Here is a 139,103-nt window from a genome sequence, read left to right on the forward strand (position 1 = left end):
TTCTGTAGATGTGTTGAAGTTTCCATTATTCCAAACTTGACGGTTGTTACAACGTTAGAGGGATGTTACAATGTTAGAGACTTAGGTGACGATAATATTAATTTGTTTATGTTACAATGTTAATTAATTATATAATGATAATACCCAAACACATCATTTATCATGTAATTCAATCAATGATGCATGTGATATGAGTTATATATATTGTATATGTGATTAATTATGCATAGATTTCGCATTAATCTTGCGAGTTAATGATTAAGTAGCACATGCATCTTCATTATTGAATAATATTACAAATATGATTTTCTTTTTCAATTTTTTTCTTATCCATATTCCATTCTGACAGGATTATGAATGTCTTCAATTTTATTTTATTTTTTGTTCTTTTTAATTATTGATTTACAAAGGAATGTTTTGCTACGTGTTGAACATATAGACAGTACAGTTTCTTAATCATTCTCCACGTGGTATCTGTACGAGTAGTTCTGTGTTCAGTATTCAATTCAGAAGCACTAAGGAACTAGGATTGGACCTGTCGGAAGTAGTCTCTAACACTCCACTTTCAACGCATGGCCCCCTGGCATCCCCTTCCCCACAAGACTCGAGCCAGCTTCCAGTGGGCGGGCTGTGGTGTGCTAACCACTGAGCTCCCACTCGAGTCTCACTTTCAACGCCTTTTATTCAACCACCCGTACATTCATCATATCTAATCTAATATCAAGCTTCTCAATCATAATAATTCATATTTACTTCACAACAAACATATTAAATAAAAATGGTATCTTTTTGAAGATGTTTGGATGAAAGAACTCATTAACAAAACATGTTTAATTATTATTTTACTAAAATCCATTGTATTTCTTTTTTTGTTTTTGATGGAAAATCCATTGTATTTCTGATGGTAATGGATTAATAATGTTTACTAGATTCTATAATATCAATTGTATTTGTATACGAAACCGTACCCAAAATCAAAAATCAACTTGAACACTTTCCTTCTTCATCAAAAAACAAAAACAAAAAAGGAAGACTGGAACACTGTTCCTGAATCCTGACCGTAAACGTGTCATGAAAAAATCCGTATTAAACAAATTTACCATGTGCTACCAGGTGCATGAACGTGGTACACGTGTCAAAGTTCCTTTGTTTTGTTCCTCTGCATTCCCTGTCTGCTTTCATTTTTGCGTAAATTCATCGTCCCGAGGGCTACAGCTTTGGAAGTGCACATGCACAAAATGTCCAAAATACCCTCAGTTTCGTAAGCACCAAACGAAAAAAAAAAAAAAAAAAAAAAAAAGTCCCCGTGCATTTTGGACCAAAACTAATGAATTTTTTTTATTCAAAACAGAGGGAGAAATTCGTTCAAAAAAAAAAAAAAAAAAGGGTAATGACTTAAATATTTAATCCAATCAAAAATGGATGATTCAAAAGCAGACAAACTCCACCATTGGTGTTGAAACGAAGCATTTCAAGTGCTGTGCCAAAGTTGAAATTTCCAAGCAATGAGTCTATTTTTTTTTTTTTGACAATTATATATAAAAGAAAAAGATAGCTCTCAATGGGGTAATAAATGGAAGAGAATAAGACCCGTCTCTCGGATTACATTATTGAGAAGATATTATTTTCATTTACTATTATTTTACTAATCCCTTTCAACTTGCAATTATTCAATTCGTATTTGTTATCCAAAACCATTATACCGACCACCCACTGTGTATGTATGGCCATCTCTTAGAAAGTTGGGATTTTGTCTCTGTCGGATATATATACATATATATATATATATAGATAGATGTATTTATCTTTCAAAGGCCAATTTGCTATTTCAAGCTAAAAATAAAAAATCACTGTTTGTAATGCAGTCACACTTTTACTCATTTTCTGATGCAATTCTGCAACAAATTTTGCAGAAAATAAAAGTAATATGACCTTGTTTGCCAACAATACCGGACAGTCCAGATCCGAATTCGATTTTAATTATATCACTAAAGTTTTTAAAACTAATGGCTACTACTCGTTACAATTTACAAATAAAAAAAATTAAAAAGTCGTGGAAAATTTTAGATGAGAAAAGAGAAAAGAAAAAATACAAGCAAGTAAGAACAAAATAATGCTGATTGTGGGATTAATTATGAGTTAGATTGAGAAGGAATCATCTGATTTGGAGCAACAGAATCAGAGATATTCCCATTCGGATCCGACGTGTACGGGACCCACATGTCGTGATTGCTTTGTGTAAAGCTGTTCTTTACCCATATTTAAAGTCCAACTCAACCCACTAGTTGCATCGTTGTAGGCCCACAGTCGGCGCCCACCAACTTGATTATAGGCCGTGTTTTAAGTATTAATCAGCCAATGGGGCAAAAACCACCACGGAACAATATTTTTTTTAACGATAAATGACGTGGATCTCTTTACGTGTCGAGCTGTGAGTGGGCCAACTCTTTCTTGGTTGTGTGGCCGTCAGTTTTGGCCCAAAAAACTTTACGAAATTGCTGTAAAAGCCTTCAATTATATGCCTTGAAACTTGCTCACTCGATTTATGAAATGGACATCAATAAACAAATAGCAATAAATTTGTCTCAAAAGATAAAAATATAAAAATAACATTTTTCTATTTTTTGAGAGAACAACTATAACAAAATTGAAGGAAGGAAAAAAATAGGAATACCTTCAATTTGTAAGTGTGTGATTTTTGGGGTTTTGTAGCTAACCTTTCTCAAAAAATATATATTTGTTTGTAAAAGGAAGTTTTTGTCAATAATAATCCACTTGTTGGAAAGCCAAAGAAACCATAGTAGTAGTTCTAATTCCTTTGGTATTCCCATAAATAGCCCTACAAATAAGTTTTCTTTCTTTTTTCTTTTCTTTTTTAATCTAATATATATAAAATTAATCCATATTTATCCACAAATGGTTCGATTTTATCCCACGTCAACATAAGGCTTTTTTTGCAAGTTGAGAAACGTTTTTAATGTTTTATACACTGCACTGGCTAGTTCTGAGTTTTATTGGATAGAGATTTTGATTTGTTTGGAAGGCCTTGCAGTTGCAGGTGGGTTGGGAATCTAAACATCACATTTATTCGTGCATACAAAATTTTTAAGTGGTAACATTACTGTATTGTATCTATAATTTTATGTATTTTGTTTTTTTAGTATTTTTGTTTTTCTTTTTAAATATTTGGTGTTGATGAATGCCATGATGACTTGCTTTGATAAGCAAAATAAAAAATATTGGGTGGAAATTGTATTGACAAATGGATGGCTCTGATAGAACTAATGAATTTTTCATTTGTAAATATAGAATCGGGCATCGATTTTTGTTGGGTCCAATATAATCAATCATTGACGTATCATTATTATCTAAAGAGAAGTACCACTTCTACCATTCCCCCCCCCCCCCCCCCCCCCAAAAAAAAAAAAAAAAAAAAAGTACTACTTCTACTTCCTATAACATCAATACAATATAATCCACATTTACAAAAAGGCACCAAACAATCATCAACATGAACCTGCTTTTCTCTTTTTTTTTTTTTTTTTTTTTTTTTTTTTTTTTTTGGGAATCTTTGTATTTTTTACACTGTTATAAATATATTTTTAGATAAATATATATAAATTAAAAAATATTATTTATCATTGTTGGTTAATAATTAGTTATAAAATTTATATTTCAAATGATAATTTGAATAATTATTATAATTTTAATATAAAATATAATAAAATTAAATACTCCAAATATAATTTACCATACAAAATAATAACAAATAATAAGATTTTAAATTAAAAGAGAGAAAGAGAAAACATTTTTATATGTGGCAAATATATAAATAATAAAAGGTGATGTTTAATAATAAATATCAATCAGAAAGACAGTGTGTACCCATCCCAAAAAGTTACGGAAATTATAAAATGCTCTTACAAGTTATGGTTGCCGTGAATTAAAAAGAAAAAAGATAAGGTTTTATTATTATTATTATTATTATTATTTTTTCAGGAAGAAAAAAAGTTAGATTCGACCATGCATATTGATTCTCAGAATTTTGCTTCTTATCAAAATTTTGATCAGCTCACGCGATTTTGGCAAATGTTTTATCGTTTATGATGTTTATATGTGTGTGTGTGTGTGTGTGTGTGTGTGTGTGTGTGTGTGTGTGTGTGTGTGTGTATAAATAAAGTAGGTTCCATTTTTCCGTGATAAAATGGTATCAAAATCGGTTCAGAAAGCACATCATTCGATGTAATTTACCCCAAAAAAAAAAAAAAAAAAAATTGAAGAAGAAGTAAAGTTCAATGAACCGCGTGGTAATCTCCCAAAAAAGTACTGCGTGGCCCGACACAATTTCAATTCATGTCATTAACACAGTATTGAAGATAAAATGCTGAAAGAACATATTTAGCATTGTTACTAATAGTAGTTGAAAACTTTTTTCGCCAAAATGTTAATATCTAAAGTGTGATTCTTTTTTCTTTTTATTTAATTTTTTTTATTGTAATTATTAATACCGTCAAGTGCATAAATAAGTTTGATACTTATGAATTAATTACAATAGAACCAGTTTTACTAAACAATGACTAATATGTTTTTTATGTTTAATTTGATATTAGTGTGGACAAATTCAAGTTAAAGAATTTTTTGTATACTATAGTTACATAATAATATGATTAATAATTTAAAAAATGAGAAATAAAAAGAAAATGAAAGAATGACTGCATTTTGATAAGATGAAGTTTCTTTTTTTTTTTTTTTTTTCATTTTTTCTATTCATATTTTTATTCAATGAAACCATCACTCTTTTTTTCAAGAATAATATAATAGTTTTTACCACTGAGAGAATACACGCAGTATTCTAATTTGTATGACTGTAAAAGCCGTAAGCAGGCGAGCAGTGAGTCAAAATTGGCTACCGCACACATAAAATTACAAAAACTTCATTTTCCAAGATTTTGTTTTTTTCACTTAATTACCCAATTACCCATGCTGTCCTTCTCTCATCGATCCAGCCACGTCACAGGTTCACATGTACTATTTAAAAAATTTCATCATATAATATCTCAATTTTTAACGAATTAATTATTAAAAAGATAAATGCCAAAAAAAGAAAAAAGAAAAAAGAAACCAAAGAGAGAGTTTTATACAAGGAGGAAGATCGAATCTCAAAGTAATACACATGTCAGCACCTGGAAGGATCTAGTGCCAGGGAACTTGTTCGACCTTTAAGGGTCGAGATGGATATATAAACGTACTTCATTCGGTTTCCCACTTCAATCCCATTTGGTTTTTGTAACAATCATCTCAACGAGGCCAGTTGCTTCGTTCCTCTCTGTTTCTGTGAAGAAGAAGCATTCCTTCTTGGAATGCGATTCTTCTTCTCCTCCTGATTTCTCCGGTGTTTCAATTCTCGTAGGCTTCCTATCTCTTTCTCTCGAGCTATCTCTAGCCTGACTTTTTACTTTTTTCCTTAAAGCTTCTTGAAGAAGCTTTCTTTTACGGTCGGTTTCAGCTCGGTGCAAATTACTAGCTAACGTACCTACTGGTGAGTTATCAAAGGAGAATTTAGTGAATTATACGATTTTTTTTTTCCTGGTCTCTCTTCATGTTATTGATGTTCTTGTTATGTGATCGGGCTCTGGTACTTTGAAGAAAGATGAGCGTAATTTTTTCTGGTTTGATTTTCATTTGTGCGTTTGCGTGATGTCTGACAGAAAATTCTAAATAGCTCTTGCTGTTCTTCTGATTTGAATTTTGTTTATTTTGATTTTTTTTTTCCTGGTTTGGTTATGTTCGTTTAAAGGAGTCGAAACGTTGCCTGCGTTAAGAGGGTAGGATTTATAGAGAGACGTATCAAATCTGTTTAGATTTACCTCATGCCTAAGATTTGCGAGTTCTAATTGTTAATTTACTTGTTTAAAATGAATTATGCTATTTGTTTCGTTTTATCACAGATCGATCATGGCGTTTAGAGGTCCAATTTTAATTCCACTGGATGAGAATTTCCTCCATTTTATCAACTTCTCTGTTTCCTTCGAAAATCCTCCTTTCCAAAAAATTATTAAAAAAAAAGCACGACGAGACCTTCATGTTTATTTAAACAAAATGGTTTATTTTTATTTTTATTATTGGGTGGTCCTAATTGGGAAGGTTGAGCTTGTACTAGAGCTCTATACATGAACCTGGCCTGGCCATGTGAACGTTTTGTGTACCTTTATATTTTTACATGTGACATTTTTCTTTTTTTTTTTGTTTTTGTTTCAAAAAGTTACCATTTAACTTTTTGGCTTAGTCGGTTTCCAATTTTTTGTTTTTTTATTCTGTTCCTATTTTCTAGACAAAAGCTTCTGCAAAGTATTTCAATTTGTAGCCATTAAAAAAAAAAAAAAAAGTATAAAGCACCGAACAAGTCCCTGTGGTCCACCGCTACTCTGTTCCAGTTGTATCTTCTTAATTTTATTTTATTTTTTGGTTCTTTGAATTGTCTTGTTTATTAGCTCCTGCTTACCGCCTTAATTTAATTTTCTCACCCACCAAATAAGTTTTGTTAGGGATAAGAGTCCCGATTTGTTGGAAGAAACCGAAATAATTCCATTAATACTCTTAGATTTTTGTCCAAACTAATTTGAATTTTTTTTTTCCATTTTAACATGAGATACACGGAATAAATACGCACAGCTAGTTCAATTTTTTTTTTCCATTTTAACATGAGATACACGGAATAAATACGCACAGCTAGTTCAATACTGCTGAGGTTGATATATATATATATATATATATATATGTATATATATATGTATATGTAGTCGAAGCAATAAAAGCTCGCTGGGGAAGAGGGTAAAAAAAAATATATATATATATAATAAAAAATAAAACGAAGAAGATGGTGAAAGAGAGAAATGAAGTATTTTTGATTTTGAAATTCTTTTATTTAGTTTACCAGCGACAGAGTAAAAACAATAAGAGAGAGAAAAAAACATTTTGCAGTTTAATATATTTATATATTTGTTTTTGAATTTTTTCTACCTGAGGTAGGTGAGAATGCTAAGAGTTGCGTCAGTAGAGCCGTCATGGTGGATCCCTCCTTCAAGAAAGTCAATAAGGAGTGACCCTGTTCCAGTGCGCATAAGCTTACGCAGTGATCATAAACCTTTAGGTTCATATTAGGAACTTCCCACTTGAGAATATAATTTATTGTTGATAGTGTGATTTGTTGAATTTTTTTTTTTTTTTCCCCATTCATCCCCGACTATTATGTTATGATGCTTGATTAGTTTCTTCGTGCAAGACTATGGGTGGCTTAGGATTTTAAGCGCTTTCTTTTATGTGTTATCAAACTTGGTTTACATTTCTGAGTTCTGCTTTATTTATCTATTTTGGAACTACAGTACTTAGGTGCTTAATCATGACGGTGACACCAAAAATCTCAATCAACGATGGGAACCTTGTGGTCCACGGCAAGACCATTTTGACTGGGGTGCCAGACAACATTGTGCTAACGCCCGGCTCTGGTGTTGGGCTTGTTGCTGGGACTTTTATTGGTGCCACAGCCTCTGATAGCAAGAGCCTGCATGTCTTTCCCATGGGTGTTTTAGAGTAAGTACTAATGCTTATTGAAACTATTCTCCTATTTGACCCTGAATTTGCTCTTCTTCATTGCTTAAACTTAAACACTTAAGGATATCAACGATTATCTAAATGTATGCACCGTTGGTTAACTGTTTGATGTCTTTTCAAAGCATCACATAAACCAGTACATGGATTTTGTCTCTTGGAGTTGAGAAAACGGTTTTGTAATTTTGGTGTCAAAATTTCGAGGTATCATTGTTTTCACATCTGCTTCTATGACAGGGATCTCCGATTCATGTGTTGCTTCCGATTCAAGTTATGGTGGATGACTCAAAGAATGGGAACATGCGGAAAGGATGTTCCTTTGGAGACCCAATTCATGCTTGTAGAGAGCAAAGATGACAACGGAGGAGGAGAGCAAGCTGATTCTCCAACCATCTACACGGTTTTCCTTCCTCTACTTGAAGGCCTATTTCGTGCTGTTCTACAAGGGAATGACAATAACGAGCTTGAGATTTGCCTCGAGAGTGGTGAGTAGATCATGGCCATCAAAACGTAACTGGTGTAGGGTATATGCACCCTTGCCCACAATTTCATTATTAGGACTAGAACAGCAATCGCTTGTTGTATGGGCTGTCACCCTTCTTTTTTGGGGATCCATCTCACAGCAATAACTCTGTCTTCCCTCAGACTAAACATCTGAAATATGTGGGTTGGAGCTGTCAATAATGTGAACACAATCAGGCTGGAGAAACCACTCATAATGACTATCATTCACATGAAACATAGTGAGCACAATCAGGCTGGAGATATCACTCACTGTGACTATCATTCACATGAACCATAGGGACCACAATCAGGCTTGGAGAAATCACGCACTATGACTGTCATTCACATGAACCAAATAAATGAAGTTAAATTACATTTGGGGATGAACAATTATAGAAAGGACCGAGTACGCAACTTGTTTTTTGGTTTCTGATTTGGTTTTGCAGGAGACAATGCTGTTGAGACCAATCAAGGCCTATACCTTGTCTACATGCATGCCGGTACCAATCCATTTGAAGTCATCAACCAGGCTGTAAAGTAAGATCTTACCTCCACTTAAAACAATTTCTTTGATCTTTGAAAATTTGCATTTGGATATTTCTACTTCAGAATTCTGAAGCTAGAGACAAATCGTCTTTCTTTGGTGAATGTTAGAATCAAGTTCCTTATACATGTTGAAATTATTGATTTTCAAATAAGATTACTTGCGAGCATTAGTCCTGATTCCTGATTTCCTCTCCCATTTAACAGGGCAGTAGAGAAACACATGCAAACTTTTCTTCACCGTGAGAAGAAAAAGGTAAAGAGGGTTTCATTTAGTTCATCTAATAGTTATTATTATAACAAAGCATACTTGGCATTTGTATATATGTCTCATGACACTGTTTAATTGGTTGTTGCATAGATGCCTGCTTTTCTTGACTGGTTTGGATGGTGTACATGGGATGCTTTCTATACCGATGTCACATCTGAGGGCGTTGAGGAAGGCCTTAAAAGGTAACTGAAAACTGATGGCATGAAATGATCAACTCTTTGACACCAAGTTTAGCTTATAATAATATTATCAAAGCATTTATGTACCTACTCTTCTTTGGACCTATTGCAGCTTATCAATGGGAGGGACACCTCCACGATTCCTAATCATAGATGATGGCTGGCAAGAGATTGAAAACAAGAGCAAGGATTCTGATTGTGTTGTGCAAGAAGGAGCACAGTATGATCCTCTTTTTCTTTGTTTTCCTCACGTACCTGTAGATGCATTCAAACCTAAAGAAAATTGTTAATTTGTTGGTCAGGTTTGCGACTAGGCTAACGGGTATTAAAGAGAATTCAAAATTCCAAAAGAATGGACAGAATGAAAAACAGGTTTCGGGCCTGAAGCTTGTTGTGGATGAGGCGAAGCAACATCAAAATGTGAAGTAAGTGTTTCTAGTTAGAGTAGGTACTTTCTCTTATATATTATATGTAAGATGATAACTAATGACGTTTACATAAAGTCTTCACTCCATGTTACTTCCTGTCGCAGGTTTGTGTATGTTTGGCATGCTCTAGCCGGCTACTGGGGTGGAGTGAAACCGGCAGCTTCTGGCATGGAGCATTATGACACTGCTTTAGCTTATCCAGTTCAGTCGCCTGGTATTCTTGGAAACCAACCAGACATTGTCATGGACAGCCTGGCTGTTCATGGTCTTGGTCTAGTGCATCCAAAGAAAGTTTACAATTTCTACAATGAACTTCATGCCTATCTTGCTTCGTGTGGAGTTGATGGAGTAAAAGTTGATGTGCAAAACATCATCGAGACACTTGGTGCTGGTCATGGTGGTAGAGTTTCTCTTACTCGCAGCTATGTCCAGGCTCTTGAAGCTTCAATTGCTCGAAACTTTGCAGACAATGCATGCATAGCTTGCATGTGTCACAACACTGATGGCATATATAGTGCAAGGCAGACTGCTGTAATCAGAGCTTCTGATGACTTTTATCCCCGGGATCCTGCTTCGCACACCATCCATATTTCTTCTGTGGCTTACAACACCCTTTTCCTTGGGGAATTTATGCAACCGGATTGGGATATGTTCCATGTAAGTAGAAACTATAAAGTTTTATGTGTTAAACATAACATTTGGTTAATTTCAACCATTCCTTACATGTAATACTGATAAAAGAATCTTTGCTTTTCAGAGTCTACATCCAGCAGCAGAGTATCATGGTGCAGCTCGTGCCATTGGAGGATGTTCAATTTATGTCAGGTATGTCCATGCATCAACTAAACTTCCTCACGTATCAAATGTACACATGAATTATCAAAGTTCTAATTTGAATTTCTGCAATTTTTTTTTTTTTCTTTTTCTTTAAAGTGACAAGCCAGGCAACCATAACTTTGAACTTCTGAAGAAATTGGTTCTCCCTGATGGCTCTGTTCTTCGCGCCCAATTACCTGGGAGGCCTACTCGCGACTGTCTATTTGCTGATCCAGCTAGAGATGGCATCAGGTTTCTTTTTTATTTTCACGTTTCTTACAATCAATCCTGTTCTTGGGATGTGCAAGCTTCATTGGAGAAACTTAAAAGAATGAAAAATTTGCTTCTTTTGCAGTTTGCTCAAAGTATGGAATGTGAACAAATGTTCTGGAGTGGTTGGTGTGTTTAACTGCCAAGGTGCCGGCTGGTGCAAGGTTTCCAAGAAGACGAGGATTCACAATGCATCTCCTGGTACCCTCACCGGTTCTGTTCGTTCCGAGGATGCTGATGCCATAGGTCAAGTTGCGGGTGCTGATTGGAACGGAGATACAGTAGTTTATGCCTATAAATCAGGTGTATATAAGTTTCTAAATCCTTTACACTGAAAGTAATTTGCGAGGAACTCAGACTTTGCCTGCTGTAGTATTCTTCAATATTCCAATACTGAAATCACCATTTGAATGACAGGGGAGGTGGTTCGGTTACCTAAAGGTGCTTCATTGCCAGTGACACTCAAAGTTCTGGAGTACGAGCTTTTCCATTTCTGCCCCCTCAAGGTTGGTTTTTCTGATATCCTTTTCATTTCTTCTTACAGCTGCTTCAATTGCATGCATAATGTTTATTCATTGTGACTGATTTGAATTTCTGTTGTTCAGGAGATTGCTTCCAACATTTCGTTTGCTCCAATAGGCCTGCTTGACATGTTCAACACCACCGGAGCCGTGGAGCAGTTCGAGATCCATATGGTTTCTGAGAAGGAACCAGAGCTCTTTGATGGTGCAGTTCAATCAGAGCTAACAACTTCTCTAAGTGACAACCGATCTCCAGCAGCAACAATCTCCTTGAAAGTCAGGGGTTGTGGTCGTTTTGGAGCTTACTCTTCTCAGCGTCCGCTGAAATGCAAGGTGGACAACACTGAAGCTGACTTCAACTATGACTCTGCAACTGGATTGGTGAGCTTTGGTATCCCTGTCCCGGAGGAAGATATGTACAGATGGCATATTGAAATCCAAGTTTAAGTTAGTAGTTGTTTGGTATTTATTTTTAAGAAATTTAAGTATTAAGGATGTTATCAGGGTGGTGGGGAATTTGAAATTGTTGGGGTTTCAGATGTGGTTTTGGTGGGATTCTAGTCAAATTTCATGTCTAAGCTCGCTGCAGGGAAGGAAAGGAGAGCAGAGTATAAACTTTACTCTCTTTTTTATGTATTTTGTGGTCAATTAACGTCGGCTTATCTGTCGTTTGCGTCGGGTCTGCCGCTCAGTTGAAAGCTATGAAACAAGTCTGCGGTAGTTCAAAACTTGAATTGGCACAATGTTGTGGCTGTTCTAGTCATATATATATATATATATAATAAAAGTATCTTTTAGATTATACTGTGTTGTGAAACGTGGAATTATTTTTGTGCCAAATTTTCTGATTGTTGCAAATTAGATGTAAACGGTACTTAACAGGACGAAAGGTGCCTAATCAGTTGGACTAAGTTGTGATGGTAACACTTGAAAAAAATAAATAGGTAGCATCAGATTTTCAGCAGAAGAGGATATGTCGTGAGCAAATGTTGAGTATTTGCTTATATGAAAGAGAAGCGTAATCATAACTCTGCTGTTGATTGGTTACAAAAGAAAATGAACCTCTCATCCCACTCCGATCATGTGTTGTCCGAATGTTTGGACTTTTTTAACGATCCACGAACCTAAATCAGAATTGAAACCACCGATATTGAATTTTATAATAAATTTACCAAAGCAAAGAAGCAAGAAAAATATACTTATTTATACAGTATATGAATTTTTTTATTTTTTTTTTTATTCGCATGTTTATTTTGTCTTCACAAAATTGTTAACCTTTATTTTATTCCTGGATTTTGGACCAAGCCCAAGCTTGTTCTACAGGGTATGTGAAAGTTGTCAGCCCAGTCCAACCGTTAATGGGTCTTAACCCCATAAGAAGCTCCGATCCCACAGTCTCACTGATTTTCCCTGTCGATCAAAAATATTCAAAATGTCATCAAGTGAACCTTTGGAATTAATTTAATCATCTAGAACATGGATATGGTAATTCGAGTTTTCGCAGAAAGGAATATAATTTATAGCCTTCTTATAAGTGATGGGGGAGAAATTATTTAATGCACAATATGTATTGACTTGGAATATGAGGTGATGTACACACCAATTAGATAGAATACTATATGTCTCATTAATTACATGTCAGATTATTGCCAAATCTGTAAATCTAACACCATTACTTGCTATTTTTCGCCCAAAAAAGAAAAAAAAAGAAAAAAAAAGAAAAGAAAGACAATCCTAATATCGTTGCCTTCTCGCATTATTTGCATCATCTTCAACCATGGGTAAGAATAGAGGTCAATAGAGGCTCCTTGTCCAAATCATAAATCACCAATTTATGTCGTTGCCTTGATAGGGTTTTTTCTTTGGAGTTTGTTTGGATTGAGAACAAAGAATGTGTTTGAGCCTACCATTTTCATGAATTATTGAACGGAGAAGAAGGGAAATTAAATTGTAGTTATTCAAAAAGACACCCACCTCCTTTTTGCTTCCTATTTTGCCTACTGCTGCCGCAAATAGAAAAACCCGCCCCTTTATTTTGCAAAAGTTTGCAGAACAATTAAAAAAAAAATGTTAATACAAAGAATTAAGGGCTAAGTAAGAGACAAGAATGGGAGTGAGAGGAACAAAGTAGGCTGCAATCATAACAGTGATAAAACAAAAGCAATTGAAACATCGCAAGGCCAGTGCTACATTTTAGATACTCATCTACATTCCCAAAATCAGTGGAACTCATATCATTTTTTTTTTTTTTTTTTTGGATAATAGCAAGTATTGGTGTTAAGTGTTGCTGATTTGACTATAATTTGATATGTAAAAATCAAACACATGGTATTGTGTAATTGGGCATGTATACCACCTCATATTCCAAGTCAATACACATTGTGTATCGATTAATTTTTGAATAATTTTTGGTGATGAGAACCCAAAATTGAACTTAGAAGAATGTGGAGGCTAGGGGTGGGCTCGGTTCGGTTCGATTCGGTTTTGTGAATTTTTTTAAACCGAACCGATCGGTTCGGTTTGGGTTGGGTACAAAACCGAACCGAACCGACCGTTACATTCAATCCAAACCGAACCGAACTGAATGAATATTTTTCGGTTTGGGTTGGGTTCACGGGTTGGGCCGGGTTGGGCTTTCTGATGGGCTTCGGCCCAAATTTTTTTATTTTTGGTTTAGACCGGTTTGGGCCTTATGATGAGCTTCACTTTCAGCCCAATTTTTTTTATTTTTGGTTTGGACCAGTTTGGACCTCATGATGGATTTCGGCATAAATTTTTTTATTTTTACTATTTTGAGACGTATTGGGTCGGTTCGGTTTGGGTTGGGTAAATTTTCTATCCACCCGTAACCTGAACCGAAAACTACGGGTTCAATCCATATGTAACCGAACCGACCCGCTTAACAGTTAAAAACCAACCCAAACCAACCCAAATAGTTCGATTCGGGCGGGTTGGTCGGTCCGAATCGGGTTTTGCCCAGCCCTAGTGGAGGCCAAGCAATGGATAAACAAATATACTCAATGAGGTTTTTATATATGATTAATGAACAAATAAACAAGTGACAACAAGGAATGCATATACATAAACATATATAGCTTTAAGGTTTATTTATTTATTTTATTAATTCAAGTGGCTACCAAATTGAAACCTAGAGTTCATGTTTTGCCCAAATAAAAGGAAACATGCTATCATGAGGACTTGACAAGTATTTATCTTATATTTTACACTCATATCCAATGATAAAACTAAGATAATTCTATATGTAACATGTATGAGTAGAGTTGCAAAAGCAGAATGCTTGATCATCTATCTCATTGTTTCTTACCTTATTTAAATTTGCTAAAAGGTAATGATGATTATAGTGGTTATGTATTAAATCAGTCATTAGAGTCCATATCATGATATGGGACTTATATCATATCAAATGCTCATGATGATCATGAACAATAATAATCTTTACCCAATTTACAAACTTTCTAAGGGTCTTTTTGCAACCACTAGACACATGTTTCTCTCAAGAATTATAAAGTTATATACCTATATATCGATAAAATAATTATATATATATATATATATATATATTCTTTTACATGATACTTGAGGTTTTTTATTCTTCATGAATTTCAATCTGTCCACGCTACCAGATTGAGCCATTTAAGTCTCATCTAAGTTTTATGATTAAATTCGTTTAAAAGTCTCTCGAGCTCATCATGGCATGGTGATAAAGCTTGGAGAGAAAAATTAAACTATTTCAAAAATTCATGTTCCACGTACACTTCATGATATTACCCATACCATACCCTTCATTTACAAGCAAATAAGGCAATGCTAGGCCTAATAAGGTGAGCCTCTCCCCCACGCCAGGCAAAGTCCGTGTCAATTCCAAAAATGCCACGTATAATATAATGGACCCTACGTTTGACAATTACATACATTAACAATTCAAATTCAATAACAAATTGATTTATTTTATTATGTTGTAGCTAGTTGACATGCCACGTATAATATAATGGACCCATACCATACCCTTCATTTACAAGCAAATAAGGCAATGCTAGGCCTAATAAGGTGAGCCTCTCCCCCACGCCAGGCAAAGTCCGTGTCAATTCCAAAAATGCCACGTATAATATAATGGACCCTACGTTTGACAATTACATACATTAACAATTCAAATTCAATAACAAATTGATTTATTTTATTATGTTCTAGCTAGTTGACATGCTCCCCCCCCCCCCCCCCCCCCCCCCAAAAAAAAAAAAGCATACGTTAATTCAGTTAATCATTTCTGTTGTGATTTCGAACCGTTTTCACTTTTCAGCTTAAATCATGCCCAAAAAAATTCCTTTACAAATACACAGAATTATATTTGGCATATGATGTCATATGAATGCTGCATTTGCGTGACTTTATCTATACATATATGTCATATTCAATAAACATTGTTATTAAATCATTCATTTAGCATTCAAGCAGGTGCTGATCCTGGAAGAACGGTTATTTAGGAAAAAAAACAAAAAAACAAAAAACCAAAAATTCTGAAACTATAAAATATTTAGTTATATCTTACAAACCCCATCATGAAGACTTGCCAATTACTCAATATGATGAGTGTTTCCTTCAAGAATATTCATGCAAACAAAGGTCAAACATTAAGTTGCAAATAATACCATTTAATATTTCTGCTACATTTTGTACACTATGTGTGTATACTTACACGTACAAATGAAACTAAATGAATTAATTTACATATTATTACATATGTTTTGATATGTATGGTATGTATAGAAAATATATATCCATGCCATGGATGCATATCATGTAGGTTTTACATGGCAATACCAGCGTGTAGGGAGCAAAAGTTAGTTTGTACACAAGAATTAATTAAATCTTTTCTTCTCATCAATCTATGGTTATCTCAAACCACCCCTAAAGAGTCATATAGTGAAGACCAACCGTAGGCACCTTGGCCTATATATATGTATAAGAAGCTCATCATGCTATACATTTATCAATAGCAATAGGACTCCTTTCCACTCTACATAATATCTATATCTATATTTTCCTTAATTTTCTTCAAAGCAAAGGGCGAAAAAAGAAAAAAAAAAAATGGGTCTTCAAAGATATGTTTTCCCGTTCTTCCTCATTATAATGTCCTTTTTTGTTTCATGTTACAGCAATAGTATCCACGAAGAAGTCTCAGTCGTACTTGATCACAATCATCTTGTTGATGAAGAAGAAGCATTTGGGTATGATTCCCAAGCTTACCCTTCATACGTGAGCATTCTGGAAGATAATAAATTCGGGGACTTGATCAACCAGACAACCGATGATAATTTACCTCCAAGTTTAAAGAGTTTCAGTAAATTACTGGAAAATAAGGCTGCTGCAACTTGGTTGAATGTCAATGATTTTGGAGCTAAAGGTGATGGAACTGATGACACTGAGGTACATATAAAATATATACAAATAAAATGACATAAATTAACATTAAATGGTTAATTATATAAATGTATACAATTTTTTTCTCATCAAATGTTGTTTTAATGAAATTTCCTTACAAATTATACGTATCCAATTAAAAATATGTATGTACTTTTAAATAGCTACGTATTCTTAATTAGATATGCTTAAATCTGCACAATAATTTCATTAGGACGTTTAGATGAGAGAATTATATATATATATATATATATATTTATATATATTATATATGCTTGGTTTATATATATATATATATATATATATATGTGATAAATATATTATAGGTTGTGTTTGTAAGTATATTGAGAAGTAATATTGTTGCAGGCGTTTGGGAAGGCTTGGGAGGTAGCCTGTGAAAGTAAAGGAGCAGTTGTCCTAGAGGTGCCTGAGAAGAACTATCTTCTCAAGCCAATCAGATTTTCAGGTCCCTGCAGATCTCTACTTCTTGCTGTGCAGGTATATATATGTTATGAATTGATGCCGCAAACCTATATATATATATAAACATGGATATATATATATATATATATATATATAAATATGTGTATCATGTAATGGGGATTTTGGGAAAATCATTTTCAGATTTATGGGAGCATAGAAGCATCAGATGATGTAGCAGACTATGGCAAAGATAGAAGATACTGGCTTATGTTTGATCATGTTCAAAATTTATTAGTTCAAGGTGGTGGAACTATCAATGGCAATGGGAAGATATGGTGGCAGAACTCATGCAAAATAAATAAAACTTTGGTATTTCAACTAAATTAACAAAAAGTTCCTGGTATTCTTTCTTTAAAATTTTGTGATGAAATGCTGACCAACGTGTATTCCCTTTAATTTGCAGCCTTGTACTAAAGCACCAACTGTAAGTTCCAATTATATACCTGGTTAATTATAAGCTACATATATAAGTTATAACGTCACTCAGGCAATTTTCTTATATATGCATGGTTTATTCAAAATTTTAATAGGCTTCTCAATTAATACTACAATAAAAAGACTCTGAGCTACAATATTATTATGTTTCTTGTTAATTAACCATTTTTCTTTTGTGGAAAACGTTTGGATATTACAGGCAATAACCTTCTGTAATTGCAAGAATTTGGTAGTGAAGGACCTGAAGGTCCAGGATGCACAAAAAATGCACATTTCTTTTCAGAAATGCAGGAATGTTGAAGCTTCCAATCTCATTGTCACTGCCCCAGAGACTAGCCCCAATACTGATGGGATTCATGTTACCAACACCCAAAACATCCACATGTCCAACTCTGTTATAGGAACAGGTACATATATATACACAAACCAAAATTAAGAACATTTAATCAAATTAACTAAGAATTAATAATCATGAAAATGTTAACAAGTTCTATGTGTTAATGTAATGAAGGTGATGACTGTATCTCAATTGTTAGTGGATCCAAGAAGGTTGAAGCCACTGACATAACCTGTGGACCGGGTCATGGAATCAGGTTCAAACTCTGTCACAAAATTCTACACTCTTCTAATTCTTTTCTGTCTATTATTAATTAACTTTGTTCTAAACTAAGTTTCATATTCATTGTGATACTTGTTTTGTGAGGTCAGTATTGGGAGCTTGGGAGCAGGAAATTCAAAAGCTTATGTTTCAGATGTTACCATAAATGGAGCTAAGCTATCTGGAACCAAAAATGGAGTGAGGATCAAGACATGGCAGGGAGGGTCAGGAAGTGCAAGCAACATAAAGTTCCAGAACATAGAAATGGACAATGTGGTCAACCCCATTATAATAGATCAGTACTACTGTGACCAGGACAAGCCCTGCAAAGAACAGGTAATAATTTAATGATAATCCCCATTTGGTAAATTGGATTTTCTCTCAGCTATGTTTTTTTTTTTTTTTTAATAACAAAAAGCAAATATACATCACATAAATGCAGGACTCGGCGGTGCAAGTGGAAAATGTTGTGTACGAGAACATAAGAGGGACAAGTGCTTCAAAGGAGGCTATTAAGTTGGATTGCAGCAAGAATTTCCCATGTGAAAGGATTATACTTGAAGATATTGACATCAAATTGGAAAGAGATGAAGCATCCAAAGCTTTGTGCAACAATGTTCAATATTTGACTGAGATTGGAGATGTCTACCCTCACTGTTCTTGACACACAAGGGCATTATTATTTATGTATACATTAATAATGTTATACAACCGAGTCTTGTGAAATTTCTAATTTATTTAAATCAGGATGCTTAAAATGCTTATTTAACAAATGTTTATCAGTCGATTTCATCATCAAGTTTAATTTAAAATCGAAAAAATTAGAATATAAATGATACAACTAAACACATATATTAATGGAAATAATTGTTTCTTTTGTGTTATTTATGATTTGTTCATTCGCTTGTAGTTTATCATATGTTATATTTCACACTCTCTCAACTTGGCTATCCACCAACAGACTTTGCCAATTTTGGCCCATGATAAACCAGCCGAAACTCAACAAATAAGGGCTTTAGTAGTCAAACCAATTTGACCTTAACAATAATTCATAATTTTAGAGTCAACGAAAGATCTTCCTTCTGTAAAGTGAATCCGTTTAAAGAATTAAGAAATTCCTAAATGATGCACTAGTCTCTATCCTAAAATCAAAAATCCGTTTTTTTTTTGTTGACTTTGTTGTCTCAATTTTCATTTCTAAAGTGTGCTAAAAAGTGATTTACGAAATTACCATCCATGCCAACTTCCTACCCAATTTTATTTAAGCCCTTTTTGGTTTTTTCACTCTCTTCTCCCTTTTAGCGTGAAAACCAATCCACCCAAACATCAAAGCCCAGTACCGGGAGAAACGACGATTTCCTTCACTTCTCCGACGCCGCCATATTTTCCTCTGTAGCCGGTATGTGATATATATATATATATATATATATTTATATAGTTATATATGATATCACTTTGGATTTGAAATTTTATTATTATTATTATTATTTGGTTTAATAAGCTTTTGCAGTAATCTATATTTTTTCTCAATCGCAGAGAGTAGATGTCCATGGACTCTGATATAGAAAGGGTCCTATGGACTCAGGAACAAATCGCAGCCAAAGTCTCCGACTTAGCCTCCGAAATATCGGCCGACTTTTCCGGAGTCACTCCGCCGCCGGTTCTGGTCGGCGTAGCTACAGGCGCTTTCCTCTTCCTCGCCGATTTGGTGAAGCAAATCAAACTCCCTATCGCCGTCGATTTCGTCCGCGCTGAATCCTACGGTTCAGGGACAGAGTCCAGTGGGGCCCCCAAAATCTCATCCGATTTGAAGCTCGACGTTGAAGGGAGGCACGTAATCTTGGTCGAAGACATTGTGGATACAGGGAGTACTCTGTGTTGCTTAATCGCTCACATGGAATCCAAAGGTGCATCTTCTGTATCGGTCTGCACTTTCCTTGACAAACCCAGTAGAAGAAAAGTGGAGGTGGGTTTGGTTGGGAATGGGAAATTGTATAGAGGGTTTGAGTGTCCGGATTTGTTCGTGGTTGGCTATGGCATGGATTTTGCTGAGCTATACAGGAATTTGCCTTATGTTGGTGTTTTGAAGCCTGAGCTTTACAAGTGATAGATTTTTCATTCACATTCACATTCACATTTCAGATTAGATTCAATTACCCAGAAAAGCTCAACCAAGTCTGAAAGGAGATTTGACTTCTTTGTGTATATTGGGGTGGTTGCATTTTTCAAGACTCTGTTTGGGATTTGATGTGCTTCTTTTAAGACACACTTTTTCCATACTATTGTTTTGTGAACCCAAATTTTACTACTAGCACTGCCATTTAGATTCCATGCAAACAAGCTGAGAGTGATACAACTGAACTTGTCCAAATTATTTTGGGAAAATAATTATAATTTTTTTTTTTTTCAAGTTGAATGAGTGATTGAAGATCTAATTGTTATTGATGTTTTTGATGCTATGATTGAGCATTTATTTGTTTTGAAAATGTTAATAATGCCAATTGTTGAGAAGCTGCCCAATCATTTTGCAGGCAATAATTTATTTGTTGCTAAAAATTGTTCATTGTTTTAATGGTTTTGATGTTGCCTGAGCATTTCCCAATCCAAATTACAATGATCTATTAACTCGGTTCCATTCTGAGCTGGATTAGATCTCAAGTTAAAAATATTATTCGATAGGTGTTTGATATGTTTTTAGTTTGCAAGAATCATGAATATTATTTGGTAAGACCTCAAAATCCGTTGAAAGCTACAATAAAGGCTGGTTTTAGTTCTAGTATGTGAAAAACAAAATTGTCGATTTGATGGGATCAAAATTTGGCCCTTTTTTCTCCAACGAAAGTGAAAGTAGCTGGGGTTGTTTAACTTTGGTTTTCAAACACCCGCATAGCACAATAGCGAGCGTCCCCAAAATACCAGAGCAAACAAGGCCTTGGCATTTCTGTAAGGACCTTTAAAATTTCATTAAAAAATCTAATAAAGTTGAATAATACATACACAATTCCATATGTTAATCGGATTTTTTTATTTTTTGAAGCCTTAATAAATTGTTTGCTGCGGGTTTATGAGGTTGGAAAAGACACAGAAAATAAAAAAAATAATAATAATACTATTTTAAAAGTTTGTCCACGTGTTAATAATCACACGTGGCACATTGTTAGTGGTGGTGGTGGAAAGATACACGTAGTTATCATAGGGAAAAACCAGAAGTACCGTCATTTTTATTTTGGCTCTGGGACACTCTTCATCACCCCTCAGCCTCCGCTCTCTCTCAGTCACTGTCGGCTCCGGTCACCGCTTTTCCTCTTACTGTCTCACCTGTAAGTATCCTTTTCTCTCTCGTTACTCTTTTTGCGTTCTCTTTCAATTTCATTCGAATCTGTTGCTTCAATTTCTTTTTATTTGCTTGCTAGTGCTGCTTTTGGGAGTATATAATATGATCTGTTTTTCGGGATTTTTGGTGTTGATTTAGGCTTTTTGATTTGGCGTGAAAAATGGGTTGTTGGTCTTTTTCTTCTTTGTCTTATCATGGGCTTAGGGTTTTAACTCGGGGAAGAATGGCTTTTTTACATGAATCTTAATGAATCGAATAAGATTTTGTTGTCTAATTTTGTGCAGTTTAGATCCGTGTATGTTTTACCACTTGGTCTTTCTTCCTTTAACTTTCTTGTTTATTTTTCGGATAGACGAGCTAAGTTATTGCCCTAGGTCTTCCTAAATCCTTGAGCCTGGATTGTATTATAAATTTATAATCTGTATAAAGACTTGGGTTCTAAAGGAAAACGTCACACTTGATTATAATATGTGATTTCTGATTTATCTGGGATCTATACTTATGAATCTATGATTTGTCAACATTAAAAGCATAAGAATGGAAACAAATAAATTTATATAATTAAACAAATCAATGGTTTCTAAGCTTGTTAATCGGTCTTGTTGATTGTGATAACGTAAGACATCTCATTCACTAAAAATTTCCACTTAATAATTTGATAGCTAGATAACTGATCATTTATTGAATTGAGCTTTAAACTGCTATGTGCAATTCTTATGCCTAATGTGTTGAACTTTCAAGTTTTCACTAATGGAATTGCGCCATTCAAATACAGAGTGCCAGTGAGAATAAAAAAATTGGGCCTCTTATTGAGCTATAATCTTGGATTATAAATAAATGCTATCACTCTAAGATTCTATGTGATGTAAAGAAAAAGAGCAATGCACCTAATTGTCAAAGTATATGTAAATAAAACTTTCAAAATGAGACCTAAAATATTCATTATTCTTTTTTTGTTATTGATGTGGTGATGATGGTGTTATTTAATTCATGAAGCATGTAGTTTATGGTGGTGTCGGTGAACCATCTGTTTAAATTCATGTGCATTTGTTAAAATTTTCATGCCATTCTGCTGAAGCATAGATGCCACTATCATTTTTAGTAAGCTGTCATTGTTGGAGGTTTTGTATTTCGGACTGTCATGTCTTGATAATGCTCAAGCATATGTGGGAATGTTTGATGTATTTGTTTGTATCTGTTGATGTTGTTGACTATGCTGAAGCATGTTAGTGAATTGGTAAAGCACGTAAAGTTATTTTTGTTGTCCAAAATCAGTTGATTAACTTAAACTCTGCTACTATTCCTAAAGTTCAGTTAAGTTCAGTGTGCATTATATATGATGTTTAGTTGATCAAAAACTGAAGAAAGAAGCAAAGGAAAGGATAAACTGGATCCCTATTTATTAATTATTAGGTTTCTTAAAGACTGGAAATTTGGAATATCTAGTTCAACTTTGATCTAGTGTGATTATTGAATGAAGTTGAAGACTGTTTTCCTGTTACATAAACCACAACACATGATGGTAATACTTAAATTTCCTTTTCCTTTTTATTTTGAAAGGAACCAAGGATTTCCATGAACAATGGAACTTATTTTCTTGGTTTGTAAAATTTCTTTATCATAGATTAAGAGCTACATTTTAACTATTTACTCAAATCAGGTTCTTTGGAAACTTTCAGATGGATTGGCAAGGGCAAAAGCTAGCAGAGCAGCTAATGCAGATCATGCTGTTCTCATTTGCAGCGGTAGGGTTTCTGACAGGTTATGTGCTGGGATCATTCCAGATGATGATCCTCATATATGCTGGTGGTGTGGTCCTCACTACATTGGTCACTGTCCCCAATTGGCCCTTTTTCAATCGCCATCCTCTCAAGTGGTTGGACCCAAGTGAGGCTGAAAAGCATCCGAAGCCACAGCGCCAACAGGCTGCGAGTTCAAAGAAGAAAAGCTCAAAGAAGTAGGTCGGTTTGACTGATAGAAATGAATTAGCATCTGCTAAGATTTCAATCCTTGATTTCTGATAAGCCTGTGCTAAGATTTCATTGGATACAACATTGTACCTGTTTGAAATTTTTTTTTTATATTTAGAGGGAAACTAAAAGGAAAAGGATATGTTGATTTCAGTTACCATTGTCCATCCTTTTACACTCATCTGTATTTTTTGTCTTGGTTTCTTCAAAGTCCACCACCCTTACGCCACTTTTGAGAAAGAGGGAACTAGGCACTAGCATCTCCAACTTGAGAGTAAAAATAAAATAAGTAAATGGAATTTGATCGAAATGATGCACCTTTGCAAAGAGTTGGCTTTAAATAACCGATATAATCATATGTTTCATGTATTTACTAACAACAATGTTGGCAATTGGATCTGACATTAAATGCATACGGTTTGCCTGCCCTAATTTAAGCTCATACATGAAACAGTACTGTTGAACTTTTAGTTGCAGTTTGAAAGAAAATTACATTGGTAGGGTTAGAAATGGATTCAAATAGTATGAGTTTGGCTTTACATGAGGTTGTTTTTAACTTGTTTGAGCTCTTTTTTTTTTTTTTTGGTTTTTTGGGTTTTTTCCCCCCTCTTTAAAAAATTGCCCAATTTGTGGAATGACATTTTAAAATGTTCATTTAAAATAAGGCTTAAGGTTGTAGTTAATTAAATAATAAATAATTTAAAAAGTAATAATTTAAACATTTTTTTAATTAGAAAATTTAGAGTATTTAATAGTTTGATTTTACGATTTCATTTTTAATAGAGTTTCAAGTTTGGATTCTGCGTGGAGCTTGAACTCAAATTGTCTTAAGATGAACCGAATAGTGAGCTCTAATTTGCTTGAATAAAGCAACCGAAATTAAACAAAATGTCTGACATTTTTTAAAAACTCAAGTAGCTTCTGCCTCCTATCTCGAGCCACATTTTGAAATCCTCCTTTAGGTAAATATATTTATTTGTTACTATGTTAGGATAATAATGTTTGAATTTGTAACGAGCCAAAAATAAATAATAAATAAAACAAAGTAAAAAATTATCAAAGGTAATCGGTTGCCTCATTAAACGGTATGATTAGCTTTCCGTTGATGGGGTCTAGTCAACACTCTGTTACAAACGTAAACGCACTGCCAGACAAGAATATGCAAAAACCAAAAAAGCTGGTTTTTTGGTAGAAAAGCCAAAAGGCTTGCTTCTACTCCATTAGAGAAGACAGGTAACCAGATCAGTTTCACATTTTAGTCTGTAAGGAGGAGATCAGTGTGAGTTTCTGTACAAATTTGGGATCATATTATCTATCTACAATCCATGACATGAAGCAGCAAACTGCATGCTACTTCTCCTCACCCCCAACTGCCCTCTTCATTGTATCATTTTCCTCCTCTACCAAGTTGTCGTCATCATCCAGTTCATCTAACTCATCTAGTATTGATTGGTTAAGTCTCTTACGAGATTGCCTCCTGTGCTTCTTTGGCTCCAGCCGTGGCTCTGCTTGCTGAACTCCCTTGTCTCCCACCTTGTACCTGCGAAAGATACAAGACAAATAAGTGTTTCGCTAACTCTGCTCCTTTTTGAATTCTTCTCATGTTAACAACATCCCCAAAATGAATAAATAAATACATGACCCTTTGATACTTTGAAAAGCATAAGACGATGCATTTGCAATATTCTGAAAGAGCCTGAATATTACTATGGCATACGTGGCATTTAACTTCGACCAAACAATCAAGAAACACATTTTCATTTGGAAACAAGTAAATTTTATGGACATTTATATGTTTTATTCAACCACCGATATTTTCATGCCACAGGTATTGCACTATATCAGTTCCAATGAGAAAGCATGCTGGACTAAACACCACAATCAAATTAGAAAATACCTTACATCGCCCTCCTTTTTAGTTCCAAATGTCCTCAACTGAAATTCCTCTCTTATTCTGATCTCATCGAGAAGTTGAAAATAGTATGCATATCTTTCCCAATCCCCTTTAATAATGCACCCGGGTTCCCCAAGATGTAAGCAATCATTAAATGCACATTTTGCAGGTTCACTGGCACTAAGCATTTTCCGGATCTGAATAGGAAATAGACACTATCAGTAGAAACTTGAAACTGAAACAGAAACATAGTAACTTAGTGAACAATGTGATTCAAATGAAACCTATATTGATTAACAAATGCAGTCAAGCACATGAAGAAAACCTAAGACAAACCTCTGGGAAAGCTAGTGCTAGAGATTGTTTTGTTACTTTCAACAAACTAGGCTGGTTAAACCCAGGGGTATCAGCAAGATAACCACCTGCTGATAATGGAAGTAAAGAAACATTGCGAGTTGTATGCTTCCCTCTTCCACTTCTTGTTGAAACTTCCCCAACACGCTGATCCTCAAACCATTTGCTGCCTAAAATCTGAATAGAAACGAAAGAATATGAAGAGAAATGGAGAATAATACCACAGTAGCACATGCCCAAAAGAAAAAATGAAGCTAAAGAATAAAAGGAGCAGTACAAAAGAAAATCAAACGCACAGGCTCAAACCAATTATCTTCCGCATCATCAGAAGCTTGATTTTTGTTTCTTAAAGCATTGATCAGGCTAGACTTTCCAACTCCACTTGGACCCACAATTACAGTTGTTTGGCCTCTCAAAATAAATGCAAGGGTGTCAAGTCCATGTTTGGATTCAACACTGCAAAAGAGTGGTTCATAGCCCCAGCTCCGTAGCCTAGACTTCCATGAAAGAATTGTCTGCGTTCCATCAAAAGCCACCAAAGTTAAGAATTAATACACCAAACGGAGACCAAAAGGCATTGACAGCAACAAAAACAGAAGTCAACTATACACATATTGCCCAACATATTCGATCATATGTTAGATTAGGAACAAGAGGAACTGGTAAGCAACAACAGAACAGGATCGAAAGAGTTTCGAAGAAGCAATTTAGTGGAATTCATTGTTATAGTCTTACTTGAGACACTTGCTCCCCATTGTGATTTCAAGATTCCTAATAATATTATTTTGAGCTAGTAACACCTTTAATCATTAAAAACTTGCAATAATCAATCAACCTAAATCTTCCTTATATACAAGCAACAAGAATTCAAGCATTCCCAAAATGGACTTTAATCTTAAAAGCCATTATAATCAAGCAGTACTTAGTAGTAAGATAATATGATTCAAACGGAGCTTCAGCTAATCCAATAAACATTCATATAAAAGAATCATGTCTCTTTCTCTACTCCTTAGTGCTTAATGAAATGGAAGTTAAAAGTTGAATTGACCCAAAATTCTGTTTTAAGCCTTGCTATTTAGAAAATGGAAGAAAAAATCAAACTCTGAAACCACAATCAATTATTGAATTAAAGTGAAAAAGGAGAAATTAAAAACTTAAACCTCTTCATCCACAAGTTCCGACTTGTTGAGAGCGAGTGTGAGCGGTATTTCGGTGGACTCGGCCTCGACGAGAAACCTGGTGAGAGCAAAAGGCTCCAGTTTGGGCTGGTCCATGGAGAAGAGCACGAGTAGATGGTCCACATTGGCAACCGGTGGATCAAGGATCTCGGAGCTTCTCTGGAACACATTCTCGATCATACCCCTGTGGTCTATCCAATCAATAGACCCAACCACCACCTTGTCCCCAACCAAAACCCTTCTCCTTATTTTCTTCAGGAGTGCCCTCACCACGCACAACAGCTCAACTCCGATTCTCGATGTGTCGTCGTCATCGAAACCCTCGCCGGAGGATTGGATGATGACGCGCATGAAGTTGGCCTGAGCGGCGGCGACGGTGCCGATGGCTTGGGAGTCGGAGAGAGGGGGACTGTCTTGAGGAGAGAGGACGGGAGCTAAGGAGGAGTAGTCCTTGACGGTCTGTTTGGCTCTGAGGAGTTTCTTGTTAGGGTGGTTGATAAGTCTCTTGGAGACACTGTTTGAATTCTGGTTGTGTTTGGCTGCGGAGGCGGCGATTGAGAAGCATCGGAAGGTTGAGAATCGGCGGAGTACGTTGTCGAGGGTTGGGATTGTGGCGGTGTGGATGGTGCGGTGGCGGAAGATGGAAATGGATGCGATCGGCATCGAAGCGGGAGTGTTTGGTTACGGGGAAAATTGTTGTGCGGTTATGGTGGTGGAAGAAGAGGAATTTTCTTTTTTTTCTTTTTAATTTTGTTTTGGGTGTTTACGTATGTATGAGTATGAACTATGCAGCTGAGTTGGGCATTTTATCCATTTTTATGTTTTTGTTTTTGTTATTAAGAACTGTGTACGTTAATAAGGAGAGCAGGGAAGGTGAGGACTAAGAAGGCATTTTCCCTTTTTTTTTATTATTATTATTATTTTTTTGTTTTATTTATTCAATTTCCAAGCGGCCAGTCCGTCTAGCACTTTCTCGACATTTTTTTAAATTTTTTTTTCATTTTGTTCTGGAATAGTTTATAACTCTTTATCCACATCGATTATGCAGTCTCCACAGTCGCTCCAATCAAACGGCGTCGTTTTTCTGTAGGTAGGAATCGGATCAAGAATTAGCTCTCTTTTTCATATTTTCGGTTGTCAATAATAACACCGTTTTCGTTTTCATGAATTATTACTTCTAACAATAATTACTCATTCTGATTTTCGCATCGGTATTTTCTTGTTTGGGTGCCAAGTTACTTATGATTTTGTGGTCTCATCGATTATAATCACTTTTTGGCTAAAGATTAGTTGTTTCGATTGAAATTAAAGTGGTGATTGCTGATGGAGGAACTTAATTTTTAAGTTTTAACGGCTTGATTTTTACCTTTTTAATGAAAAAAATAATTATTGTTTATAAGTTATGTTGGAATTTGTTTTTTTTTTTTTTTCTTTCTTTAAAAAAAATAATAATTAGGTATTTATATAGAAACATGTTGGTTTACTAACTTTGCCCCCATAATCTAAAAAATCTTGACTCCGCCCCCTGGATGTACATAATTTAAAAGGCTAAAATTTATTTATATGAAAAAAATTGTTGTGTGTCTTAATAAGTCCATTTGGGTGTTGTTAAGAATGGAAGAAAATTGGAATTTTGAAAAATCTAGTCATGAAAAATGGACAAAGATTGATAGTGGTAGCAAACCAGCTGGCTACCTTGGTATTACTTTTCATAAGGGAAAAAAAAAAAAAATTCATGCGGTTCATAATGCTGGATTAACTATAGCTAGGGATCCTTCCACATTGGAAGAATAATCCATATCTATTTTGGAGATTATATAAAGTTATGTAAGTACGTTCAAATTTTAATTTTGTAACTTTTAACAATTTATCAAATACTGATCAGATTGTCAAAAACACTAATTGTTAATTTTAGTAGAGCTCTTATCAATTCTTTTATAAATTACACAACTTCAACTTTGGTTAGTTTTGGAGATTTTTATGTTTTGTGCATTTAATATACCAAACCACGTATTGTAGAGTGTACAAATTGAATGAAGGAAAATGGGGATGATATTTGCTACCATGTTTTGGTTGAAGGTTTTGGTATAGCAAAAAGCAAATTGCAGCTAGGTATTTTCAAGCATGTTTTCGTACAAATCTAAAAATTAAAGGTATCAAAATACATATTAATAAAGTTGAGGATATAAAAATTGCATAAATATGAAAATTAAAAATACTAAAGAGCAATTAAAAATGTTTACATTGTTGCATGTAGATGGTCCATTTGTAAAAGGATCAATTTGTACAAAGTTTAAAACTTGAGAATTCAAATAACAATTTCAAAGTTTAGTGTCTAAATTGTAGAATCCTAAAAGTTTAGTGTATTAAAGTGCATTTATGTTTTTTTTACCTTAATATCTTTTTAGAGGAAAAAAAAAATGGAAAAGAAAAACAGGGGGTAAAAGTTAGCAACGGTTAGTGTTGAAAATTAACCGTTGCTTTGAAATCAATGACACATGAACTGAAAGCTTGCAAAAAAGACTAGCTTTTGGAAAAGCAACATATCTCGTAGAGTGCAGAATTGGAACAATATTCTAACCCCCCCTTGTTTTTTTCCTTTTTTATTTTTCTTTTTTTAACGGTTAAGATGCTAAGGAGTCCTTTGCAAATGGGAGATATGCCAAATAAACAAACCCAACAAGACGTGCTGGCAGCAATGATGCGTTATGATAACAAGTCCTCTAAAAAGAAATGATTTTGCAAGTGAAGGCCAACCCAACATGTTCATGTTCGTGTTCTCATCAATGACATGACATGCTATATTACATCAATTACAAAGTTTCAAATTATGAAATACCATAAACAAAATAAGAAAGTTTCAGATTGCTTCAAGGGGAAAACAACTTAAATTATGTATCAAGTTTGTAATCCACAAAATAAGTCCTGTTTTTCACCATTAATTTGCTAAGCAGAACATTGTAGATAAAGAAAAAGTACCTAACATCCGTAACTGAGGGAAAAAAAAATTGCAAATGTGATCTACAAGTATGAGTTTCTCATGAAAATATGTTAAATTTGTTTTCCCACTAAATCCAAGTTCTAAATAAACCTTGAAGAATTTCAAAGTGGGATTTCTGATACACAGGATTATACTACAAGATATAAATTTTGAATGAACATTAACACATAAAAGAAAGAAATATTGAAAATATTTAATGATTACTAGTTCATTTGAGAAATAGAGGGAACATTTAAAATTAGTTTACACCGTAAATCTCTACTTTGATCGAAACTTAAAAATTTATATAAATCCTACCTGCAAAGCACATATATAAGACTTCAGCTTTACTCTGCTGTGCAAAAGCATTCTTATAGATAATTTGGACTAAAAGCTCTACTTGTTTGCTACACACTGGCCTCTACCATATTATATCATCCTCATGATCATCCATGTTCATATATATATATATATATATATATGTTTTACTTCTTTGCTTGTTCTGCTTCTGCTGGTTTTGAATCTTCAGAAGCGGGAGGAGGAGGAGCTGGAGCTGGAACACCACCATCAATGCAACTTCTACACTTCCTCTCAACCCAACCTTCTATATCATGCTCTCCATTTCCACCAAGATGTCTCCCACCACATAAACGAGCTATGATCCCTGCAATGACACCAACAATAGTGATCACTGCCAACACCACAACCAGTGTTTCTATGGATCTATGAGCATCTGGTTTAGCCACTGTTGCTGGTGGTGGACCAACAACTAGAGGATAAAGCTGTTCGTTTAGCCTTGTATTTGAAGTTCCCATTGCTATGATCATGAAGATGAAGCAACTTTTTTTGCTGCTCAAAATGACACCAGGAGAAGAAACATGGGGCTGGGGGAAAAAAAATATGAGATAAACCTTAAATGCTTTGAAGACCGTTAAGAGATGACAATGGGGAATAAATAATTGCCTATGGAGATGAAAAATGCAGAGACACAGAGAAAAAAGAGTGAAATAGGTGGTTTTTGAAAAATGAAATTATTGTCGGTCTTACTTTTGGTACTTTGGATCTTCTTTCCGTGATTATTTTGTTTATATTCTTTTGATTACTTCTACTTTGGATATTTTTGTTAATTTATTTTTTTAATCTAAGGTGGTGTGGTTTCGGGTAGCCTAGTATTTTAATAAAATTAAAGGTTTTTGGGTAGCTTAGTTTATTTATTAATAAAATATAAAAAGGTTTTCTGAGAGGGTGCTTGAAAAGTATGTCAGTATTCAGATGTGTGTCTTCTGATTACATCTGCCACAACCCCAGTGCAGATATATTTGATTTCGCTTCCCAATTTGTCCTTACTGATATCACATGTTTATGTTATGTTCATATGGGAAACCCAAGAACCACATTAAATTTGTTTGTTTTTTTTCTCGAAACTTTCCCAGTCTATTATTGCTTTCTACCATGAAAAAAAAGAAAAATAACCATAGCCGAGTACTCGGCTCCTGCATATCTGCGAAATTATAAGCCAGATATTTAACTCTTTTTCTTTTTATTATTTTAACTACAAAAAAAAAAAAAGGAAAAAGAAAGAACATAGCTCTATGTGGTAATACTAATCAAATAAAACCTTTATTGTTAAGAATACACCTTTATTGTTAAGATTTAAGAATGCAAGCAAAGTAGTTAATTTTGTAGCAAAGTAAAATATCTCTTATCAAGCAGCAAGGACTTGAGATTAATTTCAGAGTAAATCTACCAGTAACAAAGACATTTCAATAAAACCTCTAATTCAATTAATTTTCTGGCAATAGTTTCTTCATGGAACTTATCAATTATATAGAAATCTTTCTAAAAAATTCTTCAAAAAAATATATATTTTATCCAAAAAAATAATATAGATTAAAAAAAAAAATTTAATAATATAGAAATCCAAGTGGACCTAACGGTATACCCAAATGTATATCTAAAACAAGCATATTCTAGAGGCCCAATATGATTAGCGAAAGCCCAAAACGAAAGGAATAGGCAAAAGGACTAGAGAGAGTGAGGGTTGTTGGGTTTAAAGGCCCAGATCCAATCATTTAGAAACCCGTATTAGGGTAGGGTTTTTCTCTTATTTATCTCTCTCGAGCCGTCTTCTCATCCTTTTCGCCATTCACAGCAGCCTCTGTATTCAACTCCTTCACTGCCACCACCCAAACCACCACCAACGACAATGGCTGAGAGAGGCGGCGAGCGCGGCGGATTCGGCCGAGGATTCGGACGCGGACGCGGACGCGTTGGGGATCGCGGCCGCGGTGGTCGTCGCCGTGGAGGTGGAAGACGTGAGGAAGAGGAAAAATGGGTACCAGTCACGAAGCTCGGAAGGTTGGTGAAGGAAGGAAAAATCACATCCCTCGAACAGATCTACCTCCATTCTCTTCCCGTCAAGGAGCACCAAATCGTCGATACCCTAATCGGTCCCAGCTTGAAGGACGAGGTCATGAAAATCATGCCAGTGCAGAAACAGACCAGAGCCGGACAGAGGACACGGTTCAAGGCCTTCGTCGTCGTCGGAGACGGAAACGGTCACGTCGGTCTCGGAGTCAAATGCAGCAAGGAGGTCGCCACCGCTATTCGTGGGGCTATCATCCTTGCTAAGCTCTCGATTATACCGGTGAGGAGGGGTTATTGGGGTAACAAGATCGGAAAGCCCCACACCGTGCCTTGCAAGGTCACCGGTAAGTGTGGCTCGGTCACCGTTAGGATGGTTCCGGCTCCTCGTGGTGCGGGAATCGTTGCCGCTAGGGTTCCGAAGAAGGTCTTGCAGTTCGCTGGGATTGAAGACGTCTTCACATCCTCCAGGGGCTCTACCAAGACTCTGGGAAACTTTGTCAAGGTTTGGTCTTTCCCACTTGGTTTTTTGTTAATTGTGCTCGGAGATTGGAATATGCATAAACACATATATGTATAAAATTGTTAGGATAAATTAGGTTACTTTGTATAGTGCATTGGACCAAATTTACTTTTTTGTGTTTGTGCTATGAGATTGAAATATACACATATACATATTTATATATAGAAATTATTTGGGTAATAGGTTACTCTGTATAGTGCGGAATATGAATTGCATAGTGTAAATATAGGTTACTCTGTATAGTGCGGAATATGAATTGCAAAGTGTAAATATAGGTTACTCTGTATGGTGCATTGGACCGGTTTAATTGTGCTATGGGATTGATGGATACATATATTACTGTGTATAGTGTATTGGACCAACTTGTGTTTGATTTGAATGCTATGGATGAATATGATTTGCCAAGTGTAAATTGATGGTTTATGATTGTTTCCCATATACAGGCAACATTTGATTGTTTGCTGAAGACCTATGGATTCCTTACGCCTGAGTTTTGGAAGGAGACCAGGTTCACAAAATCACCATTCCAAGAGCATACAGATCTACTGGGTAAGCCAGTTGGGAAACTTCTTATCGAGGCTTCTGAGAGGATTGAGGCTTAAGAGTTACTGCGATTCATTCAAGCATTGTCAGAGCATTAGAATGAAATTGTGTTTGATCTAGGGGACATTTCTTAGCCTGGTTAATCATGTTTTTCCCTTTCATAAGAGATGGTATGTTTTTATTTTTATTTTTTATTTTTGTTGCTGTTAAATTTTGTTATATCTTTTTTTTGGGTTTACTGTTAATCTAAGTTTTTGAGTTGAAATGACTTTAAGCTTTCGTTTTTGGACGGTATTTATAATTTTATGCTATAAGATTTCTTCTTATCCTTTTGGGTCCTAAAATTCCCACTTGAAGTTTTTGAGTGGTTGGATTAGTAAAACTTTTTGTTTGAATTAGATAAAGAGTATTTGAGGTTGTTAGCTTTCAATGTATTGATTTTGTATAAGATTATAATTGATATTCCTTGGAGGTGTTTTTCGCAAGAAGGGACTCCATTGTTTGGTTTATAATGCATACGACAACCAAGTTTTGGTCCTTTTAGAGAGGGAAGCTTCGTCAAAGAAGTGACACTCTTTGTTCTGTTACTCTGGCTCACGAAACTCTTCCATGGTTTTACTTCGTGGAAAAAAAAAAAAAAAAAAAGGGAAGAAATTTTGATGTGTGTGCTCTGAAAAAAATTCATAATATTGGTTTTAATTTTTGTAATGATTTACGTGAATTTTCAAATCAAAGTATAGATACCTTTTGCTTTCAAATTTGCAAGAAATGATAAGATTTGAAAGTTTTTAAGGTCATAGAGATTAGATGTTATATCCTAGTGGAAAATCTTATTTGGGTTTTCTGGGAAAAAAAAAAATTGGAATTCTCCTAATTCGGACTTCTCTGTTTATAACATACTGTTTTTGTGTTTTGGGCCAAAATTAATATATGCAGTCTCGAAATGACTAGAAATAGATAGTATTTTGATTTTTGAAAGAGTCAACCAAATTTTTGGATCCTTTAGTTTTCTCCCTATTTCAATTAAATGCCTCAAGTTTTATTTTATTCTTTTTTATTTTTAAAATTAAGTGCCTGAATTTTCATTTGTTCCCAAATCAGATTTCCATTTTCAATAATTTTTTAAATGGTAATTATTAATTTTTATTTTATCTAAATTGGGCATTATATATTTAACTTTTACGGTGGGGATTTTTATCTACTTTTTAATATTATAAGTTAATAATATTTTTGAACTTATAATAAGATATTTATTTTGGACAAAATTTTTATTAGGTTTTTATCCATAATGAAAGAAAAAATTAAAATTGAGAATCTTAACTGAAAAAATTGAAATTAGAATGTAGCATGAAGTCATTCAATTGAAAATTTTGAATCCTGAGGCACTTAATTGAAAATTTTGAAATTTGAGATAATTGATTGATTGAGAGCAGAGTAATTATGTAGCATGAAGGCATTCAATCGAAAATTTTGAATCCGGAAGCACTTAATTGAGAATCTTGACATTTGAGATACTTGATTGAGGGCAAATCAGAGTAATTAAAAAATAATAATAATAATAATATATAAATTGGGAAATAAGTCATATGTTAATAAGTATGATATATATAATACAGTGATTAAAGCCTAAGGCATATATGGTATTTGTTATGAAATCTTAAAAATTAAAAATAAAATAAAAAAATGCTCATTAAACACTGCTTTTGAATTTTTGATTTTTGTTTTGTAGAATTAATATTCATAAAGATTAAATAGCTATGTTTAAAGATTGAGTAAACCCATTTAATCTCTTATATAATATTTGTTCGATGAAATTCTAAAAATGGAAAATTAAAAAGAAATATGTCATTAAGCATTGCTTGTGAATTTTTGATTTTTGTTTTATAGATTTAATATTAATAAAGATTCAATAACTGCATTTAAAGGTTGATAAACCTATTTAATCTTTTATCTAATAAAATACAGTATATGTATATGTGTTGATTTTGAACGTAGAGTGCTAGTGTTGTTAATCAATGTGTTAATTTGATTTAAAGACTTGCATATATAAATAAATAGAACCAAATATAAATAAATAATAATCTTTTTAAGTCCAAATTTAGAAAATATATTTTAAAACTTTAATGCACATGAGAGGGGTTTTAGACTGTTATGTTCTGTGACATTGTTTTCTATTTTTATTTTTTTTGTGGAAAACAAAAGAAACAGAAAATATTATTTTATTTATTTTGTTAAATGATGTTTCAATTTATTTATAGAATACTAAAATGGGAAATAATACGTTTTTTTTTTTTTTTTTTTTAATTTTAAATTTTTATATCGTGGGCAATAAGCTGCAATGAAACTAATAATTTAAATAATTTAACAAAACAATAATAAGGAGAAAATTTACAGGAATTTGGGGCGACTTTCAACGACTCATCATCTGGACTTTGTATTCCGCGGTTTTTCTTGGTCGTCTTCTCTATCCATCTATCTCTCTGTTCATATATCCGCGGAAGAAATAGAGCTCCAGACGTTGAATTCCCATATCACGCATTAAAACCCGGGATTTTAAATTCTTTTTCAGCCTCTATTCTCTAGTTCTTCCGCTTAGCTCGATTTTCATTTTGAATTTTCACCAATTTTTTTTAATTATTCATTTTATTTTTATTTCGTTTTCTGGGTTGGGAGGAACTGAGTTTTCAATGGGAACTCCGGAATTTCCAGATCTGGGAAAGCATTGCACTGTCGAAGATTGCAAACAGATCGATTTTTTGCCCTTCTCCTGCGATCGCTGCAACAAGGTATACCCAGTTTCTCCCTTCTTTCATATATGTTTATGTCTTTTGAACACGTTTTATATACTTATATTGAGTTTTCTGGGTTATTGTTTATGGTCTGCTTTTTTGCATTGAATATGTTTTCAGATTTGCTTTTGGGTTTTACTTTTTCCTTCATCAGAATTTTGGTTTTGGTTTTGTTTTTTTTTTGCAATTGAATCTGCTGCGGAAAAGCTTGATTACCCAAATTAGAAATGAAGAAGAAGAATTCAATGGCTATTAATATTTTATTGTTCATTAGTGGGGCGCAAAGAGGAAAGCCAAAAGCGAAAGCAAAATGATCCAATCACTTTGGCCCCCTATATAGTTCTGGGTTTTACCCTGAATTTTATAATTTGGTGCCCAAATTGATATAAAACTTTGACTTGAAATTTTAGCTTTTAGCATTTTAAGCTTCAACAAAGAAGTAAATGTAGCTTTTAATTATGCCATAATTTCTCAGTACCATAGAAGTTGACAGAGATCTTTTATGCAGATGTTGTTGCACAAACTAATTGCAAAATGGATAATCAAAGTGCCATTTTTCTTTTTCCTTTTTAAAATAAGATTATAAAGATATTTTAGCTTCAGTTTGACGAGTTTGAGTTAAAGCATAATTTCAATATATTAAGGCCATTGTTTAATATATGTCTAATTAAGGCCTCTCTTATAATAGAACCATAATAATCGAATCTTGAGTTAGCATGGCCCTTTCCAATCTTTTGCTTTTGCATAAAAAATGTTGATCAAGATGGTCATGCTTTAGCAAACTTTTTTATGATGCTTATTAGCTTTTAGTCATTTGGTAAGCATTGAAACCTTGTTAAAGTTTTATTTAGTGGTTAACACCAATGCAATTTGTTATGCTTAAAGCAGTGTGTAATGGTATTTGGAGTATAATCTTGGGTGTTTTAATAGTGAAATGTCCTTTCAACCTTGATGCTCCAACGATAAAATTTGTGGTAATTTTTTCAATTGAGTTTTAAAATAAATTTATTGTCGCTTTGATTATGTTATAGGAACCTCATAATTTTAACATGTGCATTTATTGAAAACATGTAATCCTCTCTCTCTCTGGAACAGCTGGCCTTGTATTTACCATGAGTCCCAATTCATTTGTAAAATACTTGCTATAATGGAAAGAAAATTCAAATTTATTGAAACTTTCCTTGTTGAAATTATTTTTATTAAGCTGTACTTCGGTATATTTTGCAATGGGTGATGTATGTCATGTCTGCTGAGAAGGGATTGGTGATATGTTTATTATGAAAGTGCATTTCATCTCCTTCATTGTTGTACACAGATGTTCGATTTATGCTGATAATGTATGTGAAATTTGTTACAGGTATTTTGTTTGGAGCATCGAAGCTACATTAAGCATAGTTGTCCAAAAGCTGATAAACAAGATGTCACCGTGGTCATTTGTCCTCTCTGTGCTAAAGGAGTTCGTCTAATTCCTGATGAAGACCCAAATATTACTTGGGAGAGACATGTTAACACCGACTGCGACCCATCAAATTATGAGAAAGTCACAAAGAAGAAAAAATGCCCTGTTCCTGGCTGTAAGGACATCCTAACATTCTCAAACACAATAAAGTGTAGGGACTGCTTGGTAGACCACTGTCTGAAGCATCGGTTTGGACCTGACCACAAATGTCCAGGACCCAAGAAACCTGAACCAAGTTTCCCATTTATGGGCCTTTTAAGTAGAAGTAAGAAAGAAGATCCAAACTCCAACAGAGCTCCTCTGACTGCTTCTTCACCTAAGTGGGCTACAAGTTTTCTTAATGCTGCTTCAAGTGTTCGAGCCTCTGCTGAAGCAAGCGTCACTAAATTGAGCAATGAAATTAGCGAAAAGTGGCAGATTGCAAGGGATGGTATGGCGCAGAGCAGTAGCAGTGGGAGTAGAAATGGCCAAAAGGAAGAGTGTCCTCAATGCGGTGCCAAATTTTCTTCTGTAACAACTCTGGTGGAGCACGTGGAGAAAGTCCATGAAAGGGGTGGCAACCGAGCTGGAGGAAAGAAAGTGACAATTGATGTTTGCCCCAAGTGCAGTCGAGGATTTCGTGATCCAGTATCACTTGTAGAACACGTTGAGAGAGATCATGGTGGTACCTCAAAAGCGTAAATTTTGATGACAAAACAGGTTTTACTTTTGGGGAAAGTTAATTGTACTTCTTGTTGCACATATCATATGTGGTTTTAATGCTGCCAAATGCAAAAATGTTTTCAGCAGCCAGCAAATTGTTTGTGTTTCTAATTGTAATATAACCAAACATGATTCCTTGTTGCATGCTTGAATCAATTGTTCAAGTCAAAACTTAGCTCGTGAATCATTTGCTCGTATGAGTTGTACGGCTGCTCATAGTCGGACATGGAAAACGAACGTTGAATTTGTTTTGTTGGAGTACAGAAATACCATTTTCAGGTTTTTGCTTTCATTTTATTTTATTTTTTTCTTCTTTTGGTGTCCTCTTTTCATTAGGACATTGTTATCTAAGATTTTCCGGTGTAAAAATTTGTTTGAATGGAAGATGAATATGGTAACCTTAGTGTCGGTTTACCAAATATTCTTTTGGCATTCCAGGATATACTAAATTATTAAGACAAACATTTTCCCAGTTATTTATTACAATTATTACGCATTGAACATTTCTTGCAGTGCAAGCACAACTTCGTGAATCATGAAGGCTAATGGACAATGATTGTGGAATATCTTATTTAATTTTAATAAATACCCATTGAAATATTGTAAAATCAGTTTGAAAATCTTGGGGTATTATGAGTTTTTTTCCATATGAATCACACCCAACATGCTGGTCCATCTCTCTCTCATTTCTTAAAAGGACCGAGTCTTTAATATGCATCACCGACAATCCCTGCCTTGAGCATGGCTTTGAGTGGGGTTGGTTTTCTTATTTTTCAAAATTTTTGCTTTTTATGTTTTCAGAAAGCGACAACCCTTTTTATTATTTTTTGCTTTTTAAAATAATTTCTAACATCAAGCTTATTCGTTTCCCGAATGAAAAATAATTTAGTTGGTGGAATCTAAAAAATCTTTGGGTAATTTGTTTTGGTTTTTTTTTAGCTTATTTGAGGAGCCAAAGTAACAGATAAGAAAAGGTTGTTTTTGGTATGAAAAACAAATGGAATTATGCTTTTGTTTTTGTGTTTGTTTTAAAGTTTGTTTCGAAAATATGACATTGTAAAGTTGTAACTGAAACAAGGGCGGGTAATTTTAACTGTCAGGACAGCATGTCTATATGTGTACCGAAACGTTAATTTAATGCATCCAAGTCATCATGGGGCCCATTGAGCAACGGTCATGATAACATCAGGTTGGATCCAATGGTGGAAAATGCTATGTGATTTATGATCTGGCACAGTCTCATAGCTGGCATACTCGCTCCGGTGAACTCAGTACCGTTGGACGTGTGGACAATTTCAATCATCATTGGCAGGCGCAGGGCGGATATTATTTTCCTTTTTGGTATAAAATATGAAAAACTGAAATTTTGAGAGAATTTTGAGATTAAAGAGAAAGAGAGAGAGAGAGAGAGAGAGAGGATATATATCAAGGTTTCCGGTATAATATGCTAGAAGTGCGGTGCATTTTTTGCATGGTTTAGGTGGAGTTTCCCAGCCCCCGGTCTGCTTTTCCAGGCATTGATCCAGAGGTACAATTTTTTTTTCTTTTTTTTTTTTTTGGAAAAAAATTTGTGGACCTATTTATCCATTTGGCATTGTTGCAAAAACCCTTTTTGTTGAATTTTGATATAACATTGTTTTGTCAAGTGGTTTTTTTGATTGAATTTGAAGCTTTAGGGACTTAAAAGAGAAAAAAATTGTTACTTACAGGCTGGGTTATTGATTTTGAGGAATACCCATTTGCTTTTTCGGCCTTTCTTTCCCTTCTAGGCACGAAAAATAATATTCCAAATTCTTGTTCTTCACTGGTTCGGAAGGGAAGGAAAGAAAAAGCTTATAGGTTTTTGAAAGAAGCCCCAGTTTGATATTTCTGGTGAGTGTAAAATTCGAAAAATGAGCAACATCGAGGGTGTCATTTCCCGGCAAGTTCTGCCTGCTTGTGGTAGTCTTTGTTTCTTCTGCCCCGCTATGAGAGCAAGGTCTAGACAGCCCGTGAAGAGGTACAAGAAGCTCATCGCCGACATTTTTCCTCGTAACCAGGTGTGTCTGTCTGGGAATTTTTGTAGGTTTCATGGGTTTCTTTAGTCACATTTATATTGTAAACAGCATCATAAATGGTGGGGAGTGTTATGTTGTTATAATCTTGTACTTAATACATATACTAGCCCATTAATTGACCTAACTAAGACCAATTCTGTTACTTGTCTATTTAACAGCCAAGTCATTCCTCTCATGCATTGGACTTAATTTGAAAGCAAAATGGAAAACAAATACACTCAACTGGTACTGTGTTACTTAGAACATGACGTTCCTTTTAGTTTCTACCTGTTGTAGGTGTGTACTCGGGTGCTTTTTAACAATGAAAAATCATTGAGTTATTAAAAGTTATTGGCCTAAAATGGTTCAGTCGATTGAAAATGTTAACATCAAGCTTAACTTATCACTCTAATAAAAAGTTGAAAAGTTGTAATTTATATGTTCTGTATGAGTATGGTATTTATTGCAAATATATATACATATATGTATATATATATATATATATATATGTATGGGTTTGGTATTGGTTGAAACAGAGTATTCTGCATTTCTTTCATGCCTTATGAATGAAATATTGGTATTTTCATTTTGTCATTTTGGTATTTTCTTTTAATACATGATTGCCTTAAGCAAGATCAATATAAAAATAAATTTTATTTGTATAACCATGGTTCACTTGTATATATATATATATATATATATATGTTTTACATGACTGCTTTTTCTCTTTCATATTTTGGTTTTGTGTGTTTATTTTGGTTTCATCCCTAAATGTCTTTTTATTTAATCCAAGAATGGTTCTTTACATTTTCATAGGAAGAAGGACCAAATGATCGGAAGATAGGAAAGCTGTGTGAATATGCTGCTAAAAATCCTTTACGCATCCCAAAGGTATAATATGCAGTGAACAGAAACATAAAGTGTATTCTGAATCACAGGTTGGCATTTGCGTTATGGCAAGAAAGTGTCATATGCATACATGATACATTGTCATTTCACTTTCATGGTCAGAATTTTAACTGATGCAAATTGCAAAACCTTTTCTTTTTCTTTGATTGGTAAGCTATGTTTTCAGCGACCACATCCTAGTTTGAGCCCAGGATGGCTCAGGTTTTTGGGAATGGCTACTGCCATCCCAATTGTTGCCTAGGGGGTGACTGATGCAAAACATTTCACAAGTTAAAAAAAGGAGCTATGTATTCCTAGAGTTACTAGATTTGAACATCAGGGATTTGGGCAAGCATCTTTCAGCATTCTATATCTCTGATTTTTATATTAATGTTTTCAACAATTTGTTTGTGCTCAAATTGTTTTAGCAAGAAAATAATAATAACAATAAGCTCCTTCAAAATCTACTTGTTCTAATTTCTGCTTCAATGTGCTCACTTTCAAATGGACCTTCATTCTTATAATGTAAAGCCTCTTTCAGTCTCTGCCTCTGTGTGTATTTCTCTCTCTCACGCACTCGCACTAACACATACACACACACACACACACACACACACACACACATTTTCTAATAGACATGCAGCAAAGTATCAGTCATTTAGATGAAGCTGAAGGTGTTGTCCTGATCATAACAGAGGTCAATGACCCTTTTGAATCCTCTTGAATTGTCAGCTGGCGTTCTTGCCCTTAAGAATTACCTGATTTCTCTCTTGATGGAAAATTGTATATCCATTAGTGATTTTATAAGCCTCTAATTTATGAAAAGAACTGTATTGCACTTGAAAAGAGTTTCAATTTGTCTCTTTTTAGCTGTTTAGCTGAAATAATCCAGATGCAAAATAAATCCACAGATTTAATTATACATCTGGAAGTCCTAAATACTACTATGGTCCACCTGGGATATATGAGTGTTTCCAAGGAAATGAGAATGATGGGGCCACAAATAAAGGACAATGGAAGATTTGTTATTGTAAACTTTCTGAAGAGAAAAGGTGTTACCTTTAATGAGTGAAAGCAAGGTTGCTGAGCTTGAAACTGACATTTCGATTTAAAACTTGGGTGGTTGGGCTGCAAAATGTGAATGACAAATAGATACTTAGGTGTTGTGTTAGTCAAATGAAAGAAGCCTTGGTTTGGTCATATCTTAATGAATACTGTTAATCATGGAAAACAAGTCATATCTAAAAGTAATGCCAAATTGCTTTGATATTATCAGATACTTCAATAGTCCAACTGTGATTTAATACTGATATTTGCTGATAACTCTATTGGTAGTACTCTAATGCTTTGCTAGGGGGTGTTGAGATATAGAAAAAATGATATATCTCAAATACTGGTAGGAGTATTCATGTGTATGTGATGTTTGTTGATGGCTATAATACAATGTTAGAAGAAATTAAGAACTGATAAAACCTTATACACTATACCAACTTTGTATATCAGTATAGAGTTCTATTCCTGCTTAGTCTATGGACTGGAAATGTCTCCTTTCATGCTATTTTTACTCTCTCTCTCTCTCTTTTTTTTGGTCTTTTAATCAATCCATTACCAATTTAATGACAAGCTTCTAATTAATAATTATCTAAATAACACCGCTTCAATTTTGACGAAAGTTGCATATATGGTGACCAGATGACAAATTCTATTGAGCAAAGGTGCTACAAGGAATTGAGAAATGAGAATTTTCATGCTGTAAAAATCGTCTTGTGCATTTACAAGAAGTTGTTGGTTTCATGCAAGGAGCAAATGTAAGTTCCTCTCATTTTGAATTTTTATTTTTTTATTTTTTATTTTTATTTTAATCCTGTCTTTTAAATGGTTTGAAATTTCTGCAGTTAGAACCTATCACTGCTTGATTAGTTGATTGAGAAGGTTTACAACAAGAGCAATTTATTACACGTATTTTATGTGTTGCATTTTAATCTTATAGTGACAAACTATATGGAAGGTGATGATCATGAATATTGAAATTACCTAATATTTTCTGAAGCCACAATTGCTTACTCACCTAGTTAGTGGGCAAGGGGTAAAGAACATATGGAGATGTTGTTTTATGTTTATAGCTGGCTAAGTTCCAATAGTCTCTTATATTATCTTGTTTGGAAGATTTAGGTGATTGTTTACCTTTGATGCTTATGTTTATTGTTTGGATAATCACTTTCAAATTTTAGGACTGATAGTATCAACAATTCTCAATTTTTACAAACCGGTAAGAATACCTTAAAATAGAAGTACAGTTGTATCATTTTATATGCTGACAAGTTAAAGCAGTATCATGAGCTGTTCATGCTTTTTTCAGGCCTTTGTTTGCAAATAGCTTACTAAGCATCATGCATGCTCTGCTGGATCAAACACGACAAGATGAAATGAGAATTATGGGATGCCAGACTCTTTTCGACTTCATAAATAACCAGGTTGTTTCCTGTGGTGTTATATTTTGTTATAGATCTTATAGTTATAAAATATTGGATGTCGGATTCAGCTGTAATTTACTATCACAAACTCAATTTCATCTTTATGAATTTTGCAGGCAGATGGGAGTAGCATGTTTAATTTAGAAGGTTTTATTCCAAAACTCTGTCTGTTAGCTCAAGAGGCGGGGGAAGATGAACGAGCATGTAATCTACGTTCAGCTGGGCTGCGAGCCCTTTCTTCTATGGTATTCTTTTAAATTTTCTGTTGCAGTCTCTTCAAAAACAATACCATCTAAAACACCTATTGGTTTTGGTGTTTAAGAAAATAAAGAAAAAGTAATTTAGTATTGGAATCCTATATCTCCAATCTGAATCTCCACCCACACCTCCCAATATATAAAGATGTTAAGTTCCTTTTTGCTTTCTTTTTTGGGCTCCATGAGAGTCAAGATCTTCCTGTTCCTCTAGAAAGACAAGAAAAACGTTCTCTCCATACGATGGCCTACTTTCTGTGGACTTTTGTCTATGGATGGGAACTAGCAGAGGCTCTTGCCATGGAAGCATACTCCAATAAGTCTTCTCTTCCCCCTAGTGACTGTCATAGCCCCTATGACATTCATAGCCTGATTAATGAACAATTCTGTCGGCCCAATAATCTTATAAAATTTGTTTGTACATGGCTTTCTCTGTCTTGTAACTCCACAAAAGGATGGTTGGTCTAATGGGAAGCATGCTAAAAGTTCAACAGATTGGGAACTTAGCCATCGTCATTATCTATCATGAAAGCATTTTTTGGGATTCTTTAACAAGCCTCATTATTGTTGTTGTTGTTGTTGTTGTTGTTTTCAATGATTTTATTGCTCACATTTTGGTATTACCAGTCTATTTTCATTTTTTGCATCAAAAAAGGTCTATTTTCATTTGGTGTCCTAGATTTTGTCTAATAGTAGGCATGTTCATACCTAATTTCTAATGCAAATTGAATCTTTATAGGTTTGGTTCATGGGTGAAAACTCTCATATTTCGGCTGAGTTTGATAATGTAAGTGTGTTTAGACTTACTGCAAGATTTATTTTATGTTTTTCTGTCTTTTGCTTTCTTAATACACATATTCTTTTTCTATTTTTGCTCTGCATCCGTAATATAGTAATTTTTCTTGTTGAGTAATGGGAAAATAATTTTGCAAATATAATAAGGAAGATTTTACTATTTTTTTTTTTTTCGCAAATTTTTATTTTCTCAATTATCATAAACAGGTGGTTTCAGTAGTATTAGAAAATTATGGAGGTTGTAAAAAATCAGGAAACCCTGAAGGTTCCAGAAGTAAGTGGGTCCAAGAAGTGAAAAAGAATGAGGGTCACGTTTCACCTTCACCAGAGATAATAACGAGAGTACCTTCATGGAGGGCCATCGTTAATGACAAAGGCAAAGTGAATGCGACATTGTAATCTCTCTTGGGACAAGCTTCTTTGAGTATTTTTCTTTAAATATATGTGTATGGATTTTTAGTTTAAATCATTACTTATTAATAAATTATAGCTCTTTTCTTCTCACAGGGAAGATGCCAAGAGCCCCTGCTTTTGGTCCCGGGTTTGCCTTCGGAACATGGCCAATCTTGCCAAGGAGGCTACAACCATACGACGTGTTTTGGAGTCTTTGTTCCGTTACTTCGATAGTGAAAAGTTATGGTCTCTTGAGCATGGGCTTGCCTTTCCAGTCCTAAAGGATATGCAGTTTTTAATGGATAGTTTTGGTAATTTATCTGAATTTTTTCGTATTTCTGAGGTCCTTTCCTGTTTCTAACTCCAGATGTACCTTGATAATCAACTGATTGATATTTATCCAACTTTTTCTTTTTCAGGGCAAAATACACATGTCTTGCTGTCTATTTTAATTAAACATTTAGATCATAAGAATGTTCTTAAAGAACCCGACATGCAGCTCGATATTGTTGAGGTTACCACCTCCCTTTCTCAACATGCAAAAGTTGAGTCTTCTGTTGCAATAATTGCTGCAGTAAGTGACGTCGTCAGGCATTTACGGAAGAGCATACATTGCTCACTGGATGATGCAAATCTGGGAGCTGATGTGATAAAATGGAATAAAAGTTTTAGAGAGGCAGTGGATGAGTGCCTTGTACAGTTGACACATAAGGTGGTAACTTTACACTCAAAATTTTATCACTTTATCAATAGTAAGCTAAAATTTGCTTATATTTCATTGTTATTTGTCTTTCCATTTCAAATAGCTCAGTGATCTTTTTAGGTTTCCATATGTTCTCTTGGAATCTGTTATCATTGTTGAATGTTTCCAAGGCTAAAGACTAAACTGTACTTGGTAAACAGGTTGGAGAAGCTGGCCCAGTTCTTGATGTTATGGCTGGGTTGTTGGAGAATATCTCAACTATTACTGTCATAGCCAGAACTACTATTTCTGCAGTTTACCGTACCGCTCAGATTGTAGCCTCTTTACCTAATCTATCCTATCAAAGCAAGGCAAGAAGCAAAATTTCTGTATGCTTTCAATTTTTTTTGGATACTTTAAGCCTTAAAATTAATGTAGTGTTTATCAATGCATTTTTCTTTTGGCACAGGCTTTTCCTGAAACTTTGTTTCATCAGCTACTCCCTGCAATGGTACATCCAGATCACGAAACACGAGTTGGTGCCCACCGCATTTTTTCTGTTGTTCTTGTGCCAACTTCAGTTTTTCCTCGTCCGTATTCATCTATGCCTGAGACTAAGAAGGGCTTGGATCTTCCAAGGACTCTCTCAAGAACTGTTTCTGTCTTTTCCTCTTCAGCTGCTCTTTTTGAGAAGCTAAAGAAAGAGAAATTTTCATCATTGGAAAATGTTTTTCAAGGAAATCAAGAAAACTTTGTTTGCAATGGGGAACCAAGAAATAATAATAATGGAGTAATGACTAGATTGAAGTCATCTTATAGTCGGTCATACATTATGGAAAGCCCGCCTGGTCCTTCGACAGCAGATAGAAATAATATAAATAAGTCAACCAAAGAACCTGTAAGTGTTAATGACTACTATTAATATTAGAGGCAGAGTAATTATGTCAAATTATTGAAACCTTTTTAATGACTGTTATGCATATTAAACTTCAGGAGGCAAATTCCCTCAGACTGAGTAGCCAGCAGATAACTCTCTTGCTATCATCAATTTGGGCACAATCCCTCTCTCCTAAAAACTTGCCTGAAAACTATGAAGCAATTGCACATACATACAGCCTTGTATTGCTGTTTTCTCGAGCCAAGGTAAATGCTGCATTAAGAATGGATAATGGATCTTTCCTTCTGTATGAGTTAGAATTGTTTTTCACGGGCAGATTCCTTCCTTTTTCTGTTTCTTTTTTACTTTCTTAGATGATGCTTATATTAGTACACATTTATAGCATGTTTGTAATCATATATTTGTTAGTGCTTGGTGCTACATATGTCTATCAGGATTTTACATCTAGGGGGAAGCTGTTCTTGCATTCTAATCTTCATATTTTATTGAACCTATTTTAAGTAAAGCTATGATTAAATAATGACTTTAAAGTTGGAACCTCTATTTGCAGTCTCCGCTTAAATACTTGTTCTTTACTTGCCAAATTACTCACTGCTTTATGATGATTAAGTGTAATTCCAGCATCCTAGGTTATAATGGAATGTAATTAGTATATTATCAGCTTGCAATTTCTGAATCTAAAGTAGTTCTTAATGGGATAATGTGATTTTAGTTTTATTTTCCTGGAATTTTACTTGTGTTACTGATGGTACTTTTCATAAATGAATCAAGAGAGATACTGCAATTGGCAAGGTCAAGGTCAATATATTCATTTCATTTTTCTTTGATCTGATCAATATCATATCGTGCAGAATTCCAGTCATGAGGTTCTAGTTCGTAGTTTTCAGCTAGCATTTTCATTGCGGAACATTTCTCTTAGTGAAGGAGGTGAGCTACCAAAGCCAAATTCAATCCAAACTGGTAAATATGAATATATTGCATCTTCATGTTAAAGTGGATGGTGACATATGATTATTGGTAGTTTCATAATATTTGGATCAGAGAATGAAAGATGTGTGAAGGTACCAATATTTGTATGTTTCAATGAAAGTGTTATACAAATAAAGGGGAGCATTATGTATGTTATGATTTGTGGCCCAGACACATGTCAGGAATATTTAGGAAATTCTGAGTTTGCTGGATTAGCTTATACATAGATCTAATTGGTTTTTGACACTGTCTATAAATAGGTGTTGAATTACCACTGATCCCAAAAGCTTAAGCTAATGGAATGTGGGCTTTCATTTGATTTATATTTTTCTCACTCCCCTTCAAATGTAGGCTTGCCTCTTTTGGGCTTCTTTCTGGGTCCTTACATGTGTTTTTAATTTATTATTTATTTTGTATGGAGTTGTAGAGTTTTGAACTCAAGGCCTCTTGGATCTCTGGCTCTGATACCATGAACAGAAATAGGAATTATTTGTGATTGAGGAAAAATTGATTCATTCCCGTATTGACAATACACGGTATTATATAATAGATTACAAGAGAAAAATAGGAAACTAACTCAATCCTAAATATAGAAAAATCTATCTAACTGGATCCCTTAATTAAAGGGATTTCAACTGATATCCTAATCTATTCACAGCTCACCTACAACTTGACAATAGGCTCAATGTGTATCAATTTCAATAAATTTGTTGGCAAGGAAATACAGAAAACAATTAACCCTTTTATATCATCTTCCAATATAATGACATTTGAATATCTTTTAAAATGGACGTTTTTTTTTTTCCTGTCTTTTAGAGTAATAATTGAGATAAGGAGTATAAAAATTGACTGGATTTACTTAGGCTTTACTTTGGCCACCATTTTTTTTTCTTTTTTTCTTTTGGTGTCACCATAATTTCTTAACTTCAACTCAGATCATTTGCCTCTTTCATTTCAGAGCCACTGCCACCATGCCGTCGTCGGTCCCTATTTACCTTGGCAACTTCAATGATTCTCTTTTCATCAAAAGCATACAATATTCTTTCTCTTGTTCATGGTGCGCAGACAGCTACAAATAAAATGGTATATTTGTCAATGTTGATAAGTTATATTCACATTGGTCAACCTTGCAAGTTTTCTATGAAAAATTGCATGTTTAACTTAATGCCTTTATATGCTTGGATCAGGTTGATCCGTTCCTATGTTTAGTGGATGAAAGCAAATTACAAGCTGTTAACAGTGGATCCAATGCAAATGCTTATGGATCTAAAGAAGACAACAGTTCAGCTATAAAATCTCTTTTAAAAATAGTGATTACTGAAGATCAAACCAGGGAATCCTACGCTACTGAAATCCTGAAGAGCTTGGAAAATTTGCCAGATGTAGACTTTTGAACTTTTAAGCAAACCACCTTTAATAAACATTGTAATTTTAATGTAGTAACGGAAAGTTGTATCCTTTTGCAGTCTGAGTTGTCAACTATAAGAGAACAGCTGCTCAGTGACTTCATACCTGATGATGTCTGTCCATTGGGAGGACAGTTGTTAATTGATACTCCACGTAAAGCATATACGATTGGCTCAACAGAGAGTAAATCTGCTAATGAGGTAATTACTTTTCGGAGCTTCTATTTTGCTTTGTCAGTACTGGGGGCTGAATATTTATTGTCGCTGTGCAGGTTGGTCCACGTTTTTCTATAGATGATGATTCTTTTCTAGATTCTTTTGATGGTCAGATAAGGCACAAGTCACAAGTTTCCATGGAAGGTCCCAGTCTTTTGAGTGTCAATCAACTGTTGGAATCGGTATGCTAGCCAGCACATTCGCTTATTTAGTTTCTGTTTCTTTAATGTAGAATGATGTTTAGTTGGAAAGTAATCAAGCAATTTTTTTGAGTGACAAAAGTTCTGCATTACAATATTGTGATAATGCGCAGGTCTTGGAAACTGCACATCAAGTGGGAAGGATGTCCATTTCAACATCAGATGTGCCTTACAAGGAAATGGCCAGCCACTGTGAAACACTTCTTAGAGGAAAGCAGAAAAAGATGTCCGATTTAATGCATGCCCATCAGATTCAGGAAAGTCTAATCAACTCTTTACAGGACCAAAACGATGAAGTGAGAAAGATAGCATCCTATTCAAATGGGGTACTTTCTTTGGCTCTTGGTTTCTTAAACTATTGATACTTTTATTGATTCATGCATATAATTAGAAGTACTGGTATAGATCACATGCCTCTCTGATAACTATAAATATGGTGGCTCTGTGTGAAACATCTAAAATTTGTGAACTTAAAATGACAATGCAGGTACATAATCCCTCTATTGATGAGAACTTCACTGCCAACGCAAGCAAACCACCCTTGAGCCCGGTTCCTATGCAGTGTTCAACTGAGTACAAGCATCCCCCAAACTTGTTCAGATTACCGGCATCAAGTCCATATGATAACTTCCTAAAAGCTGCTGGTTGTTAAGAAAAACCCGTGAAAAGACTCACCAGATTTATTGGAAAACTTTACCTTTTGAATCTGCTTCTTAGTATTCTGCAGAGAGAGTTGTTATGAGCAAAGATCAGCCAAGTTTCATTACTTCTTCTTCTTCTTCTTCTTCTTCCCTTTTTTTGTATTTATTTTATTTTTTATTTTTCCAAATTGCAATTTTTTTCATTCTTTCATTCCTATATATATATATATATATTTTTTTTTTTCCTTTTTTTTCCAACATTGTGTACATGAATACATATATAGGAGAGTTGTCTTCGACCCCACTTCCTCCCTAGTCATCTGAAGTTTTCTGTAGGTTTTTGTAGTAAGATGTACAAAAATGTTATTTATTTATTGTTTTCTTTACTGTTCCTATGGAGTTGTGTTTGTAAAGTTTGAAGAACTGATCTTTTGAGATTATATGGTAATTGAAGACTCCTCTATAAAATAGAGATGAAAATGTTGTTAAATGCCTCTTAATGGTATTGCCTGCTTTTTGTTTTTTATTTTTTCCCCTCCCCCTCTCATATTGAAAAATTTGACTATCTTTGAGACATCCTTTAAGTTGCTTACCCATTTGTGAAACATGATAAAGAGAAAGAGACCTAATGAAAATCATCATATATGTAACCACATACAACGTTGAAAATCATCTTTATGTATTTTTTTAATGGAAAATACATAAGATAAATAAATAAAGAGAGAGAAGAAAAACAAAACAGAAGACAAATATGCTTGAATGGTGGTTATTTTCTGCTCTGATTAAATAAACCCAAGAGAAGATGAATCGTGGTGGTATTAGAAATTTATAGGCGACGTAGAAGGAAAATTTGTATAGTTATTAGATTTTTTTATCATATATTTTAAAAAATTAATTTAAACTCTTAAAAGTATTTTATCTATAAACTGAGGAATTTTTAGTTGAATTCTACATCTTCATCATCCATATCTAGTTGTTTATTTCTTTTAGCCTTATGACTATTTTTGGTGGGAAAAAAAAAAAGTAAAATGAAATAAATATCACGTGACAGCTAGTTTTGCAATATGAAAAAGAAAGATGCTTTTTACAATTTCATTCTTTAAACTCTTTAAAGTTTCATATATTTTAATTACTCAAAATATATATATTTTTTTTTCTTTTGCTTTTTCAAATCATATATATATATATATATATAATCTTTTTTCTTTCTCAGCGTTCCCCTTTTTTTTTTTTTTTAAATATAGAAAAAGAAAGATCAATGACTGATGTTTTCTGGCTGATATACAATTGGCATATGCCCTCTAAAAACTCCAAATCCAGCTTTCTGATACTGTTAGTATCCCTCTTTAGAAGTTAAAAAATAATAATAATAATAATTAATTAAGAATAAAAAATGCCAGATTTATTTTTTCAAGAAAAAAAAAAAAGAGACAAAGTGGCAGCTGCGCTATGGGTTTACGGTAACTTCCTTGGTAGCCATAGGCGGTTAGTCACAAGCCGCGGCTAATGCTTTAAGTGGAAAAGTTTAAAAAATTTAAAAAAAGAAATTAATAATTGAAGTTTTAAAAAAATATAAAGGTATTTTAGTACGTTTAATAAATTGGACTGTATAGTTTCAGCCAAAAAAAAATAAAATAAAATTGAATGTATATAATTGTATAAGAACTAGAACTTACTCAATATAAAATCAGAATATTGAAAACGTGGTCGTTTTGAAAGAGCAAAGCGCCAGAGAGCTACTATTTTATAAAATGGTAAAAATACCTGGCATATAAAAATTTGCGCTGTGTTTGGCTTGGCAGAAAGAGGAATAAGGTTTTTGAAGGTTCGAGAGCCACGGTGAACGACTTGTACGAAATCGGCTCAAGAGGTAATCTAGGGTTTCTGACTCTGATCTCGTTATCTTTGATATGTGTATATATATATATATATGTATTAATTTGTTGTGTTTAATAGTCTAGTACCCATTGAGGTTTAGGTATTTTTGGATTATTATTAACCTTCATTTTGAAACTTTTATTTTGCTTGTCGAAGTTAATGAGTCGACGATGAGTTTTTATTTAATCGGTCAAGCTCTGTCCCTGAAATTACCGCCTGGATGTTATCGGATATAATCAGTTTTCTGCTTTTTCTTAATAAAGGCTTTGATATATATATATATATTTTTTTTAATGAAAATTTGTTGGTTAGGCAAATTCCTGTGAATGAATTTTTTTGAATAAGTCAAAAGAACACAGCAATGCAGAGGCCAGTGCTTGCAGGCTTTTGGGAGGGGTTGAAGGATGCAATTTGCTCCAATGTTATCTATGTGATGCTCCAATCTGGGACATCCGTGGTTTTGCTATGTCATATTTGGGTTAATTTAAGGATTCCAATCCACTATCATCTCTTTGAACTATCATTTTAAGTTTTACATTTAGAGATCTATTGTTCTGAGTTAATTATAGGCCTGTGCGTTGTCATTAAGTGTAGCCTTAGTTTGACACACGTTATTTTTAGCCAGGAAATTTGTTAGTTTTCCAAAAACTGTACTCTGTTTGAAATTTTGGTATGTCTAGTTAATCTTTGTAGAACAGAAATTGATTCCCACCTTTTGCACATTCCAAGTGTGGTATTAAAGCTGAAGGCCACTCCTAGCCCGTCGACTACACTTCCGTTCCATTCCTCAAAGTTGATAAGGGGATGCCAAATTCAGTACTCCATTTTGGGAGTGTCTGGATATTTGTGGTTGAGAGGCGTTTGGTAGATAGGTGGACACCTCAATTGATTTAAATGTTGAGGATGTTTAATGATCCATTCTTCTTCACTGGTAGCCATCTTGGCGCAGGTTGTCATGGTATAGGATTATTATTTATATGCTTATTTTGTTTGCAGTTCAAAATGACAGCCAAAGCCATCGTATCTGCTGTTGTGGGATCATTTGCACTTGCTTGGGCATTTGATCACTTTATTGCAGACAAGAAGATATTCGGAGGCAAGTCAAGTTATAGTTGTCATTTAAAGACTTAAAATTGTTTTCTTATTCTAATTTTATGATTTTTTTCACTCAGGTACTACCCCATCGACCGTTGCAAGAAAAGAATGGTGGGAAGAAACTGACAAGAAGTTTCAGGCATGGCCTCGGACTGCAGGTCCACCGGTGGTCATGAATCCCATCAGTCGCCAGAATTTCATTGTCAAGTCCAGCACTGAACAATGAAGTTTTCCTCATTTTCTTAATTTGCTCCTACTTTAGTGGCTTTGCCTCTACACTGATTCATAAACATATTGTTTAGCCTGGAGAGTATTCTTAAAGTTGGGGATGCTATTTCAGATTATAATGGCTGTTTTGCCCCTTTATATCTGTGTGAACTGCTTGGTCGTTGTTGGTCTGATAATGCTGATAATGCTGTGAACCTTGTTTTAAATTAATAAGTGTTGAAATCAATTTTTTTTCTTAGATTCGTGTTTGATAGCTTGCTAGCAGTTTAATCACAATAAGTTCTGTAACCTAATAATGTTTCAGTAAATTTGGATATTGTAAACAGAAGGTAGGGAATGAAAGATGATTCTAATACAATTTCTATTAATGATGACTGTTTTTTCCCTTGAAGTTCCGTAATCCAGGTGGTTTGCATGGCTAAACTGCCTTCCCATTGGCTGCATCCTTTGCTAGAGAAAAACTTAGGTACTACATCATCCATTATTATGCACAGATTAAAATAAAGCATATGGATCCTGCAAAATATTAATTAAATGTTCCATTATGAATGATCTCTTGTACTACATCATCCATACAATAATTATATACAAGTTTTTACGATGCTGGTTTGGTCTGCCATTTTACCACTTTATATCTAAAATTAGCATGTTACTGCTGCATTCTAGAGTGTTTGCCCCCGACACCATTTCCCTAATGGCCATCCATAAAATAAGCAGAATTTTGTTGAAATAAATCTGGAAGACTTGAACTCACTTGTTGGACATGATCGTTGTCATAAATTATTGGTGCTTCAGGAAGCATATTCTAAATTTAATATACGCCGCATACCTCTGTTAAACGTCTGTTTTTAATTTGACTCTGTTGCTACGTCTGTTTTTAATTTGACTCTGTTGCTTAATTCATGATTTCAAAATCTTCCCATTTTTAAATTCCAAAGTCAAAACTCTTTGTCAGGGAAAGAGATAAAAGGGTTACAGAGTCAGAAAGCTGATTGTTGCTTAAAGATCTTGTTTACACAAACATGAACTAGTACCGAGTTGTCTATTTCAGAAACCATAAAAAAGCATAACTGAAAAGCTTACCCTCTCTTCTCTTCCCTACTTCCATAACATGGTCGAAACATTGCTTTCCAGCATAGCAGACGAGTGTTTGGAAAGCCTGGGTCCCTGGCTTATGAGGAAGTTGCATCTACATGGGGTGTCAAACATGATCTGAAAAGGCTTGAACGCACCTTATGCCACATTAAAGCGGTGCTCATGGATGCTGAGGAGCAGCGGGCAAAGAACCAGGAGCTCCAAGTGTGGCTTGGTCAGCTCAAAGATGTATTTTACCACACAGACTATGTGCCCGATGAGTTTGAGTGGGAAGCTTGTGGAGGCAAGTGGTGAGAACACATGGGAGCATCACCAGAACGGAATGCCGCTTCTTTTGTGGGTCTAATCCGGTCGTGTTTTGTCTCAAAATGGTCATAGACTTGAGGAAGTCAGAGATGCTACATGAGGTTGCTGCTGATGGAGCTACATTTCATCTTGTGGAGAGAGTTATTGGTACTAGGGGTGTGGTAATGCAGCGGAGGAGAGAGATCATGACCCATTCCTTAGACATAACCTAAGATGTTCTTGGAAGATTCAATGATAAAGAGAAAATCATTGTTCTCTTGATGCTCCCAGGTGAGGCTCAAAGGATCTCTGTTAGTCCTATAGTTGGAATTGGAGGACTTGGAAAGACCACTCTTGCTAAGCTGGTGTTCAATGATGAAAGGGTATCTGGGCATTTTGAGATGAAAATAAAGGTCTGTGTGTCTGACGATTTTGATCTGAAACAACTCATGGTTAAGATTATCAAATCAACAACCAGTGAAAATTTGGATCTGGACCAGTTGCAGAAGTACCTTAGAGAGAAGTTGGATGGTAAGAAGTTCTTGTTGGTCTTAGATGATGTATGGAATGAGGATCATGAAAAATGGATTTGAGTTGAGAGATTTTCTGACTGGAGGTGCTGCAGGAAGTAAGATCTTTGTGACTACACGAAGTTACTTGGTTGCTTCAGTAATGGGTACAGTTCCTCATCACAACTTAAAAGGTCTACCCCAAGAGGAATGTCTGTCTTTGTTTCTGAAATGGGCATTGAAAGAAGGACAAGAGAAACAACATCCCAATCTTGTGAGGAGTGTGAATGAGATGGTGAAAAAATGTGGAGGGGTACCTTTAACATCAAGGACATTGGGAAGCCTACTTTATTTGAAAACCGATGAACATGACTGGGAATTTGTAAGGGATAGTGAAATATGGAGATTAAAGCATAAGGAAAATGACATTCTGCCAGCATTACAATTGAGTTTCAATCAAATGCCATCTTATCTGAAGCAGTGTTTTGCTTCTTGTTCAATTTTTTCAAAAAGATTATGAGTTTCTTAGTTTTGAGTTGATTCAAAAATCTGGATGGCACATAGGCCCATTCAATAGTCAAATGGAAATCAGGAGCTTGAAGATACTGGTAGCCAATACTTGAACTATTTTCAAGATATTTCCTTGAAGATTTTGAGGATTTAGGAAGCTTTTATAGTTTTAAGATACTTGATCTTGCACACAATCTAGCACTATTTGTAGCAGAATAGTGCTTAACCATAGATAGTAATTAAAGAAACATCTCTCAAAAAGTTAGGCGGTTGTCATTTTCCCAAACTAATTTCCCTTCTCAAGGAGTTTTGAAATTGCCACACAAATCCACCAATGTCCGGCGCATTGTGTTTGCTACTGAACAAGTATGGACTACCAATGGATCTGTTCTCCAAACATGCTTCTCAAAGTATTGGACCTGACTGCATTAGAGACTCTGGCTATAGTTGAGTGTGAGAAGCTTGACGTGACAGAAGAAGGTGGTAACAAACAAGATTGAGGATTCAGCCTCCGGTCTTTTGTCATTAGAGGATTGCCTCAGCTTGAGACCTTGCCTCACTGGCTTCGAGGATCTGCCAACGCTACAAAAAAATACAGGGTATTGAATATTGCTCAAATTTTATGGCTTTTCCAGAGTGGCTACCTTCCCATGTACCACTTTCGTAAACTCAAGATTTTAGGATGCCCAAAATTGTCATATCCAACAGAGAGTATGCAGCATCTTACTGCCTTGAAGAAGCTAAGGATTGCAAACTGCCATGCACTGACTGAAAGATGCATCTTTGTAACTGGCATACACTGGCCACTTATAGCTCGTCTCCCGGAGGTTCAACTTGATCAATCCATATACAAACGCTTCAATACAGATGAGTAGGCAAGGAATACAACTTTGGTTTTGTTTTTTTTCCTTTCAATGTTATTTACTTTCCTAACTTCATTTTTCTCATTGGGTAATTGCTTCTTTCAAATTTTCAGCTTTCATGGTAGTTTACAAGAAGTTTGCAACCTGTGGAAGTCTCCCAGGTTCAAGTCGGTGCCTTGAAACTCATTTTGCCGGCTTTGCTGCATAAACAATGTCCAGTATCTGAGGTTTGAATTCAAGAATACAGAAAGATCAATAATGTGTATGTGCCTTCTCTTCTCTGACTCTAAGATTTTCAACTTAGAAGAATAAAATTGTAAATTTCCGGCTCAACCGGCCAAACCAAAAATAACAAAACTCAACAAATAAAAAAAAACAACAACCACAACAGCAACAAAGTAAACAGAGATTCATCTTTCTGCAGTTATGCCAGAGTTCACTAGAAATTTTTTTTTTTTTTTCACTATATTAAATTAATAAATAATTACATTTTAGCTTGATTATGTGAAATTAATTCCTATGGTTTAACTTAATTTTTTCTTTGCATTCGATTTTTTTTTTTTATTTCTATTTCCATAATATTAAATTCACTTGCTTTGTTTATTAATTTTTTTAACATATTACTTTTTCTTTTTCGTTTTTTTTATTTGAATCTGAACCCAATTTATTAGACGAAACATATTTATTTTGTTAACATTAAAATATTATCGCATGCCATCAATTCATACCTAAAATTTTAAATATAAAAAAAATGATAATTTTCAATTGGATGAACTAAATGATCCTTTTTTTTTTTCTTTTTTTTCTTTTCTTGGTTTTTAAAAGGGTTAAAACTGATACTTGGTGGTATTAGTTAAAAGGGTTAAAACTGATACTTGGTGGTATTAATTTTTAATTTTGATGGCCAAGATAATATGTTATGGGTCATACTTTTATCCTACTGCTGTACACAGCTTACTATAAACAAAAAGAGAGAGCCCCAGAGCACGCATATCTCATCATAATAAATATATATGAAAAAAAAAAAAAAAAAAAAAAAAAAAAAAAAAAAAAACACTCACGAACTCAAGTGTTCGCAGGGCACAGCCCTCAATCATCAAAGCCAATAGTTTTATTCTTTTTTTATTATTACTCTTTTTTTTTTTTTTTTTTTGGGTACGCAATCTAATATGCTTAAGCAAAACGAAGCTCATCAAATTTTGATATATGAAATATATGCTTCTTTTCCACTCTCTTTTCCTCTTACCATAACAGAGAAACTAATAAGAAATCATCACATCCTATTTTCAGTTTTTCACATAAATGGAAACACAATATCTAGCTTGCATAAGGCATAGAGGAACACAATCTGAAACCACATAGAAAATTTGACAAGTTTTTTTGTTGTATAAAAAGATATGAACTTCATCAAGAAAGAAACCGAATGATTTTTGACAATACAACTCAGCATTTTAAAATCTAAAAACCCAGAAATTGCAACAATATAATTGCTGGCCTAATATGTAATGAGAAACTCTGAGTACTCCTTTGCTTATTGGAGAACTCTCTTTGGATTAAACCCACCACCTATTTTCTGTTCCAATGCAAAATAGATTACGAGCTGCCAGTTAACTTAGTGCCTTTGATAATCATGTTGCTGATCCGAGAACACAGACTGGTCTGAACAGATTTAATGTGGAGAAAAAACCACTTCCTTTCTGACTCTGGATCAGGATTCCAATCTACTAAAGCTTTGATCCAACGATGTTGTTTGCATAGTTTCAGATGTTGATTTTTCCCTCAGTTTTGCTTTATTTCTTGAAGCATTTCAACTACCTTCTTCATTTTTGGCCGCTTAGCTGGTGTGCTATCAGTGCAGAGTAATGCAACCTTAAGAGCTGCAAGCATTTCTCTCCTCCAACCGAACGAAACTGTGCTAAGCCTTGAATCAAGTATCTGCTCAGGGGTTTCCCCTCTTGTTGGAGCACTCTGCACCCACTTCACCAAATCTGCACCTTCACCGAATTCATCATCAACTGGTAATCGCGTTGTAAGCATCTCAAGTAAAACGACACCATAGCTATAAACATTTCCCGGTGCTGTAACTTGCATTGTATATGCATATTCTGAATTGAAGATGGAAAAAGATAAAAGGAATTAGAATCAAGTATAATGGAGAGTAAGGGGAAGAGCAGGTGCTATATAGTCATGTCTTGTACAAGCACTGAGCAAGAAGCATTAGAGAGACTGAAGAAAAATTAATAAATTACCTGGGGGAATATAACCAAATGAGCCTGCCACTGCACTAATACTTGCGGTGCCTCTGGATGGATCTAAGAGCTTTGATATCTCAATCTCCCCAACCAAAGGCCTGAAGTTTGCATCTAAAAGAACATTACCAGAAGAAATATCAAGATGAATAATTGCTACGTGATGGAGGAAAGCCAACCCTTCGGCAACTCCAATAGCAATAGAGAGCCTTGTAGGCCAATTGGGTTCATATTCAGGTTGTTTTGTAGATTCATGAAGAAGCTGATATAGTGTCCCATTGGGTAAGTAATGATGCAGCAAAAGGGCAACATCTTCATAAATGACAAATCCAATGGGCCGCTCTAGGTTGTCATGACAGAGTTTGCTCAGCCTTTCGAGCTCCCTAATCATCTTGTTCTGGTGATGAATAATTGTCCTGTCCATAGATTTCAGTCTCTTCACTGTCAGAACAAGCCCAGATGGCATAACCGCCTTGTAAATGGAGCTGAAAGTCCCACTGTTGAGCTTGTTTGAATCCTTCAAAGTTGCTTTCACAACAGCATCAAGATCTATTGCCTGTCGGAGATTCTCGACAAATACATTTCCTGCTACTATTGTTGGATGGCTATTGGCTCCATCATCTTCAGGATCTGCAGCTTTGGCTGCTCTTTCCTGTTTCTCTCTCATCATAAACAGTAGAACAACCACAGTTACTGATATAAAAACTGCCAAACCAGAACCAATAACTGCTAGTATGATCCTATAAGAGACCCTGTGATGGTAACTCTGGTGGTCAGGACCGCCAGAGTTTCCACATAAGGAGTTCAATGGCTCTCCACAAAGCCCTTTATTCCCCATGAAACTTGAATTTGGACTCTTTTGGAATGGTACAAAAGTTGGAATTGGTCCGGTGAACAGATTATTTGAGAAATCAACATCTATCAAGCTCAACAGGCCCTTTAGTTGAGATGGAATATTGCCTGAGAGCTGATTATTAGAAACATCCAGAGAAACCAGCTTGTCAAGTTTCCCCAACTCAGGAGGAAGTGCTCCATGCAGATGATTGTAACTCAAGTTTAAAGCTATCTGCAAGTTCTTGATATGCCCAATCTCTGGAGGGATAGTGCCAGTCAAATAGTTTCTTCCCAATTCCAACTCAAGTAATTTGACGCAATTTCCAATCTGATGGGGTATCTCCCCTCTTATTGAATTCTGACCCAAAACTAAGTATTGCAATCTTGACATGTTGCAGATGTCATTAGGTATACTCCCATTGATTCTGTTGTTGCTCAGATCCAGCTTATTAAGATTTTTGCACTCGAGAATCGATTCTGGGATATCTCCAAACAGGTTGTTACCAGAAAGAATCAATTCCTGCAAATTCAGAAGCTGTCCAAACTCTGGAGGAATCTTTCCAGTAAATCCATTTGAAGCTAAATTTAGGAGTGTGAGATTAGAGCACTTAGCAAATTCCGAGACAACCTCATCAGATAGATTGTTATTGTCTGCTTCAAAGTAAGTAAGGCTACTAATATTTCCAACTGAACGAGGAAGGCTACCTATAAGATTATTGTTCCCAATTCGGACACTGGAAAGACCACTGCAGTTTCCAATTTCTTCAGGTAGACCACCGGTCAATTTGTTCTGGGTGAGAATCAAAATTTCCAGCTTCCCTAAAGCAAAAATGCTCTTGGGTATTGGGCCATCAAGCTGGTTGGAATGCAGATTCAGCAAATGAAGCTCAGAAGCTGACCCGAGGTTATCTGGAATTTTACCACCTAAATCATTCTCATAGGCTGTAAAAATTTTCAGATGGGTCAAATTGCCCACCCAAATTGGGATAGAGCCATTCAACCTATTACTAGAAAGTTGAAAATCCTGTAATTTCTCTAGGCCCTGAAGTTCAGCTGGTATTTCTCCTATAAGCAAATTATTGGAGAGGTTCAATGATCTAAGGTTTTTGAGACTACCCAACTCTGGTGGAATAGACCCTCCAAACTTATTCAAAGACAAATCAAGAAACTCAAGCTCAGATAAATTTCCCAAAGCTGAAGGAATTGAACCATGGAAGCTATTATAAGATAGGTCAAGCCACTTCAAACCTTTGAGCTCAGAGAGTAAAGTGATATTACCTCGGAGTTCAAGATGAGAAAGATCGAGCTTTTCCACCATAGAACGATTCAAACCGCAGATAATGCCTGGCCAGGTACAATAATCGGAGTTGTTGGCGCCCCACCCAGGAACAGCAAGCTCTTTGTTAATGGCGGACAATGTAGCTTGATCATGGAGCTGAGCACACACAAGCTCCGAACTTGAGATAAACCCAGATAGCAGAAAAGAAAAGAACAACAAAAATGCCATTATCTGCTCCCTTTCTTTTGCTAAAATTTTCTTCTCAAAACCCCCAAACAGATATCAAAGAGCCATCAAAGAAACACTTTTTCAGCTCCACTACGACAATCTTCGTTTAGGAATCCACTCCTTCCTCTTCAATCTTTAATAGCTTCTGGGGAGTAAGGATCACTGTCTATATATATAATCCACTTCTTCAATGGGAGATACAGAGTTTGAAGGCTTTCACTCAAGAAGAAGATAGCACAAATACAATCTAAAGCCTAAATCAGCTTCCTCAAACATTTTCAAGAAAACCCATTTCTAAGATTTCTTGAAACCTTGGGACTGCAGAGTACACCAGTGAGAAGAAGTACAATCAATCAACAGGTTTTAGAATAGAAACTGAGAGAGAGACACATATAAGAGAAAGAGCTACTAGAACCAACAACAATCAGAAGAAAACAAAAGAAACAAGCTGCTACACAGAAAGGACTGGTATTATGGAACATGGGATGTAATATGGAATGCCCATATTTTTTTTTCTTTTATCAACAAAACATGATTGCAGGAGCCAAAAACAAGAAATGACTTCAGAGGCAAGGCTTCTGTGAATGAAAGAGAAGAAGATAAGAGAAGAAAGAAAGGAAAAAAAATGAAGAGAGGGTACAATGTTTTGGTACAGGTTTCACGGACCAGGTGTTTTTCTGTCTCAAAGAGAGATTTGTGGGTCTGAATCAGTTGGGAGAGAAAAAGAAAATTCTTTTCTCACGTAGGCTTCACGAGAAATGGGCAGTCATGAGTGAATGAAAGCCTGCACTCACCCTTGCTATGAGCCTACCTGTGAGACTGTAAGCATTATATGGGATCTGATACTAACAACCTTATTTATATATTCATATAAATATACATAGTTGTGTATTTAATACATTCGAACCACCAAAGTTTAGAGCCCACATATTTTGGAATGGAAACCTTATAATCCGCATATTTAGAGGACATCAAACTAATACTTTAATTCTTGCGCATAGAAAATTTTTGGGATAAATTTTTTTTTTTTTCCTGGAGAAAATTACTCCGTCCTCATTTTTTTGGCTTCCATTTTATTGTTAAATATTGAAATAGTCACTTCATTAGTCAAGAAGTGCTGTGTTATTTACTCAAAAGAACATGCAGGCGATGAAACACAAGATAAAGAAGATGTAGGCCCTAATAAATTCTTTGCAAAGGAGTAATAGAGTTCAAGCTTGTTAATTATTTTAAATGGTTTTAGTTTATTATTTTGTAACCCATATTTAGGTGCCTTGGCTAATTAATATTTTTTAATCATTTGTGTTTTGACTGTTCGGGCAAGAAAAGCAAACGCCATTGGCAGCTTTTCTTAGGTTTTCTTTATTGCTAAAAATTTGGGACACCCTTGTGAGCAAATCAATCCTCTTTTCTCAAAATCTGAGAGCCCCATTGGGAAGATTTTTATTCAATTGAGAAGGGAACAAATTTTTGTCCATAAAGAAAGCATTCAAAAAACCTAGGATTCTCTCCATGTGGGTATTTTATATGTCCGCAGATGAGGTTAACACCTATTTTTGGTAGACATTTCAGTCCTTTTAATTTTTTTTTTCTTTTTTCTTTTTACAAATATGACAACACTCTGTTAAGTAGTGCTCTAGTTGGGAATCTTTTTTACAAGACCATCTAAATTAGTCTTAAGACTCTACACAAAGCCGTATGAAAAGCACAAGTTCTGGGACCTGTTTTTTATTTGTGCTGCTTTGTCCCATTCAAGAGGGTCCCTACACCAATCAAATAGTCTTAATCAACAAATAACAGGATAATTAAGTACATCCTCATGTATCTGGCGATCTGTGAACATCACTAGTTTGTTGTCTGAAATATTAGTGTGTTTTTTAGGAACAATTTTAAAGCTGCTGAGCTCGCTTTTTTCCTTAATTGCTTTCTGTTATGTATTAATGAAGGGTTCAAATGCTAATTAAGGATAAACCAACCTTCCTTATACCATACAAAAATAAATCTCTGTCGTTTTGTATTAAATGGGTGTGTTTCCGACCAAATCTAAAGCCTCCTCATACACAGCTTATTTAGATTTGTATAGTTTAGCTATTTTGAGTTGGTACTTGGTCGAATGAATCAACTTTGTTATTATTGTTATTATTACGATTTCCAATTGTTTACTTCTAAGTAGGCAGACGTTACAATCAAAATGACAAACCTTTTTCCTTCACAAGTTGCATGTGAACCCACTAAATGAACAAGTGAGCCATTTCACCAAGCAAATTAAAAAAAAAAAAAAAAAAAGGTTTTAGAAAAATTTAGTGCTAACTAAATTAGTTAAGTATTTGGGTTTAAAATCTTTTATCTGTGGATTCCAATTAGAGGGCTTATCCTCAAAGTAGAAGACAATACATATGCACTTCCCATAGGAATAGTATATTGGGGTCCTAATAGCACATATTGGGAAAGACAATCTCTGGGGAGGGTAGGAGAGGGAAAAAGAAAACCATATTTTTTGTTTTAAAAATGTAATATTGTTAAAAATAAAAAAAATGTCAAGGTGACAAGGCTGTCCAAAAAGAAAGATGTGACAACTTGTAGGGACTAACAAAAAGTGGCAGGGTTCAAAGTTATTGCACCTTGCCTTGTCGTAGTTGAGTGGTCTAAATCTGTTTCACCAGAGCACCTATGTTACCCTAGAAATGCTTGCTCTTTTTTCATTTTTGTGTGTTAGGTTTAAAAACTTACACTTCCGAAAGCAAACTTTGTCTTCTAATTGTTCCTTCTGTGCTATCATTTCTCTACCTTTTCTTTTTTTCCTTTTTTAACCAAAAAATGTACTTTTTTTCTTATTTCATTATTTGTTAAACTTAGCAAAAGTAGGATTATTATCAATGTTATTGTGTTCAATGGATTTTAGAAGTGCGGTATATGAGATTTTTCTTTGTTTAACTAAAGGGGATTAGTTAATCCTTGAATTTAATCAAAGAGTTTAAGTAAAAACTTATTTTCAAAATATATATTTGACTAAAGAAGAGTGAATGATGGACTTGTCTTAAAATATCAAGTTGTTACTACTCATTAGTCACAATATAACACATTCGTATATTGTATATCTACACATTCAATTCATAAGTATTACAAAAGCTCAGAGCCAAAAAAAGAAAAAAAAAGGTATTAGAAAAGTTTTGATAATATTTGAAATTATTATTATCTTATCTTTTCTTTTTGAATCTTTTCTTTTCATCTGGGTTCCTATTATTAAGAATAAATTCCTAAAGAAAAGAGAACAAAAAATCCCATAAATAATTCCTTAGAAACTCAAAAAAAAAAAAAGAAGCCAGACAAGAGAACGTCTATTCACACTAGCTGATATAAAGTTATGTCTTAAGCATATATTTTCCAGAAAGCCAAAAGCAAAAATGTATGAAGTAAAAGCATAAATGTTTTAGGGGTGAGGAATTTGTAACTTTGTGAATTATTGAAGAAGTCATGTCTTTTGGCCACTGAAAGTCCACCAATTCGCCTACAGAAACAAAAAGAGAAAAGGGGAGCCAAAATGAATTATTTCATATGGCTTGTGGGACCCTAGTAATGGGTGAGGGCCATGGCATCTCTCAGACAAGTAGGGACATGGCTGTACCACATAAAGCTGACCACATGAACTATACAGTATACACAATATAATAATATATATTTATATTTTTAACATAATCTAAAAATTAAAATTTAAAAATATATCAATTATCTATAAAAATTCATTTTACAATTCAAATATTGATAGAATATATTTTGATAATTACACTATAACGATATGAGGTAAGTTTGATTTTATTAAGTGTTAAAAGTTGGACGTAAAAAAACAAAATCTCATCAAGAGAATATAATTTCTTTAAATTAAGATGTTGTACATGGATTATTATACCGATACAAATGGATCCATCCTTTTTAATTAAAAATACACCAAATCTTTAACCTTTTAATTTTTTATATTCATCAAATTAAAAAAAGAGGTGGATTTGATTTTATATTTATATATCTATATCTATGAGATACAAAAGCTTATGGAGATGAAAAAGGTGAAAAACTCACATTGCCCACCTTGAAAAATATCAACTTTGGTAAAAAAGAGCAAAGACAACATCATAGGTAACCTAGCACTACCACTTTTTGCTCATGACTAGGGTAAATGCAGATGGCCACACTGCAATCAGAATTCAATTTTTATATGAATATTTAAAGAGAGAGAAAGAGAAAGATAAAGAGCTTTGAGTAAGAATTTATCAATGGAATCTTATTTGATTATGATTGTTGTTATCATAATTTATAATCCACCTTTTAAGTACTCTTAGGTACTCAAAACTTTAGTCTAAACAATAATAAAGAGAAAGAAGAAAAAACTCAAATCAAGGCGGGAATTGTGCATTATTTCGAGGATTGTTAAGACATGGAATGCAATACAACCATGTGTATGCTGCAGTGGAACCCCCTAACACAATTTTATTTGAGGTGTAATGATTTTATACCACTTTTCTTTTTCTTTCTTTCTTTCTTTTTTTTTTCTTTCCCAACCATTTTTGTCTTCAAAGTAAATGGAACCATTTCCTTTTTATTCTTTTATCAGATTTGCCTCTAAACTGAATCAGTTCAAATTCTATACAACAGTTAATTTAATCAAATTAACCACAAGAGATTTGAAATCTCAATTTGAAAGAATATTTTGTTGATGGGTCAGCAATGGTTTTCCAAGATAAAGCAAATTGGTGGTGATTTTGGTTAAGTTGGCACCTAATTAATTTGTGGGATTTAATAATGCGATGGTTGTAGCAATCTTGGATGGCACCAAATTCAAAAGCAAAATTTGATTTTAACATCATGAGTAGCATCCCACTAATGACTGCATAAGAAATTATAGTTATATAGGCTAGGCCCTCATAGGAATGCCTTTGATTTGGTTCATGCATGTCTCCAAACTCTAATGTACTATTATAATTATTCGTCACAAATTGCATAATTTTAAACATATCACTCCTTAAAAAACCTTTTTCTTTCTCCACTTAAACATGTCACACAAGTACATTTATAGAATTTAATGATATGGGGTGGGTTTTAGCAAACCAATTAGCTTGAAAAATAGAACGACATACCCTGTGCTGATCTTTTTTTCATTTCAAAGAGCATTTCAATTGCTATTGGAATTGGTTTTATGCAATATGTTTCTCTATGGATCAAACCCATGATCTAACCTTACCTAAAATTACTTTTTTAAGGCATAAAAAGAATGATTGTGCTGAAACAACATTTTAAGTATCTTAAACCTATAAATTAATTAATTAGTATCAATATGGGAATTGAAGCATATTGTTAATAAAATGAAATCATAACGTTCGATAATAAATATATCTATATATATATATATATATTGAACAAACACAAGTAATATAAAGATGAGAAACTTTGCAAGATGGTGGAAAAGCGATAGTATGAAACTGTTTGGAAGAGTTGTCCGTTGTTTTTGTGCAATGTGCTGAACTGTTATCTACTTCTTTTATGTGTGTGGTGTTGTACGAACAATAATATATTATGTATTAAGCTAAAGTAGATGGATGAAGAGGTGGGAATGAAATCATTAGATGGTTTTTAAGCCTTTTTATCACTTTTTGCAACTAAGCTGCTCATCAATTTTATTAATACTTGGACACTATATATATATATTTTTTTTTTCGTGAGTTGCTTGACACTATATATTATGTACAAATAGGAAGGCTTTTCCACCTTTCTGGACACCAACTTGAAATATTTAAAAAACTAAGAACACAAAACTACTATTTTCCTCTATTAAAGGTTCATAATGGGACCTCTCATCGAAAAAAAAAAAAGGAAAAAAATTTATAAATTTAATCTCCATACTTAAATTTTGCACATTAAGCATAGATGTTGACCCCTCTCTAAATTATGGATAACTTGTTTATATTATAATGTTGAGCTTCAAATTAGTACATAAACAAAGAAAGTCTGTGAGGGTAAATAGCAGAAATCATAAGTCTGTATACCATTACCCTAAACAAAGAAAGGTATGACTAGAATATTTCCAAGCAGCATATAATCATAATTAAGCAAAACTTGGGTGTCAACTTTTAAGTAAAATAAAAAAAGGAAAGGAAGACAAATAGAAGACCCTTATTATGAATAAGAAGGAGATGGGACCTATAGTTGCAAAAAAAAAAATGTTAAAAAGTTGAATGTGGCCTACAAAGACAACCCACCTCCAAATCACATAAATATATTATAAGGATGGAAAACAAGAAAATCCTGTTTGCAGTACTAAGGAAGAGGTAAAGAAGAGGGCAAGCCCAGCTTTTTATTTATATTTATTAAAAAAAAAAAAAGTTTAAAAAGACAAGACTCCACCTTCCCCCACATTGTAGCAATGGCATGTGCATGAGTGATGGTGTAGGGAAGGCACTTTAGGAGATTGTCATCCTTATGACCACAGCAACCAACATTACATTTTCAAAAAGGCATTTGGGGGATTTCACTCTGGAATCTCTTTTGATTGAGATAGCCCTCTGTCCCTTTATTAGACATCCATCATGACCTCCCTATCATGGATTGTCTCACCTCCTTGGGGCATCTAAACCTGCTTTCTCTCTCTCTCTCTCTCTCCCTTGACATTTCCTTCCATTTTAATTATCACTCCTGTAATTAAATTCAAAGTTTTACTCAACAAACCGAATATTTCTAATTAATTTCATGAATTTCACTATATATATATATATATATATATAGAATGGCACTGATTGATATGAAATCCACAATAATCTTACAGAACATGGCTGATATTTTTTGAAATTTTATTGGCAATGAAGATTTTGGAAGTATGTCATTTCAAGAAAACCATTTAAAAGTGTGTGATCCCACATTGTCAATTTTGCGATCATCTCTCAAATTTTTTTTTTTTTTGGTTAAGTGGCCCATTTGTGAATGTTCATATTTGCTTCTCTTGCAAATCATATATGCTCAGACACATACCTAATTCTAGTTCAACTTTTTAAAAGCATAGAATAGTGTAATTTATTTAGTCTTTGTATGCTTGAATTTGGACACTGAAAATGTTAGCAAACCAACTTTCGTTTGGCATCATATCACATAACGCTCTAAAATGGTTGAAATTGACGTTTACCTTGTTCTAAATACACCATTACTGGTTGTATGCATTCGGGGTTTTTTATTTTGTACTTTTGTTTTTTCATTTCATGTATATATTTTTGTGGTGTATTTAGTCACCCGTGTGGTACATTTGGATATTCAAGCGGGAAGTTAAAAAAACTATTGCAATTTAGAAGAGCTCGTGAAATCCAAAGTTGAGTTGGTTCATCAAAAATGTTCATATCCTGGGAAAGCTAGCCCTTCAGTGGTTGACCATCTTTAAGTTGAATTTTCTTACATATTTTTTTGCACTTTTACCCCGTCGATTTCAACATTATTAAAAAAAATAAATAAATAAAATAAAACTTATCATATTCGAAAAAGTTGAAATTTAAAAATATATATATATAAAATTAAACAATTATAGAAAATAAATGTTTTTTTTTTTTTGTTTGGGGGGGAAATATAGAAAATAAATGTAATTGCCTGCGAGTAGAAGCAGCCAAAATGTATAAAATGCACTAATTATCAATGTAAATAAATAAATAAATAAGTGTGAAAATATCACATGGGAAAGGATAAGGGAGTACCATTCCTATAGTTATTTTCTCTTTCTTAAAATATTTAAAACTCATTCGAACTTGATCAATCGCCGAAAGCAACAAGAATCCAGACTCTTTCCCACTTCTCCCATCATTTTTTTTTTCTTCCCTTTTTTTGGGTTTTTTCATGATTGTAACCAGCTAGGAAAAGGGAAAGTACAAACTCGTGATACATGAATATTTTAATTACTATAACAAACTTTTTTAACCTAAATATATATATATATATATATATATATATATATATGTTTTAAGAGATTTTGACTTTTATATTTCTAGTATAACACTGTTCAGATGGAGAATAACTACATCTCGGACTCAAAACACATACCAAGATAATCAGACAACACTCATTTTTTAGGCCATTAGATTTTGCAGAGCATATCCATCTTATCCACTGGAAGCAATGCAGGCATGACTAACATTTTACAAAAATTCTAGTCTCTAATATATATGATAACGCAATCATATCTTAGTATTTCTTTCATATTCACTCATTTCCCGCCACCTCTTCCTTCTCTTTAGACTTGCCCTCCTCATCAGAAATGTGGAAACCCTCGATCTTCTGAGAAACTTCATCTGCATTTACCTTCACCTTTCCAACAGGTCCATTTGCGGCGAGTTCGTCAGTTTCATCATTTGTCAAAGGACCAGTTTGCCATATTCTGATGGTTCCATCTTCGGATCCTGAGGCATATGATTCCCCTCCTGGCGAGAAACGCACACAGTGAACAGGACCATGGTGACCCTTATTGCATGCTGCACCCAAATATAATGATTCAGTGAAAGATTGCTCCCAGGGCTCCCAACCAATATAGCATGCAGCCAAAACTTGCAGTTTATTTGGATATAAAACTCGCACATTCCTCAATTTAATTTAATGAAAAAAGATTTATAGATGCATACCTATCTCTTCACCAGTATGGAAATCAAATACACGGATCCACATATCTTCTCCCCCAGCAATGAACTTCTTTCCATATTTTGGTTCCAATGAAGCTGATTCTACTGTAGATGGCATGTCATGGCTCTTCACCAACCCAAAACTAGTAAAATGTGGACCATCATAAGTCAAGTAAGTGGAAAATTTCGTACAAAATAAAAACCTATCCAGCTTACAACTTACTAATTTGCATCCCAGAACTTAACAGTAGACCCATCGGCAGTTGTTATATAACGACCATCCTGACTCACTTCAGCACTGGTCACAGACGACTTGGTTTCAAGAGTTTGGACTATTTTTCCACTTCTTACATCCCATAATCTGTAAAGCACCAATCATTAATATGTTTAGTGGAAATCAAAACAATAATAATAGGTTATCCAATTCACACCCAAAAAAAAATAAAAAGATAAAGAAAAAGAAGAAGAAGAAAGAAAGAAAGAAAAAAGTGATAAGAAAGACTGAGCATGTAAACATAAACCAAAAAACAGCAGCCTTGAAATCAGATTGTTGAAAGATATGCACCTGACACCACCCATGTCTGTGCAGGAACTTAATAACGTCTGATCACTGTGGAGCCAAGCAACAGTTCTGACTGAACCAGGGGATTTATCCACCTCTCTTGGAGGAGCATCTGGCCTATGGAGATCATATATGCGTATAACTTTCTCCATTCCTCCAGTAAGTAAAAGGTGTGTATCCTGTTCCAGATTCATTTAATAAGTATCAGAGGGAGAAAAGAAAAAGCAAAAAGAAGCCTCACTGTTATATAAAGGAATTGGCAGATAATAGTCCACCATTTACTACAATAAACATTATTAAGAAACAATAACAATATTACAATACATAAGTATTGAAATACAGATCCAACCATAAAAATAAGTACAAGCAAACTAATGTTGGAGCTTCTGCAATGTCAAAACTTTTAGTGTTGATGACTCAAGTAAATATAATCTTTTACATAACAACAATCATCATATAGGTCTTGCACACTATTTCTTCAGAGCATACCCTCCATAATAACCCAATTTCAGAGAGAATACTTCACAAATAAGGTAGCGGTTCTAAATTGTAGAGGAAGAGGATGAGGAGGAAAACCAACCTCTGAAAAAGCACAGGCCCGAACAATGTGCTTGTGTTCAAAAGAATGTAGTACATCCCCTGATAAGGCATCCCATACTTTCCTGCAAATGAAATTAATGCACACAATACATCAACTTTTTAGATCAGGTTATCGTAATCAGTAATCAATTATCATCACAAGTTACACTTCTCCTTATTTTGTTTTACATTTATCCTGTATCTTGATGAGACATCTAAAACCATGTACAACTTTACAAGTTGGACAAGAAAAAGAGAGTGATAGACTCGAACTACAGCCGCAAGAGACCATTTTTACATTGATAACTACTCCCCTTCTCAGTCTTTAAGGCAAAACGTATGGCAGCTGGAAAGAAATCTCACCTGAATATAGACATTTGTAAGTGTAATATTTTACATCTCAACAGTAGATTTGACCACAATGACTCTTATCTTTTGAGCATAGCTTCCGAAAAGAATAAACTCATCCTACTTATCTGCTCCATATCTGGATGAAATATCCAACGCCAAGAACAACTCAAGAATGAAAAAGAATTCCTATCAGGTAGCACTCCATAACTATAGGGAGACTAAGAATATGCGTGTAGCAAAGGTCAAAACAACACAGAGACTAATGATTTGAAGCTCTCCACTTTCTGCAACATTAAATAAATTGCATTGATAGTCTAAGATTAATGATTTAAAGTTTTCTTAACTCCCTTTATTTGTGGCTCTTTAAAATTCTCCATACAGATTCCAGTACAAGCTCCCACTAATCTAGATGAAATACACAACCTTTTCAAAACCAAAAAGAAGAAAACCAATCACTCAGCTACAAACACACAATAGATGGAAAGAAAAAAAAAGAAAAGAAAAAAACATACGCAGAGAAATCTGCAGAAGCAGTAGCAGCACGAAGAGCATTGGTATCCAAGCAGCAGCTCCAGACCGCACCCTTATGCCCTTCGAAAGTTCCAATCCAATCTCCAGTCTCACCATTTCTCAGCATGGGACTAGAATCTAAACCACACAAGTAAAATATGGATAAATTTTCTTCAACTAAAAGAATTCAACAAATTACAAAATGCTCAAATTATATTGCAGAATACATACATATCCATATTTATAAGTAAGGGAAAAAAGAAGCATGTATATCTATTTTTGTTGCTATTCCCATGCTAAATGACAATTTACAATTAGACATCAGTATTATTGCTATTCCTACAACTATGATGCATATCGATCACAATGGTTATCATGGGTCAAAAATTTGATTAAAAATTTGCAAATGATTACTAGTTTCACCGTCAGCTGGAAATAATTATACAGTTCTGCAAACAATCATATAAATTTCATGCGCTTTATGGATAGTTAATTATAGGAAAATCTGAATCCGGTGTTAATTCAAATTTCAACAATCGTTTAGTTAAACACGCATAAACATAAACATAAACAGGGATAGCAGAATACGCAAACAGAAACAACAATTAAGCTTCTTACTCAAGACCCAGAAACGAAAAATATGATATATCAAAGACGTACCCTTGCTAGCGCTGATAAGGAAGAAACCATCAGGAGTAATTGGGCTGTAAAACAGATCCACAACAGGACGGGAATGGCCGTGGCAAACAAGCGGAATCGTCAACTTTTTCTTATCCATATCACTTACAAAATCAAAACCCAATAACAAAAATAGAAAAAAAAAATTTTTTTCTTTTTTCCGTGATCTGAATTTTTAACCCAAAAAAAAATAAAATACCCAACAAACAAAGCCCTAGCTCGTCCCCAACAATTCTCAAATTCTTTTTTTTAAATCTTTTTTTATAAAAAAAACAAAATAAGAGCAATTAAACAGCCAAAGGTGAAATGGAAGACAATAACAATGATTAGTAAAAGTACGAAAGTAATTTGCTCGTTAGAAACTTAAATTGGTATTATACAGAACAATTCAGAACAAAGTAAAATTGGCGGCAGATTAAACACAGGTGGGAAACAACAAATAGATTTTGAGAAATTGAAAAATATAATCCCCACCTCCTAACCCCTTTTTTTTTTTTTTTTTTTGGATACAGTGACTGATTCTGATTTTATAGAATCCAATCCAAAATAAACAAAAAAACAAAAAGAAAAATTAAAAATAAAAATAAAAAAGTTAGAATTTTTTTTAAATACGAAACATTTTTGATTGAAGAACAGAGGCGCTTGGTGCGTAAATTAGAAAAAAGGGCTAGGCGCAGAGACAACGTTGAGGAAGTGGCTTCGTTTTATAGATCACTTTTCGGATTCGGGCCGGTGGGTCATGGGTTAGTCAGTGGGTCGATCTATTTATCCATCTGAATCTCCTTGAACTACTTTTTGTCGATTCGTTGCCGTACGAGGCCGTACCCAATCGGGTTAAGCTCCGGATGCGGATATGGATCCTAGGAATTCGACTTGTCTGCTCTGCCCGTTTAATTTTAATGCAAACTTTTGTCAATTATATTGGATTATGATGCATCAAATTTTATTTACCAAAATAATATGGTAATGTTTTGATTAACTTTGTACTGGATTTTAGTTATCCAGAATGTATTATCATTAATTTGGTAAGTAAATGTTATAAACAATTTGATACCCTTATGAAATTCATAAATAAAATGCTTATTGATAAATAATTCTAGATCATATTAATGCATTATCTGAATAAAATCATATTATATATGTTAATTTGTGTTTATACTATGGGTGTGACCGGTGGGCCAAGAGCCAAATGGTTTCTGAATCTAAGATGGTATTTTTTTTTTTTTTTCTTTTTATGGTAATATCTTATATGGTAGATTGCATGCTGACTACATTGAGACTGTGTGAAGTTTATTTTTTGGAAAGTAGAATTAATTGTCTGGTGGAAGATAGTCCCATAGTAATAACAAAATAAAAATATATGTAGCATAAAAAAATACATATAAAGTATATATCCACATTTCAAATACGTAAAATTTTCATTTTATCAAAAAAAAAAAAAAAAAAAGCGCTTAAAATTTTCCCATAGAAGCATGTCTATAAGTCTTTTTTTTTTTTTTTTGTTGGTTTCTGCTTCTTTTTTTCCTACCCTTGTAAAAAATTTCATAGTCCATCCCTCTGCTCAAAATTCAATAAACTTAATTATATTAATATTATTTTCTGCATGTACGATTATAAATCTGCTATTTATATATATATATTTTTTAATATAAGAAAATTTTAAGTGGAATATAATAATATTAAAAAAGGGAAAAAGAGAATAGCAGAACCGTAAATTCATGGCGATAGGAAGGTTACTTTAGTCAAATCAAGCGGCTATGTAAGCCTCCGAAGTCTCCAACAAGTAAAGTAACCCTCCCAGTTTCGATCCTTAGCCAAGCGACCCCGTCTTGTCCCTCTTCGTTCTAAGAGCTCTCTCTCTCTCTCTCTCTCTCTCTCTCTCTCTGTTCTGTCTGGGTACGAGAAAGTGTGGTTTTTCTCGGTTCGTGCTTGGAAAATAAATCTGAAATCTTTGCAAATTTTTTATTTTTTTGTTTGAATTGGCGGGTAAAAGATGTCGGGTAAGGGCGCAAAGGGCCTGATTATGGGCAAGACCTCAGCTGCTAACAACGCTAACAAGGACAAGGACAAGAAGAAACCCATCTCTCGCTCCTCCCGAGCTGGTCTTCAGGTTTGCTTCTTTCTGGGTTTTGATTTATTCTCTGTTTTTTTCCTTTTTCTTTTTTTAATGTGGATTTTGGGTTATGAAATTTTTGGGTTTTGCTTCTTGAAAAATGGGTTTGTGTTTGTACTCTCACACCACAGAAAAGAAAAAAAAAAAATGATGAGGGAAAGACAGGGGACAAGATAAAGTCTAGATTGTTTCTTTTCTTTGTGAAAATGGAAATCTGTTCAGCTAACTAACCATTGTAGAAATTTGAATGAGTTTTTCTCGTTTTGGAAAATGATGTCCACAGAACTAGTGGAGCTTGTACTACATCTCAGATTTAAAAGGGTTTCGTTCAATTTCTTGTTGGTCAAAAGCTAATAAAATATCTACTTGAAATGTTTGTCGTTTCTTTTTTTTTTTTTTTAGTTGGTTTTCTTAAAAAAAAAATAATAATAATAATAATAATAAATTTTCGCTAAAAAAGGATTAATTCTGCTTAATTGAAACACCTATGTAAACCAGGCTCTGCTTCCCGATATAGCCAATAATTTGACTCTTAAATTTCTATGTTGGAATATGAGCTTCGTTAAGACAACGTGGTATTTGATTTGATCCGTAGAAGTGTACGAAGTAATGATTTCTTAGATTGTGGAACTAAAGTTGTTCAATATGTTAGGCCTACCTAAGTTTTAGTGCCTGTACACTTGAGTGGATTTGAATTTAAGACAGGCCTTCTGATAGCAGAAGATATTTTCTGATTCCTACAAGTGTACTCGTTTAGTTTCGTTGTACTTGGAAATTGAAGATTACGTTTAAGATCTTTTATTTTTTTTATTTTTTATTTTTTGCGTTTGTTATTGGTTTTCTTCATTGGTCCCGCACGAGCTGCCTACTGTAAATGGGAGATCCACTGAGAATAATATGAGAGGTTGTAATTGTATACTGTGTTGATTATTTCTCTGTGAAGTTGTTGAATGATCTAAAAATGGTAATGTTAAGATGTACAATTGTTTAATTTCTTAAGACTTCATTACTGTTTTTTTGGATTCCTGGGACATTAGCTGAGCATAGAGTATGATTTGAGGTTTCACAAATATATCTATGCTTGTGAGCTGGGGGTACCGACCTCTTATAGTTTTTTTATAACTTTTTTTTTTTTTTTTGGTTTTTAATATATAGTTCATATTTTTTTACTATTATATGTATTTCTCAGTTACAATTTTCCTTTTAAAATGAACAAGTTTCGAGTAGTCCCTTAATTACTTGATTTTATGCGATGGTATGTGTTAATTATATTATCTGATTTTGGCGGATCTATACTAAAGTGGATTAGAGCTGCCATTAGAATATTCCGAAGCTTGAAATACTTTTAAGCTAATAGCTTGAAAAGTTTGTTCTTTTAAAGTGGAACTAAATATGATTATTGTTCTTCTTCACAGATTTGATTACTGTTAATGGTTTAAATATGTGGGATTAAACCAAAAAATGTCTCTACTTGATTTAATCAACCTTGGAAATAGTTGGCCGATAGAAAAATGGTACCTCTGAAAAGTCCATAATTTATCAAGTTTGATAGGTTTATCTACTGTCTTAAAACCTTTCAGTTCCCTAAGCATCTTTACCAATATGACTAATCAAATGATGGAAGGGGAAGAAATGGACTTTGCTTCCTTAACCTGTCGTTTTAGTTATTTCAGTATATGTTGATTATCAAATATTGAATCCTGTGCGATTTAATTTTCTGCTCTAATTTTTTTTCTAAACCATATTCTTGAGCTGCTGCAATTCAGGAAGCTGCTAAGTCTTCTGCCATTTGTTAACCTGTTGTATGACTTTCAATTTGCAGTTCCCGGTGGGTCGTATCCACCGTCTCCTTAAATTGAGGACCACAGCTAATGGGAGGGTGGGAGCTACCGCTGCAGTTTATTCTGCAGCAATCTTGGAGTATCTGACAGCAGAGGTGTTGGAGTTGGCTGGCAATGCAAGCAAGGATCTGAAGGTGAAACGTATCACGCCCAGGCATTTGCAGCTTGCTATCCGTGGTGACGAAGAGCTTGATACTCTGATCAAAGGTACCATCGCTGGTGGAGGTGTGATCCCGCACATTCACAAATCACTTATCAACAAGTCATCCAAGGAGTAGCTTGCTTACAAATGAAATATGGCTGCAGAGGTGTGTGCCATCTCTTTTTGCAGGGATAGAGAATCTTCCTATGACTAACATCATGGGGTTACTTCTCTTCCTGGTACTTGAGCAAGGTCATAACCATAATGTGCTTTAATTTGTTGTTATTTGTAGTTGATGATGTAGTTTTTGGACTAATCTGTTTCGGATGATGTTATTGTGGGTAATGTCATTGTATGGCAAATATTTTTTTTTTCTTAATTAAAACTTAGGATTAAAAAAAATAAATAAATCTGGTTCTCATTGTACTATTTGTATGCCTCTAGTCAGAAATCACAAGTTTATCGAGCTGCACTCTTTGAGACAACATATTATGTTTTATCTTAATCAGCCACCGTGAAACTGACCAAATGCAACTTCAATTGCTAGATACAATTGATGTGCCCCACATTTGTATTTCACCGGCCAAAACACGAAAAAAAGACAAGCTTTTTGGCACCAGAGCACGAAAAAGCATATAATGTTGAATTGCATTATTTCAGTACGCGTTGTCGGTATTTTTCCACAGACCATGCTCCCGAAAGGGAAAAATCATGGTGAATGACTTTTTTAAAGTCTTTGGGACAGCGTTGCATTAAACGAAGCAATTATGTTCAGGAACAACTATCTACTCCAATTTGGTGAAATTTTGAATGAGAAATTTACATTCTGAGATTTCACTCACCTTTTCTTTTTTTTCTTTTTTTCCTTTTTTTTTTTTCCCTTAATAGTAATAATGATTTGTTTCTTTATAGCTCATTTTAATATCAGGTACAATTACTTTTATGATGGGAGATAACTAGGCTCTTGTCTTTGCAATTTATCGACATTCACTTAAAATGAAAAAGACTAAAAGCAATAAAGAGCTTGAATATCACTAAAAAGGAGAAATAAAGTACATCAATTAATCATATTTATATCAAAATTACTATTTAATTAAAAGGCCTAATCTTTTTTTCTGGCCTAAGGCCACAATAATAAAGTTACAGCCACCATCTAATATTCTAATTCTACTTTAAAAGACGCTCGAAATACTTCGATGAAGAAAGAAGCCATGAATTCATGCCTAAAATATCTTCTATACCGTGCCCGGTAGAAAGTCACACCCACATCCCAGAAACCACCAATAATCTTCTATGAGAAACGCACAACCAAATGCCCTACAATCTTGGAAATGGAAAAGCAAGAATACGTTCTAACACCTTAATTAGATGATGAAAAAGCCATCAATGGCCACCTGAATATGGTGGCATAAGAATAGGGTAGTACCATTTTTGAGTTTTAGATCGCTGAAACTTTTGGAACATCTACTGGGAACTGATGGATCTCTGCCATCCATGGGTTCTTTTCCTTTGCAGGGTTTATGGTCCTCAAAGCCTTCCAGACAGCACTATTGCACTTGAACCCAGAGCCGAAAGCTATTTGCCATGTTCTATCTCCTCTCTTCATCCTTCCCTTGGCTTCTGTATAAGCCAATTCATACCAAAGTGAGCTGCTTGAAGTGTTTCCAAATCGATATAGTGTCATTCTCGATGGCTCCATATGCCAATCAGTTAGCTGCAAGTTCTTTTCCAATTCATCCAAAACAGCTCTTCCCCCAGCATGTATGCAGAAGTGCTCAAAAGCTAGTTTGAAATCTGGGATGTAAGGTTTGACCTTCATCTTGAGCAGTTTCCTCCCAACTAGAGTACCAAAGAAGAGCAACTGTTCGGACATTGGCAGAACAAGAGGCCCTAATGTGGTGATGTTGGTTTTCAAAGCATCACCTGCTACGGCCATCAGATCCTTTGACAAAGTAACACCAATCTTGCCATTGCTATCCTCTTCTTGGGTAACACAGCCAAAGCACTTGCTATCAGCACCCTTGTGGGTACGAACAGTGTGCACCAATTGGTATTTAGATCTTCTTCTGTCAGATCGCTTGTTTGAAAGCAGAATTGCAGCCCCTCCCATCCTAAATAAGCAGTTTGAAACAAGCTTCGATCGGTCATTCCCAAAGTACCAGTTCAACGTGATGTTCTCCATGCTGATAACCAGTGCATAAGAGTTAGGATGAACCTGAAGAAGATCTTTGGCAAGAGCAATTGAGATCAGACCAGCACTGCAACCCATCCCTCCTAGATTGTAACTAACTATATTCCCTCGAAGCTTATAATGGTTAATAACCATAGCAGAGAGAGATGGAGTTGGATTGAATAGGCTGCAATTTACAATTAGTATTCCTATGTCTTTGGCTTTTACAGAGGTCTTAGCAAAGAGCTCATCGATTGCACCAAACATCACAGTTTCAGCTTCTTTTCTAGCTTCATGCATTGATGGATTGGGAGGAATATTGAGCACAGCCTCGGGAAGGTAGGTCGAATCCCCAAGGCCAGATCTCTCAAGGATCTTACGCTGGAACTGGAGATTCTCCTCCGTAAATGAGCCAGTCATCCGGGACTGATCCATAAAAATCTTTTTCGTGCATTTCCGAGCTTCATCTGGTTTGTAGCAGGAGAAGTTAACAAGATATACAGGCCGAGGTCGGGTAACAAAGTAGAGGGTGCATAGGAAAACAAGGAGGGCTGAGCATATGACCACCGAAATCAAGTTGAATTGGAGATTCTCCCACAGATCATGAAGATCTTGGAGAGAAAATGTTGAGAGCTGAGCGGCAATTAGGACCACAAGAGGGGAAAGAAAGAGGTACATTCCATGGGTTATGAGGTAATGATATCCAAGCTTCACATATTTTAATTTCACAGACTTTTTGAAATCGGGGAGGTTTCGGGATGATGATTGTGGTGGGATCAAGGGGGTGTCTGGTTTTGGCTCTGCCATTATTTCCCTGATAAGACATTCAAAAGATTGAGATTCAGGCAACATCAAAGAAACACAAAGGTCAACAACATAGTATAGAATTCGAAGTGTACATTACTTCAAGCGAAAATTTAAACAACATAAAAGATCTAAATCATGGGCCATATCGAAATTGCAGAAAATGACTTTCCATAAATGCATCCAGTCAAAGCATAATAAAAGCAAAAAAGTTAGGATTTTAATTTTTTCTCTATTTTTAAGGTTTGCAGCAAGAGATCACTCAAAACATGAAACTGGTTAAAGCAATACAAATCCAAAGCTAGCTAATACAAACGGGTAGAGAAAGTAGAAAATTTCTTCCTTTTTTTTTTTTTTTCCCAAATTTTTAAGACTAAAAATTCTTATTCTTAAATTTTCTAATATCAAAATTAACTGCACATTAGAAATCCCAGATCAGAATTTCCACAAAATCAGTTATTTTAATATATTTAATACAAGAAAAGCAGAATGAGGATGATAGAACGAAACCCAGAAGAGAGAGAGAGAGAGAGAGAGAGAGAGAGAGAGAGAGAGAGAGAGAGAGAGAGAGGGAAAAAAAAAAAAAAAAAAAAAGGCCACATCAACGATCGAACTTTCCAAAAAATCGAAATTAGAAAAAACATTAAACGAGCAAATCTAGATAATCTACCAGATAAAAAAAGATAATTTTCCAAGAGCATTAAGCTGAGAAATTCAGAATGAAAAAGAAAAACCCAGGCGAAAGAGAAAAAGCTAACCTTTAGATGACTAGAAATCCCACCAGAGATCGAAGGAATGCCGCCAGAGAAGCAAAAGGGAGAGGGGCAGATAAACAAAAGCTGAATATATATACCAATTGAAAGAAACGACGAGGGAGAGAGAGAGAGAGAGAGAGGGAGAGAAAGAGAGAGTCTAAAAACGGTAATAAGATATTTGAAATTCAAATTAAAAAAAGTTTTTTTTTTTTTTAAACAAAGATTATTTATATATAATTAGGCAGAGAACGTGGGGGCGAGAAGGACCAAAATATATAAATATATATATCTATAGAAAGAAAGAGCGAGGGAGAGAGAGAGAGAGAGAAACAGAATAAGAGAGTAATAGAAGCCGAAGAGAAGATAATGGGAAGCCGTAGACGAAATCGGCGAAGCCTACGCGTTTTTTGGAGGCGGCGCTTTCTGGTTCTTTTTGAGTCTCTTTGACTTTTCACCCCCCACGGCCAGTACTCTGAAAAATCACACGGCTCTGTTCTCTCCCATTGTATCCCAGATATATTAGGAAATTATTAATTTAATCTTTATGAAAATTATAAAAAATATATATATATATTAAAATTTACTAAAACATGGACTAATTATCATTATTTTATTAATTAATATATTATTATAATTTATATATAGTATAGAAAAGTGCATATGTTAAAATATATGGGAATTGCCATACTTTTTGATATATTTAGTTGGTATTTTTAACATTATTTAAAAATTTTATTACTAATAAATTTTTAAAATTTAAAAATTTTGATCTTTATTAAATATAAATAAAATTTAACAGAAACCTAAAGTAAAAAAGTTATGTTTTATAATTTAATAGGTTTTAAATTTGTTGACATAAATTTTTAGAACCATCCTAACTTATACTTTCAAAACTATTATAAATCTAATTCTATTCAAGAAAAACTATTATAAATCTGAAACTGAAATGAGTAAAAATTGGCATAATAATTAATAAATTCTCCAAGTGTATGACAATTTTTTTTTTTAAATAATAATAATAATAAAACAAAAAGTTGTAAGGCTTTTTGAGGTCTGAGTTGTACTAAGGGTCCATGTGAGAAGATGTGCTAGTGAGTTCCATCCATGTGCCAAGATGAGTATCGATTCAATTTTGCTTTGCCAAAAAATAAAAGAATCCAAAAGTGGGTATCCCGGAAAAGGCAAAAAAAAAAGAAAAGAAAAAGCAAATTGTCCAAAAAATAAAACAGTTAGAACGCTCTTTCTTGAAGTATTTTAAAGGGGTAATTTTTCATTTTTATTCTTATTTTTCTGTGAAGTTTCAAAGGGATAACTTGGTCATTTAACTTTATTATTTTTTTGAATATTATTCTATAAACTACAAAATCCGTAACATAAATTATGAGCTATTATTTTACACTATAGTAACTTTGTTTCGAAACTGTTTTATAATAATAAATTAGAGTCCAATGTCAATGATTTTGTAGTTTAAAACTCAAGTATAAAAAGTAGGGTTCGATTGTAAGAAGCCGACAAATCCATCACATTTGAAGTTGCGGGTTCAATTTCTGATAAGTTCATTTGAGTTTTGATATGAATTCCACCTGCTTTATATCTCCGACACACAAGGAAGGACGCGGTGGGAAGGAAGCAGCCCTAGCCTCTGTCCGGCAGATCATTCCGCTGGCATCTTGCATTCACGCCCCCGTTTGACTGCCGCTCGGGGATGTAGTTGTAGATACGTTAGTCTTAGTGGGTCGTTGGCTCCACCTGTTATCAACACTAGGGATAATCGTACAGTAGTAGGTTTGACAATCTATAAATTTCTACATGATTTAGATGATTATAAAATTACAGCTGCTAATGGCTTACAATTTTCTAAAACTTGAACAGAAGACAATCACTAGGCGGCCCATTTTTTATTCACCAAAAAAAGTATAAAAAATAGTGTTAGTTAAAAAGTATAAAATGTATTTACCTATAAAACAGTAGTAGTGTTGGTTTAAGACACAGATTAAATTATTTCTTTTTTCTCAAAAGTTTGAAAATTAAAAGGGTTCAAGAGAAATTGAAGATTTTTTTTTTTTTATAATTATATATAGAAAAAAAGGGATTAAAAATAAGGTGATGCAAACAGAGGGATTGGTGGTGGTGGGTGATTTTTGGGATATAATTCTTAAAAAGCATGAAGGGGCAGGCCAACAACTGGTGGGTTGTGAAACTTCCACATTTAGACACGCCACACTCCCAAAGACCAAAGGAGGACGACTACTTCAGCTGTCTTTTCGGTGCTTTTTAATGCTGCTAATTAATGAAGGCGTTGCCGCTTATGCTACGTTTGTTCTTGGCCTTTCTTGTGATTTATAAGTTGATTCAAGAATTCAATCCTTAGTCGGCTTTCTTTGTTCTTTTGCTATGTTACCCTTTTTATATTGGTTGTTTTGCTAACAATACATTTTTGGGATAATAATTCCTTCCTCCCTACTCCTATTTTATTTCCTTTTTCTTTTCCATACGACTACTTCTATTGTATTAAATTCAAAAGACATAAATATAAAAACAATAATAATACTACAAGCATTAAAATATTCATCAATAATAATGTATCAGAATAATATGGATAAATGAATATTTAAATAAATAAATAAATAACATATCAATTAAATATTACTAAAAAACTTATCAAATAAATTTGATAATTTTAACATTATTATTATTAATGTAAAAATAGAGAAGGCATAAGTTTTTTCCCTTTTTTTTTTTAACCAATAGAATAGATGATATTTTAAAGCAAACAAGAAAAAGATAATGGCCAAATAAATTTGGGTTTTCTTTTGGATATTTATTAATGTATTAACTATTTTCTTTTGTGAATAGAATTACCAAGATATTTATGGGTCTAGAGTTCCGAAGGCCCATTATGAGAGATAAGATAGGCCAGTTTGGAGAGAGGCCACGCCCATCGTGAAGGCCTTATCCCTTGCCACAAGAAAGAGAAGTATCTATACAAAGAGCTCAGAGGCGGCCATAGTAGCCCAAAAAAAATAGCACCACAACCGACTAGGTCGACAAGGCAAAGGGAAGAGTTCCGGAGGCCCATTATGAGAGACAAGATAGGCCCATTCTGATGGCCTTATCCTCTGCCACAAGAGAGATAAGTACCTAAATATATATCTATATACTGAGCATCGGGCATAGGGCCCACAATAGAACCACAACCGACTTGATCGACAAGGCAAAGGAAAAGAGATCGGAAAGGTTAAAATCTCATCTGGGTTGAAAGCAAAAATTCCAAAAAACTCGAACGCAGTGAAAGAAGGGCTTGCAATGGCGACGGTAGGGGTGGAAACCAAGCAACCAGAGGCGTTGCCGGAGGAGACATGCTCGGCCAAGGCGGTAAAGCAAGGAGAGGGTCTGAGGCAATACTATCTCCAACACATCCACGAGCACCAGCTACAGGTCCGCCAGAAAACCCATAACCTCAATCGCCTCGAAGCTCAGCGCAATGAACTCAATTCCAAAGGTAAATAATTCTTTTCTGGGGGACCTAAATTTTTCTTCTTTTTTTTTTCTTTTTTTTTTTTCCCTTTAAAACTTGCATCGGTAGCAGAAACCCTAAGTTATTTTACAGGTTATGACCTTTTTTCTTTGTTTTTTTTTTTTTGGGTTGGATGGGAATTATTTATGACTAGCTTTAGAGTTGGGTTTTAGGTTGTGGTTCTATATTCTGGTTCTATATGGGAATTATTTATGACTAGTTTCTAGATTTTGCCGATTCAATCCCATTAGTTTTTAATTGTTATGTTTTAGGTTGTCGATTTAGAAATTTGTATATAGCTTAGCATTTTAAAGCAGTTGTACTCGGTATTTAATATGATATAAGGCTTTCGGTAAAAGAATTGAAGGAAATATACATAAAAGTTTGGTTCTTTTTCTAATGCTGATGCTCTGGCTTGAGACAACATCTATTGAATCCTAATTGTTGTGAACCTTGGCGTGTTTGTTGGTACCTAGAACTTATATCCTTTTTGATTGCTAGCTGAATCAATCTAGCCATATTTTGTCAACGAAGCTTTTGTTGCATTTGCATTGTGGATAAATGTGGAAGATGAGAACCAAATTTCATTGGCGAATATGGTAAATTGATTAGACTAAGTAAATAGAGATGATAAAAGGATGAATCTTTTTTATTCTTTCACGATAGATTTCACAAATGCCTTTGCCCTGTTGGATACATTTAATCTTATCTGCATCGTGGTCTATCAATGACATATTTCAAATATGAAAATTGTGCAGTTAGGATGCTTAGAGAGGAATTACAGCTGCTTCAAGAGCCTGGATCCTATGTTGGTGAAGTGGTCAAAGTAATGGGAAAGAATAAGGTTTTAGTCAAGGTAAGCTGTGATACAATCTTTGCTCATGTACCAACATTTTTGTTTTAGCACTTCATCCCGCATAATTTCCCTTTGCCTCCTTGCATAGTTAGAACTGCGAGTAATAATGTTTTGTCTTAGTATATAATTGGTGAATCAGAGTTCCAATTTTCATGTTTCTGGCTCTCAGTATTATATATTTGTTATGCTTTTTTACTTTATGTTGATGCCTTTAAATGTGAAATTAGGATGAGATTGTTTTCACATAAAAATCTGCTAAAGTAAGCTTCTTCTTTTTTTCTTTTAACCTCAAATTTTCCATCGATACCTGAACATGATACTTTTTTTCTTTTTAATACATGGGATTAGGGTATTGATTAATGAAAAGTTCATACCATTTATTCTCTAATTATGACAATTTGGGATCACCCTTAATATTATTGTTTGTCAAAAATTTACCAATTTTATAATTGCTTTATCTGAAAGTCGTCGCTGGTTATAGATATTTTTTGTTGTATTCATGTACCTGTTACATGTTTTGTATTTCTAGGTTCATCCAGAAGGGAAATATGTCGTTGATATTGATAAAAATATAGATATCACAAAGATTACACCATCAACTAGGGTTGCTCTCCGCAATGACAGCTATGTTCTTCATTTGATCTTGCCAAGCAAAGTAGATCCTCTGGTCAACCTTATGAAAGTTGAAAAAGTTCCTGATTCTACATACGATATGATTGGTGGCCTTGATCAGCAAATCAAAGAAATTAAAGAGGTTTTTTTACTTTTTGCATTCTTAATCTGTCTATATATTCCATTCTTTTCTGGTTTCGATGATGTGGTTCAGTCACTTAATAATCTCATGCTATGTTCTTTTTGTTGATTTGATTGATATCCATATATAATTGTAATTTTCTTTCAGGTCATTGAGCTTCCTATCAAACATCCTGAATTGTTTGAGAGTCTTGGAATAGCTCAACCAAAGGTAGGATTGAATTGCCAAGTCGTTATATTTGTTGATTACTGACTTCACAATGTTGCTGCTCTGATATTATCCATCATCTCTCCTATAATAGGGTGTCCTGCTTTACGGCCCACCTGGTACCGGCAAAACACTTTTGGCTAGGGCTGTGGCCCATCACACTGATTGTACCTTCATCAGAGTTTCTGGTTCTGAATTAGTTCAGAAATACATTGGAGAGGGCTCTAGAATGGTCAGAGAACTTTTTGTCATGGCCAGGTGTGTTTTCATCATTTTCATTGATATGTTGATCTCTGCTTTGTTTCTTAATCTTTCTTTTAATTTTAAAATCTGTTATCAATTTCATTCAACTCTGTTTAATGGATGTTGTGATAGGTTCTCATTAAGGCAAAACTATTTTTAGTCCTTTTGCTTTTTATTTTGGAGGATTTATCCTGTAACTGTAGTGCTGGGTGATAACTGATGATCCTTTTGTAGTGCCTAATTTATCTAGCCTGTCTACCAGCTAGTGCCTGCAGAAGAATTCAAGTATCATTGAATTTTTACTATGCAAAATTTTTATCATTTGTTTTTGAACATTACGTTTATGAGCTTATTTTGAAAAGGTTTCAATAATATAATAATCCTCACTTGCTGGTTTTAGTAACTTAGAATCGATTTCATGATGACTTATGCGAAGGCTTATGCTTGTGGTAATTGTGTACTATACTACAGAACTACTAATTGATCCTTTATTTTTTATTTTTTTTTTCCTTCCCCTTTTCAGGGAGCATGCTCCATCCATCATTTTCATGGATGAAATTGACAGTATTGGGTCTGCTCGAATGGAATCTGGTAGTGGCAATGGTGACAGTGAAGTGCAGAGGACAATGTTGGAGCTTCTCAACCAGTTGGATGGATTTGAAGCATCAAACAAGATTAAGGTATCCTGTGGCTTCAGAATGTAGATATGTTATTGTATATTTTTAAGCATTTCAAGTTAACCTCCAGCTAAACCTTCTCTAAAATGCATTTTTGTCAGGTCTTGATGGCCACAAATCGTATAGATATTCTGGATCAAGCACTTCTTAGGCCAGGGAGAATTGACAGAAAGATTGAATTTCCGAATCCTAATGAGGAGGTACATGCCATTATACAAGCATGAATGATTTTAGTATCTATTATTACATGTTTTGATATTGACATGTCATGTTTAACTGCTTTGTATAGAGTACTTGTCCATCATAAATGGAAAATGGTTAGCGGTTAATGTTTTACTCTTCGTTGTTTTAATGGGATCCACTTAAGTGAATGTGATGCTTTCATATTGGAGAAGTACAAATATTGAATAAAATAAAAATGCAATGAAATTTCCATTGGATAATACTTTAGATATAAATTGCTTCCTTGAAAATGTTTTGTTTCTCAAGTGCAATACTTACTCATGTCTTAAATAAATTGCAGTCTCGTTTCGATATCCTGAAAATACATTCAAGAAGAATGAATTTAATGCGGGGGATTGATTTGAAGAAGATTGCAGAGAAGATGAATGGTGCATCTGGGGCAGAGCTCAAGGTATTTTCACTCTACATATATGTCATCTTTACTCTCCATGTTTAGATATTCTTGAATACTCTCGCCAAACCAAACAGTATATATGTGTACCAAACGATGTATGTGTGTTATGACCTTCAATTTTGTTAAGATTTAAAATGCTTTCCTACTAAATTTTAATGTGGTAAATATTCAAGAGAACAACTCGTTACTAGGGAAAATTATGAACTTAGACATTTGTGTCCATTTTGTCTGGCACTTCAACAATTGTAACTTGTAACACCTTCGGAGGTATTACTTGACTAAACTGTAAAGGATTATAGATTAGCAATTGGAAGATAAGTGATATTTGTTGTTTGGTTGAATTATATATTGGCCATGTGGAGTCCAAACCCACACTGTATAGATTCTTGATGAGCACATGCAGAAAGACCAGAAAGTGAGGATCCAAAAGTAGTAAACTGAGGGTTAAAAAATCGAAGCAGCTATGATGGTTAGGAGACTTGAAAAAAGCATGATTGGCTCTCTAGGTGAGGTTGGCAGCAGTAGGAATGAGAGGTGAAAGAATTAATGTCACATCTTAACTTCGTAGGATCCTGTGGAAGGTGCATCAAAGTTGATGGAAATAACAATTCTGGAGAATCTAATGTAAATCAAAAGCCAAAGTATGAAAGTACATAACTTTTCATATGACCATTTGGTACATTGTGTTCATGTGGTTGGCCATCTGGTGGTGTGCTCTGCATGCCTATCCACAAGGCAGGTATCAATGATTCCTACAAAAGGCTAAATAAGCAACCCTGTTATGGAGCAAACATTCTTCTAAGAATTTGGCCTTGGATAACATTTTCATTAAGAAAGAAGAAAAAGTTTTAAAGAGAGCTTAAGTTTTGAAGTTATTTTTATTTTTCTGCTTGGATGGGTGGTCTTTGAATTTAATATATTTCTTTGAGATTTCTAAGTTTCTGTTGCTCTCTCTTCTCATTGCAATACATGGGATAATTTTTAACTTCAGAAAAAGGGAGATTGATGATGTCTAAAATTGCTTTTATGGATATTTTTATGTGTTTGCATGTAAAAGGGAGTCAGGTTTGTGCTTTGTTATTAGTAATGTACGTATATAACATCTGTGCTCATTTCCGTTTTCCTCTATGCAGGCTGTATGCACAGAAGCAGGAATGTTTGCTCTGAGGGAACGAAGGGTTCATGTAACCCAGGAAGATTTTGAGATGGCGGTTGCCAAGGTGATGAAGAAGGAGACGGAGAAAAACATGTCATTGCGCAAGTTGTGGAAGTAACTTATAACAAACGTATCACTTTGTTCTTTTGAGTCAACATGGAAACAGAAAAACGAAAAAGACCAAGAATTTTATGGCTCGTAATACTTATAATATTTGCAACGCAGTCTTTTTAAATGATGGTATAATGCTTTTATTTGTTTTTGAGTTGATGCTTTCACACAAAATTCTCCGGAAACTTGTAATGGACAGGCTTCTAGAACTTAATGATTTGCCCCCTAGTGTTGTGTTATAGATTGTTAGTCTATGACTTTCATATTGAAAATTGATTTATTGGCTGTCATTTGATGCTCTCTGTAAATATTACCTAGGAAAGAATCAGGTACTACTAAATAGGTCAATCCAAGTAAATGCAATTTTCTACCGGGGTGTTGTTTTGAACTAACATTCCAAATTTTGATTTGCTTTCTTTGTTAAAAAGATTATTCGATTCTGTATCATGGAGTCCAGACTTGCACGTTAACCTTTGCTTTGTCTGAACCACCATGATTTATGTAAAAAGAAAGGACCCTACTTTCCTTCTGAAATGGGTTTGTGTTGTCGTTGCGTCCTGGCTACTGGCTAGAGACGAAGTGGGCCCTTTTTCTTGTTGATATTTGGTTTCAGTCATGTGTTCTGGCAGCCATTTCTGACCGTTTCTTTGGTTTGTAGTATGATGATGACTGATTTTGGCTAATGGATTGATGGCATCCACCTCAATGAAATATCTAGATGGTTTGCTCATTCATCCAAAATAATAATAATAATAATAATGATAATAATAATTCTAGATGGTTTGCTATCCTTTATGCCTAATCTGTTGTCAGTCTCACCTAAAATTCCAAAAGGATTATCCAACTTTTTATGGTGTAAAACTAGAGCATTTCTTCTCAGCCAGAAGTGCGACAATCAACAATCTTCAGTCTTGTTGAAACAAGGTGGTGGTTTTGGAGTTGGGGATTAGAACTGGGACAGTGCCATAACAAACTTATTAAAGTTATTGGTTGACTTAGACTTAGTATTATTAATTATTTGATAACTTCATCACAACCACTATGTGCCGTCCCTTTCCTGCAATAAGGCTGGCTCATCCACCACCATCTAATTCCATTTAATCTCTTCATTAATTCCACAAGGTAGATGTTGACTTCAATCTTCTCTTTTTACATATTACATAATATAATCTTGGAAGATTGCCTGTGGAAGCATGTAACCCATTGCAACTTTTTTTTTTTTTTTTTTCCTTTTCTTTTCTTTTTGCCAAAGTCTTGGAGACATTGATCACCCAATTATCGAGTTCCTCAGTTTTTGTTGCGCACGAATTGAATAATTATTGCCGAAGACTTGGGGGAAAGAATCTATTTTCTTCTATCCTGCTACCTACCTGTCTGTAGGCCGTAGCAGTTTTAAAATTAGAATTAATGTTTGTAATTTGGTTAATGGCATTTTGGTGCTTTCAAGCTCTACAATTTTACAATTTAGATTTTTAATTAGCAATTTAAGTCTTAATTTTTCAATTTATTGTAATTTGATCTTGTTAGTCTTACGTGATCGATATATTAAAGTATATCAATTTTTAAGCTATAAGATACAGCAGCACAAAATTTTAAAAATAATTTTAACATTTTACATTTCAATTTTTTATTATTAAAAATTGAAATCGGTGCCAACTAATATTAAATTGTATTCAATGTTAACTAGAAGACATTAAAAATGCAAATTTTAACAATTAATTTTAAAATATTACACTTTAATATTTTCTAGATAAAATTTAATATAGTTTAATATAATGATGTGAAATGGCTATTAAAACCCTTTTAATTAAAAGTCAAAAATATTAAAATTGTAAAAAATTAAAAAAATTGAGGATTTAAATTTCTGAATCTGAAAATTAAGAATGTGAATTATATTAAAATGCAATCAACTCTTTTATCCAGTAACACTTGCTAACCAATAAATTAAAATTTTATTAATTTTATACCTTGAACCAATTTCTTTTCAGGTTTCGTAATTTTGGATACCGTCGAGAAATTGACCTGCTTTAAATTAGAATAAAATAAAACTATTTGGATTGTCAGCGACAGATTTTACTCATTATATGGTCGACATATTAGGCTTGGTCCGACTTTTGTACCAATTTTTAAAGATCAATAAAAGGACACACCCTCTACTTGTTCAAATTCAAAAACATTATTGGTAAACTTTTAAAAATATGGAAGTCCTGCTTGTAAAATTTGAAAAATAAAGGAGACTAATTATGAATTGCTGCTTACCGCCCACAGATTACAGCATAACTTATTTCTCTCATAGTTTTATTTTGAATTTAATGCCTTTCTTATATAAGACTATAATTATTGAAGCTGACTTCATGCATGTTTAGTTTAGTTTTCATAAAATTTATGGATTTTTATGCCATTATGATGAGCTGAGTAACGGCAATTTCATTTACTTCTCAATTGTGGAGAAACATTACTTTGCATCTGCCTTCTAATAGAAAAATGGAATCCAAAAACACTTTGTCATACTCATCTTGTTTGAAAAACAAAATTGATGATCATAGCATTATTATTGGTATAAATTTAAAACTTGACTGATCCCTTCCTAATGTCTGTCAATATCATTTCATTTAATAATCAAATTTTGTATACATATATATATATATATATATATTGATTCTAGTTGGGGAAAAAAAAAAAGGGTACCATATTTAAGTCAACAATATGCCCTTGTTTCTTTTTTTCTTTTTTTTTTTGGTGAATAGAATAACCACTTGTTTCAGTTCAAAAGAGAAAAAGAATAGCACCTTGCCTTTGTTTTGTTTTTCAAATTAACACCTTGTTTTCTTTTGCTGCAAGAATAGCACCTTTTTTTTTTTTTTTTTTTCTGAGTAACAAACTAGTATTTCTTTTTTTTTTTTCTTTTTTTCTTTTTTTTTGAAATACAAAATAGTACCTTGTTGACCATATACAAGTAATACACGCATGCAATATTCTCTACGTCATTTTTTATTATTATTACAAAATAGTACCTTGTTGACCGTATACAAATATCCTCTTTATCTCTGTGCGGCTTGGGAAGTTTTAATATTATTTGAATAAAAAACAGAAATAAAAAAATGAAAAAAGAATTAACAAACAGACCCCATACAAATTATAATTAACAATTTTTAAACAGATCCATAATGACAAGTTTAAACTTATATGGATGATCTAAATTTTAAAAGCGCGTGATGAGGTGGCGAAGTTCCATTCCGTCTAATCTGATCGGCTCCACACCCCGCCGTCTCTTCCAAGTTTTGCCCAATTAAATCCCGAAGCTTCACTCATCAGGCAAGAAACAAAAATTCATCCAGGAAGCTTCCCTCATCGGCCAGTTGAATATAATCACAAGAATTTCTTATCATACTAGCGCTATTATAGGCGTTTGGGAGCGTCAAAGGCCCAAACAAAAAAAAAAAAAATTCTGTGGCTTATAAGAAGAGTTTATCCTCGAAACAGATTGGCTTCCGCTTGAATTGAAGTGATGAGGTGGCAAAGAGGGAAGCAGGGCACCTATGGAAATGTTTTCCAAACACCTCATAGGCCAAAAAAAAATGAAACCATGCCCAAAACTCCACCAATCTTCCAATGGAACCTCCTTTTTCTTCTAATTCTGCTTTCACATTTCTCTCACTCATCTTTGGCTGACGTCGGCACCGCTTCTCAGTACTCTCCCCCATATATACGTAAGTATGTATATATATATATATAACATGTTAATCATTACTCTGTTACGATACATATATGTTTTGTTATATAATTAACTGGAAGACATTCACCATAATTGTATAATTTATATGTGTATGTAGCGACAGAATGTTACGGAACTGATTCGTCGCAGTTCCCGTCGAGCAATCTGTTTGCGGCGGCCGGAGATGGGATCTGGGACAATGGAGCATCGTGCGGGAGGCAATATATGGTGAGATGTATAAGCGCTTCGACGCCGAGGACTTGTATACCTGACCAGACCATTCTTATTAAGATCGTCGACCACGCCGCCACCGTTGCTTCCCAACCTTCAGCTCCCGGTACCACCGTCGTTCTTTCTCAGACTGCTTTCGGAACCATTGCTAATTCAACTGCTTCTTCCATCAATATTGAATTTCAACAGTAAGTCTTTTGATTTATTATAGAGTTTAATTTAACTTAATCAATTGCATTTATTTTAGTTTCTTTTAGTTTTGGAAAATTGAACTTTTGATTTTCAAAGCCATTAAAGTTTTTAATTTTTTAGTCTAATTGAATTTTTGACAAACGGTTAACAGTTTTGAGTATTTAAATGCATCTTCTTCTTTTTTTCGTTTTTTTTTAATTATTAACAAAAAGTATACTTACATTGTAACAAATTATATTTTAAAATATTTTTAATATTGGTTAAGCATGACATAGCTATTAATCACTGTCAACTGAAAAATTAAGTATAAGAAAAAATATGTATAACTTTTCTACAGTAGAGGCCACTGAAATACCACTAACCCAATGTTATAGCTAAAATATTTCTGTATAAGAAATTATATCATTTTTTTTTTAAAGTTATAATTTGCTTTTAAACTATGTGCGAATGTGTTTGATATGGCGTTCTTTATTATTTCTGAACGATTATAAAATTTACTTACAGGGTATGATTACAAGAGGAAGAAGGAGGAAAAAAATTCTAGTCTTAAAGAAGTATCAAAATTGAAAAGAAATTTGATTTCGGGATTGAATTTCTTATGAATTAGTTTGAATTAGTTTTTTGAAAACTAATTTTTTTTCTTATTATGTACTGTGAATAATTGGAAAATTGAAAATTATAATTAATTAAATTTAATATTATATAATTAATTACGAACGAATATGCATTTTTAAAATATTTCAAAATTATTTTATTTGAGATTTTCAAAATGATATTTTCATAAGTGGGAACAACTTTCTCATATAGTTTTTTATATTTGTGAGAATCTAATTTTCTATTTTCATACTTTTCCACCATACAATAAATATTCAAAAAAAAAAATCATCATTTTTCTAAAAAAATTGAATTTCCATTGACTTTCCATTATTCAAATATTCAAACAAATAGCAAATCTAATAGAACATAAATCACATAATTATTTAGTATTGTCTTCCTTCTTTGAATGGGTCCCACCAATGTATTTAAGAGAGGAGTACAAATTCCGATTGCATAAAAAATCATTTTTTTCTTCTTTTTTTAAAGTTATAACTTGCTGTGGGAATGTGTTTGATATGGGGTTCTTTATTAATTCTCAAGGAGTATAAATTTTACTTACATGATATGATTCTGAGAGGAAGAAGGAGAAAAAAAATTCTGGTATTGAAAGTGTATGAGTGTGTATATATATATATAGAGAGAACGTAAGATTTCGTTAAAAAATATGCATCGTTTCTATCATATTTTACTCATTTTATATTAGAATTCCTTAATGTCTTTATTCTGTAACATATTATTTGAGAAGACATGCAAAATATGATAATGTAACAAATCTAATAGAATATAAATCATATAATTATTTATTCTTGTCTTTCTTCTTGAGCGGATCCCACCAATGTGTTATACCATTTGCTTGCATCTCTACATTTGAAAAAATTTTCAGTGCAACCGGAGTTCATACTCCTCTCTCTGAAAAAATTTTCAATGCAACCGGAGTTTACACTCCTCTCTCTAATATATTGGTGGGACACATTTAAAATGAAAGACAAGAGCAAATAATAATATGATTTATATTTTATCAGATTTATTATATCATCATATTTTACGTGTCTTATCAAATAATATAGTGTAGGATAAAACAATTAAAAATATATTATCTAATATAAAATGTATAAAATATGATAAAGATGAGGTGTGTTTTTTAGCAAAATTTTACGTTCTGTATATATAGATACACACACACATTCATGTAGCGAAAAATAAAAAATAAAAATCATATAGTTTCAATTGCATTAATAAAAAAATCATATAATTTCAATTGCATTAATGTAAATGAAAATATATTCTAGAAATTTTATTTTATTTTTTTCAAATTTTTGGTACAATGCGTAAAAATGTCGTTTTCTGTGTCCCTTCTCGTAAGTCAGTACCAGGACTTCCGTGCATTATATGATAAACCAATGAGAAGGGAGTTTTTCATTGTCAACGAACCTTCTTGCTTGCCTTCCTCTCGATGGAAGCTAATCTTTCTATGAAGGCTATCGATTAGTCCGTGTTTCGTATAATAGTCTACGTTTGGTGTCAAATTTGCCAAACCCGTTTCACCAAACATAACTACTGCTACTTTTTCTTGTGTACCAAACTGAAAAAAAAAAAAAAAAAAAAAAAAACACCTAGTAAATAATTAGCTTCCATTAATTCCACCCATGATCACAATTTGTAGTCAAATACGATTGTGAGGTCAATAGTTCAAAACTTCGAAATGAGAAAGAAAATTATTATAAATAATAATAAAAAAACATATATTTTATGATCCAAAAAATATGCTTGACATGTATTTGGTATTAAAATATTAAATATATCAACATTCAACACAAAGTTTTGTTGTTTAGTTAATGTGGTTTTTTCCAAACAATTACTTGTACCAAAAATCAATTTTGAAATTGAGCAATAATTTGTCTGCATATTAAAGATTGAGATATGGATTGCCAAGTCCTGCTTGAAAGGGCTGATCCTTATAACATAAATTCTTAATTGATAAGAAATAAATATTTGGGAATTTTGGATCATCTAGTACACTTCAACGTCTTAGAATGGGAAGAGTTTTAATTACTTAGCACCAAAATTATACTATTTAGTACTAACTATAAATATTTATTATTATTATTAGAAAAACAATATACGGAGAGGAAAGCTAATTTAACATACCTTAAATGAACTTACACGCAAAGCAATATTTGATGATGTAAAAAAGTTGCATATGAAGAGTAAAGTCTTATTATCTAGAAGTAACTTTATGTGTCATCCAGAAGAAGATAGCATTAAGTTAATGCATGTCGATGTCACGAATTCTGTGTATTAATTTATGGAAGCACAATGTGTAATGCAATTTGAATTCAGATTATTGTTCAAAAAACAATAACTATTATTATTGATTTATTTATGTAGGGATATATATTGCAATTTAAGTGCTTACTAAATTATGAATTTTGTGTGCATGTCTGGAATCCCCTTTGATTTAATATGGTAGAGAGGAGAAATATATATATATATATATAGAGGATTTTTTTATGGTGCGGACGTTCGTATATTGAAAAAACGATGGTTTTTTAAAAGATTGTCGTCAATATTATCACATAAAAATGATAATTTCTTTCAAAATCAATATTTTTGTAGATATTTACACGATAAAAAAATGTAAATGTCCAGCACTATAAAATTTCTATATATTTATATATATTTAAAAAAAGTGGGAATACCATTAATCAAGCGTATGTAGAGGGAATGCAATGAAATAGCTGATTTCCTTCATAATTACAGTTTTAGATGTTGTTTAGGTATTCATATCTCTGAAAACGTTCTTCATGGTGCTGAGGAGAAAGTAGTTGTTTTGGTTACTTTTTTTTAGATCCCTTGTTTACCAAAAAACAAAAACAAAAACGTGTATTGTAGTACAAAATTAATAAATAACCAACCGCTTATTTTCCGTGTGAAAGCTTGAAATCAATTGATAGATTTGGAATCTATAAGGAACTTGAAACTTTAAAAACAATAAATAAATAGGAAAAAATTATTATTGCATGCAATATATACAGATTTTATATGTAGTCAAATATTGGTCAAGGCTGTGGTAGGCCTCATCTCACCTGACTTAAGGAGCCTAAAAATCAAAGAATCTCTAAGTGGTATTCAACAAAGAGGAGAAACTATCTCTGGAAAAAAAAATAAAAAATGAGACGGTTGTTTGAACAATTTATTTTTACATGATCCTTTTATAAATTTTTAATATATGATAAAAATTGGTTGATATAATTTAAAAATAATTAATATAATTTAATATTTTAATATATATATTTTTTATAATTTTTACTACATGTCAAAAAATTTATGGAAAAGCCATATAAAAGTAGATGGTTCAATCTCTACCTTGGTTGGAATTTGAATTGGACAATTGGATGCTTCTATATGCATGTGAAAAGAAATAATAATAATAATAATAATGAATTAGCCATTTATACTCTAAACAATAAACAAAAATTTTATAGCATTTAAAAATCGTGTTTTATTGTGGTATTGTACATAATTCAGTTAATTAACACTACAACCACTACAACGTTGCATCTAAGTTTTGTTACTCCTACTCTGCGCCATTGATATATATGTAGATATATATATATATATATATATATATATTATTTTATTTTTCTTGTTTGACAGTTAATTATGTTTTGGATTCTATTCCTCTTTGGTCATCAATTTCATGAGTGACTATATTTTCTACGTTGGAAAATGGAGAAATGAAGAGCTAAAAAGTGACCCGGCACGTTCTGTCCCTGACCAGTTCCAAGTCTAGCATAGGATTTTTTTTATTTATTTATTATTATTATTATTATTTTTGAGTAAGTTTAGCATAGGAAATGTTGTGCATGCTTATTTCTCCATTTTTTGTCCAATGGCTATAAAATTCAAGTGAAAATAATTATCAAATGAATATTTGGAAAAAAAAAAAACTGTGTAATTCAAGCACCAGATTTTCACATGAAGCTTATGATTTTATTTTATTATAATTTTAAGAAATAACAAAAATCATATATTAGTAATAGGGGCTGTTCCTTTTACAGATTATTTTAGCCATAAGGTTAATCCAGCTGTTTAAAACTGTTTTATTTCAAATGGATCATAACTTTGGAAAATTGATTTTTTTTAATAATTGATTTAGGAAAGATATATATTTATTGACTGTGGGATAAAAAATAAAAAATAAAATCAAAGGCTATGATTTGTGAAGAAGATTCGTTAAATCCTTCTATGCCCTTGGCTTTGTAATATGCAAAGAAGGCTCCTTACAAGTGATATTTGTAGATAAAAAGGCCAGAAAAAGGGATATTAGTGGAGCAGAAGCCCATAAAAAATAGGCCTTTTCAAAATATTAATACTCAGGCCCATCTACAGGGGGGCCCCACGTGCAGCCGAATTGAGTCGTCAGTGTGCGTAATACGCATCGCGCGCCTTCAGATTTTATCACCGAATTCCTAATACTCCAAAAAAAAAAAAAAAAAAAAGTCATAAAATTTTATCCACGCCTTTGATAAAATTTCTTCTTCCATTTTATATATTTATTTATTTAATTTTTAAAATCGGAAAAAAAAAAAAAGGAAAGCTCACTGACTTTTCTCCAAGAATTTTCTCTGCAAAATCCAGGTAACTAACTTGTGCTGTTTGAAAATTTCATCGTTGAATTTTCGTTGCGCTTTTGTTTGGTCTCCGAGAAAGTCACATAGAATTCGAATTGTAGTGGGGTCGAAATTCATAGCAAACTTAAAACTAACACAAAAACCAAAAAAATAAATAAAATTTGGAGCACTGTTTGATCTCGGTTGTTTTTAATAAGCTTTGCTGTGTTGATTGATTATTGAGTTTCGATCTTTTGATTTTTTTATTTTTTCTTCCGGGAGCAGGATAATTCTAGGGTTTTGAGGCTTTATTTTGGCGGTTATTGTTCTTCTTGGTACAAGAATCCGATCAATCAATGAAAGGAGAAGTGCAGCTAGAGCCAGCAGGTTCACAGAACCCTAGTGATTCGGACCCTCTGCTTGAGAACCCGGTTGATTCGTCATCGCCAGGGAGCTCAAGTGAGATTAGGGATGAAGATATTGAGTCGGGTTCTATTCCTTGTTGTCGCATTTGTCTAGAAAGTGATGCCGAACCAGGTAAACCTTACATAATTTTTTTTTTTTAAGATTAATTTTTTTAAAATTTGATCTCAATTGAATGTCTGAAATTGATATAATTTTCTAAACATTCATAAAGAATTTATTTATTGGAAATCCTGCTTATTTTATGCATATTTTCATGTCATAGAATAGGTATAATGTATATAACATAACACACACACACACACATATATATATATATATATATACACTTAATGTAGAATAGGTATTTGTACATATGGGAAGGTTTTTTTTCTTTTGTTCTTCTGTAATATTACTGCTTATGTAATGGAGTACTAAAATAAAGAAAATTCTTATAAAAGAGTTATGCCACTACGACCTATTGTCAATTGAACTCGTTTCTAATTGCCAATAAGCTGAACCATTAGAAAGAACTAGTAAATAGTTGAATTTACATCCTTTCCACGCATGGATCTTCGTTAAGTTTGTAAGAATTTTGTCACAAACAGAACTACATTCGGCTTATTACCTAAGAGAATATGCTTAAAAACACAAACATCCATTTAGCTAATGCTTAACAGATAAAGGTTATTCTTTCGTTTTTCCTGTGGGTAGGAATTGTTGCCTTGCCAAGGCCTAAACAAAATAGTCTCTCTTTCTATCTCTCACCAATACCCAGTTTATTTATTGACATGTTAAGTTTTTATATTCGTTGCAGTGTATTGTATTAATATGTGTGTATGTTACATATTATTACATTTTCTGCTCAGGAAGATGTGTATATTTCTTAGCATAAAACCTATTCTTCATTTTTTATAGAGGACGAATTGATTTCACCATGCATGTGCAAAGGCACCCAGCAGTTTGTCCATCGCTCTTGTCTTGATCATTGGCGCTCTGTCAAGGTAACTACTCTTGTTTGGAATCTTTCGACTAAATTGAATACAGTTTTTCAAACTAATTTTGCCTTGCAGGAAGGATTTGCTTTCTCACATTGCACAACTTGCAAAGCTCAATTTCACCTCCGAGTTGAATTGTTTGAGGACAACTCATGGCGTAAAATGAAATTCAGACTTTTTGTGGCAAGGGATGTCTTCCTTGTATTTTTGGCTGTACAAACAGTAAGATATATTACCTTTTAACTCTCCTTTCATGAAATGGTTCACACTTAAGCTGTTCCTCTCAAAATTTTTGAGTGTTTGTTTCTCTTTTTTTACCCTTAAGTTTCCATTCTGTTGGGACTTTGTAAATGCTGCATATTTTTGGTCTTTGGTTAATCCATTTATTTGCAAAAGGAGTGATGGAAATGTTTGAACATTTTCAATAAAATTAGTGATGGTACTGCTGTCAACTCTGAGCTAACTAATACTTATATGTGACTGGTAAAATGCTCATGTAGAATGCCTATTGCCTGTTCTGCAAATACCAGGATAAAGAGTTTTGTTAAAGATGTTATAGTAGCTGGCACATGCACATTACTCCATTTAGAGTCTTTTATTTTATCACCATTTAACAGTTTTCCGGTATTGTGTATATCTTTTCTGTACCTTATTGATTTTAAGTTTTTCGACATTTATTCTTTTTCTTTTCATCTTCTTCTTTTTCTTTGGCAAATAACTATTACAATTTTTATGTGAACTCTGAAAACGGCTAAATCTTCTAACAGCCCTCTCTGATCTTATGGTAACTATTTTCCAGGTAATTGCTGCAATGGGTGGCTTTGCATATTTCATGGATAAGGATGGGGCTTTCAGAAATTCATTCAGCGATGGTTGGGATCGTATTCTATCAAAACATCCCATACCATTTTATTATTGTATAGGTAAACCTGTTCATCTTGAACCATTTTTTATACTTTTAAAATTGTATTTAGGTTTTTAGGTCCATTGTATTTCTAAATTATTTTATAACTTAGTGGTGAACTCTATACATTTAGAGTTTGGGATACTAAGTGGTAGATTCACAACTTCAACGGATAGTAGGGTTTCTGATGTCATAGAAGAAATATTCTTTTTTATGATCAATAAGGTGATGCTGCCCAAGACTCTTAGTGATGCTGCATAAACCTTCAAACTACTGGTTTTAATCATGTCAGCATTAGCGCTGGACATGAATCCCTTCTGGAATTGTACAAACTTTTCTTTTTTTGGAAATGTAATGCATTAGTAACTTTGGGGCTGGCTGTCCTTTTACTTCCTTTTAAAAATGTCTTTATCTTGTTAGGGCGATAAGTTGGCTCAGGTGTCTCTTATCTTCTTCTTCTTAGAAGGGAAATAAAGACAAACATTTCACTTGCTTTTCAATCATCCAATGTTGTTAAGTGGTTGTAATATTTTGCGCTGTGTACATGAATACTCACAGGGGTACTGGCCTTCTTTGTGCTGCTTGGATTTTTTGGGCTCATACTGCATTGTTCATCCCTCAATAGCAATGATCCACGGATGGCTGGCTGCCAAAACTGTTGTTATGGTTGGGGAATCTTGGATTGCTTTCCTGCATCTATGGAAGCATGCTTTGCTTTGGTTATTGTTTTCGTTGTCATCTTTGCCATTCTTGGCATAGCTTATGGTTTCCTTGCTGCTACCATGGCCATACAGAGGATTTGGCAGAGACACTACCACATCCTTACTAAGAGAGAGCTCACTAAGGTAAGTTGTGAACATCATTTTCCTTACATGTCCCTTAAATTGGAACTCTTTGAGAGTGTAGCACAGACTAAAACCACTAGTTAAAACTTCTTAAATTTGGCTTATGACTTTTGGTATTTATAAATTCCGCAGGAATACGTAGTGGAGGATCTTCATGGCTGCTATACCCCACCAAAACTGGATCCAGAACATGAAGAACGTCTGAAAATGCTTAAGCTATTGTAATAAAGAAGTTGAAGTTATGTCTTTTTCCAAGTGTTCTGAAAATGCACATTTTGTTGGTAACATGTTTAAAGATGAAGAGGAAAAATATGCAGTCTCGTTTTTCCTTGGATGCTCACTAAAATGTAAACCTGATCTTGCAATACTGACTGGACGAAAATGTGGGGTTATAACCATCTGTGCGGTTTCCTTTACGTTTTCAAATCTATTGGTTTTACTTTCTCGTAATTTATATTAGCTTTGAAATCAAAGTATTTATTCAATTCGCTTTAAGCTCTGCAAATACGTTCAATTTGCCAGAAACAAATAAAAAAATTGAACATACGAAATCATCTCCTTTTATTTGTTTTTTTTTTTTTAATAATGAAATGTAATAATATATACATATGAAATTCTCTTGAAAGTAAGCCTATATATATATATATATATATATTCTAACCTGTGGTTTTCTTTTTCGTCTTTATGAAATTACAAAAAAGATGACCAGTTCATAGAACATAGAAACAGGAAGTAGCATTGCATTTGAATATTGGATGAAAAGGAAATTTTAAATTCGAAAACCGACGAATCTTTTTTGTTTTCTTTCCTCATGTAATATAAGTATCTAGGCATATTATCTGAAGAAGCAAAAGATGTATGTGAGAAATGTTTATTATTATTATTATATTATTATTATTGTTGTTGTTGTTGTTGTTGTTGATCTTTGATATGGGAAATTCGAAGTTTAAGATTACTTTCTCAAGAATCTATTATAGGGCTTTTCTGTTTTTTTTTTTTTTTTTTGTTTTTTTTGGGTAAATAGAATTTGTTATAGGGCTGTAACTATCAAAGAAAGTCCGTGCGATAAATGTTTGTATTGAATTAAGGTGGTGGGATTTACTAGTGCCTAGCTTCGAATCCTCGATTAAATTTAAGCAACTCTATGTAGATTGCTGACGTTACTACTTATAGCTTTGCTTTTAACACTTTTGCAAGCAAGACTTTTGTCTCAAATGCTCGTTTATTGGAATTTATGTTTGTCTTGTCTATTTATTAAGAACACTCAGTCAGGTTAATTTTTTATTTTGCTTTTTTTATTCACTTTTTCTGGAGGTTTAAAGGTATTTTATAAACTATCTAGAAGCTATTTTTGAACTTCAACAGCCAAAAATAATATCTCAAAAACCATGTCAAGTATATAGACACGTAATTATGTGAAGCAGGTTTTAAGCCAAAATTATTAGCTCATACTTTTTAAGTTTTTTGTGGTTTTGAGAAAAAAGATAAAAAGTGTAACACGTATTTTCGGTTTCTGTGAAATGATTTTTAAATGAAATAAAAATGGGCAAGACCGATGGAGAAGTAAATGCAGTTTAAAAACAGTAACAAATATAAAAAAATAAAATAAAAAAACATTTTTATTAGGGGACGGAGATGTACACAAATTTTAGACCCATTACCGTTGTGACAGTTTTTTTTTAAAATAGAAATTTCAAAGTCAAAAAGGAATATGTTGGAGAATATTTTTTTAATAAAAACAAAATTCTAGTAAAACAAATTAAAAAAATGTAATCAAATAACTGCCCAAAATGTTAAAAAAAAGATAATAATAAAAATTGCTTAGGTGCTAAGCCAGTGGAAACAAAGCTGTAGACTGTAGTGTACAAAAAATAAAAAAATGTTGTACGCGTGTCACAATCTCAACAGCACATGCAAAACGCCAATCTATCAGCTACCAAATTCAAAACCATTATCAAGATGTAAAATAATAATAAAATTGCAAGAAGAACACGTGGCAAGACCCCACTGAATATTAAAAAAACAAAAGAAAAAAGAAAAAGAGAAAAAGGGCGCCAAACTCCATTGTTTGGCAGTTAAAAATTGAAAGCTTTATTTGTTTGAATCACCATCATCATCATATTAACAAAGGCAGATCGAGTTTGATCTGCTTAAGCCATCGACGACGTCAACATGTGTAGTGTAATAATGGATAACATAATAAGAGCTCCATTCAGAGGCATTGTCAAAGACTTCAAAGGCCGGAAAAATTGCTACAAACAAGATTGGAGTGCCGGGATTTCTTCCGGTTTCAGGTTTATACATCGCAACTTGATTTGAAACCATTGTTTGATTCCTGAAGAAAAATTGCAGAGTTGGGATTTTAATCTCCTTTTGCAATTTTGTTCAGGATTTTGGCTCCCACCACTTTCATCTTCTTCACCTCTGCTCTTCCCGCCATTGCTTTTGGTGAACAACTGAGCAAAGAAACAGGTCAAATTTTTATTTTATATTAGTAAACCATGAAATTTTTTCCCTTTTTTTTTTTTTTTTTCCTATGAGTTTTCATTTAGTGGAATTAATGGTGGATGAATTTTTGGTTGTACTATATATATATATATATATATATACCAGATGGAATTCTGACGCCGGTGAGTACTTTGGTTTCAACGGCCGTATGTGGAATAATACATTCAGTAATAGGAGGACAGCCTCTTCTGATTTTGGGTGTTGCAGAGCCCACCGTTATTATGTACTCTTACCTGTACTCTTTTTCTAAACGGAGAAATAATCTCGGACCAGGCCTCTTCTTGGCTTGGACTGGTTGGTAAGTTGTACAAAAATCAAAACCCAAAAAAAAAAAAAAAAAAAAAAAAAACAATTTTTAATTCTTCTCAGTTTCAGAGTGTTATAATCTTTGTGATGGTAATTTATTTATTTATTTATTTTTCTGAATGTTGAAAGTAATAATGTATTTTTTGCAGGGTTTGTGTCTGGACAGCTCTGTTTCTCTTCCTTCTTGCAATATTCAACGCATGCATAATCATTAACAAGTTTACGAGGATTGCAGGGGAGCTTTTCGGCATGTTGATCGCTCTTTTTTTTATTCAGCAGGCTGTCAAGGTAATATTACATATTTATATCAAAAAGTTGAAGGAGAGAAAGGAAAAAAAAAAAAAAAAAAAAAAACCTCAAATCGTTCACTGTTGAATAATACAGGGGATGATTAGTGAGTTTAAAGTCCCTCATCAAACCAAAAACCCAACATCAGAAAAGTATGAATTCCAGTGGCTTTATTTAAATGGAATCCTTGGTATACTATTTACCTTTGGACTTACCCTCACCGCTTTAAAGAGCAGAAGAGCAAGATCATGGCAATACGGCACAGGTTTTGTCAAAATCTCTTATGCTTTTCTAAAGAATTTAACATCTTGGAAACTGAATAATTCAAGTTTTTCACATAATAGTGCTGTGGTACATATACATGTAGGATGGTTCCGAAGCTTCATTGCAGAATATGGAGTTCCATTGATGGTATTGATATGGTCAGCATTGTCGTTCAGTGTACCTGACAGAGTTCCATCTGGGGTACCTAGGAGGCTTGAAAGTCCTCTTCCATGGGACTTTGTATCAATGGAGCATTGGACTGTCACCAAGGTACCTAACTATATAGGGATACAAAATTTCTTTCTTACAATCTGATATTTTCACAGTAGACAAACAAATTTTTACTTTTATATATATATATATATATATGGATTAAATTGCAGGATATGGTGAAAGTTCCAACACGATACATATTTGCAGCAGTTGTACCAGCATTGATGACTGCTGGTCTTTATTTCTTTGACCACAGCGTTTCTTCTCAAATGGCACAACAGAAGGAATTCAATCTCAAGAATCCATCGTCCTACCATTACGACATTCTAATTCTCGGTTTTATGGTATTTTTCCACGGACCTTGATCTAGCTAGCTATCAATTCCTTCACATATGAAGTACTACTTTTACATACCATATTCTCCAAACTACAATTTCTTCATCATCTGTCATTTAGACTTTGATTTGCGGATTGCTCGGACTCCCTCCTTCCAACGGCCTTCTTCCACAATCTCCAATGCACACCAAGAGTCTTGCTATTCTCAAAAGACAGGTATATATATATGTATATATATAGCATTACTAACTTACTAATTTGGGTATCTTATATTATATGTATTGTTTTGGTCCATCATTTCAGTTGATCAGAAAGAAACTGGTAGAGAGTGCCAAAGAAAGCATGAAGCAGAAAGCTAGCAGCTCTGAAATGTATGGAAGATTGCAGACAGTTTTCATAGAAATGGACACAAATGCTGCTGTAAGAGAAACCAAAAATCAGTCTGAAAAACCAACCTTCTTTTCCTTTTTATCCTTTTTGATGGTTATGATAGATGAATTATCTGTTTCAGCCAAAAGTAGGAAATGAGCTGAAGAAGCTAAAGGATGCGGTGATGAACGAAGATGGAAGAATGAGAAATGGTATATTTGATCCTGAAAACCACATTGACCCCTATTTGCCTGTCCGGGTTAACGAGCAAAGGCTTAGCAACCTCTTACAGTCCCTTCTTGTTGGAGCATCTTTACTTGCATTGCCTGTGTTGTATAAAATTCCAACATCGGTTCTATGGGGATATTTTGCATATATGGCCATTGACAGCCTTCCTGGAAACCAATTCTGGGAAAGATTGTTGCTTCTCTTCACTGCTCCTGGACGGCGCTACAAGTGAGTTTCTTTCAATTTGATATTATTCTTTCTGTAATTTTTTTTTTTAAATTTTTTTTAAGGCATATACAGTAATTCATGGTCATTTAACTTTGGGGCAGAGTATTGGAAGGAGCACATCCTTCTTTTGTAGAATCAGTGCCATTCAAACACATAGTTTCTTTTACGCTGTTCCAATTGGCGTATCTTGTGGCTTGCTTCTTGATAACATGGATTCCCATTGCTGGAATTCTTTTTCCTTTGCCATTGTTTTTTCTGGTAATCATCCGACGACGTATCCTCCCCAACCTGTATGATCCATTCCACCTTAATGAGTTGGATGGTGTGGAGTATGAGGAAATTGTTGGAGTTGCAAGAGGCAGTTTACGCCTCTCATTCAAGGTAATTAGCACCACACCAACTGTCAAAATAATCTTCTTTTTGTTTTATAGAATTCTAGGGTCTGTTTGTTTGGTCATATTTTCTGTTTTCTGTTTTTAAAATATTATTTTCAAAATAAAAAATAGAAAACTGTTTTTTACTGTTTAATGAGAACAAAAAACATTTGACCATTAATACTTAAAAACAATTTTCAAACTAAAAAACAGAAAAAATATTTGGCTAAACAATTTTTAATTTTTTTTTTAAGTTTTTATTTTTTCTACTTTTTTTTTTTAAACATAAAATGAAATTTTTTGTTTTTGTTTTTTTACATACAAGAAACCTTATATAATATATATATATATATATATATATATATATTTATTAATGCATTCACATATTAATAAATTATATATATATAATATATATCAAAATATAATGTAGTATTTATTTTCTGATGAACTTTTTTTTTAATAATTATTAATTGATTAACATTATATATAATATTTATAGCTATATATATTTTTGGGAATATTTCATCTAAATTCACATGTTTGCATTAATTTCAATTTAACCTTTCAGATCTTGAAAATTACAACTAGAACTATTATAGAGGATGTAGATTAAATTATTTTGAAGGGTGTGAATGAAATAATAGGAAATAAAAATGAAGATTACAATTTCATTAATTAAAAAATTAAATTCTACATGTCTAACATAATATTTCCAATTATAAACATTTATAAAATCTCATATTAGCATAATAATAAAACTACTAACTTTTATATGTTACTAACATAGCCAAGCCACATCTTTAAATCTTCTTGACACTGTTGCAGAGAAAAGGTAAAAACAAAATAAATAATAAAAAGGAAAAAAAAAATAAAATACAATGGAAAATAAGGAAAAATAAAAAATAGAGATAAGGATAAAAAAAAAAAAAGAATAACTTATAGAAAAACAGAAAAACAATGAAAAAGAAAAAGTAAAAATTGAAAAAAAAAATCTGATAGAAATGGAAAATAAGAAAAAAATAATGGAATAAAAGAAAAATGGAAAATTAGGAAAAAGAACTAAATAGAAGAGAGAGAGAGAGAGAGAGATATTTGATAAGGAAAAAAACAGAAAATCAGGAAAAATAACAAAATAGAAAAATAAATAATTGATATAAGAAATATTTACCCCAAAAAAATAATAAAAGAAGTAAGATAAAAATAAATAAATAAAAAACTAGTAGGTATACAACGAAGGAAAAGAAAATAAAAAATAAAAAATAAAAATAATTGATGTAACTTACAAAGGATTAAAAAAAAAAAAAAAAAAAAAAGAGGAATAGCTTTTTTTTAAGTTGTTGTATTAAAAAAAAAAAAAGATAAAATAACATAATAAGAAATTTTATTTGGATATATTTATCAAGGCATAATATTCTATCTTTATCTCTCCAAGATATTCAAAAGAATTGAAATAATATTTTCTCTCTACAACATTTTTTCTATAAGATAGAGAAATGCAGAATAAAGAAAAACGATAAAGAAAACAAATTAAAATAATATGTATTTTATTATTTTCAAAACATGTGAAAACATTATTTTATTGTTTTTCATTTTTTTTTCCATTTGTTTTCTAAAACTGTTTTTGAAAATTGATGGCCAAATAGGTAATGTTTTATTTTGAAAACAGTTTTCTGTTTAAACAGAAAACTATTTTAAAAACTGATGGCCAAACAGGCCCTTAATTTTATTTTATTTTTAGTTTTTTAAGAACAATTTTCAAAATAAATGAAAAGATTATTAGTAGAACGTTATGATGATGATTTTTTTAAAGCTTTTGCTGATACCTTTGTTTTTTTTTTTTTTTTCTTTTTCTTTTAGAAAATAGGTTTGACAAACACACTTCATTTTCATAAAGCAGTTAAAAAACTAAATATGTTATTTCAATGATGTATTGGCAGATGATGGAGTACAATCAATCTGTATGTGAAGAAATTGAGATAGAAATTTGTGGTGATGAGATATTGGACGAGTTGACCACCAACAGAGGAGAGTTAAAGCTTATATCAAAAAGCTTTAGAGATGATAATATTCATGCTCAGGCAAGATTTTTCAACTTCATGCAAATCTACTCTCTACTTATATATATATATATATGGAAATTCTATTGTGAGGACGGTCCGCATGAGAACCGCAGTATTAGTGACGGTTTTTTATAGTATTAACGACGATTTTTTAAAAAATTATCACCAATACTATGAAAAACTGTCACCAATATTGTGGTCCGCATGAGGACCGTTGGCACCATAGACGGACTGTATATATATATAGTCCGACTGTCATCGAACATCCTGATGAGCTCAAAACTTATCTTGCTTGATTGATTTTTCATTCATTAATTAGCTTAAATGTAATTTTGCTACATAAAATATGCATAAGATTTTTTCTGAGAAATGAGCAAAGAGACTGGTTTGTGTTTGCAGAATCCACAAAACAATGATTTAGAGAATGCAAAGGTAACAAATGAAGCATGATTACAGGTATATATAGTGCAAGGGAAGTGGTAAATAATGCCTCTTTTGATCAACTACATTTATATTTATATATCTTCTGCTCAACCAAAAAAAGTGACCAGCAAAAGAAAGAAGATGGAGGCATAAACCAGGAGCATGAAGAAATTGTTTCTTACTTTTTATAAAATAATTGTTTTGTATTCATAATGGAATAAGATATTTTTGGGTTTTTTTATTCCTCCATTATTATTTAAAAAAATTAAAATAAAGAACAAAAAAAAAAAAAAGTGTGAATATAAGTAGGCCAAAATGAATAGCAGGCCTGCAATGGCTAAGCTGAAATTTTGCCTAGTTCTTGGTTCTTTTTTAATTTTATTTATTTATTTATTTTTTTAACTTTCTCAAATATTCCAATCGGCCTTCATTTATCAAGGTAGTTCGTTGAATGAGTAGAGTAGGTATAACTGAAAAATATACAACAAAATCCATTTAATTTTATCGAATTATGAAGAGAGATATATATGTATATATACATACATATATATATTAACCATATAGTCTTTACAGAAGATACGTTGTTTCTAAATGTTATAAATAAAAAAACTAAAGAAATGGTTGGCAATTGATGAATAATCGATATTTTCAGAAAGTCAAACAATATTTTCAAGTTAATTGTCAGCATTTAAAGTGTATAAGAAGACACAGCAAACAATTCCATTTTTGGACACGCGTACAAAGCATTTTCACGTAAACTTTTTTTAATACCTATTGATTTTCACAATTTTCAAGATAATTTACATTTCTTTTGAACAGATTCACACATCTCTCTCTCTCTCTCTCTCTCTCTCTCTCTCTCTCTCTCTCTCACTCTCACATCTTCTACTCAGCGTCCTTATTTAAGGATTCTGGGTCGAGCATAGGAGCAACAACACCCTTTTTCTCCAAAAAGGAAAAAACAAGAAAAGAAAATAAAAGGGTTAGCTTCGGAGCACTTTACCAGCAGCTAAGCCAAATAATTTACAGTTAGACAGAATATTGTGCTAAACCTCTAGTGCAAAAGCATACATCTAATCCCCAAATCCATATCCAATGTATACTACAAATCCCCTTTGGCATTGGAATTGGAATTGGAGTTTTGGGTATTATCAGATTCTTCTCTTACATTTTCACTAACAAAAATAAGATGATCACCATCTCTAATTACCTCGATCTCATCAATTTCAGGTCCATCTTTGGATAGGACTTTACTGGGAAAGATTCCAAATTTCTTTTTTCCAATGTCAAGTAGTTCCTTATAGCTCTCTGGAAGTAGAACCAGCTTCCCAGCAACTTCACCCTTTTCAGGGCAGCTCACTGTGACTCTAGCAGGATTACTTCCATGGTTCTTGGAATTTCTTGTCATGCTAACTGAGAATAGTAAATCTTTCTCCCCTGTATGTGCTGATGACATCATGCCAAATAGCGAGTTGTGGAAGTTATTAGTTCTACGCCTTGGACGGCTTCGACTATTTGTTGATCCTTCTCCACCTTGGAATGAGCTTTCCCGAGACATGGGTCGGATATTTGGCTCGCTTGTAAACCTTCCAAGATAGCGAACCTTCTCAGTCTTCTCAGGAATTGGGATGATAGATTGAGTTTTCTGCTCTTGACAAGATTCGAAAAGAATCTTAATTTCTTCATGGCCTTGTTGGTCAGCAAGATCCCTTGGTGTCCAACCATGGACGTCTGGTTTGTCAATGTTGGCCCCTAGATTCAAAAGATATTTGACTATTTCTTTGTTGTCTTCACAAACCGCAACATGGAGAGCAGTATATCCATTGCTTCTAGGACATGTGACATCGCCTCCATAGCGAACAATTTCCTTTAGCAAATTCAAGTTGTTTTGCTCAGCTGCAGTGCATGCAAACTGACCCACATCTCCGGAGTTTAAATCTCCTCCATTATCCATCATCAGCTTAACTACTGGATCATGACCACCTAGTATTGCCTCCCAAAGTGGTACATTCCCATCCGAATCTGAATGCAGGAAACAATGTTATGTCAGAAGAACATGTAGCAGTGTCTGCTCAAGAAGGAAATATCCATAGATAGAAGAAGTTATCTGTACATTCTAGAAACTGTAAATCCTACAGTTCAGAAATACAGTAATTTGGCTATAGAAGTTCACAAGAATAAAAAGCAATTTTACGACATTGAATGGGTCAAGGATCAATATAGTAGCTGTAGCAGCATAGAAACAAAAGAAAAGAAAATTAATAATTTTATGTCTACAAAACAAGGATAATAAAAATTTCAAATAAAAATATACTTGTTGCCTCTAGGAGACAGAACTAGAAAACTCTGTTATTAGAGTTGACATTGGAATATATATTTAAATGCAGAAGTTTACTGGAAAAAAAGAGGTGTGGTCCATGTTGGTGAAGGTGACCTCACATAATCAATGACATGATAAAAACTAAAATTCAAAAAGAGAGATAAGGGATGAACCAATTGCAAATAATTTTGTGCAAGTCAACAGATATGAAACTGTCTTGATATGGCCTGGTTACTCGCTTTGACTTCTTTGGCTTTCTATATTTTGAACTAAAACTAGCAGGTTGCCAACTATCTCATTGAAACAATTTACACTGGAGATTATATATATGTATATAGGAATCTTGGACGGCAACACACCTATCCCTTTATGGATAGACAAGTAAAATTTTTTATACATCAATTCTTAGGTGTTGCCGCCCAAAATACCGTGGGCTCTAGCCTAGGAGAATAAATTTATACACATGTATCATTCTATCATTCTGCATGGTAAGCAGACACCTGACTGTTACAACCCCAAATCGAAAAGAAAAGAGAAACTGAAATCCATTATTCTCTGTTTCTTTCTCATTAAAAATAATTCATCAGGATTATGTCACATGCAGCATCAAAAACAAGTTATCTTAGAAACTCCAACTTGTATGATGAAAGATGACATACTATTTCACGCTTGCATATTTTATGACAATTTTAGAGGAGACTCCTACAACATTGACAATATCATAACTGATAAAGCTATCAAGGCACACGACATGCATATGCAACCTCCTGCATGTATTTAAAGGATTAAAGAACAGTAGAATATAAATTCAACTGAAGTTCAGGAAAGCTTTCAATTTCAGATATAAATTGTAAACAGACAAACTAAAATATTTAATTTAAAAGGCAATTGAAAACCGATGAAAGCAAAGTCAGACTTCTGACAACTAACAGATCCTGTCGGCACATTTCACTGGGTTCCCAGTCCTATAAAGAAAAAGTAAGAAAAATGGTGGAGCAGGGGGTGCTTGAGAAAACGAGAATGTGGTGATTTTGATTTTAATGGATTATAGCAACAAAACTTCAAATAAACAATTCAAAATTTACAATTTACTCTGTTTTCTTCTCAAGAAAAGTTGTTGGTTTTCAAATTGCAGTTCTGTTGATATAAAAGACCATATAAGTACTGTAGAAGTCAATCATGCATCTAAAACTAAATTTTCTTTCTATTCAATGGACCGTTTTTGTGAAGACTAAGTCAATATATCCAAATACTATTTGACTTTTTAATTGGGGCATGTTGACATAAAAAGAACTCATAAGCATTCACTGAGAGGTCAATTATTCATCTTCAATTATTGGACAGAATTGTTCAACAAATAACTCCTATGCTATGATTTACTTCATTTTTCTTTTGGGCGGGAAACTATAATTTGAGATGGATGAATTACCAGTAAGGAGCCAACAACAGTACAGAGGTACGATTGGACAGAATTGTTCAACAAATAACTCCTATGCTATGATTTACTTCATTTTTCTTTTGGGCGGGAAACTATAATTTGAGATGGATGATTTACCAGTAAGGAGCCAACAACAGTACAGAGGTACGATTGATGACTTACCCTCTACAATAAGATAATGAAGCTTCGAGAATGAGATTGCTTTGGTAGTGGGGTATATAACACTTTCTACTTACTAGGTTAAATAATGACATTATCAAATTAAACCTTTTGTTAATAATCATATACTATCTTCTCTCCTTTCCTTTTCTTTTTTTGGATATTTTCTAATATATTATATGAAAAGTTCCAAAATAAATAAAATTCACTTCAGAAAATTTCAAGAACAATAAAGGGAAGCTATTGCAAAAGAAAAAAATAGTAGGAGACAACAGAATCAAAGAAGATATAGTAAATAAGAGTAGGCCCTACTTAGAGTCAGTAAAGTCCTAAAAAAGCACCTCTACTATTAGGATTGGCCCCATAGTCCAGAAGAAGAAGCACACAGTTCTCACTTCCTTTAGATGCTGCTATATGCTGTATTTACAAGACAGAGGAAATCGAAAATTAAGATCAAGGTTAGATTATTAGCTACAGAACTAGATGCTATTAAAGATATCAAGAAAAATCAGAAGGAAAAGACTTCTCCCACCAGAGCTGTCCTCCCATTGTTGTCTGATTCATTTGGATCTAGGCCACGTTTCAACAACTGATGCAACAACAAGTCATCTCCCCTAAGAGCTGCAAAGCACAGACTGAGAGGTAGGTCCATTCTACCACGAGCTAACATGTTCTCTGTCTCCAACAAAACTCCCTCCATTATGGGGTCCTTGAGGTCTTTCAAATGCTGTCCCACCAAGAAAAGCCAACAAAAATCTTATCATTTCAAACACCCAGTCATGCAGTTATTTGCTGAGACCTAGGCGACGGGGAAATGAAAAAAGACAGACAACTATAAATGAAGAATATCTAAAAGATTCGCTGAGATTTATCAAATATACATACCTGGAGGAGATTATTCATTATGATTGTCCCATCTCCAACATTGGCTTGGACAATGTTCAAGAATTTGGTGCGGTTCAGACGTAGAAGCTGACTCAACCTTTTAGTCCGGACTGTGAAGAGCTGTGGCCTGTAACAAAGTACCCCAATCTCACCACATAGATCACCAGTCTTCGCCTCTCCTACAACCTGCAATCAGTTAATATAGTGTTCTTCAGAACTTTAATCAAGGAAACCAGCACTACCTCTTAAACTGCACAATAGATGCAAGAGGCTGTCCAAAAGGATTTGAAGTATTTGACTTGACTTGCCTGTTCAGCTCCATTCTTGAGAACTAGTAATTCCTGCAAAGTAGTTCAAATATAAGTTTTACAGAGTAATTGGAAGAAAGAAAAAGTAGAAAAATATGACTGCTACCCTCTCTAATTTACAGGATGAGATAGATTATTTACCACAGCACCAGTTACAAGTATGTAGAAGTCTGTAGGTGCTTCATTCTGTAAAATTACATCTTCTTTGGGAGGAAAATACTCTGCTTTCATCTCTGATACCTTTTTGAATTTAAAGAAGAAGTAAACAATCATTGTAAGCGTTTACAAACTATGTGTAAAGATACATAAAGATTGAGGAGTTGAACTGAGAACTTTCAAGATTACCAGCTGAAAAAGCAAGTCATTTGAAACGCCACGAAACAAGTACACCTTATCAACAAGAGAGTAGAATAGATAATGTGAAATGCTTGAACGAATGGCTTTAGGAAGGGAATCAAGAGTCTCCTGTTGCTGGAGTCCCTCTGAATCTGTTCTAAACTTCAGACACAAGTGTGCAAGCATTTGATCCTGTAACCGATCAGGTAGTTGGTTCCTCTGGGCAAAACTGGAGGCAGCTTGAATAGTATCCCTCTACAGAAGTGAATGAAAAATGGGAAAAATGAGATTATAAGCTACAACTTGTGTAATCAGGATCTTCAGATATTGATTTTAATTACACCAGATCAAATGGCAAGTAAAATTTACTCACAAACTTTCTAGTTCGACTGGTTCCATGGACAACCAGGTTGGTCATATTTCCAATCAAGTATGCCGTCAAACCAAGGTTGAAGAGCATATAGAAGATGTCAAAAATCATCTCCCTTGTATTCACTGGATGCAAATCCCCATACCCGACTGTCGTGAGAGTAGTAATAGACCAATACATAGATGTCACATACCGGATCCACAAGCTTTCTTCAAGGAAGTTACCCATTGTTGCTCCAATCCATGTCCTCTTGGGGTCATGATAACGTGCAGCAAGAAGATAATAGAAGCATCCAGCACAATGAACTGCAAAAAGTGTGACCTACAAAGGGCATCCAAATCCTAATAAGATTGTGCATTGCAAGAAAATTGGATTTAGAACTCGCCACAATACTTACGCAAATGAGTTTCGCACAACGAACCCAGAAGTAGTTATAGTTCCTATCTTTCTCCAATCTGTTAAAAGAAAGAAAAACCAGCAAATTAATAGTGAGAATTTTCACCTTAATGCTAGACATTTAATTTTTGGAGAAACATCACTACATCGTTTACAACTTCAAGTTAGTTATATGAAGAAATTATAACCACACCTGGAAAATAAGGCACTAACTCTTCGCAGACGCCAAAGGCGGAGCATGTTAAACAAGCCATATGACTGAAAAGGTTTAGGAGAGATCTTCTGAGCAAGTTCAGAAGGTATTGTGGATATGACATCAAAGGCCAACCAGGAACTTGCATACTTCCATGCAATCTTTTTCGGATCGTCAACAAGTAGATATGTTGTTCTATCCAAGTAAGCTACAAAGAAGGTAAGGATAATATCCAGAGCAAAGAATGCATTGACAACATTATCAGTAATGGAAAGTGGCCCCTCTGGTTTTCGCAGGAATCCAAACTCAAACGGTGACACCCAAGCAGTGTAGATGACTAGAACAACAAGAAAAGTTTCCCAGATCCTGCAAAAACAAATTTAGTCTGACACTATTTTAGCGATTAAGTTACTTGTCTGTTCTGAAAGAAGCTTCTGTAATTCTTGATAGCCGCTTGGCAGGTATGCAACAAACTAAGCAAACAGTCTCTGATCATGACATAAGACCAGGAAATATCATTTATTTTCATTGATAAACAGGATGAAAAAGCTGAATTTACCCAAAAAATAAATAAATAAATAAATAAAGGATGATAAAGCTCTCAGCGAATAAAAACCACCTGCAGTGGGTTTTCCATGCAAGTCAACAAGAAGATTCAAAAGCCCTCCAATTAGGAAAAAGCTCTGATCTGACCGGGAAAAAAAAAATTGAAACTTAAAAAGAAAAGCCTGACTGGTTTTCTGCCAATCCTGAGATATTCTCCAAACTTATTCCAAACACATCGAATAGTGATAAACTGTTACAAAATTAAAAGTGTTCTAATAAAGGTTTCGACATAAAAACAAAAAATGAAATATGAAAAAAGAAAAGAAAAGAAAAAAAAAAAAGGAATAAAAATGAATAACCTTGCACCCCAAGAATTTTAAGACAAAGCGTGTAAAAAGATTTTACAGAAAAGCAGTATCAGAAAGCGCAACAGAAGACTAAAGTTGATAAATAAAAAATAGAAAAGAAATAATAACAGGGAATCAAAAGATTCACTCACTTTCGTTCTTTCGCAAATACCCAAAAGAGAAAAACAAAGACAGGCAAATAAAAGAATAAAATCATTATTTTTTTATACTATATGTATATATATTGATGGGTAAGCTCTAATCGATATGAAGAACCCAAAAAAAAAAAAACCAAAAGAATAATCCAAACAACCAACAAAGTTAATTTGGATACAGTGAAACGAAGCGAAATCACAACCATGACAATAAAGGGAACAGAGAATCAAGTTACACCGGTCCAAGTTACAAAAAAAAAAAAAAAAAAGGAAAAAAAAAGGCAGCTGAGATCCCAAGATTCAATGTCCTTTTCCAAACAAAACTCAGAAGACAAAAAGAAACAAATAAATGAATAAACCCAACCCAACAATATATAGTCAATGCAATTTATGCAAGTAACCAGCCAAAATAAGTTTATTCAGACATTTAAACAAACAGAAAAAGAAATGCAAAACTAAACCCAGAAACCAAAACAGGCCCAAAAAAAAAAAAAAAAGAACCTGTAACGACGGTCATAGGGGGATATAATGAACTTCCTAAGCTTGACCCTACGATTACTGCTTCTGGCACCAAGCGAAGGCAATATCCCAGTTGATAGACTGTAATGGCTACCGTCCCTTGACAACTGCTCAATCTGTTCTTCACCACACATCCTAAACATCCCTCTGTATCCTATTGCCGACTCCATTCTTCTCACTCTTCTGCACTCCCTCTCCTTCTCTCCCTCCGTGATTCTCGTTGTTTTTCTATAGGATATTACATATATACATATATATATATATATATCGTTGTGCTTCGGGGTTGGTGCTCTTGGCGCTATGAGATTGGCCTTATATATAGGCGCGAACGCACTGTTCTTCTACATGTCGTATTTTTATTACTCTACCTTCTCCTTTCCCTGTCTCTCACTCCGACATGCCCGTCGCCACTACCTCCACTTTTTTTTTTTACCTCTGACTTTTTATTTTTTTTACCGCTGCTTTGGGCCCTTTCTAGTTCTCCCTATTTGCTAGCAGTCTAAACAGGAAATCGTTTCTTAATGACGACCCCCCCTCCTTCCTAATTATTTTATTTTATTTTATTGATTTTGTAAACTTTTATTTTTATTATTATTATGATTATTGTTATCGGGTCGGTATTGATTGACAAGGCGACTCTTAGAAAATAGGTTCCCTGTTTTTTTACTTATTGAGGCTGAGCCACCACCGTAGAAAAAGAAAAATACCAACCTGCAACAAAGACTTTTATTTAATAACAAATTCTATACAATCTCTTTCATTTAAGAAAGTTTTTTTTATTCATAATATCTGTTTATTTAGGTAATTTTTCGAAGATATTTATATTATAATATATATAAATATACACAATCATACAAATAAAAATATATATATATATATATATATATATATTAAGCAAGGAACGGTGGATTTATCCTCTAAGAATGTTCAGAATTTTTAGTTCTGAAACACCAATAGATAGTGATGAGGTTGCACAGTAGGGATAACTATACCGACCGACTCGCAAGAGCATGGATAAGTTCTGTACATCCACTGTCACGTGAAACTCACGTGATGAGATATACAATTTTTTATTATTATTTTTTGATATTGGCGGACATACTTCCTTACGGCAGGGTGAATTAAATGAGAAAATTGGAATCAGTTGGTAAGTAAAATAGTATTTTTGAACAGATAGGTTATAGGATTTTTTTTATTTTTTTATTTATTATTTTTTTTTTTTGGTAAAAGGACATATGTTGTAGGTTCATTGCAATTTATTTTTGCATTCTCAAATTTGCAAAAATTGAATTTTTTAAATTTAGATCTTTACTTTTCTGCATTTTGATCAATTAGATTATTTTGGGAAACATTGCTATAATAATAATAATAATAATAATAATAATAACTTATCTATGGGTAGTCTAGAATAATAGATATAATTTGCTTAGATATTGACCTAAATTTGAATTCATTATCTTTAATATTAAAGAAAAAAACTTATGATGTTGATTTAACCAATATTAAAATACAATTTTGTTCAAACAGGCTTTATAATTTTAATTTATTGCAATTTAAATTTTCTAATTTCAAAAGTTTGCAATTTTATTACACTAACTATTGTTTTCCAAAAAAATCAATTTGATCAAAATACAAGACATTAAAATATTTTAATTGCATTATTTTAAATTCGATGGGGGAAGTGCAACTTTTCTAAACTTAAAGAATGATTAAGTGAAATTAACTATGTATTATAATATGCATCAATTTATTTTATCTATAAAAATTGTTTTTAAAGCATTCATTTTAAATTAAATATGGTAATTTACAACTAAAGTTGTTCTTGATAATTTCCGTATAAAATGGTTTGCCAAATTATAGAAACACTGTTTTTTTATGCAGAATAAAAATTAAAGAAAAAAAACTAAGCAAGCAACTCTTATTTATGGGGATAAACACATGTGATTGTTTATGTGATAGACTTTATTTCTTTATAACCAGAAACACAGTCACTTTATCTCCATCAAATTGGATTCTTTTGAGGGTATACGGAATTTTCGTCATCAATTTCTGATCATAAGGAAACAATATAACTCTGTTTAGGCTAAACCATTTTCGGGGTTAAATCAACCTAGCCAACATAGGACTTTTATTTATTATTATTATTATTATTATTGATGAAAAATATGGGACTGTTAGTTCTCACAGTCAACTTTGGTCATACATGATGACTATTTTCAAATTTAAAAAAAAAAAATTTGTTGGAATAAAAAAAAAAATTTATACTTGAAATAAAACCGAAAAGTGTAATTGGTTTGGGAAACCATAAGGACATTTTTTTTGGAAGGTGGAAGAGACTTTTCAAATCAAAAAGGGCGGAAATGGGAATAAGAAAAAGCCAAATCGGCAAATATGGTGTGCAACGTCAATAGCAGCAACAGAGATATACCAGAATCACCCAACCCCCAAGGGTGACCTTTCAATCGCCACAAAAGCTAAACGTTTTAAAGGTTTATAAAAATACCTTATATTATATATTTATATTTATATATACCTCCAATTTTAAAGTCCAATTAATATCCCAATTAAACTTTAAAACATGAAAACAAAAAATGTAATTAGAGAAATTTTGAAATTCCCTTGACCATATATATATATATATATATATGGATATATATATGGATATGTATGGCAGTCTTTGTTAACTTCAATAGCTAATTGGCAGCGTCAAAAAGTTTGTGGTCTGACTAATTGCCTGCATGCAGGCGTTGGTCAATGTTTGGTGTCGATTATTTTTAGTTTCTAAGAAGTAAATTGTCACAAATTAACACGTGAAAAATTATTACCCTTTCATAAAAATAATTTAACTAACAAGGAAAAAAACAAAAGTAATAACCATTTTACCTTTTGTTTTATGTAATAAAATAAGGTAATTAAGAAACTGCAATTTTACAATTAGTGTTGGAGAATTTTATACCCAAAAAAAAGAAAAAACATTTTTGATGTGATAATTATATAATTGCTTTTGTTCTTGGATAACAAAATGTAAAATAAAATTTTTCTTTATTAATATTAGAGATGAGAGATTTAAAATTAGAAAAGACAAAGTAAAAATTATTTAAGCATATCTATAGATATACACATACATAGTGCCCGTCTACGCTGTAGACGATCTGCATGTGAATCATAAATATTGACGATGGTTTCTAAAAAAAATAACTGCCAATACTACCACATAGAAAAAGTATTAACAACGATCTTTTTAAAAACTATTGTCAATACTTATGATTCATGTACAGATCGTTTATACAGTAAATTTTTTCTACATTCATATATATATATATATGTATATTTATGTATGAGAATTAAACTTTTTCAAAAAAATAATCAAGGTAAATTTATTTTAAATGGGAGAGATGGTCTTTCAAACCCATTACCTCATAATACATAAGTATAATAAGTTTACATTAAATTAGCTCTATTTAACTATGAGAATTCAAACACATAATACTTACCTGAAAAATAACAACTTTATCATTGGTATATCTTCCCATATATACATATATATATTATATAAGATATTCTATAATGTGAATGTTTTCAAAACGTTTTTATGTACAATATTGACAATGGTTCTTTAAGAACATCCGCACAATAACCAAGTACAGATGTTCACATTATAAAACATCTCTATATATATTTTATATATATTTGTAGGACACAGGAGACTTGTTCTAAGATTTGTGAACATATTTAGAGACTTTGATCCGCACGGATAGGATCTCAGGGTGGTTAGGAATTAATAGTTGACCTTTTAAGCCCAAGTCCCGACGTCCCGAAAAGTTTCTGTCAAAAAACATTGTCCAAAAAAGGCAAAGAAAAAGGCCCAAAAAAAATTAGAGAGGAAAACTTCCGCATAAAGAAACAATCAATTGAAAAATAAAAATATTTTCAATATGTCGGGGTCAAAGAAATGGAAATATATATATATGATATTGTCGAAACTCCAAAAGAAGAAAACCGAAAAAAAAGAAAAAGACAACTTAAGCTAAATTAATAATTAATTTAAACGACAAATTGAGTTGTTGAGGGTATGTATAATGTTATTCAATTCCTAGACCTCCTAAAACTAAATGATTTTATTGAAAAGAACGATACAAAAAAACTAGTTGGCAGTTGACACTTCATCGGCTTACAAATTGATAATAAATGCACAAATGAATTAGTTGTATATAATAAAATGGTTTTCTAGTTACATAATTGAATTGTGGTGTGCACAACCTCCTCCTCTTATAGGTTCTCATCTCCTTCGCTATATAAGTTGACTTACTATTTATGTTAATAATTAACATATTCTATATATATGTTTATTAATTGTTTCATCATTTTGTCCCATTTAATTTTGACCATTGCATCTGTTCAACAAGACCACAACCCATGTGTCCATTCCCTCTCCTCCGAGAGAAAACCAGATAATCTTCTTTAATTCTTTTTGGGACAATTTATTGTATATAAAATTTAGGGGCCAATTTAATATACTAAGCTATTTTACAAATATTTTCCCTAATATGGTAAAAAACACTATATTTGGATGTACCTATTTCAAAGCTGATTCGTTAAAAAAAAAAAAAATTGTCAAACATGAAAAACTTTCCATTGTTTTATATGCAACAAATAAATATAAATTTTTTGCCCCAAAAATTTTGTCGATCGAGAGCGATGGTAAGTTGGGTTTATGTGTATACTTAATCACCGAAATGAATGCAAATGATTATGTTTATCCATATGGGAATGAACATTGTCATTTTCTATAGTCATTGTCCTACAAGCTCATATAATAAATCATGTCTCTACATCAAAAAATAAATTGAACAAAAACATATGATGAAAAATTATAAATAATATTTATCTTTTAAACCTATATAATTATATTCTATAATTGGTTTCAAATTGATTTTCTGATCATTAATATTATTTAATTTTTTTTTTAACACAATATTATTTACGTTATCAATAGAAGAAGCTAAGTGAGAGGATTGTCGTTTTAGGTAGGAACGAGTAACGAGAAAGGAAGAAGGTGAAGTTGAACTGTTGAAGTCAATAAAGTACTACTGGGAGTGCGACGTCGCTGAAATGTACGTATGTATCTGCGCAATTCATGTTTTTTGAACCCCCATATCCTTGTTCAGCGTGCCACTGTGCAAAAAGCTCTGCTTTCCCACCGACTCACTGCCACCGTAACGACCATAAAAGTAGCCTTCTTTTCTTTTCCTTTTTTCTTTTTTTTTTTTTAATAAATAAGTTTAATAACTTTTACCGACTTAATTATTGTTATTTTTTTTATCACTTCAATCAAGGCTTTAGATAAAGAGCCACGTGGTAAGGCCATGGGGTCAAATGTCAAATTTTTAAGTAAAGCCTAAATTTGATAAAGCATTGAGTTATAAAAACTTGTATATTTTATTTTTTCAATAAAAAATTAGCAAGCATTTATTTATAATAGATTCATAAATTTTATATTTTTAAGTTTCAGAAACTTAAAAAAATCTAGTATTTATTAAATATCTATAATTATTTAATAATTCATACAATATAGAATATAGAATTTAGATATAACTAATCACGGATTCAAGAATGTTCAAGAATCAAATTTTTTTTATAAAAAAAATAATATTTAAAATTAAATTATTTTAAAAAATAAAATAAATTCTACACTTGAACTTCATATAATTGTCTTATTTTCTTTGCAAAAAAGTAAAAAAAAAAAAAAAGCATAAATTAAATTACCTGAGTTTATCAAACACAAATAACTATGTGTTGGAAGACCTAAATTTATCAAACAAAAATAAATATATGTTGGAAGAGAAAAAGACTAAAACACCAAATACTAAGTTATCAGCCATCGTGTACAAAAAGTAAGAGATTTTTATTTGTAAATGACTCGATATGATGGTAAAATACTTTCATAGTCTCATACTTAATAAAAAGCTTAATTTTGAGCAATAGATCATATTTGGTATTAAAAAGAAAAAAAGAAAAAAAGAGTAAGAGATTATAACGTGATCACCCACATCTAAATGACAAATCAATCAATTTTTTTGGTACAACTAATTTATTATTTCAATTGTTTTAATTGGTAAGTTATTGACAATTTATAAACTCTACGTAATAATATTTAGTTGATAATCATAGCAACTAATAAAATACAGGAGGGCCAAATATGTAAAATATATTAAAATACAGATACGATAAGTGTGAAAATAAAAAAGGGCCAGGATTGCCATTGGCCTCTCCAGCCTAGCTGTAGTTCCGCCACCGGATATAACCGAAGTTTAACTCACTAATGTTTTAATGTCTATATAATTTATTATTTTTTTCTTTTGAAAAAGATAAACCGTATAATACAGATATCTAAGTATTTTACCAAATATCTTTTTTCCACTTTTTTAAACGTTGATTTTTCTTTTTTTTAGTTTTTTCATTTTTCTAATTTCTTATTATTGTTTAAATAAACTTAATATTGAAAAATGATTAGAAAAAAAAAAAAAAAAAGCTCATGCCCTATGATGCCAAGGTGCATACAAAGTGGTCAATGCAGAATTTACCACCTTTATCCAAATCTTGCTCTTAAATGAGGTTTTTTTCCAAACTAGGAGCTTAGGCATGCCAAAGTATGACCTAAACACGCCTTTTAGAACACAAAAGGCTGACTTCAATACAGTTATATATATCGTTAGAGAAAGAAAAAAAAAAAAAGAAAAAAAGAAAAAATCCAGTTATACATTTTTGTATATTAATAAAATTGACCAATTCCTGTAATTATGCAACTCCAAACCAATTTATGTAATTCTGTTTAGAAGTTCATCCGTTAGGTTTTATTTTCTTTTTATACAGTGTCCATATATAATTTTGTCAAATTATTTAAATACAATATCCATAATTAAACTGAAATAAAAAAAGCACTTTTTTTTCTTTTATGGCAATTTTTTAAAATCAATAGACCATTTTTTAAAAATATATTTTAATTATTGAGAAATTCCAAAGATATCAAAAAAATTAATTTACCAAAGAACAAATACAAATAGCTTAAGTACGTCAGGATTTTAATTATCAAAGCATAAATGGTATTCAACTGTAAAAATAAACATTACTTAAGATATTTAATTTTTGACGAAGAGAATAATTTTATTGGTTGAATATTTTTATTTATGTCATGAGAACATAAATTTAAGTTATAGAAATACAGGGATTTCAATGATTTTGTAATGTTAAAAAACAAAAAATATTTAATTTTTAAAAAATAAGTAAAACTTATGGTTAAATATTAAAAATATGTGACATTATTACAAAAGAAATAGAATTACTAGTAAATGACGCGCAGTGTTAACATCAGCTTTTATTGAAGGTGGAATTTATGGGAAGCCTCACTCACTCCATTTGCCCCTTGGCCATAAAGTCAACTGTCATCCAAAGTGGTTGACTTCTTGGGCGTGTTAATGTATTATTGAATAGCCATGCTCTCAAGTTGACTAAATATAATAATTTCATGGCTAGGTGGGCGGTTATTCAGTTTTATCTTTTGCTTTGATTGTGCCCGTTTCACAATTAAAGCTGGCAATTATTTGTTTTATGGTCAAACTATCTTCATTAAATTTCAATTTTTTTTTTGGGGCAATTTTATCACCACTATAAGAATTATTAGGCATGATACATTAAAGACATCTATATAAAATTATATTTTTATTTCCTACACTAATAGTATATGTAGATTCGTCCAACAATGAAGTGGATATATTCTTCTAGTTTATACAATCTCAATTTATGTTTTCATTTGACTTTTAAAACATTATATATGAACGATATTAATTCATCCAATATATATATATATATGTTGAAGTGTGTGCATTCATTCAGTTTATAAAAGTCGAATTTATTCATTTATTATTAAAATACGGTATATATAATATGGATTATGTTTGTTTAATATCATATTTAGATTGATGGAATTAAAGGAAATAAGGAAAAAAAAAGAGATTTAAATCCCGTATTTCAATGGTTAAAATAAAGTGAAAACACAATAGAAGAGAATTAAAGAAATTGATTTTTCATTTTAACTAGCTTTGTTTCCCTCCAAAATTGATAGGAAATGGTTGAAAGGGAAAAAGTCATAATATATTTTTCCGACTGTTTTGCTTGAGGAGCTTCCATGGCTTACCTCTTCGCTGAACGATGACGTAGCGGCCTCTGATTATTAATGCAAATGCCTTATTTTATCTAATAATAATAATAAATGAAACGATCATCTACATATTAGCTTTACATGAAATTTAAAAAAGTGGATAAGGGATAGACGTTTCACCCACCATGTAGAAAATAAGAATAACTTGAAAGTTTTAACCTTAGATTATTGTTAAATGTTTTCAATTGTGTGTGTGTATGTGTATGTATATATATATATGGATTGAAAACAAGAAACCGATCAAAGATTTTTGCAAGAGGAATAAATTATTAATATATTATTTGTTTTGATTTATATTACTAGCAAATCTTCCCATAATCTTTCAACCGGTTACTCGTTTGCTTTTTCTGCTTATTGCTATTTATTCTTTAGGAGAATTTCATTCTAAAACCCGAGCGCAGGTTATTTTGGGCTTGAGAACGAAACTATAATTTTCGATATGAAAATGTGTGTGTATATATATATATATATATATAATAAAAATATATATAGCATAATTAATTTTGTCCACGTGTCGAGATTTATAGCAGTCCATCAAAATTGTTTATTTATTTATTGGCTATATACCTACCGGCAAACTTATGATTCTTTAATTTGTCATAATATTTTTTTTTTTGCTGGAATTTGTCATAATATTTTTATACTATAAAAATCTTGCTTTCTAATAAAACATTTTTTCTTCAATTATATATATATATATATATATATAATCAGGTTAACCTAATGGTTTTAATTATGAGGATTTCATCTTATCAGCTGCCATGAGAGTTTCGTTTTATTTGCATTGCTTCAAGATTTGATATTAAATATGTAGGTATAGTTAACCAGATCTTTGTTAAATTTATATTACGCAATCTATTATTTTTAAATTCTAACTCTTATAATTATTTAAAAATTTATAAAGGACGATTCAGATTTATCTAAAGTGAATTTGAGTCATATATATATATATATATAAATATATATAGTTTTTCTATTATGTATATTAAATATGCACTTAATAAGATTTTACGGATTATAAAAATAATTGTCTTATCAAGATAGGAAAATTTTAATTATAAATAAGGAGTTAGAGAAACATGCAAAAACAACTACCATTTTTTCTTTCAATAGTTTAAGTAGAGTAATTTTGTTTATTGAAATTCAATATCATAAACAATCATTATTGTTGCTAGATGAAGTTAAATCAATTAATAAGCAGCTCTTATTTATGCTCAAAAGATCATAGTTTTAAAATGTTAAAATATAAAAAGCTTTTATAATTTGTGCGTATGAAAAATTAATAACATTATTATTTTTATAAAGCAATATCATAAGCAACTAATATGATATTTGGTTGATTGATTTTATGTTAAATCTATATAAACTTTTTAAAACTAAAAATCTAAATTAAAAAGGAAAATTCGTACCATCTCACCGGGACCACGGGTGAGAAATGACAATTTTGATAGAGAATTGGAAAAGCCATAGTTTCATTTTCTTGTTTTGCAATTTTGTAGTCAACACATGGAATGAAAATTTTGAAGTTATTATTGCGCTGCAACCGTCACACTCCTGCCACGTAATGCCACCTATAAAAAGGTGATGCATGAGCGACCGACCATCTCAAGTTGTAGGTGTAGGAGTGGTTTTGTCACATGCACGCTCTTTGATATTAAAAACAATCACAAATCAAGTGCCTTTGAAATGTTCCATGAACCATGATGTATTTACCTCCTACTACTGTGTATATTAAAATTTGTGTTTCCTAAGGAAACAAATAACAAAAAACACGAAATGTTCACCATTGAATCTTTTACAAAATAATAATAATTATTATTATTATTATGACCAATTGATCATTGATAAAAGAGGACATCATGTTGGTCTTATGTACAAAACTAAAATAATATGTCCCTTTGAAATTAGCTCGAATGATTATTGGGGTTACTTCTTCGATTTTGAACCGATCAATCCTGGAGCTAAAAAAATTATCCCACTTTATCATATATCCATAAAAACAGATTAATTATATTTTGATATTATTGATTTTAATAAAGAATCTGTGAGATGCTAAATTTTTAAATTTGTTGTAAATTAGTTAAATTTTTAATTTTGAACAAATAATTAGTAATAGTTATGTTTTATTTTTATTGATCAACACCCTAATATTTTTACTTATAGATTTTAGTACAATTTTTTTTTTGTATGAAATTTTGCTATAATTTGTTCAACCAAATTAGAAATTAAACTAATCTACAATAAATTCAAAAATTAAAGATTTAAATCACGAAACACTACAAATCAATAATACCAATTACAATTAACAAAAAAAGATAAAATAATACGCGTGAGAATTAAGAATCAAATAATCATATATAATTTCTATATTGTGAGTACATGAATCTCGAATTTTCTGATCAAGAATGCCAAATTTTGTAGCCTATGAAACAAACAAATAATTAATAAAACGATGAATGTCCAACATGTACTACATACAAAGCATATTCATTTTACTTGGCCTAGACTCCAAAAAAGTACTCCGTCGATCAATCATGAGAAGGATATTCAAGAGTATCCATCTCCTAGTTAAATTTCAATATTTTCAGCACTCAGTTTTGCTTTTGGAGCCTAGATACATTCCTTCTGAACAAGCAAAAGCAAATCAATCATATTTAAACAAAGACAAACAAAATGTTAATTAGCAGCAATAAATTAGCTTCTTGCAGCTTCACTGAGACCTTTGAACGTGAAAGACTCTTTTTCCTAAAGAAGATTCGGTTTTTGTTAATCATATGAGTGGGATTTCTCTCTTTAATTAACAAGACACTCTAACACAAATGGTCGACTCTAACATCATTAATTATTATGCACCTTCTATGGTCTTAATAATGTGGTTTATTAATTTATCTTTTTACCTAGTTTTTTTCCATGTCCTTAGCCGAACGAGGGTTTTAGAGCTAATGAATAAAAGTATAAGTGGGCCAATAAAATATATATATATATATATATATATTAATATTAATAAGTGGGCAAAGAAGTGGTGGTATATAGTATATACAGTACGGAAACCTGGTTGTTTCCTTGAATTTCTTGATTGTCACACAAAGAATGGCTTTCCGGAATTTCAAAGAAAAAGCAAACACACACACAACAACGTGGATGATGGTCATGTTTTGTCTCCATTTTTTTCAAACAAGATCTACTTCTTTTTTAATCCAATGACCATGCCCTACCCTACCACATATATGGTGGGAACCTCCTCACTCAGCTCTCAGGTTTTAATTAGGGAAGGCTACAAATTCTACTTTCAAATTACTCAAATATCTTAGATTGATTAGTACCAAAAATCACATAATTACAAAAACATGGTTAGGCAAATTTTAAAGCTACAATAAACCTCTAGTAATCGAACAAAGTGCTCCCAGATGTCTCCTGTTTCAAGTTAGAAAATATTAGATGATTAATGGGTAAGTTTGAAATCATTTTTAAAAAAAATTAAAAAAAAAAATGGAATCCTACATCATTGATGACAAAAACATGATTAATATTGCATTGCCGGGAAGCTCTGATTGAAATTAAGATAGGGGATATGGGGATGAATCAAAACCCATGTGTGAATGGTAGTTGCAAATTCTCTTTCAAAACTAGGGGCAAAAAAAACCAAAAACAAAAAATGGAGCAAGAAAACAAGAGGATAGGAAAGTTGAAAGGAGTTTCGTTTTTTGTCCCAATTTTGATTTCATGGGGTCCAACATCTTCAATATACTTGATAGGAGGTTTGTCTTTCTTCTAAGGGTCTAAAATGTCTCATTTTGGCATGTGAATTGTGGTCGCCGAGGTCTGGACCATTTTTTGGGACAAGGACATTTACAAATGTGACAAAGAGTGCATTATTGTTCCCTGCATTCAATATGTAATTACAAAACAAATTAGACCAGAAAACTAGAGGTGGCAATCTAGGTCATGACACGACGATATGATTCGAAAATGATACCGAATAAATGGGTTTGGTTTTATCATAAATGGGTTTGCATCATAATCGGATCAACCCATTTAACACGATTATTAATCGTGTCATTTTCGGATTAACCCATTTAAGTCGAAATTGATCTGTTATGACCCATTTATTAAACGTGTCAATTTCAACCCGACACGATTATATATTTATTACAATTCATTTAAATTATAGTTTTATCCATAATATAATATTTGATAACTAAAAAATATTATAAATCAAAAACTTTATAAAAACAATTTTCTATTATTAATTTTTTAAAGATAAAAATAAATCTTTAATAAAACAAAAATAAATAGGCTAATTTTCAGGTTAATAGGTTAATTTTCGGTTTAACGGATCAATTTCAGATTAACAGGTTAATAGTTCAATACGACACATTAAAATAATCATGTTAAACGAATCGTATCGTGTTGACCTATTTATAAACAGGTTGACTTAGTATTTTAGATACCTGACACGATTAATAAATGAGTTGTATTAGAATTAGATATATTTGACACGATTATTAAATAGATTGACACAAACACGACTTATGAACACGAATTGCCAAATCTACAGAAAGCACATTTTCGTTTTGTGCCCAAGTTTTCACTCCTCATGTTGTGGACAATTAAATTATTCATATATACCACTTTTTGATATTGCACCATGTGTCACCCTCCCACGTCAGAAGTATGGAGATTCTGTTTTTCCTATATGTTAATTATTCACCCTTTGAGAGTCTTTTTCCTTCCTCTCTGTCATAATAAGCATTTTCCTCCTCCATATACTCGCATGGTGGACGTACTAAAGTCAGTTTGTTAATCTGAAGTATTCAAGTGCATATACCTTTGCACATTTAGATAACAAATTAAACACGTTTTCCTCAAAGTTCACAACAATTTTGAATCATTGATTAATATCAGAGCAAAAGCATTAATATATATATATATATAGATATAGATATATTATGTATTTCAAGAATCCAGTCCATGCAAAAACGTATTTTTAAAAGGAAATTAACAAACAAAACAAAGAATTAATTGATGATATACTCTTTCAATTTATGTAGTAAACTTGAAAATTAGAACCAATCGAACATTGATAAGCACCTTTTGGTATAGGAAGTAGGAAGGATATCAACTGGGAAAGCAAGGGGAGCAACAGATATTCCCACAGAAATTGATTTTGAGTGATCAAGACGGCCATGTGAATTGCATTAGGAGATTTAGGCTGCAATTATGGAGGTTAAAGTTATCTAAACCCATAATTAAGATTGAAAAAGGTATGATATGGTGCACTAACTTCGTAAGCAAAAACTCCAAGCCTATGAAAAGGGTGAGACAAGGAACAATGCAACCAAAAAACGATGATTCATTCAGCTTTCAGACCAATTATTAGGGCTAAATCAACAATATTCATGTCTCAAAAAGAAGTGGGAATCTAATCGGACTACTCTTTTTTTTTCTTTTTCTTTTTCCCTCCTTTTTCAGGTGGAGGAAAAGTGGGAAAGTTTTTTGACTTAACAACTACCAGCGTGCTGTTAAATCCACTAAAATATATTAAATATGAATTTTTTTTTTAATCATAAATATGCTATTATTTCAAAAATTAATAAAATATATAATTTAAAATAAGATAATTTAATCATGGTTATATATAAGTTCTTAACTTTTTTTTTTTTGATGAATTAAGGAGGGGATTTTAACACTAGTATTTTGAAGATTTAGCAATTTTAGATGTGTATGTTGTGTTTTTTTTTTCCTTGTAAATATTTATAAAAAAAAAAGGACAAATTGTAGAAGTTAAAAAAAAAAAAAAAACTCAAGTGAGGTAAATGGATCAAATTCTAATTCTACTGTTAAAAATTTTAAAAATAATATTGTATTGAAACAAAAACGAAAGGTAAAGATGTTTTATTGATAATATTTATAATAAGAATGTAATATTGAAAAAAATAACAAAATAAAAAAAATGCTATAATGATATTTATCCTAATTTTATGTTTTCAAATGGTGGATTGAGATGAAATGTAGAAAAGAATCCACTGTACCTCACAATCTATCCAAGGAAACATTGTAATTTTGCAATTGTCTTGATTCATTTGGTTGATGAAAATAGGAAAAATTATTTCTCTCAAAATGATTGTTTGAAATAAAATAAAATAGAATAACTTTAGAAAATAGCATAAATAAATAATTATTTGCCTTCTTGTAGCTACCTTCAATCTTTTTTCTTTTCTTTTTTATTTTTTTTTATTTTTAGAGTTTAAAATATATTAAAATCAAAATTTTAGATCTAATCCAATTTAAAATCTAAAAGTATATTTTTAATGATTTTTATCACTAAATTAAACCTCCCCATACAACTACCTTAAAAGGAGTTTCTTTCCAGTTACTTTCCCATCTCATTTTCAATGATTTATGTCAAATAACGAAATTTGCAACCCCCTTGTAAGTTTCTCATTCTCCACTTTTCAACTTACCAAGCCCGATGAATGAGACTATAGAATATGCTTTGAATGGACTGGAATTTTGGTGAGAAATTTTTTTATTTTTTTTCGTTTTATGGACCATAAATTATATTATCTCTTTAACTATAAGGAAAAACACTTTTTAATATCTCATAAAAAATAAAAATAATTAGGAAACCATCTTTTCTATTATAACAACATGGGCAACTAGTTCCCTGTATTCAAAATATCTAATAAATATTTTTGACAAATTTTATATTATCTGTTGAATGAATAGATTTTATAGTATATAAATAATGAGAATAACTATTTATAACTTCCCAATGCTTATACGGTTTTGAATATATTCAATCAAAGGCCAGGATTATTTGTCAAAAGTTATTGAATTAATTGTATTTTAGCATTTTATAATTAAGTTAGATTGCATATTGGACCTTTAAGTTTAAATTGATGTTTTACATCTAACCCTTAATTTATAATTTATCTAATATTAATCCAATTTCCAAACTGATTATTAGAAAGTTTAGAAATTTAAAAACTTGACTAGTTTTCTCAATTTAAAAAATAAAAAAGGAAAAAATCAATTTAATTGATTAATGAAAAAAACTAATTAAGTTTTCAAAATCTTAAACTTTTGTTGATCAATTTGAAAATCAATTTAGAAATTTAACTAATATGAAATAGAGTGAAAATTGAAGGTTTAATATAAAATGTTTTAAGTTTATAATCTAATCAAATACACGATACTAAAGTTTAAATAACCCAACAAACTATTTATCAAATATCTTGTACTTTATAATAATATTTATTTCATGCCAATATCCTGTCTTTTTTTTTTTTGTTTGGACAATGATGTGAACCGGGTAGAAGGTGAAGAAGCCCAACCAATTACCATGAAACAGCAAGACACAGACTGCTATGGAAATGTGGAAAGGAAGCAATCTTAAATAGAAAACCCGCCAATACAAAACAGGACCATGAGGAGGACAATGGGGGACCCTGCTGATTAATTGTTGATCGTCTTGGTATCTCCCCTCAACCTCATTGAACTAGTATGTCCCTTCTTTTTGTTTTTTTTTTTTATTATTATTTTCTAATATTAATATTAGGAGTTAATGAAGATTCAAACTCGGCCATATTTCAAGGAATCAATAACCTTGCCATTTGAGTTTAAGTTGTAGCTTTTTTTTTTTTTTTTTTAATTGATAAAAAAACATTATGATGGAATGAAGGAGTGCTGAGATATTCTAATATAGAGGTAAAGGAATTCAAATTGAGGATTATTGTCAAAAAATAATAATAATTTTGCCTCTAAACTGTTTCACTAGAAGAGCAAATAAGTTCCTTAAGTTAGAAGTATTAATTATTGAGTTTTTTTTTTTTTCTTTTAGTTTGATAGATAAAAAGATAGTAAGATGGGGTGACTGGCTGCCCAGATATTATAATCTGAACGTACGAAAAATGACATGTTATTATCCATTCAGCTCCGAAGACTTCCAACAAACCGGCCAGGCTTTGAAAAAGATTGTCCTCCACTTGGGTGTCTTAGAGTTTATAGGTTTTTTGCATGTGACTTGGTGGTCTCGTACACTGAAATGGGGGCTACCATTCCCTTTTAACTTTTTTAAGCAATTGCATAGGGAACAAACACGTTAGTGGCTTTTTTTTTTTTTTTTTTTTGGGTAAAACATGTTAGTGTTTCTTATCCTTATACAATTTTGACAAGTTAGATCTTTTACAGAGAGTACTTATGAAAATATCAAATATAATAACTCTAGTAGTATGATATAATATGTACTTCTAGATATTTTATTTACTAAAAATGAACTTTTAGAAGAGTAGCCTTCTTGTATGAAGCTGATTTGTTTGGTTTTCGAAAGAAAATTCATGTTTGAGGAAACATAAAAAGGCACTTTCAAAAAAAAAAAAAAAAAAAGGAAATCGGCTGCTAGAAAAGTTGAAAGGCCCAAATTAGATCAGTATTGAGCCCAAATACTTAAACCCAATGACTCTTTAATCTGGTTGTTTGGTTTGGTTTGGTTGCTGAAATGGGGGAAAGGGTATTGGGGTTGGTACAAAGGATGTGGATGGAGGCATGGAGAATCTATACTAAATATCTGACAGAAGCGCTCAAGTTTCAAAAGCAAAATAGTAGAGAGGAAAACCTATTTGAAATTTTAATTGTTTAATACTGAATCTTTAAAGAGAAACAAAAAGGAAAAAGAAAATATACATAAAATAATAATAATGGTGCTCAAACCTATGCCATCTGAATCCAATCATCTTATCAACCTATTCACTAGCATTTGGGTCATTTGAGTAATTAAGTGGCTTTATTGTCAAGTAGAAATGGAAAGGACAATACGAATACGAAGGCCTTTATAGTAGCCCAATTCCATGGAAATCATTCTTGTTGCAACAAATTCTGCTTTGCTTTTACTCACCAAAAAATTATGTCCCTCCTCCTAGCTGTTCATCCATGTATATATATACATTGATATAATTAGTGCAATTTGATAAATGACATTGATGTTTAATAATAATAGTAACTAGTCTTTCATATCAATAAATAATTAACTTATTACAACTGTATTTGATATATAACCACTGAGCTGGCTGGCACCTAACCATGGATTTGTGATACTAATTATTTTATAGTCATTGTAGATAATTTAGAACTGTTTTTTTATTATTATTATTTACCAAATTTATAAGCAAACTAATGAAAAAAGACAGTTTATTTTATTTTATTTTATTTTTTTTTCAGGAGGCAAGCCAATATGTGAAAACAAGCCCATGAAAAAACGAAAAAAAGGAAAAGAGCAATCGGTCGTGTTGATGTTACCTATGATACATTGAAGGTCGTCCAAATCGCTATCTAAGCGATGTGCCAAGCTTACTTCCAAATTCCAAATCCAGCCAAAAATCTTTCACACCCTCCATTTCCAATCAAACCCTTTTAACAGATTTTCTTTTTGACCCAAACAAAAAATAATAATAATAAATAATTAAATAAAAATAACAAAAATGAGAAAAAAGAAAGCTGTGGGCGGCCAACACAGCTCATATGCTACAGAGACAGCCAATATGGAGGGATTCGAAATGGGCTTTGTACATATTCTCTTTTTCAATCTTCAACCCACATAAAGACAGTCTCTCCAGACGGCCCACGAGACACGCTGAGTACATTGAATAATATTTATTTTCTAATAGGGGCGTGTTTCTTCCGTGATTCCGGAGACGACTTCCACTTGCTCTTCCATTTCCAAACACGACCTCCTTACACATCAATCTTTCCCCACATTAATCATCACGTGCTTGTCTCATGCGATGACAAACGCCAATGGAAACCCCGCGGGAAAATACATCTATACGTAAATATCTTCAAGTAATAATTCAAATTTCAACTTTTCTTCTTCTTTTTTTCTTTTCTTCTTTTTTTTTTTTTTGGTTGTTTTTTTAGGGTGTCTAAATGTTCCCTATATATATATATATATCCACGGATAGGTCCTAAAATTCGAAGTAGTATGTATAAAATTCAATAAAGTTTCTTTCCTTTTTTTTTTTTTTTCAAAATGTTATTTTTTTATATTTTTATTTTTTAAAAAGTTATTAATTTTGCTCTTCAACTAATTAAATTTAAATAAAATATTTATTTTCTTTTTTCAATATACAACTTTATATAAAATAAAAGATATATGATTTTATTAATTAATTTTTATGATATTTACTATACATTATTATATAGGATGCCATAGTCATCTTCAATCATATTTAATTATAATTTGGATTTCAAGAATAAGGAAAAAAAAAAAAAACTTGTTATCAGTATGCTATATTCTCTCCAAGTATATATATATTAATCTAATATTTACATTTTTTGAATCATTTTATCCCCAATTTGTTTGCCTTTTAATTTTGACAAAATTTAATTACATCCAAACAATTCTTTAAATAATATATATATATATATATATATATATATATAATCTATTATATACTTATGATTGTAGTGTCTTCATAATTATAGGGTTATGTAGGATCGCATATATTGTACACCTTCATAATTAACCTATATGTCCATTGTAAAATATAAAAATGTGCATATGCATGCTGATCCATTTCCTATACGCATAGACTTTTATACGTACATGTTATATTTATTTATTCACACATGTTAACACAACTTTACAAAACCATTTTCGGGTTGAAAAATGAAAATTAATAAACTTGGACATTTTTCGTGATATGGAACGAGATTATTTTTGGTATATATCACTTTTGAGGTGGATTTTGTTTCTTTTACCTAAAATATCTTGTAATGAATATAATGATACGACTTTGATAATTTCCAGTCGTACAAGTGGCTATTTGTATTTTAACTTACTTTTCCAATTTTTTTTTTAAATAGAAACTTTGGCGTGGTAATTAATTAATGGAGTATGTTGTATGCTTATATTTATATATTATAAATATAATGAATTTTCTTTTGCCTCTGTTAGTTTAATAATTAAAAACATTTAAATGGATGTATTGATCCTAGAAAAAATAAAAATAAATATATGTAGCACATGTGACATGTAGTATTCCCAAAAATATACATATGTATATATATTATGTACTCTTAGGTATTGTTCGGTAATGAGTTAGTTTCTCGGTTTTAATTCTTTCCAAATTTGTTTTACCTAACTGTGTAGTTAATTTGCTTGTGTAGTTGTAAACCATAATGAAGTTAACGGAAAATAATACAATTTAAAATTATGTTAAATTTGGTATATATGTTTACTTTTTTTTTCTTTTTTATTTGTAGTTAGTTTAGATGTATATCAAAATTTAATTACCATTTAGCGATGAGTAAAGCAAAAAACACAAATTTAGGTGAAAAAATAAAAAACAAAAGCTAAAAACGAATCATATAAATAAATGACACCTGATATTCATCATTATATTAGATAGCATGAATTCAATCGAGCCAACTTCTATTCATAATTTTAACTCTTTCTAACTCAGCTAATAAGAAAAATAGATCAATCATAAATAAAGAAATCAAGATGATAGAAATAAGAATGATTCAGATTAATTGATTGAAATGATTGCTCGAGTTCAACTTCAACCTTGGCCTGTGAGTGCCACGTTCGAGTCTTGGGGTGGGTTGGGGTGCCTGGTGGCAACAGCCACACTAGCCAAAAAAAAAAAAAACACTTCGTGGGTTTCATCTGATCAAATTCTAGCTAGTTTTGGAGATTAGTTTGTAAATAATACAAAATTTACATTATAACTTCGTATTGAAGAAGAAAAAGTTAATATGCCATAACGTTCGCTAACGATATGGTTCAAGAACAATTATTCTTAATTAAGACTAAAAACTGAAGTTTTTTTTTGAATCAATTTATTTAATGCATTTACCAAAATTGAATAAAAAGTACTGTTTTGGCAAATAATTAGACTTCTTCTTTTTGGCTTTTATCTACATTAGATTCAAAATAGTTTTATAAATATTTTTAAAAAATAGATAAAATGAAATAGAGAGAAGTTTTTTTTTTTTTTTTTTAATAACAGATAGAGGTTAAGAAATCCACAACATAAATATTTAATAGAATTAAGAATAAGATAGCTTAGAAGGGATGTCAATTTATATTTAAATTAAAGCTGAAAAGGTGGGCCATAATCTTTGACGGAATGCACTAAAATAGAATTCAATTAACTGAGGGTGAGTGAGTGAGGGTATTTTCGTCAAAGAAATAGCAAGTCCGGGGCATCGGAGTCATATCGCCCATCGTTGGAGACCGAAACACAAGTAAATGGATTATTAGAAAGACCGAAATATCCAGTTTTCATTTTTCAAAAAACAGGTAATTAAAAAAGCGCAGAAGATACCCCACGCCTTTCATGAGTCATAACTGCCACGTGTCCAATCTTATCCTTTTCCTACTTTCCTCCCCTTTAAATACCCGAACCCAAGCCGTGACCTAACCGTTACCCTCTCAATCACTCTCTCAAAACAAGGAAAAAAAAAAAAAAAAAAAAAAATCCCAAACTTCATCCATTTTCATCTCTCTGGAAAAATGGCCACAAACCTTCTCCATTTCCGACCATCTGTCATCGGAGCCTGCGCTACCGGTGGCCACAAATCCGACTTGGCTCGCCGGAAAAGCTCGAGCGCCAGCTGGTGGACCCCGCTCTTCGGAATATCATCTGAACCCGATTACATTGACTCCGACGGTAAATCGGACTCGCAGGTGAAAGCCGGGGCCCGATCGGAGTCCGTCGTCGCCGATCAGAAGCATCAGCGATCTCGTTTCGCACCTGGCTGCTTCACGGAGGAGAAAGCCAAACAGCTCCGGATGATGACGACTGGAACGGATTCGTTTCACGACGTCATGTACCACTCCGCGATCGCTTCCCGTCTCGCCTCGGATTTCAAGCACTTGAAGTAGTAGTGGTTTTTATTTGAATTTTTTTTTTTCCTAATTTCCTGAGATGTTTTTTTTTCTTTCTCAGTTTGTTTATATAAATATGTAGATTTGTTTCCCCTTAAAAAAAAAAAAAAAAATTGGGTAAACGATGCAATACGGATACTGCTACATGGTTTAGACTGTTGTGGATTAAGCATGTGCTTAATCAAATGTATATATTTCTTCTTAATGAGTTTTTACTGTTTTGGCTCTGTAATATTTGAATCATAATTTCCTAGACTTTTTTTTTTTCACTCAAATAATTTCCAAGACTTTTTCTATTACCGGATTCCATTTGAATTATTTGGATTATTTCACAGAAATAGATTGATTGTTATTAAAGGCCTAAAGCCTTGATTAGTTGAATCAAATCTGAATTTAACGTACTGCAATTACCTAACAACCGTTGGATCAAGAAAGAATCATTTTTCTCATTTAAGATCTAGAGGTACGCGGATGGGGAAGATTTCATAAAGGTCTGGCTTGGAATCCGAATCATCAATCGGCTTTCTTTGTAATTCAATAAATAAATGGTACGAACCAGATCCAGGTAGGAAATGGTATATTGGAATATGGGTTTGGATCCGAAATGGAATACACCCTAATGTTGCGATTTGACATCTCTTTATGCTGTTTGATTATTCAAATTGTTTTTGGGCCTTACCGTCTATTTTATCCAATATTGACGGATTCGCTTTATTACTTTTTGTGTGAGTGGTAAATTACTCATTTGGTGCCAAATTTCAATTATTCCATTGAATATATTACAAGTGGTGGAATTTTCCATCTTCCAAAAAGCTAAAAGCTATTTTTTCTACCATAGTAAGAGAAAAATAATAAATAATAAGCTAAATTTGTTTTTTCCCTATTTGGTTTAAATTCAAACTACAAATTCATTTTTTTTAAAATTTAAAATAGCATTCCACATCACAGAGCTACAACTTAAACAAAGTTTCAAATCATCTTAAACATTTTTTCGCAAAATTTCTACTTGCAGCTAGAAAGTCTAGAATCACAACAATCATCTTGTGCCTTTCAATTTTTTCCATCTCTCTTTTTTTTTTTTTTTTTTTAAAGTAATTAATACAAAATAGAAAATGCAATACCAAAATTGTCCTAAGGCTATTTTATTCAAAGCTGTCCTGAAATCCTTGTATAGAAGACCTGGGGGATGCCTGGAATGTTGGGCCGCAAAGAATCAGCAAATTAATGGAAGTTATTGAGAGACGAAAAACATTCTACATCGCAGTTGCCAACTCATGACTTGCTCTCAGCATCATACAAATCAGATCTGTAACATGTCTATTAGGGAAGTACAACATAACACAATAAATTCAAGGTGCTTAAGAGGGTTTTCGAGAAAATAAAAGAAGCAATAGATTGGAACTTGACATAAGCATATTTATAATACCAAAACATTCAAATTTCAAAGTGTACATTATTTGTCACAATTACTAATCATGCTTACTCTGCCTCTGAGTTTTCTGCCTATGAGTTTTCTTTTCGGTTATTCCCTAGGTAAA

The 139,103-nt window shown here is 32.9% G+C and overlaps 21 protein-coding genes across 29 annotated transcripts in view; 14 read left to right on the forward strand and 7 right to left on the reverse strand.

The window, feature by feature from the left end:
• Positions 1–5,263: 5,263 nt before the first annotated feature.
• Positions 5,264–11,942, forward strand: LOC107432380 (probable galactinol--sucrose galactosyltransferase 2). Its single transcript, XM_016043505.4, has 14 exons — positions 5,264–5,539; positions 7,383–7,590; positions 7,846–8,093; positions 8,559–8,649; positions 8,863–8,911; positions 9,017–9,108; positions 9,218–9,325; positions 9,408–9,530; positions 9,638–10,190; positions 10,291–10,358; positions 10,467–10,601; positions 10,705–10,922; positions 11,037–11,125; positions 11,225–11,942. The coding sequence occupies exons 2-14, from the start codon at positions 7,400–7,402 to the stop codon at positions 11,585–11,587; spliced, it is 2,328 nt and encodes a 775-aa protein (XP_015898991.3). The 5' UTR covers positions 5,264–5,539; positions 7,383–7,399; the 3' UTR covers positions 11,588–11,942.
• A 4,221-nt stretch (positions 11,943–16,163) lies between these two features.
• On the forward strand, positions 16,164–19,156 carry LOC107432381 (polygalacturonase-like). The gene is made up of 8 exons (XM_016043506.4): positions 16,164–16,585; positions 16,946–17,077; positions 17,204–17,371; positions 17,466–17,486; positions 17,697–17,904; positions 18,009–18,090; positions 18,206–18,431; positions 18,538–19,156. Exons 1-8 carry the CDS (start codon positions 16,247–16,249, stop codon positions 18,757–18,759), a joined length of 1,398 nt encoding a protein of 465 aa, XP_015898992.1. The 5' UTR covers positions 16,164–16,246; the 3' UTR covers positions 18,760–19,156.
• A 196-nt stretch (positions 19,157–19,352) lies between these two features.
• LOC107432382 (uncharacterized) lies at positions 19,353–20,435 on the forward strand. Its single transcript, XM_016043507.4, has 2 exons — positions 19,353–19,494; positions 19,634–20,435. Exon 2 carries the CDS (start codon positions 19,639–19,641, stop codon positions 20,200–20,202), a length of 564 nt encoding a protein of 187 aa, XP_015898993.2. The 5' UTR covers positions 19,353–19,494; positions 19,634–19,638; the 3' UTR covers positions 20,203–20,435.
• Positions 20,436–21,256: 821 nt separating this feature from the next.
• Positions 21,257–23,552, forward strand: LOC107406793 (signal peptidase complex subunit 1). Of its 3 annotated transcripts, XM_048464692.2 has the most exons (3): positions 21,328–21,415; positions 22,843–22,951; positions 23,109–23,552. In XM_048464692.2, the coding sequence occupies exons 2-3, from the start codon at positions 22,904–22,906 to the stop codon at positions 23,388–23,390; spliced, it is 330 nt and encodes a 109-aa protein (XP_048320649.1). In that variant the 5' UTR covers positions 21,328–21,415; positions 22,843–22,903; the 3' UTR covers positions 23,391–23,552. The 3 variants fall into 3 exon arrangements, with proteins under 3 accessions (XP_015869471.2, XP_015869472.2, XP_048320649.1); XM_016013985.4 differs by lacking the exon at positions 22,843–22,951 and having other exon boundaries at positions 21,257–21,415; XM_016013986.3 differs by lacking the exon at positions 22,843–22,951 and having other exon boundaries at positions 21,272–21,415; positions 23,090–23,552.
• Positions 23,553–24,452: 900 nt separating this feature from the next.
• Positions 24,453–27,715, reverse strand: LOC107432357 (small ribosomal subunit biogenesis GTPase RsgA 1, mitochondrial). Of its 2 annotated transcripts, none has more exons than XM_048465851.2 (5): positions 26,808–27,711; positions 25,944–26,162; positions 25,630–25,824; positions 25,297–25,490; positions 24,453–24,939 (listed from the first exon to the last, which is right to left on the reverse strand). In XM_048465851.2, the coding sequence occupies exons 1-5, from the start codon at positions 27,486–27,488 to the stop codon at positions 24,750–24,752; spliced, it is 1,479 nt and encodes a 492-aa protein (XP_048321808.1). In that variant the 5' UTR covers positions 27,489–27,711; the 3' UTR covers positions 24,453–24,749. The 2 variants fall into 2 exon arrangements, 1 of the variants encoding a protein (XP_048321808.1); XR_007238466.2 differs by having other exon boundaries at positions 24,849–24,939; positions 25,297–25,528; positions 26,808–27,715.
• Positions 27,716–29,994: 2,279 nt separating this feature from the next.
• LOC107432379 (uncharacterized) lies at positions 29,995–30,970 on the reverse strand. Its single transcript, XM_016043503.4, has one exon. The coding sequence runs from the start codon at positions 30,630–30,632 to the stop codon at positions 30,291–30,293; it is 342 nt and encodes a 113-aa protein (XP_015898989.1). The 5' UTR covers positions 30,633–30,970; the 3' UTR covers positions 29,995–30,290.
• A 955-nt stretch (positions 30,971–31,925) lies between these two features.
• On the forward strand, positions 31,926–33,563 carry LOC107432395 (small ribosomal subunit protein uS5w). The gene is made up of 2 exons (XM_016043522.4): positions 31,926–32,674; positions 33,136–33,563. Exons 1-2 carry the CDS (start codon positions 32,012–32,014, stop codon positions 33,292–33,294), a joined length of 822 nt encoding a protein of 273 aa, XP_015899008.2. The 5' UTR covers positions 31,926–32,011; the 3' UTR covers positions 33,295–33,563.
• Positions 33,564–35,596: 2,033 nt separating this feature from the next.
• On the forward strand, positions 35,597–38,477 carry LOC107432358 (zinc finger AN1 and C2H2 domain-containing stress-associated protein 13). Its single transcript, XM_048465123.2, has 2 exons — positions 35,597–36,021; positions 37,382–38,477. The coding sequence occupies exons 1-2, from the start codon at positions 35,923–35,925 to the stop codon at positions 38,162–38,164; spliced, it is 882 nt and encodes a 293-aa protein (XP_048321080.2). The 5' UTR covers positions 35,597–35,922; the 3' UTR covers positions 38,165–38,477.
• Positions 38,478–39,412: 935 nt separating this feature from the next.
• Positions 39,413–50,513, forward strand: LOC107432371 (protein SEMI-ROLLED LEAF 2). 5 transcript variants are annotated; one of them, XM_016043496.4, is made up of 20 exons: positions 39,413–39,713; positions 39,895–40,224; positions 41,038–41,112; positions 42,802–42,917; positions 43,469–43,583; positions 43,700–43,828; positions 44,577–44,624; positions 44,840–45,027; positions 45,140–45,336; positions 45,445–45,737; positions 45,929–46,078; positions 46,177–46,605; positions 46,701–46,850; positions 47,457–47,565; positions 48,533–48,657; positions 48,762–48,956; positions 49,041–49,181; positions 49,253–49,378; positions 49,510–49,722; positions 49,884–50,513. In XM_016043496.4, the coding sequence occupies exons 2-20, from the start codon at positions 40,078–40,080 to the stop codon at positions 50,046–50,048; spliced, it is 3,111 nt and encodes a 1,036-aa protein (XP_015898982.3). In that variant the 5' UTR covers positions 39,413–39,713; positions 39,895–40,077; the 3' UTR covers positions 50,049–50,513. The 5 variants fall into 5 exon arrangements, with proteins under 5 accessions (XP_015898982.3, XP_015898983.3, XP_024935446.3 ...); XM_016043497.4 differs by having other exon boundaries at positions 47,457–47,532; XM_025079678.3 differs by having other exon boundaries at positions 39,955–40,224.
• Positions 50,514–51,746: 1,233 nt separating this feature from the next.
• Positions 51,747–53,476, forward strand: LOC107432373 (uncharacterized). Its single transcript, XM_016043499.4, has 3 exons — positions 51,747–51,907; positions 52,912–53,011; positions 53,088–53,476. The coding sequence occupies exons 2-3, from the start codon at positions 52,918–52,920 to the stop codon at positions 53,234–53,236; spliced, it is 243 nt and encodes an 80-aa protein (XP_015898985.1). The 5' UTR covers positions 51,747–51,907; positions 52,912–52,917; the 3' UTR covers positions 53,237–53,476.
• A 4,376-nt stretch (positions 53,477–57,852) lies between these two features.
• LOC107432398 (leucine-rich repeat receptor-like tyrosine-protein kinase PXC3) lies at positions 57,853–62,076 on the reverse strand. Its single transcript, XM_016043524.4, has 2 exons — positions 58,750–62,076; positions 57,853–58,605 (listed from the first exon to the last, which is right to left on the reverse strand). The coding sequence occupies exons 1-2, from the start codon at positions 61,088–61,090 to the stop codon at positions 58,280–58,282; spliced, it is 2,667 nt and encodes an 888-aa protein (XP_015899010.3). The 5' UTR covers positions 61,091–62,076; the 3' UTR covers positions 57,853–58,279.
• A 6,993-nt stretch (positions 62,077–69,069) lies between these two features.
• On the reverse strand, positions 69,070–73,086 carry LOC107432397 (uncharacterized). Its single transcript, XM_016043523.4, has 7 exons — positions 72,389–73,086; positions 71,731–71,866; positions 70,869–70,950; positions 70,292–70,467; positions 69,950–70,087; positions 69,730–69,869; positions 69,070–69,582 (listed from the first exon to the last, which is right to left on the reverse strand). Exons 1-7 carry the CDS (start codon positions 72,504–72,506, stop codon positions 69,314–69,316), a joined length of 1,059 nt encoding a protein of 352 aa, XP_015899009.2. The 5' UTR covers positions 72,507–73,086; the 3' UTR covers positions 69,070–69,313.
• A 1,106-nt stretch (positions 73,087–74,192) lies between these two features.
• On the forward strand, positions 74,193–76,931 carry LOC107432384 (probable histone H2A variant 3). The gene is made up of 2 exons (XM_016043510.4): positions 74,193–74,516; positions 76,342–76,931. Exons 1-2 carry the CDS (start codon positions 74,400–74,402, stop codon positions 76,636–76,638), a joined length of 414 nt encoding a protein of 137 aa, XP_015898996.1. The 5' UTR covers positions 74,193–74,399; the 3' UTR covers positions 76,639–76,931.
• Positions 76,932–77,509: 578 nt separating this feature from the next.
• On the reverse strand, positions 77,510–80,666 carry LOC107432383 (3-ketoacyl-CoA synthase 11). Its single transcript, XM_048465691.2, has 2 exons — positions 80,235–80,666; positions 77,510–79,486 (listed from the first exon to the last, which is right to left on the reverse strand). Exon 2 carries the CDS (start codon positions 79,477–79,479, stop codon positions 77,941–77,943), a length of 1,539 nt encoding a protein of 512 aa, XP_048321648.2. The 5' UTR covers positions 79,480–79,486; positions 80,235–80,666; the 3' UTR covers positions 77,510–77,940.
• A 2,735-nt stretch (positions 80,667–83,401) lies between these two features.
• On the forward strand, positions 83,402–88,679 carry LOC107432394 (26S proteasome regulatory subunit 8 homolog A). The gene is made up of 9 exons (XM_016043521.4): positions 83,402–83,733; positions 84,507–84,604; positions 85,134–85,358; positions 85,506–85,568; positions 85,660–85,823; positions 86,332–86,488; positions 86,587–86,685; positions 87,009–87,119; positions 88,256–88,679. Exons 1-9 carry the CDS (start codon positions 83,538–83,540, stop codon positions 88,394–88,396), a joined length of 1,254 nt encoding a protein of 417 aa, XP_015899007.1. The 5' UTR covers positions 83,402–83,537; the 3' UTR covers positions 88,397–88,679.
• A 2,917-nt stretch (positions 88,680–91,596) lies between these two features.
• On the forward strand, positions 91,597–95,547 carry LOC107432374 (EG45-like domain containing protein). 2 transcript variants are annotated; one of them, XM_048465118.2, is made up of 3 exons: positions 91,597–92,099; positions 92,223–92,523; positions 94,492–95,547. In XM_048465118.2, the coding sequence occupies exons 1-3, from the start codon at positions 91,898–91,900 to the stop codon at positions 94,526–94,528; spliced, it is 540 nt and encodes a 179-aa protein (XP_048321075.1). In that variant the 5' UTR covers positions 91,597–91,897; the 3' UTR covers positions 94,529–95,547. The 2 variants fall into 2 exon arrangements, with proteins under 2 accessions (XP_048321075.1, XP_015898986.1); XM_016043500.4 differs by lacking the exon at positions 94,492–95,547 and adding an exon at positions 93,032–93,927 and having other exon boundaries at positions 91,610–92,099.
• A 2,057-nt stretch (positions 95,548–97,604) lies between these two features.
• LOC107432369 (uncharacterized) lies at positions 97,605–101,371 on the forward strand. The gene is made up of 7 exons (XM_016043494.4): positions 97,605–97,765; positions 98,023–98,274; positions 99,058–99,143; positions 99,213–99,359; positions 99,937–100,060; positions 100,600–100,886; positions 101,019–101,371. The coding sequence occupies exons 2-7, from the start codon at positions 98,094–98,096 to the stop codon at positions 101,109–101,111; spliced, it is 918 nt and encodes a 305-aa protein (XP_015898980.1). The 5' UTR covers positions 97,605–97,765; positions 98,023–98,093; the 3' UTR covers positions 101,112–101,371.
• A 1,702-nt stretch (positions 101,372–103,073) lies between these two features.
• LOC107432360 (boron transporter 4) lies at positions 103,074–112,735 on the forward strand. Its single transcript, XM_048465582.2, has 13 exons — positions 103,074–103,180; positions 103,276–103,358; positions 103,500–103,692; positions 103,850–103,988; positions 104,085–104,253; positions 104,356–104,522; positions 104,636–104,809; positions 104,922–105,017; positions 105,105–105,221; positions 105,313–105,626; positions 105,728–106,007; positions 107,938–108,064; positions 110,896–112,735. The coding sequence occupies exons 1-13, from the start codon at positions 103,074–103,076 to the stop codon at positions 110,931–110,933; spliced, it is 2,004 nt and encodes a 667-aa protein (XP_048321539.1). The 3' UTR covers positions 110,934–112,735.
• Positions 109,454–117,080, reverse strand: LOC107432387 (potassium channel AKT1). Its single transcript, XM_016043512.4, has 11 exons — positions 116,438–117,080; positions 114,889–115,254; positions 114,697–114,754; positions 114,303–114,620; positions 113,939–114,184; positions 113,735–113,833; positions 113,594–113,626; positions 113,286–113,471; positions 112,933–113,127; positions 112,742–112,817; positions 109,454–110,505 (listed from the first exon to the last, which is right to left on the reverse strand). The coding sequence occupies exons 1-11, from the start codon at positions 116,623–116,625 to the stop codon at positions 109,586–109,588; spliced, it is 2,685 nt and encodes an 894-aa protein (XP_015898998.1). The 5' UTR covers positions 116,626–117,080; the 3' UTR covers positions 109,454–109,585.
• A 20,011-nt stretch (positions 117,081–137,091) lies between these two features.
• On the forward strand, positions 137,092–137,820 carry LOC107432392 (uncharacterized). The gene has a single exon (XM_016043519.4). The coding sequence runs from the start codon at positions 137,191–137,193 to the stop codon at positions 137,560–137,562; it is 372 nt and encodes a 123-aa protein (XP_015899005.1). The 5' UTR covers positions 137,092–137,190; the 3' UTR covers positions 137,563–137,820.
• Positions 137,565–139,103, reverse strand: part of LOC107432361 (uncharacterized) — a 4,216-nt gene continuing 2,677 nt past the window's right edge. Inside the window, exon 4 of the mRNA XM_048465540.2 lies at positions 137,565–138,871. Coding sequence (XP_048321497.1) covers positions 138,838–138,871 — 34 coding nt within the window. The 3' untranslated portion in view covers positions 137,565–138,837. The remainder of the gene's footprint in view (positions 138,872–139,103) is intronic.

Source organism: Ziziphus jujuba, chromosome 11 (genome assembly GCF_031755915.1).
Source record: "Ziziphus jujuba cultivar Dongzao chromosome 11, ASM3175591v1".
Taxonomy (NCBI): domain Eukaryota; kingdom Viridiplantae; phylum Streptophyta; class Magnoliopsida; order Rosales; family Rhamnaceae; genus Ziziphus; species Ziziphus jujuba.

Bases quoted from the DNA above. Each gene is read 5' to 3' on its own strand.
- LOC107432380 (XM_016043505.4), top strand. From the start codon at position 7,400: ATGACGGTGACACCAAAAATCTCAATCAACGATGGGAACCTTGTGGTC. The intron at 7,591-7,845 runs GTAAGTACTAAT...CTTCTATGACAG, and splicing joins TTTCCCATGGGTGTTTTAGA to GGATCTCCGATTCATGTGTT. The intron at 8,094-8,558 runs GTGAGTAGATCA...TTGGTTTTGCAG, and splicing joins TGAGATTTGCCTCGAGAGTG to GAGACAATGCTGTTGAGACC.
- LOC107432381 (XM_016043506.4), top strand. From the start codon at position 16,247: ATGGGTCTTCAAAGATATGTTTTCCCGTTCTTCCTCATTATAATGTCC. The intron at 17,078-17,203 runs GTATATATATGT...AATCATTTTCAG, and splicing joins CTCTACTTCTTGCTGTGCAG to ATTTATGGGAGCATAGAAGC. The intron at 17,372-17,465 runs GTATTTCAACTA...TTTAATTTGCAG, and splicing joins GCAAAATAAATAAAACTTTG to CCTTGTACTAAAGCACCAAC.
- LOC107432382 (XM_016043507.4), top strand. From the start codon at position 19,639: ATGTCCATGGACTCTGATATAGAAAGGGTCCTATGGACTCAGGAACAA.
- LOC107406793 (XM_048464692.2), top strand. From the start codon at position 22,904: ATGAAGTTGAAGACTGTTTTCCTGTTACATAAACCACAACACATGATG. The intron at 22,952-23,108 runs GTAATACTTAAA...GGAAACTTTCAG, and splicing joins ATAAACCACAACACATGATG to ATGGATTGGCAAGGGCAAAA.
- LOC107432357 (XM_048465851.2), bottom strand. From the start codon at position 27,488: ATGCCGATCGCATCCATTTCCATCTTCCGCCACCGCACCATCCACACC. The intron at 26,163-26,807 runs GTTTAAGTTTTT...GATGGAACGCAG, and splicing joins CGGAACTTGTGGATGAAGAG to ACAATTCTTTCATGGAAGTC. The intron at 25,825-25,943 runs GTGCGTTTGATT...GTTTCTATTCAG, and splicing joins AAGATAATTGGTTTGAGCCT to ATTTTAGGCAGCAAATGGTT.
- LOC107432379 (XM_016043503.4), bottom strand. From the start codon at position 30,632: ATGATCATAGCAATGGGAACTTCAAATACAAGGCTAAACGAACAGCTT.
- LOC107432395 (XM_016043522.4), top strand. From the start codon at position 32,012: ATGGCTGAGAGAGGCGGCGAGCGCGGCGGATTCGGCCGAGGATTCGGA. The intron at 32,675-33,135 runs GTTTGGTCTTTC...TCCCATATACAG, and splicing joins CTCTGGGAAACTTTGTCAAG to GCAACATTTGATTGTTTGCT.
- LOC107432358 (XM_048465123.2), top strand. From the start codon at position 35,923: ATGGGAACTCCGGAATTTCCAGATCTGGGAAAGCATTGCACTGTCGAA. The intron at 36,022-37,381 runs GTATACCCAGTT...AATTTGTTACAG, and splicing joins CCTGCGATCGCTGCAACAAG to GTATTTTGTTTGGAGCATCG.
- LOC107432371 (XM_016043496.4), top strand. From the start codon at position 40,078: ATGAGCAACATCGAGGGTGTCATTTCCCGGCAAGTTCTGCCTGCTTGT. The intron at 43,584-43,699 runs GTTGTTTCCTGT...TGAATTTTGCAG, and splicing joins TCGACTTCATAAATAACCAG to GCAGATGGGAGTAGCATGTT. The intron at 48,957-49,040 runs GTAGACTTTTGA...ATCCTTTTGCAG, and splicing joins GCTTGGAAAATTTGCCAGAT to TCTGAGTTGTCAACTATAAG.
- LOC107432373 (XM_016043499.4), top strand. From the start codon at position 52,918: ATGACAGCCAAAGCCATCGTATCTGCTGTTGTGGGATCATTTGCACTT. The intron at 53,012-53,087 runs GCAAGTCAAGTT...TTTTTCACTCAG, and splicing joins AGACAAGAAGATATTCGGAG to GTACTACCCCATCGACCGTT.
- LOC107432398 (XM_016043524.4), bottom strand. From the start codon at position 61,090: ATGGCATTTTTGTTGTTCTTTTCTTTTCTGCTATCTGGGTTTATCTCA. The intron at 58,606-58,749 runs GTAATTTATTAA...TCTTCAATTCAG, and splicing joins ATTTGGTTATATTCCCCCAG to AATATGCATATACAATGCAA.
- LOC107432397 (XM_016043523.4), bottom strand. From the start codon at position 72,506: ATGGATAAGAAAAAGTTGACGATTCCGCTTGTTTGCCACGGCCATTCC. The intron at 70,951-71,730 runs GTATGTTTTTTT...TTTCATTTGCAG, and splicing joins GCTTCTGCAGATTTCTCTGC to GAAAGTATGGGATGCCTTAT. The intron at 70,088-70,291 runs GTGCATATCTTT...GGTGCTTTACAG, and splicing joins ACAGACATGGGTGGTGTCAG to ATTATGGGATGTAAGAAGTG.
- LOC107432384 (XM_016043510.4), top strand. From the start codon at position 74,400: ATGTCGGGTAAGGGCGCAAAGGGCCTGATTATGGGCAAGACCTCAGCT. The intron at 74,517-76,341 runs GTTTGCTTCTTT...TTCAATTTGCAG, and splicing joins CCTCCCGAGCTGGTCTTCAG to TTCCCGGTGGGTCGTATCCA.
- LOC107432383 (XM_048465691.2), bottom strand. From the start codon at position 79,479: ATGGCAGAGCCAAAACCAGACACCCCCTTGATCCCACCACAATCATCA.
- LOC107432394 (XM_016043521.4), top strand. From the start codon at position 83,538: ATGGCGACGGTAGGGGTGGAAACCAAGCAACCAGAGGCGTTGCCGGAG. The intron at 84,605-85,133 runs GTAAGCTGTGAT...TTGTATTTCTAG, and splicing joins AGAATAAGGTTTTAGTCAAG to GTTCATCCAGAAGGGAAATA. The intron at 85,359-85,505 runs GTTTTTTTACTT...ATTTTCTTTCAG, and splicing joins AAATCAAAGAAATTAAAGAG to GTCATTGAGCTTCCTATCAA.
- LOC107432374 (XM_048465118.2), top strand. From the start codon at position 91,898: ATGAGGTGGCAAAGAGGGAAGCAGGGCACCTATGGAAATGTTTTCCAA. The intron at 92,100-92,222 runs GTAAGTATGTAT...ATGTGTATGTAG, and splicing joins GTACTCTCCCCCATATATAC to CGACAGAATGTTACGGAACT. The intron at 92,524-94,491 runs GTAAGTCTTTTG...CTCGTAAGTCAG, and splicing joins ATCAATATTGAATTTCAACA to TACCAGGACTTCCGTGCATT.
- LOC107432369 (XM_016043494.4), top strand. From the start codon at position 98,094: ATGAAAGGAGAAGTGCAGCTAGAGCCAGCAGGTTCACAGAACCCTAGT. The intron at 99,144-99,212 runs GTAACTACTCTT...TTTGCCTTGCAG, and splicing joins ATCATTGGCGCTCTGTCAAG to GAAGGATTTGCTTTCTCACA. The intron at 100,887-101,018 runs GTAAGTTGTGAA...TAAATTCCGCAG, and splicing joins CTAAGAGAGAGCTCACTAAG to GAATACGTAGTGGAGGATCT.
- LOC107432360 (XM_048465582.2), top strand. From the start codon at position 103,074: ATGGATAACATAATAAGAGCTCCATTCAGAGGCATTGTCAAAGACTTC. The intron at 105,018-105,104 runs GTATATATATAT...CCATCATTTCAG, and splicing joins TTGCTATTCTCAAAAGACAG to TTGATCAGAAAGAAACTGGT. The intron at 106,008-107,937 runs GTAATTAGCACC...ATGTATTGGCAG, and splicing joins GTTTACGCCTCTCATTCAAG to ATGATGGAGTACAATCAATC.
- LOC107432387 (XM_016043512.4), bottom strand. From the start codon at position 116,625: ATGGAGTCGGCAATAGGATACAGAGGGATGTTTAGGATGTGTGGTGAA. The intron at 114,185-114,302 runs GTGAGTAAATTT...TCACTTCTGTAG, and splicing joins CCAGTCGAACTAGAAAGTTT to AGGGATACTATTCAAGCTGC. The intron at 113,834-113,938 runs GTAATCTTGAAA...AAATTCAAAAAG, and splicing joins ATGACTTGCTTTTTCAGCTG to GTATCAGAGATGAAAGCAGA.
- LOC107432392 (XM_016043519.4), top strand. From the start codon at position 137,191: ATGGCCACAAACCTTCTCCATTTCCGACCATCTGTCATCGGAGCCTGC.